The 140,144-nt window shown below is 33.6% G+C and overlaps 12 protein-coding genes and 6 long non-coding RNA genes across 56 annotated transcripts; 6 read left to right on the plus strand and 12 right to left on the minus strand.

The window, feature by feature from the left end:
• Positions 1-810: 810 nt before the first annotated feature.
• Positions 811-1,900, plus strand: LOC105159250 (DNA polymerase epsilon catalytic subunit A). The gene is made up of 4 exons (XM_011076252.3): positions 811-989; positions 1,096-1,217; positions 1,324-1,472; positions 1,601-1,900. Exons 1-4 carry the CDS (start codon positions 938-940, stop codon positions 1,731-1,733), a joined length of 456 nt encoding a protein of 151 aa, XP_011074554.1. The 5' UTR covers positions 811-937; the 3' UTR covers positions 1,734-1,900.
• Positions 1,901-2,785: 885 nt separating this feature from the next.
• LOC105159251 (gamma carbonic anhydrase 1, mitochondrial) lies at positions 2,786-6,189 on the plus strand. 4 transcript variants are annotated; one of them, XR_002286840.2, is made up of 7 exons: positions 2,786-3,156; positions 3,679-3,822; positions 4,062-4,121; positions 4,317-4,442; positions 4,563-4,714; positions 5,130-5,497; positions 5,714-6,189. XR_002286840.2 is itself a non-coding variant. In XM_020692929.2 (6 exons), exons 1-6 carry the CDS (start codon positions 3,042-3,044, stop codon positions 5,409-5,411), a joined length of 879 nt encoding a protein of 292 aa, XP_020548588.1. In that variant the 5' UTR covers positions 2,786-3,041; the 3' UTR covers positions 5,412-5,654. The 4 variants fall into 4 exon arrangements, 2 of the variants coding, with proteins under 2 accessions (XP_020548588.1, XP_011074556.1); XR_002286842.2 differs by having other exon boundaries at positions 5,130-5,481; XM_020692929.2 differs by lacking the exon at positions 5,714-6,189 and having other exon boundaries at positions 5,130-5,654.
• A 333-nt stretch (positions 6,190-6,522) lies between these two features.
• Positions 6,523-9,608, plus strand: LOC105159290 (uncharacterized). Its single transcript, XM_088878300.1, has 8 exons — positions 6,523-6,834; positions 7,419-7,682; positions 7,781-7,852; positions 7,958-7,996; positions 8,273-8,380; positions 8,532-8,629; positions 8,725-8,836; positions 9,103-9,608. The coding sequence occupies exons 1-8, from the start codon at positions 6,658-6,660 to the stop codon at positions 9,379-9,381; spliced, it is 1,149 nt and encodes a 382-aa protein (XP_088734426.1). The 5' UTR covers positions 6,523-6,657; the 3' UTR covers positions 9,382-9,608.
• A 380-nt stretch (positions 9,609-9,988) lies between these two features.
• Positions 9,989-12,395, minus strand: LOC105159252 (proteasome subunit alpha type-1-B). Its single transcript, XM_011076255.3, has 2 exons — positions 11,900-12,395; positions 9,989-10,718 (listed from the first exon to the last, which is right to left on the minus strand). The coding sequence occupies exons 1-2, from the start codon at positions 12,248-12,250 to the stop codon at positions 10,242-10,244; spliced, it is 828 nt and encodes a 275-aa protein (XP_011074557.1). The 5' UTR covers positions 12,251-12,395; the 3' UTR covers positions 9,989-10,241.
• Positions 12,396-19,160: 6,765 nt separating this feature from the next.
• LOC105159254 (uncharacterized) lies at positions 19,161-27,088 on the plus strand. 2 transcript variants are annotated; one of them, XM_011076258.3, is made up of 8 exons: positions 19,161-19,681; positions 21,334-24,742; positions 24,826-24,915; positions 25,006-25,071; positions 25,156-25,245; positions 25,638-25,814; positions 26,319-26,350; positions 26,950-27,088. In XM_011076258.3, exons 1-8 carry the CDS (start codon positions 19,341-19,343, stop codon positions 26,951-26,953), a joined length of 4,209 nt encoding a protein of 1,402 aa, XP_011074560.1. In that variant the 5' UTR covers positions 19,161-19,340; the 3' UTR covers positions 26,954-27,088. The 2 variants fall into 2 exon arrangements, with proteins under 2 accessions (XP_011074560.1, XP_020548097.1); XM_020692438.2 differs by lacking the exon at positions 26,950-27,088 and having other exon boundaries at positions 26,319-26,591.
• Positions 26,777-30,591, minus strand: LOC105159253 (glucose-1-phosphate adenylyltransferase large subunit 2, chloroplastic/amyloplastic). Of its 2 annotated transcripts, none has more exons than XM_011076257.3 (15): positions 30,149-30,591; positions 29,732-29,976; positions 29,506-29,634; positions 29,181-29,354; positions 28,967-29,059; positions 28,804-28,887; positions 28,658-28,713; positions 28,416-28,509; positions 28,099-28,284; positions 27,933-28,013; positions 27,763-27,849; positions 27,585-27,689; positions 27,379-27,485; positions 27,225-27,285; positions 26,777-27,101 (listed from the first exon to the last, which is right to left on the minus strand). In XM_011076257.3, exons 2-15 carry the CDS (start codon positions 29,960-29,962, stop codon positions 27,000-27,002), a joined length of 1,590 nt encoding a protein of 529 aa, XP_011074559.1. In that variant the 5' UTR covers positions 29,963-29,976; positions 30,149-30,591; the 3' UTR covers positions 26,777-26,999. The 2 variants fall into 2 exon arrangements, with proteins under 2 accessions (XP_011074559.1, XP_011074558.1); XM_011076256.3 differs by having other exon boundaries at positions 29,732-30,010.
• A 3,443-nt stretch (positions 30,592-34,034) lies between these two features.
• LOC105159255 (uncharacterized) lies at positions 34,035-35,262 on the plus strand. The gene has a single exon (XM_011076259.3). The coding sequence runs from the start codon at positions 34,346-34,348 to the stop codon at positions 35,105-35,107; it is 762 nt and encodes a 253-aa protein (XP_011074561.1). The 5' UTR covers positions 34,035-34,345; the 3' UTR covers positions 35,108-35,262.
• A 3,126-nt stretch (positions 35,263-38,388) lies between these two features.
• On the minus strand, positions 38,389-43,825 carry LOC105159256 (putative bifunctional dihydrofolate reductase-thymidylate synthase). 6 transcript variants are annotated; one of them, XM_088879164.1, is made up of 13 exons: positions 43,542-43,825; positions 43,068-43,138; positions 42,572-42,722; positions 41,796-42,340; positions 41,289-41,691; positions 41,143-41,187; positions 40,878-40,943; positions 40,133-40,194; positions 39,970-40,044; positions 39,721-39,886; positions 39,353-39,476; positions 38,860-38,966; positions 38,389-38,691 (listed from the first exon to the last, which is right to left on the minus strand). In XM_088879164.1, the coding sequence occupies exons 4-13, from the start codon at positions 42,221-42,223 to the stop codon at positions 38,581-38,583; spliced, it is 1,587 nt and encodes a 528-aa protein (XP_088735290.1). In that variant the 5' UTR covers positions 42,224-42,340; positions 42,572-42,722; positions 43,068-43,138; positions 43,542-43,825; the 3' UTR covers positions 38,389-38,580. The 6 variants fall into 6 exon arrangements, with proteins under 6 accessions (XP_088735290.1, XP_020548652.1, XP_020548653.1 ...); XM_020692993.2 differs by having other exon boundaries at positions 43,538-43,825; XM_020692994.2 differs by lacking the exon at positions 42,572-42,722.
• Positions 43,826-45,079: 1,254 nt separating this feature from the next.
• Positions 45,080-49,042, minus strand: LOC105159258 (bifunctional nuclease 2). Of its 2 annotated transcripts, XM_011076266.3 has the most exons (10): positions 48,753-49,036; positions 47,775-48,071; positions 47,251-47,421; positions 47,106-47,155; positions 46,967-47,023; positions 46,827-46,892; positions 46,614-46,688; positions 46,075-46,193; positions 45,780-45,871; positions 45,080-45,407 (listed from the first exon to the last, which is right to left on the minus strand). In XM_011076266.3, exons 2-10 carry the CDS (start codon positions 48,061-48,063, stop codon positions 45,355-45,357), a joined length of 972 nt encoding a protein of 323 aa, XP_011074568.1. In that variant the 5' UTR covers positions 48,064-48,071; positions 48,753-49,036; the 3' UTR covers positions 45,080-45,354. The 2 variants fall into 2 exon arrangements, with proteins under 2 accessions (XP_011074568.1, XP_020548443.1); XM_020692784.2 differs by lacking the exon at positions 47,251-47,421 and having other exon boundaries at positions 48,753-49,042.
• A 2,739-nt stretch (positions 49,043-51,781) lies between these two features.
• On the minus strand, positions 51,782-57,583 carry LOC105159259 (polygalacturonate 4-alpha-galacturonosyltransferase). Of its 2 annotated transcripts, none has more exons than XM_088878764.1 (10): positions 57,465-57,583; positions 56,568-56,732; positions 55,329-55,363; positions 54,970-55,104; positions 54,799-54,862; positions 54,662-54,708; positions 54,179-54,513; positions 53,731-54,088; positions 52,792-53,361; positions 51,782-52,481 (listed from the first exon to the last, which is right to left on the minus strand). In XM_088878764.1, exons 2-10 carry the CDS (start codon positions 56,716-56,718, stop codon positions 52,206-52,208), a joined length of 1,971 nt encoding a protein of 656 aa, XP_088734890.1. In that variant the 5' UTR covers positions 56,719-56,732; positions 57,465-57,583; the 3' UTR covers positions 51,782-52,205. The 2 variants fall into 2 exon arrangements, with proteins under 2 accessions (XP_088734890.1, XP_011074569.1); XM_011076267.3 differs by lacking the exon at positions 57,465-57,583 and adding an exon at positions 56,828-57,113.
• Positions 57,255-63,138, minus strand: LOC105159260 (transcription factor bHLH110). 4 transcript variants are annotated; one of them, XM_011076272.3, is made up of 7 exons: positions 62,392-63,138; positions 61,068-61,689; positions 60,435-60,560; positions 59,770-59,835; positions 58,405-58,470; positions 57,917-57,982; positions 57,255-57,583 (listed from the first exon to the last, which is right to left on the minus strand). In XM_011076272.3, the coding sequence occupies exons 2-7, from the start codon at positions 61,581-61,583 to the stop codon at positions 57,464-57,466; spliced, it is 960 nt and encodes a 319-aa protein (XP_011074574.1). In that variant the 5' UTR covers positions 61,584-61,689; positions 62,392-63,138; the 3' UTR covers positions 57,255-57,463. The 4 variants fall into 4 exon arrangements, with proteins under 4 accessions (XP_011074574.1, XP_088734891.1, XP_011074572.1 ...); XM_088878765.1 differs by having other exon boundaries at positions 57,255-57,586; positions 61,068-61,736; positions 62,392-63,137; XM_011076270.3 differs by having other exon boundaries at positions 57,255-57,586; positions 62,392-63,136.
• Positions 63,139-68,210: 5,072 nt separating this feature from the next.
• LOC105159261 (mitogen-activated protein kinase homolog NTF3) lies at positions 68,211-72,164 on the plus strand. Its single transcript, XM_011076273.3, has 3 exons — positions 68,211-68,589; positions 69,700-70,123; positions 71,128-72,164. Exons 2-3 carry the CDS (start codon positions 69,701-69,703, stop codon positions 71,821-71,823), a joined length of 1,119 nt encoding a protein of 372 aa, XP_011074575.1. The 5' UTR covers positions 68,211-68,589; position 69,700; the 3' UTR covers positions 71,824-72,164.
• Positions 72,165-79,734: 7,570 nt separating this feature from the next.
• Positions 79,735-85,266, minus strand: LOC148788870 (uncharacterized). 8 transcript variants are annotated; one of them, XR_016064373.1, is made up of 6 exons: positions 85,205-85,259; positions 84,852-84,972; positions 84,677-84,747; positions 83,854-84,599; positions 83,069-83,280; positions 79,735-82,772 (listed from the first exon to the last, which is right to left on the minus strand). It is a non-coding gene; the product is annotated as an uncharacterized LOC148788870 (long non-coding RNA). The 8 variants fall into 8 exon arrangements; XR_016064379.1 differs by having other exon boundaries at positions 83,854-83,985; positions 84,505-84,599; positions 84,677-84,972; XR_016064376.1 differs by having other exon boundaries at positions 79,735-79,972; positions 82,646-82,753; positions 84,677-84,972.
• Positions 85,267-89,038: 3,772 nt separating this feature from the next.
• Positions 89,039-94,573, minus strand: LOC148788871 (uncharacterized). 3 transcript variants are annotated; one of them, XR_016064449.1, is made up of 8 exons: positions 94,477-94,573; positions 94,122-94,242; positions 93,947-94,017; positions 93,775-93,869; positions 93,153-93,284; positions 92,372-92,527; positions 91,947-92,054; positions 89,039-89,272 (listed from the first exon to the last, which is right to left on the minus strand). It is a non-coding gene; the product is annotated as an uncharacterized LOC148788871 (long non-coding RNA). The 3 variants fall into 3 exon arrangements; XR_016064451.1 differs by lacking the exon at positions 89,039-89,272 and having other exon boundaries at positions 89,279-92,054; positions 93,947-94,013; XR_016064450.1 differs by lacking the exon at positions 89,039-89,272 and having other exon boundaries at positions 89,279-92,054; positions 94,464-94,552.
• Positions 94,574-102,962: 8,389 nt separating this feature from the next.
• Positions 102,963-108,556, minus strand: LOC148788872 (uncharacterized). Of its 5 annotated transcripts, XR_016064419.1 has the most exons (9): positions 108,407-108,556; positions 108,052-108,172; positions 107,877-107,947; positions 107,705-107,799; positions 107,083-107,214; positions 106,882-106,991; positions 106,301-106,456; positions 105,879-105,986; positions 102,963-103,200 (listed from the first exon to the last, which is right to left on the minus strand). It is a non-coding gene; the product is annotated as an uncharacterized LOC148788872 (long non-coding RNA). The 5 variants fall into 5 exon arrangements; XR_016064416.1 differs by lacking the exon at positions 106,882-106,991 and having other exon boundaries at positions 108,394-108,543; XR_016064417.1 differs by lacking the exon at positions 106,882-106,991 and having other exon boundaries at positions 107,877-107,943; positions 108,407-108,542.
• Positions 108,557-111,584: 3,028 nt separating this feature from the next.
• LOC148788873 (uncharacterized) lies at positions 111,585-117,125 on the minus strand. Of its 4 annotated transcripts, none has more exons than XR_016064409.1 (8): positions 117,030-117,125; positions 116,676-116,796; positions 116,501-116,567; positions 116,329-116,423; positions 115,707-115,838; positions 114,925-115,080; positions 114,502-114,609; positions 111,585-111,822 (listed from the first exon to the last, which is right to left on the minus strand). It is a non-coding gene; the product is annotated as an uncharacterized LOC148788873 (long non-coding RNA). The 4 variants fall into 4 exon arrangements; XR_016064410.1 differs by having other exon boundaries at positions 111,585-111,806; positions 116,501-116,571; XR_016064407.1 differs by having other exon boundaries at positions 116,501-116,571.
• Positions 117,126-120,241: 3,116 nt separating this feature from the next.
• LOC148788874 (uncharacterized) lies at positions 120,242-125,775 on the minus strand. 4 transcript variants are annotated; one of them, XR_016064406.1, is made up of 8 exons: positions 125,679-125,775; positions 125,324-125,444; positions 125,149-125,219; positions 124,977-125,071; positions 124,355-124,486; positions 123,573-123,728; positions 123,151-123,258; positions 120,242-120,455 (listed from the first exon to the last, which is right to left on the minus strand). It is a non-coding gene; the product is annotated as an uncharacterized LOC148788874 (long non-coding RNA). The 4 variants fall into 4 exon arrangements; XR_016064404.1 differs by having other exon boundaries at positions 120,242-120,471; positions 125,666-125,756; XR_016064405.1 differs by having other exon boundaries at positions 120,243-120,471; positions 125,149-125,215.
• A 3,100-nt stretch (positions 125,776-128,875) lies between these two features.
• LOC148788875 (uncharacterized) lies at positions 128,876-134,333 on the minus strand. Of its 5 annotated transcripts, none has more exons than XR_016064433.1 (8): positions 134,238-134,333; positions 133,883-134,003; positions 133,708-133,774; positions 133,536-133,630; positions 132,914-133,045; positions 132,132-132,287; positions 131,709-131,816; positions 128,876-129,113 (listed from the first exon to the last, which is right to left on the minus strand). It is a non-coding gene; the product is annotated as an uncharacterized LOC148788875 (long non-coding RNA). The 5 variants fall into 5 exon arrangements; XR_016064434.1 differs by having other exon boundaries at positions 128,876-129,097; positions 133,708-133,778; XR_016064431.1 differs by having other exon boundaries at positions 133,708-133,778.
• Between the last annotated feature and the right edge of the window lie 5,811 nt (positions 134,334-140,144).

The raw sequence follows: 140,144 nt of genomic DNA on the forward strand, positions 1-140,144 counted from the left end.
GCTCTCATATGTTCAGCCCATGTTTCAAATAATAATCCATATTTATTGGACCCGTGTAGTTTGCACGTATCGATCAATATTTATTTTCATCTAACAAATAAATTATTTATTATAAATAAATTTAATTATATTCTTAAAAGAACCATATATCAATTATACATTAATGTACACTAGAATATAATAGAAGTTTCTGGTTTTAAAATCAAAGATGTTAATATTAGTAGGTATTTACCAATTCTGGAAAAACTGAATCAGGTCAATTATCATTTGTATTTGTATGCTAGCTAGTAATGTGACTCGCCTCAGTCCTCACTCACGCCTATTACTTCCAGATAATACATGAGTATAGAAAGCAAACAAAAATTCATTGACGAGGTTGTCCTAAAACTTGTAGACCTAACGAATCAAATCATGTTAGACAGCAAGCTGCATAGATCATCATAAATGTCATCCTTATCACGGACAATAAAAACAAAAAGTTTGAGATTATGATCAAATGATGCTGACGTCTAATAGTTCTACTGATGTGTATATATATGTGTTATTACAGATTAATATATGTGAATTATATATATATGTATATATATTAAAATAACTTACCCTAAATCTATGGGCTGCTAGAGAAGTCTTTCAGTCCCAATATCCCATGTCCGGATCCTGACTAGCATCCAAAGTCCATGGTTTATCTAATTTTAGTACTAAAATATTTAGTAGTTGTCCAGTTGAAGATAAGATCAAGACGGAAAATGATGTGATGGCACCACACCCCCACCAACCACTAACCTTTTAACTCTATCTCTAAAAATCATCTGTTTCATGTCTATAAGAAGAACACATTGCATTGCAACCACTTGGATGAAATTAAGTTGTGAAACAAAGCTGTTTTGGTTGTTTGTCTGTACATTGAGAGAGAGTGTGTATTAATTAGGAGCAGGCGATGGGTTCTCTTATGGCAGGTTGGGACTCTCCTGTCCCACACCCTAATCTTGGTTAGTATTTCTTTGTCTTAATTTTATTCATTCATCTAATTATTTGAATATATATATTATAAATATATGGGAGGTTTTAATTAACATTTGGTGGGTTTTAATTCAGAAAAATATAGAAGGACTAAATCATTGACAAAGGAAGAAATTGAAGCGTTTTGGAAGTCCAAGAAGCTGAAAGAGGAGGAGCACTTGAGGGATATTTCTCTTCTCTCCCCTCGCACCCCCCAGGTTTCCTTTTTTTTCTCCAAAAAACAAAAAGAAAAAATAATATAATATATGTAATAATATTATTTTGAAAATTAAAATATTAAACTAAAATTTGTTTGTTGTACAGAAAAGTGTATTTGAGGAAGGTGGTACAAAAATTAGAAGAAAGGAGGAGGGAGCTACTACTGCTGACCCACTACTGTCCACAACAGAGACGGATCTCTTAGAGACGGAACCTGATAAAAATCTTGAAAAACTAATACAAAAGAATGGCTGGTACGGGTTGATACGTTCACCGTATATATACACTCACCCTAGATACCTACTTTCATTTTCAAATTATACACATAATTTTATTTTTCTTTTTTATCTATTTTATGATTATTTGTGGTGTTTGGATGCAGGTGGATCAGTAGTAACTGGGCGTTTCTGAACGAACCTCCGGTGATTGCAACGGAAGGGACCCGGCAGAAGTACGCTTCCCAGTTTCACGTCGGGAATATGGCCGGTTCAGGCCGGACCGGAATCAACGCTTGAGTCTACTTTTGAGTTTATATATGACTTGATAATGTATGTAAATATGGTTTGTGTTTTGGTCTTTTCGGACATTTCCTTCCCACTCTTTTTCTGGTGTGCTGGCTTGTCTGTACATAGCCTGTAATATTCATTTAAGCAACAATGTCATTGCGGAGTTACCAAATTAATTCTTTGTTTCTTTAAGAAAATTATTACTTACGTTTTCATTTAAATTATATTAAGGTTTTTTTACACAAAAATTAACACCCTATACGACTTATTGTTAGCATCAATGTCTGATTCTTTTTTTTAACAGAAAATTACATATGTCAACCAAATAGTAAAAATTGTTATAAATAATGTTCAGGAGGTATATATGTAAGTTTTAAAAAATATAAATGATTTTTATAATTATGTTAATATTTTTTTAATACATGTATATTTACTTTTCTTAAAAGTTAAAATAATTTATATGAATATACTGTAAATTATGGAGCGTCGCATGTCCCATAAAATCAGACATTCTTGTACAAATGTAATCTTATGTCGGTGGCCAAAAAGATTTAATAAAGTTTTAGGCATAAGTTATGAATAACTACACGCACAAGATTTTTTTATATTGTTGATTGTCGATGAATGTATTAAATGATTTCTACATTTTAAAAAATTATAGGTGCGTAATTATTATTTTTTAATTTAATAATTTTCAAAATTTCATTATGTAATTTAATTTGAATTTACCACTTTTATAGTGTTCGTAAGAATCTATATTCTTTATCCATGCTTAAAAAGAGAATAGACAGGTGATTAAGACGTAAAAGTTGAATATTTCAAAGTAATAGTTATAAGTAGAAATATTGATATAATAAAAAAGTTGGTGTATTAATAGTTTACATGTGAAATTATCTAATTATCTTCATAGGTGGGTGAATTTTGCCGTTAGGGATTGGGTATTTTTTTAAATATGCAAAAAGTAATTAAAATAAAAATTAAACTTATTTACCAAAAAAAAGACTCTGATTTAACTTATTTTAAAGTAAAAAATAAATAACCCTAATTTCATCAAGCAAGAACACTGAACAGAAAATGTATTCTTAAAAGACTGGAGTTGTCTGTAAATTATAGTAACTTTGTGATCCGAACTGAAGGCAGACAGAAAGAGATCGAAAATTCACAAATTTGCCCCTCCAAGTCCAGAGCCGCCCCCCGCCCTAGTCACTGTGAACTCCATTCCATCACTCCACAAACGCAGCTGAAAAACCCATCAAGCCTCTTTGGATATCGGAGATCCTTCCCACAAGAACAAATCAAGATTGAAATTTGAGTTGAATGGGGAGCTTAGGGAGAGCAGTGTACACGTTAGGACTTTGGGTTCGGGAAACGGGTCAGGCCATGGATCGCCTCGGGTGCCGCCTCCAAGGAAATTATTATTTTCAAGAACAACGTGAGTCCTTCTTGATTTAATTCTCTTTTATTATTCAACTCTCAACCCACATTTGTTCTCTTCTTTTTAGTCTCTTATCTGTTTGCCAATTTTCCACTGTTTTAAGGATTTGTTGGTTTTGAGATGCAGAGATTGTTTGCCATAGTTTTAGTTCTTCTAGAATTTGGAGAAACTGGGTTTGATAATTCTTATCTTTTTTTGAGGGAGGGGGTGATATGGGGAGTGCATATGCAGGGAAAGGAAACATTTTTCGGTGACGAAGGAGAAATGTTGTAGACTAGAAGGGGGAATTGTGGAGATAGGTTTCGGAGCTCTTGAAATTACTGACTCATCTCATCCATGAATTCGTTCTGTCTGTGTTTTTGACAAACTAGTAAAAGTTGTATGATTGTTTGAGCGTATTTAAGTATGAAAACTGCTTTAACACAGTTGATAAAGATTCATATCTGTTATAGACCTACGGTACTTTCTCTCAAGAACCCCCATTCTTCTTGCATTTATCTTTATTCCATTCCATTTCAGTGTCTAGGCATCGAACGCTGATGAACCTCTTCGATAAATCACCGGTTGTCGATAGGGATGCTTTTGTTGCCCCAAGCGCCTCTCTCATTGGGGATGTTCAGGTGGGACAAGGATCATCCATATGGTATGGGTGCGTCCTCCGAGGTAGGTGCTTAATTCACAAGTATGTATTATTTTAGTCTAGTTGAATCTTTCTTCCCAAATTGATCTTGGAAATGTTTTGCAAATGGACTTTTTCTAATCTGAAGTTGGACATTTTGTAATTTTTGTCGCATGTTATGTAAATCATGGAGTGTTTGGCCCCTGTACACCCAGCATCCTATTCTCATTATTTATGAAATTAGTACATCGAGATTGATTGAAGCAGTAACCTTTTTCTGCAGCCTTCACTACTTATCTTGTCAATTCAGCCTTTTATCCTTCCTTTGCCAATAAAACTTCGGGTAATCTAACTACACTCTGAAAATTTTAGGAAATTAGTAGACTTGCCAAGATATTTAACAACTGACTGTAACCACAGTCCAGATGTTCAGACCAAAAATGTTACAGGTCAAAAAATTAGTTAGACAACCAAAGAAGAACTAATTTGTTGTCTTTCGCATTGTAATTTGTTTAATGTACCTCTTTTGTGGACACAGGTGATGTGAATAGTATCAGTGTTGGGTCTGGAACTAATATACAAGACAACTCCCTTGTGCATGTAGCAAAATCTAATCTAAGCGGGAAGGTGCTACCAACTATTATTGGAGATAATGTCACTATTGGTTAGTGATCTTTATAGCTCTTCATTTCGTATGTCTTATATGTTTCCATATAAGACAGTGATAGCTCCATATTTTACTCTTTTAGATTTCAACCTATACTAACCGAAATTGAAAATGCAGGACATAGTGCAGTTATACATGGCTGCACAATTGAGGATGAGGCTTTTGTTGGTATGGGAGCCACCCTACTTGATGGTGTAGTTGTGGAGAGGAATGCCATGGTTGCTGCAGGAGCCCTGGTGAGACAGAATACTAGAATCCCTTTTGGGGAGGTATGCTTTCATTGCCTTTCCCAAACATGGAAACGCCTCCAAGATTGAAACAAATTTAAATTGTAGTATTTGTTTCGCGAGCAAAGATTTTCTTTATTACTCTTGGAAATGGGTCCGATAGATTTTCTTTCTTTCAAGTCTTTCTCTCTTTCCATACACATAAAATATAACTAAAAACATGTGCTTGTGCATAGTAGATCCCTCTTCTATGTTTTCCTTCTTATTTTCTCCTTTTATCTTCTATTGGTAAAACAGCACTATATACAAAATATGATACTGCAGTAAGAGTTGACTAGCCACAATTCTTCGTTAATCAATTATATCGACTAGATTTTAATTCTTGAGTGCAATTTCGTCCATTTTAATTCTCAAGGTACTATTAGGTGTGACCAAAATCTATATCATTGTGTCTCAGGTGTGGGCAGGTAACCCTGCCAAGTTCCTCAGAAAGCTTACTGATGAAGAAATTGCCTTCATCTCCCAATCTGCGACCAATTATATTAACCTTGCAAAGGTCCACGCTGCTGAAAATGCCAAATCTTTTGACGAAATCGAATTTGAAAAGGTGCTGCGCAAGAAATTTGCCCGCCGTGATGAGGAGTACGATTCAATGCTGGGTGTACATCGTGAAACTCCACCAGAACTGGTTCTTCCAGATAACATCTTACCAAATAAAGCCCAGAAGGCTGTTCAATAAGAGCTTCAACTTGCAGTCCATTTGCCTTCAGTTTTTCCTCTCTTGAAATCTCACACCAAGAGGAATAGATGTGCGTGGTTTTTATAGTAAGCACTTCATTGCCTAAAAATAAAACTGCAAGTTTTGTTTGGGTGCATTAACTCAATCAGGGTACTTACATTCAAAGAATATGCAATGAAAATGTATTCCTTTCCTTGTATTTGAGATCCCTGTTTGCAATGCAATGAATTTCTTTGATCATAATTTACCATGATAATCGGTGACATTCCATTGAATTGATCTTTCTTCTTATCTTTTCCAAGGTCTTCTTCCTCACTTTGATGCAAATCTCAGCAGCAACTGCCAATACTCTATTGTAAAATCAGTGGAACTGTTGAGCTTCATCTGACTAAGCTCAGATCAATTGAATAGCACTATTTAGCTTTCCTGGATACAAAAATGTAAAAGTTTCGGTTCCACCAAATCAACTTAACTCTTCAAGTAGAGAATTATTATTTGTAAGTCATTCTTCTTGCATTATTGTTGGTGGGAATCTCTAAAAGCAACGTATGATTAGCTGGTCGGACATTGAAAAGGCAAAGATCTACAGGATGAGCCAATCCCGTGAATTCAGCTGAGATGATTATAAAGAAGACGGAAACAGCGTCCCTCACTCATCTTCATGCCAATTTCTGTCGAATGATTGGGGTCTCTTTATCTGTTTGTTTTTGTTGGATTCTTGTCCATTCTTTGTATTCTCGGATCTTTTTATGTGGAATATGCAAGAAAGTTAGCATTATCTTGTTGCTGCATCATTGCCCACTTGCAAACCTAATTCAAACATGTAAACAGTTAAAAAAGTTCAAACAAATTTATTATCTGATTTTCATGAAGATTATATAACAAAGTTGCATACTAATTCTGGTTACCTGTCTCTTTTTAAACGGTTTCTTGGAAGATTATGAAACTCTTTCTACATGTTTTGAAAGCAAAATTAGATTAACAAAATATTGACTAGATTTATATATTCCTCTAATTTAAAAGAATATATGATATTTTAGAGCAGAATCTAAAATTTGTGGGCCAAAAACTTATAGAACCCTATAACAAAATAGAAATATTTGTGTATCAGATATTCAGATGTTGAGGAGTGTCTGTCTATAAATACAAAGATAAAACAGAGCATGGAAGGGGAGGAGTGGAAAGTGGCGGCACTGCATTAGAGCGGGCAATCCTCTTTCAAGAACTCAAGAATCCCACAACACAAATGGGTATTGAAATTCAGCCCAAAATCAACAATAGAGAAAATGATTCAACTGCTGTTGTTGCTGCTGCTGCACCTGTGATACTTGGCCTACAGCCCTCTGCCCTGGTGGACCACGCGGCTAGAGTCGATCGGTCCCTCCTCTCCCGAATCCCTGGCGAGCCCGGCGGCTCTTTCCCTGTATGAGTCCTCATATTCTGTATTTTGTTTGAGTTCTGTCAGTGTTTTGATGAATTTTGTGGGTTTCTGACGGAGATTATGGGTGCCCATTTGGATTTTGGATGCAAATGTTGGCATGGCTTTTGCTTTCGGTTTCCTGTGTGTTCCTTGAGCTTCAGTTCAGATTATGATGAAGTTGGAATCTTTTTGGTGAAATTGTTATGGATGTGAACGCAATTCTTATATGCTACGTTTGATGTTTATACAATTCAGTGAAAAGGATAAATTTTTATTCTCAAGAGCGTTTGTAATCCAGTAGTTTATTCATGTAATCACTTGGATTCTGGTTATGTCATAGAATATTCATTTTTTCTTAATGTCTATGGTGAATAAATTTGTGCATTTGGCGGATAAAATATTGTCATATATGTCATTTCTTGTCTGATATTATGTATGTTAGATGCCTCTCATCAGTTGCATGATCATATTGAGGGGAATACTTCTTGGTTTGCTGATTGCTGTAAGGACTGCACTCTTTTAGGTTGTTTCTCGATGTTCAATAATAATTGTTGAAATCTATTGATTTATGCTTTTGGCTGTGCTAGGTTGATGTTGAAGAGCTGAATCTAATCTTGAATGAGGTTAATACCCATGTTATTGCTTCTCCGGAGACTACATCTTCATTGAAAACCAATGCAGGGGGAAGTGTTGCTAATACTATTAGAGGCCTCGCTGCCGGCTTTGGGGTTACTTGTGGTATAATTGGGGCATGTGGGGATGATGATCAAGGATGCTTGTTCGTAGACAATATGAGTTCTTACAAAGTTAACCTCTCAAGATTGAGGTTGAAAAGTGGGCCCACCGCACAGGTGATTCTGCCTCTACAAATGCAATTCCCTTGTACAATGAAATTTGTAGGTTAATGATAATATGTATTAGGACATGATTTCTGAAATATGCAATGCAGTGTGTTTGCTTAGTTGATGAATTGGGGAATCGTACAATGCGACCATGTCTCTCTGGTGCTGTAAAAGTTCAGGTATATTTGCCTTGATCTAGTCTGCTAGTGTTGAAGCACTAAGAGAAATTCTTGACATGTTGGTTAAGACAAGCAAATGTATTCTCAAGATGTTATCCTTTACAGGCAGATGAATTGACTACAGCAGATTTGCAAGGTTCCAAGGTGAGACATCTCTGACAGTTCTTGTTCTTTTTCGGTTATGCTGTTCGTTTCTCCCAATTTGGAAAGAGAAAAACCGAAAGGAAGGTTGGATTGTCCCTGCAGCTACAGATATTCAATTCTTGAATCTGAATTGTGATGTAATTAATGCTGCCTGACTCTTGGATATTTTGTAAATGAAATCGCAAAATGTGTTTTTGGATGTTAGGTTTCATCAAGCTACTAGCTTCTTTTTGATACACTCTGTACATGTAAGTTAATCCATTTGTAATTGTACAGTGGTTAGTGCTGAGATACGCAATATTCAATATAGAAATCATTCAGGCAGCCATTACACTTGCCAAGCAAGAGGGAGTTTCTGTTTCGCTTGATCTGGCCAGTTTTGAGGTAATACCTGGGCAACCTTGAAATTTTTGAACTTTTTACTTAAAAGAGAGAAGTTGGGATTGAGTTTCTCTAAGATGTGAGTAATTGGTAACAAGAATTGGAGCTGCTCCCTGAGCATACTTGGAATTTTTTATGTAATATTCTTTGGCAGATGGTAAGGGAGTTTAGGTTCCCACTTCTACAGTTACTGGAGTCCGGGTGTGTAGACCTTTGCTTTGCCAATGAGGATGAAGCGGCAGAACTTCTGGGGTAATAATCCAGATGAGAATCTTCGGCTACATTCTTCTGAGGTTGGATTGCGAAATTTAGGCAATTCCTTATTAGCTGTTGCTAATTAATTTCAGGGGTGAAGACAAAGCAGATTCGGAGTCAGCTCTTGAATTTCTGGCCAACCACTGCCAGTGGGCTGTGGTGACATTAGGCTCAAAGGGCTGCATCGCGAAACACGGAAAGGAGGTATGTTCTATGTGCTGTATCTTCCATTTGGCGTTTTAGTTCCATTATTAACCACCAAAGAGAAAAGAAGAAGCATCAAAAGAACATTAATACACAAGGACAATGAATAATGTCAGCAAAACCTAAATCGTCAAGCGAAATCTCTGCCAATGTATATATACAAAGTACAAACTCATTATCATGACAATTATGCAATCAACTTCCATGATCAAGAAATATTTGATAAATTTGACTTAACAATGAGACGTTATGAATTGTATTTCTAGGTTGTCCGTGTCCCTGCAATTGGGGAGGCAGTAGCCCTTGATGCCACTGGTGCTGGGGATCTCTTTGCTAGTGGGTTTTTGTATGGACTCGTGAATGGACTGTCACTGGAGGACTGCTGCAGGATCGGCTCTTGCAGTGGTGGGTCTGTCATCCGTTCTCTTGGTGGCGAGGTGACTCCAGAGAATTGGCAGTGGATGTACAAACAAATGCAGATAAAGGGACTTGAAATTCCTGAACCCCAATATGGTGATAGAGATTACAGGTCATCGTGGCGTTAATAGAGCCATGGAGGTTATTATGACCAAGTTTATGCGAGAAGGCTATTTGGAGTTCCATTCTGGGGCAGATTCTATTACAACTGCCGTCTTCAACCTTGGCAAACAATCTACGAAGCTGAGAATTCAATAATTAGACTTACAATTTTGAATGTCTTGTGATTCTCTAACTTACCATATCTTTTCATCAGCAATTACCAGTTTATGGGCCCCAAGGGCATTTTGGATCACAGATCGACGCAATTCATTTTTTCTTTAAGTTGAAAATGTGGATCCACCAGAGTTATCACTTCGTCTTCATATTACATCCATCGATTGCCAGGAAAACTGGCAACCCCACCTCCTCCCTAGAATAAATGACGTTCAAGGAAACGAAATGCAGAAACAAAGCATTACAGAGTTGCAAGCTAAACTATAATCATCTGCTAATAATATATATATATATATATATATATTTCTCATACTGTTTCTAATGGACGAAGTAAGATGCTTAAAAGGGGCAAACAATCCAACAGAAATACTCTAAAGCCCATGATGCTTGTTCAACTCTATAGAAGATACGCATTATACCTTACTGCAATTTTTGCAAGAGATCCACCAGGCTATAACATACAGAAAGAGGCACAGATATCACTATTACGACCTCAGTATGGAGATTCATCACTTCGTCACAGTACAAATATGAAGCAAGGTACAAGAGGATTAACTCAAATAGTTGCATTGCGCTTCTGTTAATGTCTATCCTGCAGAGGTACACAACAACATGAAAGCATCAAGTTCGACAAGCACTTCTTTCTTGGGGGAGGGAGTTTTACCAACATGACACTTTCACCAAGAAAAGCAACCACACAAGGTAACTTTCATCAGATATCCATTGGAGTAGCACCTTGATCAGAAGGGGTTCCCTGATCGGCTGGACCTGGTTCAGCATCACTGCTTTGATCTGGAGTAGCAGCCTCATCAGCAGGTGGCTCTTCACCTACTATCTCAAACTCATCGATCAGAGCCTGCACAGTTTCTTGATCCAGTATATGGAATGCCTCCCCAACTCCCACTATGGCAATTGTGCATATTGAACTCGTCAGTTTTTCTCCCTGTAAGGTTTCCCGCAGTGCAAAAAGGGCGTCCTTGATCAAATCTTCCCTTGCGTCCATGAAACCTTCAAACTTCCGTTCTAAATATGTCTTTGCAGCCTGTGATCGGGATCCAATTGCAAATGCTTGATATTCAAAGTAATTACCGCTAGGACAGTTGTAATAAAGGTGAGCTCCAGATTCATCTAGGCCACCAACAAGCAGGCCAACGCCATAAGGTCGTTTCCAGGAGCGTTGTGTGCAGACCTACATGAGAATAATGAAAAAGGATGATAGTGATTAACAAATTTTAGGTTGGAAAAGAAAGGGGTTTTGCAATTAATACACTGAAGAAGGCAAATACCAGAGCCAAATATGATATTTCAGTGGATATTGGCTTCTCAATTACATGTTTTTCTGATATATTCAAAAGAAACAAGAACTCCTGGTCGGTTCAGACTCCAATCACAATCATAGCAGATCTAAAGCAGAATAACTCGTAGTGGACATTAATACAGAGACAACACCTACTAATACATTCCGCAACAAGTTCCAAGAAATGGAGACAAAACTTGATGGATTTATATATTCATTTTCCCATAATGAAAACATGTTTGATTAGAGATATTATCAGGAAATCTTCTCGGAAAATGTTTTCGAAAAGCAACCCTATTTTTCATGCCCTGCACCCAAGTGCTCAAGGCTTCAAGCCTATGCTCAAAGCCTACATTCAATGTATCAAAATCCTACCACTCATATTTAGAAAATAATCTTTATTTTACATTTGAAAATTCAAATATGTTTTAGTATGAAATGGAAAATTAATCTATCAGACTCAAGAGAATAAACTTTGCAACTAATTCATCCATATACATTTTCATTTCCACAAACTGACCGAGAGAATCTTCTCAAACATTTCAAAAGATATTTCTTAAAATGTAAATGGAAACAAATCCAGACGAAGTGCTTTTCGTTTGTCTTTCCACTTTCTCCTCACACATAGCCTCGTCGGTTAACAAAGAGCTAACAAAATTTCTTTCAATTTCTCAGTTAGTTTACAAACAAGCTCTAAATTCCTGCCAAAAATCCTAAAAGAGGAGGATAAATCTAAATTTTGCACTGACATCCTCACACTAGGCACTCCAACTCTATGACAATATCCCTCAATTCCCACATATGTTAACTTCCTCACTGGACATATATATTGTAGAAACGAAATGTCAGTCTCTATATTGAACTTTGCACAAACAAGAACTTCATTATGGTACCAACAAAAGTTGATCAAATTTCTGAATTCAGGTCCATAGCGAAATTCTCATGCCACTAATTCTCAATTTTAAACCCGAGTTCCTAGTTACACATTTCTCCCAAACCTTCACACGAAAATTCACCAACAAGCATGAGAAATAAAAATGAAAATCAATTGAAGGACCACATAAATACTAAACCTGAGCCTTGTCAGCCAGCTGAACAACAAGCCGGCCGACGGGGAGCGATGACTCATATGTATACGAATAATTAATGCACTCGTTGCGCAGATATCGGGAGAGGACGCGGCCGTCGGCAGTCAGTCCGGCAATGGCGACTCCGATGTGGTCGTCGACCTTGAAGATCTTCTTCTGGTGCGAGGAAAGCTCTGAACTCGCCTTGTTCACACACGCCAACACCACGTGGGTCTTCGATCTCAGGCCTATCGCTGCAGACCCCTGCTTCACCGCCTCCATCGCATACTCCACTTGGAATAGCCGCCCAGCCGGAGACCATGTTGTCACGTCCGTGTCGTATTGGTTTCTGAACATTGCAATATGCCACCGTTTGACTCTCTCTCTCTCTCTCTCGCTCTGTTTCAGTAGCAGAGGGGTTGGGTTTGGATTTGGTTTTCTTTTTCTTCAAGCCAACACTGAAGAAGGCACACCAAATTTCACCCTTGGGGTTGGGGTTGGGGTTTTGGGTCACTTTGCTTTTAAACTCCTTTCTTTTTTTTTTTTTTTTTTTCATAGGTTAATAACTCTTTTCGGATAATTACATTACCCTCTCTAACATTTAATACAATTACACATAAAATTTTTACAATTTAAAAAATTATATATAATGCTCTTGATATCTATTTTCATCTAATAAATAAATTTATTTATTAACCAAAATATATAAATTTGCTAATATAAACAAAAACGAAATGCATAACAATTCATATTTAGTTTTATTTGACTTTGTTACTAACTTATTACAATTTAAAAACTATTTTCTAACCAAATTATCTCGTATACATCTTCATCATTAATGCATATAAGAAGTACAATTTCATTTCTTATAAGGGTAGTTTGATAAAAATATATATATATATAATGGTGAATTTTTTTAATAAATAAATTTATTTATTAGATAGAAAAAAATACCAAAAGTATAAAAATCTACTTATGATTCCATCAAATTTTACAAAAGAATGACATAATTATTTTTTTTTTAAAAAAAAAAAAGGGATGTAGGTTTAAAACTCTTCTGATCTTATTTACACATACCAAAAATAAGATTTTTAATTTTAAATTTGGATCCAGATTAACTTTAATGGGTCATGGGCCGGAGAAGTATAGTATTGAATTCCAAGTTTGTCTTGGGTTTTGAATGGGCTGTGCCTTAAGAACTCATATTACAAATTCGTCTATTTTTTTATCCCTCTTAGTCAAAATAAATTAATAAAGTTTATAATACAAAAAATTAGAGAGTTAAAAGATGTATTTTTCAAGCGATGCACATCACATTTCAGCATGGGGTGTGCCGAGAATAGTATCGAACAAATAAACCTAAAAAAAAAAACTCGTATTCTTTACCAAAAAAAAAAATTGAATTATACATCGATTCAACTAATATATCAATATAACTAAAATTAGTAAGTAAATTATATCAATTTAACAAATAAATTATAATACGATAACTCACATAGATGCGACAAATATCCAAACATTTAATGAGATTCGAACTCATGATTTCAAATTTGTTCACTAAGAATAGAATAAAAAAATAGAGTAAATGATTAGGATAATTACTACAGTTGGGGAGTCAATCATGATTAATTAAATTGGGTGGGTAGAGCTTTTACTCTCCAGGAGTTTGTATTAATCTTTTGCTTGTAATCATTTCATCATCATACGTACGACGTGTCCTGTAAATTGTATTGATGTGGATAGCAATTGATTAGGTTGAGGAGGGATTCATGTGTGAAATTGGTGGTGGGTGGGGGATTGGGAGAGCAAATCGTTACCCCTTTTGCTCCCATTTTGTTATTCATTTTGACTTCACCTCAATTTTTATACAACAGATGAAAAATTAAACATATTGTACCAAAATTGTCAGTTAGTCGTTCACAAATAGCTAATTGAACAATGATTAGACGTGTTTTGAAACAATTCTTGCATTTAATGAATAATGACCCTACATGGTGGGTGGGGAGCTCTCTTCAACCCTAACTAAACAGATTTTTTTTTATTATTATTATTTAGGGATGACAATCAGATCGATTGAATAGAATTTCGGTATTTCAAATTCAATTTGGACAGGGTCGATTTGGGTTTGAAAATAAATTTTTATTTTGTGAATTTGGTAGGGTATGGTAACGACTTGGTGTCATTATTGCTACTTACGACATGCCAATTTTTTTTAAAAAAATTAATTTTAAAACTAACGACTTCCATCAAATTTGAAATTCTACCGCTTTTGCAATAGATTTGTAATTTTTTTTATAATATTTAATTAAATAACTCAATCTTAGATCCAACAAATTCGACTTTATATCATAAATAACATAATACAGTGCATAATATCACTTAAAAAACTACCTATCTCAAGTGCCACCAAAAACTTTTACAAAATGAGTTTGATATTCAAGATCAACAATAACCACAAATACCTTCAAAAAATTGGGATAAAACAACGGACTCTTCTTAAAATTTGTTATAATTAAATACCATTTTGTTGTTTGAAAAATTATAAATACCCCCTGTGACAGCTCATTACAGGAGGATATTTTATGATATTAATAATTTTTCAAACAATGAGGGGATATTTATAATTATGATAAATTTAAAAAAAAAAACCTTATGGTAATTTACCCAAAACAAAAGACAATCACCTAACATTCATGAGTTGTGAATGTTTCTTGAACTTCTTGTCCAAACTCTAATGAATTACCAACACATTAAAAAATAACCTAAATGTGAATAAAGTGTCCAAATAAACTCATGCCCACCATTGAGGTAAAAGATATTATCCAAACAAGTAAAGTTTGATAGTGATGACTATATATCTAGCTACTTTAATGCTTTACTCTTTAGATCTCCTTAATTCTTACAAGTCATCATTGTTTCTTCTTTAGATTCTCCAAAAGCTACATGCTTTAATCATACTTGTTATCAAACTTTTCTCGGATAGTCTGTCCTGTCTCAACCTCCATCTATTAGGAGCTGATTCAACCTCAAATTATAAGTTATTCCATTATTATCACACCAATCAATCAATCCAAAGCCTAGTCTTAGATTCCAACAATCGATTTGAAATATAAACCACAACTATAATTTAATTTGATACTTTCACGCAATAGAAACATTTAGAATTATATAAAACATATAATTACAATTGATTGTCTCTCTTCTAAACAAAATAAATTGGGGCTATTATGCTATAATAATTAATGAATTTTTAAATCAGTCGTGAAAGTGAGAGTATATTTGTTGATATCTATACGAAAATACACTAAATTAATAAAAGAATCGAAATATCCCAGAAAAATGATAAATATCTAAACATTTCATAGATCTGCATATTTTGATCAGGTGACCCGGCCCGCCTGTCCCCATGACTCGCTGGAGATCATTGATTTGGCACTCATCTGACGGTTGTTCTATTAACACGTGGTCTATATGGAGTCTGAGACATAAAGAATTATTAATACTTGGAGGGCCTATTTGACAAGTATGTATTTATTATGAGATCTCACTGTCTCCAACGAGATCGCATTGTAAGATTCTTACAACTTTGAACCCTAGACTTAAACTTTGTTGCGGTGGTCACATCAACTAGCCCAGCAATGTGTGCATAGGCCAATAATCATTGGTCTAACTCGAGATACACATCACATCTATGTGTTGCCAGATCACCATCCAGATTAGCTCTGGGTCACGGAGGACCTCACCCGAATCACTTTCATTATCATCTCAATCATTACTCTTTTACATATTTATACATATAATGCTTTTTAAATCAAATAAAAAATATTATCATCATTTTCATCGAATAAAAGAAAATACGTTGATTTGACACTACTAACAACACAAAACACAATCTCATCAACTAATTCAAACATACTCATTTTTATATAAAAATCTATACAAAATTAAAAATACATCTCGCCACTAATTTATTTATTTTTTTCAAAAAAAAAAGAGGGGGCCTTGGACCGTGGTAGCCACTTCTTTATTTGCTTTTTTTTGTCTGATTCATGCAGCATTGTACTAAAGCTTTATATTGTTTAACCTGGGCCTTTCTTAAAAAGTAAAAATTTAAAAAAAAAAATGTAATAACCAATGCCACAAAAAAGGAGATACTTCCATGCATGTGGGGTCCGACTCCTATTTAGAGTTGATGTCCAAAATCTTGCACTATTTTTTTAATGATAACCATATCATTACATCCACTAATTAATTATTTATTACATATATTTTACGTATTATTTAAAAAAAATAGAAGACAATAAAATAATAATTTCGTGCAGGAAGAATAAAAATAATAAACGGGTTTCTAAATTTTAATCATTCAGGTCAAACATCATCTCTTATTTTGATTTGATTGAAATAGTAATTATTTCAAATTATAATTAGGTAATTGTACAAAACAAACGAAATGATAAGACAATTACGTTCAAACAAAGTAATAATAACAAAACTGAGGCCAGGGATTTTGTACGCATCACTAATTGCTGGAGGAGAAATCATTTCGTGAGATGAGTTTCCGACATTACACAACTATGATTCTTCATCGTTCAATCATTATTATCATTAATTTAATCATTTATACCTTTATTAGAAAAGTTAGGAAAATATTTTTTTTTTGAAATAATAACGGTGAATTATTATTAATTAAAATAAATCGATTAAAATCATTCTTATCGGATATACTATTCAATACAAATAACACACTTACTATTCAGTAAATACAACACCCGATGCATAATCTTTTTCTTTTATTCTTTATAGATACATTATTGCCTTGCTTTGTTTTATTTTAGTTTTTAAAACAACAGTGAATGAAAATATGTTTGTTTATATATATTTTCATTGAAAATGTTTTACTATCACATTTCAATTATTACTTTTTATATACTGAGATTTTGAAATTATTTTAAAATTAATTTTTCTTTTTATCTTCCATCCATCTTTCTTTCTTTTTTGCTTTCAGTTGTCTTTTTTATAATCATTAAAAGTAAGTTTTTATTTTATTTTTTTAATGAGTAAGATTATTTTAAATTTATTAATATAGTCTTTAATAGAAGATGAATTATATAATGATTTAACATGACATTCTCGACAATTCTATATCAATAAAAAGTATAACAATAAATTTCATTTAAAAAAATGCATTTAATTTGACATCACTGACAATAAAAAATAAAACTATCATTTTCATCAAATAAAAACATACATATATACATATATATATATATTAATTCGACACAACGGAAACATACTTTTATTTTTAAAAAAAATGTATATATAATTAAAAGTGCACACTCTCCACTGAAAATTGTAAATAAAAACAAAATCAAAAGATTTTACTTCCGAAATTATACATATTGAGGTAATTTAATGTGCAACTTGTCAAAGATTCTTTACAGGTTCTTTGAAATCGCACTAGATTGCACATATCTACTGCTAAATTTGCTTCAAAGATTAAATTGCTATAATCTGCAATAAGTTCACTTTTAGAGTGTATTTGGTTGGGGTAGAAAATGGACGAGCAAAAGAAATGATGTACAAGAGATAATTTTGTGTTTGGTTAGGAGGAAGAGATGAAGGTGAAGTAAAAATCGATGTATATGAAACTCCTCCGTAATGTGAGATGAGAATATATTTTATTAATAAATAAAATCATATTTTATATTATAATATAAAAGTATTTTGCGATGACAGAGTAATATATTTTTATTATAAATACACATAAATAAATGTATTTTTATCCTGATAATTACTTCAAAGTTTGAAAACAAAACACCGACCTAAACATTTCATGTGAAACAAATTTGCATGTCAATTTGTCAGAATCTGTAAATTTGGACCCACAAAATTGATAACTATTACACCATTGTTTTTTAGCATATTCCTTAATAAAAGTTTGAACTGCGGTGGTCCGGTCTGGACGACGGGCCATCCAGCCCCAGCTACAGCTTGTTGATAATTTTTTTGGAAATTCCAGCTCTGCCCCCAATCAATTATTGTTTTCCATTTGTGTCCCCTGCTCTCAAGACAAATAAAAAACGATAAATTGAAAGTAAAATTATATATATTATTAAAATAAAAATATTATATACATTAATAATGTTCAAATTCATCATTTTAAAGTTATATATCTCAATTTCGTCAATTGAATTATGAAACACAGAAAAGTAAGATTTTATTTATTAAATCAATAATGGCCGCGTCATTGTATCGTACAGAACAACACAAGTATCATAGCATTTTGTGGCAGAATTTCCCCCTGCATCCGGTCTTCATGAACCAACTCGATATAACTGTAATTTCTGCCACTTACATTTTCTTTTATTTTTTTATTAACAATAACAAATAAATTATAATAATGAACATATTAAACAACATCTTAATTAATTATAGTCAATATAACAAATAATAATAAATAAGTTACAATAACTTACATACCTTACTTTCGATGAGATTCGAATTCACGATATTGAACTTGTTTATTATTAATAATAATAATTATAATAACAATAAAAATAACACTATGCACTTATAAAATCAAATATTTAACACACAATATAGTATATATTTCATTGTTTACATGTTTTTTTAGCTATTATGATTTGGATTTAAATTACTTTATATAAATTTGTTTGCATTTCAATTGTTAATAATTCGGGTTGGGATATATATATATATATATATGTTTCCAAGTATTAAAAACATCATAATTTTGTTTAACATTCTATTGATACGAAAATGTCAGTATGTACTCGCGCGTAAATTTGATAAAAATGAATTTAAAAATATTTGAATTTATAGAATCTAGTCGTTTGGAATGAAATTTAAACAAGTACGATTTAATTACAATAGATATTTGTATTAGAACACGCGTTCGTTAATTAAAATTATAACGGGAGATATAATTATGATAATTATATATCATTCATGAGAAGAGAAAGGCAATTAAAATTTTATGTTATAAGTAGGATGAGTTAATTCCTTATACATAACTTTATTGTACAGCATCAGAACTAATAAAGCAATAAAAAGTTTGAATGTAATTTCAAAATAAAAACTCAAATGAACAAGGAAAAAGAAAAAAAAAGGTATAGGCAACAAACGTGGCGCGATTGCAATGGTCCGGTTTTCCTAGACCTGGTGTAGCAAATAACCAACAGGTGGCCCCACACTTGTTTTTTCACATATAATATAATAGTTTTAGTTTCTCTCTCATCACTCATTTGTTCTCTCTCTCTCTCTCTCTCTCTTTCTTCTTCGTGTTGTCTGACTCTGCAGAAAATTTTCTCTGCAGACTGAAAACCTCACCGAAGAAGAACAAGAAAAACCAAACAAAACTCCGATAAATTAGACAAAAAACCCTAGTCACAGACAGCACAGAGCCTCTCTCTGTTGTTTGGTTTCCATGGAGTCGGTGTCTCGGCCCCCGCACAGAAGAAAGCACTCCACCGCAAATGCCTTCTCGTCCTCGTCCTCCTCTTTCTCTTTCAAGAACCCTTACGACGACGTCGTGTTGTCTAAAGGCGGCAAGGTGAAGTTCGGTGCTCATGAGTACGCGGAGATGTTCTCCGGGTCTTCGTCCATTCCGGTGCTCGATCTTTCGGGTCTGGATGAACCGGTGGAGTCTGCCGATTACCGGAGCTCCAAGCTCGACTATACTAGCATTTTTGGTGGATTCAGGGACGATGACGTTGCCGTGCCTTATGACGAGTTGGTTAATGCTGCTGCGAAGAAAGCTAAAACTCGGTGAGGTTTTGTTTTTCATTTATTGAGAAATTTACCCTTTTTTTTTGGGCTATTTTATGAATTTAAATGGAAAAATAAATGACTTGCGTTTGCTGTTGTTTAAAAGAAGTGGTTGAACGTTTGCTCTTCTCGCTGAGTGAACGTTGTCTGACTGTTTTTGAATTTATTGTTCTTAATTTATGTGGTTTGGATTTTTGTTCATTCGTTTATTTTTCATTAAAGTCTTTATTTTACCCTATACGTTTTAGAGAAAATAATTTTGTGTTGTTTCTTACATTTGCCTTGGGCACCAAAAATCATAGTTCTGAATATTTTCGAAGTTATCTTTTCGGCTGAAATCGCTTTTGTTCGGTTGAATTGCATCTTCATCTATGGGGAATAAAAATTAATACTGCTTTTAAATCCATGTTTTTGGGGCTTTTAAGATTGAATTTCTTTGCAAGCAATTTTGAATGTTTGTCAAAGTTTTCTTTTTTGCCTTTTTTCCAACACTGTGATTGATTTGTTTATGGCTTTTCAGATTGGAAAGCTAGATTTTTGCTTCTGATTGTGCTTGTCTAATCATAGTTGAGCTGTGCTAATTGCTAAATAGTAAGTTGAAAAATTCCACTTGGTGCGCAGTGGCATATTTAGATCTATCTGAGATATATTGTATTGGCTAAGTGATGTTCTGTGATGATATGGTCTTTCCATTCAACTGCTAAAATTATTTATTTCGATTCAACTTTCACTGTTATTTCTTTAGACAGTGGTAAAGTCGATAGCAACATTCAACTGTGTCTTTGCTGTAACACAGAGGACTATCTGGCATGATTTTGTCTTTGAGTACGTGTAGTTTGAGGCATACGACCTAGAAGAGAAAAATGTTTTGGTTGGGAGTTGTCTCTTGGGGAAATGTAACAGTATTTACTTGGTGCATTTTTTATTTTGCAGCTGGGACACGCTTAATTTCTTATAATTGCTTTTCCGGCATATCTTGTTTGGTAAAGGATATTCTGTTTTTTTCTTCTTAAGAAAAGGAAATCCTTTTATGATTGCAAGAATGATAATCATGCTGATCCCCTGGATTCTTACATATAGCTGATAGTGTGGAACTTTTTTTAACTTTCTTTTGGATTTCCTACGGTAACTATAAATACGATTGTTAGAGTTTATAAAAGTGAGAAAGGGAGCTGAGTTGCCGGACTTGAATCTAGTAAGAATCTGTTTGAATATTCACTTATTACATTACAAATTCTTAATTGCACATGCTATAACCTCGTCGAATAGTAATTTAAGATCTGGAGTTCATAAATACAATGGGATAGTTCTATATGTTTTTCTTGCTCGTATTCCTATTATCCTGTGTTTTTCATGTGCATCTTGCATTTATGTTAAATACGATTCCCGTGCCATTTTCTGTTTCTTTCCTTTTCCCTTTCTTCTTTTGTTTATTCTCTCTTCCCTCTCTTCTCTCTCTTTACAATCATAGGTTTTCAGAATGTGAACTCTTCTTTAGATTCTTGTAATCTTTTGTCTCTGAAGCATACGCATGTATCTCCCTTCATGAACAAACACATTCAAGTTATATATATATTTCTTGCTTTTCGTATGTTGGATGAGAAGAGCTGTTTGGTATCCTATTCATAAATCCTTTATTACAACTGCTACAGGAGTCTGGCCGATGCGCACTCACGTTCTCAAGAATCATTTTCGCTACATTCTCCGGGAAAGGCCAAAAAGTTCCCCCATGGGGCATCTGACCAATCTAACGAAGGAACTAAGCAGCATTTTAACCTGTCTTTCAATAAGACTGGTGAAAGAAATGCTGATGTATCAAATGGGAAGACACATGTAGCACAACTCAATGCTGTTCCTGGATTTACTTACTTTGTTGATGGAACTCCTCAGTTGCAGAAGACAGAAGGTGACAGGTCTGTACCTTCATTGAAACGTGAAGTTAGTCGCACCTGGAGCTTCAGTGCTGGCGTTGAAGCAGTTGCGGTTAAAGGTGGAGTAAGTTGGGAAAAGGCTTATATACCTGAAAAGTCATGCAATGTGAATGACATTAACACCAGGGCAAACATCTCGAAAGTTCCACCAACTTCAAGTCGTCCATCTAATCCAAACGTTAACAAGGACGCCAGGCGCTCCAGGTTACCGAGTTTTGCTTCTAAGGATGCTTCTGGAGAGGCTGCTGGTGAATGTTCTCCACCTTTATTTGAAGAGGAATTAGATGAAAATTCAGTTGCTGCTGTATCTGCCGCTGCCTTGAAAAAAGCCATAGAGCAGGCTCAGGAAAGTATAAGAATTGCAAAAATGATAATGGAAAGAAAAAAGGAAGGTCTTCAAGATGGTTCTGAACCTAGGTCTAAGGGTCGCTTGAAAGTTAAGTATAATAAGGAAACTAGGCTTGACCATGAGGCCAATGGGTCCGCAGAAAGAAATGCAAGGGGGACATGTGAAAGATTAGATCCTGCATTCCCTATATTCACTGAGTTGGAATTTGCTCCTTCAGTCAGTCATAGTGAGAAACTTCTTAATGCTGGAAAGGCTGAGGAGGGTAGGGTAAGGGACAATGATCGAGCTGCCAAAGAACATGGAGATGCATTCAATGGGGAAGGTGAGAGATCTGCTCCATCTTGCAGTCAGAGAGAGACAGTTAATATTACTGGAAAAGACGACTTGAAAAATATCGGGCAAAATTTTGAAGCAGCTGAAGCATGTGGAGAGGGAACAAAATTTAGTGGATTAGCAGCTAATGCAGAATGTACAACTGCAACTCCAAAATCTGACAATGGTAACTTAGTATGCTCCACAAATAAACTCGGATCTCACCTCGTGGAGATGGAAACTAGCAAGGAAATCTTCGAACAGAGAGAGTTATACTGTCATCAACCAGAAGGGCCTGAAGTCGTTGCTGAAAGGGCTCCAAATACTTCCCAAAGGGCAGGGGAGGTGGAGAAAAGTGTGGATGAAGGCCTGGTTCAGGCAACTACTCATCATATACAAGAACCGGAAAATATTGCTGAGCTGTTGGAAGGAGTTCATAATTTTTCTCAAAGCACGCAAGAGCAGGAGAAGATTGTGCATGAAGCAGGTGAAAATTTGAGGATCGAGCAGGAGGTTGAAGTAACTGAGGAGAGAGATATTGTTGATGATGATAAGGAAAAGTGCGAGAAGAAAAATGAGGAAATGGTTCATGGGGAACACTTCACTGTGCTCAGCTCGGAGTTCAATAATTTGCTGAATGAATTGCAGGATCTGTCCGAGAAAGACATGTTGGAGCACAAAGACAGAGAAGCGAAATCGGAAAATGGTCTACATGGAAGAAGTAGTGATGGAGCAGAAGATCGGGTGAGTCAGAAAGAGGCACATACATTATTTGAAAGTGAGCAGCAGCTGAAGGAGTCCCTGATGAAAGAAATAAGTGAGGGGAAACCTGAAACCTTTCCAGAAGTAGCAGTTGGAGAAAAGGTAAATGTAGTTCATGAGTCAGAAATTGATGACAGGAAACTGAATCATGGACAAAAATTACCTGGAGAGGATGAGCAGAATGAAATTGCAGACAATATGGAAACTTCTGAATTTGAAGTAGCTGAGAACATACAGATGGAAGTAAATGGTTGTGATGAAGTTCAGAATAGTGACGTTCCTTGGGATTCTGGAGAAACAAATGACATTCATAGAGGATGGACAAGTGAAGAAAATCACGATAAATTTGGGTATCAGGAGGTTGCTGATGAATCTGTTGATGCCCATAGTGATGATTCCGGTACCATCTTTGGTGGTACTCATAATGATACTAGCACCATCTTCGGTGAAAGTCAAGAACCTTCTGATGTTCACTTAAACAACAAAGCAGAAGAATATAAAGCAGCAGCTAGAAGCTACAAAAAGAATGATAACTTGCCTGGAGTAACTGAGACATTTTCGACAATTGAGAATAAGGAGGCAGGAAGACAATTCCACCTGGAGGTTGGTGAAATGCCTGGAACAGATAGCTTGCGCAGATGTGCATCTGAAGAGAACTTTATCGGAAGCAAACTGAATAATACTGTTGAAGGTCTTTCTTCTGATAGCAAGACTGAAACTGACAGTTCCATGAATGCATCTAATGAAGATACACTGCCAGAAGATGAGGACACATGCAAACCAGCTAGCGAGATTCATAATGCTCCTCAAGAGTCTGCTCCTAAAATCAATATGCAAAATTTACCTGAGGTCCATCCTTCTGATAATAAAGCAGCTGAGTTTGATCAGATAAATGTGAGACCGGTGTTGGAACCAACTTCAGAGAGCGAAGAAGAGTCAGAATCGACCTCCATTCCTGAAAATATAGATGGAGTGTCAGCTCACGAGTTGAAGGAGAGTACCTCAAACAAGGAAGCAGTGAGAGATGACCTTGATATGATTTCTGATGAAAGAGAAAATGTTGAGGACCAGAGCAGAGGGGTGTATCCGGAGGACCAAAGTGAAGAGATGCACTGTCAATCAAATAATGAGCCCAAAGAAATGGACAAGTCCATGGAAACTGAAACAGAGGTAGAAACAGGTCAAAAAATGGGAAATAATGATGAGAATCTCAGAGGAAAATCCACCATGGAACAGAAAGACGCCAAAGGAAATGAGCAAAAATCTGAGATGGATGATCACCGGCAAAGAATTGAAGCCATCAAGAGGGGAAGAGAGCGGGAAAAAGATCGAATAGCTGTAGAAAGAGCAATTCGAGAAGCTCGCGAGAGGGCATTTGCTGAAGCTCGAGAAAGGGCAGAAAGAGCTGCTGTGGAGAGGGCAGCAGCTGAGGCTCGACAAAGGGTTATGGCAGAGGCAAGGGAGAAGCTTGAGAAGGCCTCCGTAGAGACTAAACAGTCGGCTGATAAGGCATCCACTGAAGCCAAGCTTAGAGCAGAACGTGCTGCAGTAGAAAGAGCCACTGCAGAGGCCCGTGAACGTGCTCTAGAGAAAGCAATGTCTCAGAAAACTTCCTTTGAGCCAAGAACACAGGCTGAGAGAAACCCTGCAGAAAGGTTTTCTACTTCCTCCAGAAATAATGGACTGAAGCACAGTTTTTCATCCTCGGTGAGTATGAGTTTTGTCTGCTGTTCTAGTGATGGACAATGTTCATTGTAACCAGAAAAATGATGGAGGAATTTTTCCTGTAGGATCTGGAGAAAATTGATGGAACTGCTAGTGAATCAGCCCAAAGGCGCAAAGCAAGGCTAGAGAGGCATCAAAGGATAATGGAACGGGCGGTAATCATGAATTCGTTCTATGTGGAAACTAATAACTTGAACTTGCACTAGGTTATAATTTTGTTTTTCCCATTTACTTTGTCTTTTCAGGCAAAGGCCCTTGCAGAGAAGAATATGCGTGATCTTCTTGCCCAGAAAGAGCAGGCGGAGAGAAATGTATAGTTCCAATTATTTGAAATTACATATTTGTCTTGTTGCAAATCAATTTTTCTTATGACAAACTTCTTTGTCTAATTGCAGAGACTGGCTGAGTCTCTTGATGCTGATATTAAGAGATGGGCAACAGGAAAGGAGGGGAACTTGCGTGCACTACTCTCAACTCTGCAATATGTATGTGCCCCTGTACACAGCAATGAGTCACCATGACATTAACTTCAGTCTTTCAGTTTAAATAATTGCATATGAACTTCCAAATCAAACTGGGGTTGCCTAGTGGGCATCATGCATAAATTGATCAAGTAAATACACAACAGAATGCAGTTTACTGTTTAAGTGTTCTGACTAGTGTTTTAGTTGTAGAAGTAACTGAGACTGAGAACCTCATATTTGAATTACTTCACTGCAACATTCCACAACAAAGATCTGCTGCTTCGTGCTTCTTTACATTAGGTTTCTCTCTCTTTGGTATTTTGGGTAAAAATAAAGAGATCAATTATGGAATGCAACAGTTAAGTCCAATCAGTTAGCGAACCATATTGGATTTGACTCATTTTAATCTGCAGATCCTTGGGCCTGAGAGTGGCTGGCAACCAATCTCCCTGACAGAGATCATAACAACTGCTGCTGTAAAGAAAGCTTACAGGAAGGCAACTCTTTGTGTACATCCTGACAAATTGCAGCAAAGAGGAGCCAGCATTCAGCAAAAATACATATGTGAAAAGGTTTTTGATCTTCTCAAGGTATGTTGATTGTTGCCATTGGAAAGTGAACATATTAGTTGCTGTATAGGGTTCTAAAGGCATTAATGCATAACATAAGATCCTTGCTAGCATGATAAGAACACCATCTGCTCTGAAAATGCAATTCAAAATTGACAAGTGCACATTAGGCTGTCGAGTGGGACTTGATCGCATTGAGGAATGCCTGAACTTAGTATGAAGTAAAAGAAATTCTGCTATAGTTTCGATTTCCAATAAATTTCTTCTGAATAAAAATTCTGCCTGGAAGAGTCCTGGTGTTTATAATTAATTTACCTGATGAAGACTAGGGTGAATCACATAACTATAGGAAGTTGGTGACAATGGCTAAAACTGCAGGATTAGTCCACATATCACATAGTAAACTAAGTGATGGCCTCTCTCTAGGATGAATCAGTCCCTTCTTTTTCGTTATTTTTAGATGAATGTCTTGCATTTCTTGTTTGGCAATACATCTTACTTGTGCTCTTGCTTCATTACCTACAGGCCGCATGGAACAGGTTCAACTCAGAAGAAAGGTGAATAGCAGAGTAGTCACAATTGTTACAGTGATGCATCTTTGTATTTAATTTATTTAATTTATTTTTTCATATGAGAGTTTAGGGCTATTTCCCGTAGATTTCACCAAATAGATACAGTGCAGAAAGTGAAAAGATGGTGGCAAGAAATTACTTCATTTGCTGATAGCTAGATGTAACTCAATGAACTTGGATCTTTGATATGCATATATTTAGGTATATTTTCATCTGTTTCAAATAAGTTCGCTTACTATGGAAGAGTAGTTATTCAATTGATCGGCAGTCTCAGTACATACGGTGTTGAGCGCTTGGGGTAGACTGATATTTGTACAGGAAACAGAAAATCCTTCCAAAACCAGTGTTATTGTAGAACAATCACGAAAGCTTACCAAGATATGGAATGCAAGTCTTGAGAAAGTTGGAAAGTTGAAGAAAGCACAGACCCTTGTATAGTGGGATGACGTAGAAACTCAGAATTGTGCTGTAGTTTTGACATAGGATTTTGACTAGGAAAAGCAGGATGATCCCAAACTAGTTATTCTTAGGTTTATACATACAAAGGAGGAACTAATGATATACAACTATTTCTATTGAAGCAGATAACAGTTCCAGCTTGCCGTCCTGGATCCACCTGCATGTCACTATGGTTTTATATGACAGTTCCATCCTTAATCGTGGTGTTCTTCAGTAGGACTACTATCCCAGATCTGATGTAAAATCCTTCATCTGCCCTCTCAGCCTCTTCAACACCCTGGGACGTCCAACAAGTTCAAGTGTTTTATATGAGTACCAGGTTCTCAAACTTGCAGTAGAATACCTACATCAGCTTGGATAACGACAAACAGTAAAAGATGCAAGTGACAAAGAAACCTACATCTTTATTTGCAATGACGACGTCCTTTCCGATCTTTGCATTCTTGTCGATTATACAATTACTTGGAGGAAAGGCCAAATAACAGGGAGTCAGGATTAGTCTTGAGCATGTTATAATCGGATGCAAAGACAAACTAGTTCAGTTCCAATCGTACCTTATTTTCGTATTACGTCCAACGCCAATGGGAACCTTACCCTCAGCCAGAAGAGATGCAATTTCGGACTCTGTCTGATAGTAGTCTGCACCCATCATCATTGTATCCTGAGAAAACAAACCTTTGTCCTGTTATAATCATTTTTGTACATTAACTAAGTGCAAAATCTTCTTGTCTCTAATTTGCAGCTAAAGATGTGGATATACCTTCAGCTCAACACCGTAGTCTAGGCGTGACCTCACACCTACTATTGAGTGTTGGACGCTACACTCCCGCAAGAAGCAACCATGTGAAATTATTGCATCAACTATCTGAAAAAAACGGCGTTCATGAGATACATCATTACAATGAGCTCAACGGCTGCTATGTAGCTTACCAGCATACCCTGCATTTTTCGACTTTAGTAGGTGGTAAGAATCTTGGGGATGTGTAGAAAGGGGTCTTTGGGTCGTTAAGATCAAACTTCAGATGCTGCAAAATGAACTTCACCATTGAGACCCAGAACAAACCTGGTAAGGCAACTGCTCAATCCAGGAAGTGATAGCCGTACTGACCTGTTCTGTGAGTGCCAAGTTGGCATCAAAGAAAGACTTTATGGTTCCAATGTCCTCCCAGTAGTCATTAAATAGATATGCCTGATCGAAGAGAAATCCAAGAAAACAAATGAGATTGAGAGAGAAAATTGTGATTCAAGTTTAAATAGGGCTGTCCAAGGCTTACCTGAACATTGTGATCCTTCACCGCTGAAGGAATGATCTCGGAGCCGAAGTCATTGCAAGAAGGATACTTTGATTTCAGGAGGTCCAGTAAGACATCGGTTCTGAACACGTAAACACCCATTGATGCAATGTAAGGAAATTTCGTAGCCTCGTGATGAGGAAGTCCCAGAAGAGAGGTGTCAACTTGCTGCAAGACAGCATCAGGTAGAGCAATGAAAGTAAATACAAATGTAGAAAGCTAGCTCACAACTTTTCAAAAATCAAAACTCGGTTCAAGAATGTTGTGCGTAAGTTCAGTTAACAGGAAAATAGATTTACCATCGCTTTCAGAGCAGAGCCCTTTGGTTTCTCAGCAAACTGAATGATCTGCCCTGTTTCATCAATTTTCATCAGCCCATAGTCTGAGGCTCGGCTGCGTTGCATGAAAAAGAATTGAACTTAATAACAAATATTTAATCGATGTATGGGATACAAACATAACATGGTGATTTCTCTTTTAGCATGATTATTTCTTTGCCTTGAAGTGAATCAAAGTTGAAAAGATTGGATTAAACACATACCTATCATCCATAGGCACACAAGAAACTGTAATGTCAGCATTTGTATCTATATGTTTCTGCAAGAAAATTGTCCAGCAACATCTAAGTTTTAATAACATAATACAGCTTTCAGAATGAAACATATGTTCAGTAAGTTGACAAAGTACCTGAACAAAGTCCATGTAGTCCATCCGGTAAAGGTGGTCGCCAGACAAAATTACTATGTGCTCAACATTTTTGTGCTTGGCATCCTAAGCATATGTTAAGATTTACCACATCAATCATACTCTGAACAGGTTCCTGAAACAGTGTCTGATTTCAAACACTCACCTCAAAAACCCATATGAACTGTCGGACAGCATCTGCAGTTCCTTGAAACCACCTCTTCCCTGTGTCCCCTGGTGTCTGAGTGGCAGCCAGAACCTGTTTCCAAGGTATATATATATATGAATGAAAGCCCCAAAGAAATTCACAAATATAAAAATACAAACCACCTACAGACTAAAGCTAATTAACGGGCTATTATTGGAACCATACATCTTACCTCCACAAAACCATCCCCGAAATTCATACCATTCCCAAAGTTATACGTCCGAGCAAGATGTCGATTGAGGGAGAAGGAATTGTACTGAGTTAAAATGAAAATGTTACGAATCCCACTGTTGATGCAGTTACTCATAGGCACATCAATCAGCCGATAACAACCCCCAATAGGAACCTACAGATAAGACCATACCATTAGGCCATGACAACATTAATTTGCTCCAACCATTACCAAATCATTATTCAATATAATACAATGAAGTCATTTGCTTAATATCTTGTGCACCAACATATCAGCAGTTTATATAGTAGAAATCTGTTCTTACAGCTGGTTTTGCTCTTCTGCTGGTAAGAGGATAGAGGCGAGTCCCTGCACCTCCTCCAAGAATTATGGAGGCCACAGTCTTGGGATCTGCCTTTGGATTCTCTTCCAAAAATAATGATGATTCCAATGCCTGAAATCAGCATCCAAAAGCATACTTCACATGAACAGTACCAGCAAGAACATTCCACAAATATAAAAACTGAACCTTGTTCAAGATTACAACTTACTGCCAATTCTTTGTTGATATCACGTGTGAGAACAGAGAATGCCACTCCAGGCTTAAATTTTCTGACCCTTTTTTCACTAAGGGACTTCTTCCAGATCTGAGCCCCCAAAAGATTGTTTTTTGATCTCCTTTTGACACTATCTCCCCAAAATCCATTATCTCTTTCGCTTAAACCGCCATTGCTTTGTATGGATAGAACCTTAGGTTTCATGGTAGGGGAACAGGCTTCCATTTCTATGTAAAATCCTAGAAAAGTTCACCAAATGATCGTCAAATTTACCTGAAAAGGAGTTTGAGGAACTTTTACTACATGGACCAGAAGTTAAAAAGCAGAACCAAGAAAAGCTCGAATTTTGAAGATGAACACGGAACACTCAAAGCAATAAAACAACCAGAACCCAGATCAAGAAACACTTACTATAATCAGAATGAACAACGAATGCAGACTTGAAGAAGTTATCACAAAGAACTCACTTGATACAAATGTTGAAAATCTGTCATAGAGTATTAGTGCATGTGAAGAAGATGAAGAAAGAGAGGAAAAAAGGGCGTGAGAAGCGTGATGATTATAGTGAAATAAAGACTGGGTTAGTTGAGTTCAGTCCTGGTGTCTCGTGAATCCAACGGGATTACGAGAATCCCCCGAAAATGGAGTGTTTTCTATTGCACAAATTACAGAAAGTATTATTATTCCCAAAATAGTATGTAAGATCTTTTTCTTTCCCCCTCAAAAAAGGAAAAACCAATTTCATGCATCCAAAGAATTAAGGCTGAAGTTGTCTTTCTGAGTCTGAGCTGTGATGAGAGAATGAGAACCACATGTCATTTGAAGAGTTGGGTTCAGACTACCATGTTTGCTTGGAAAGTACAATCCCTCAAGATCCACCACCTTTCTTATTATTTTATTACTAATTACCGAGTATCAGATCTTTTGTCCTAGTGCAAATATTTGGAATAAAGCTAGCAAAGAATATATTTTTTTCCGGGTATAAAACATGAATCGAGTTTATTAATACAGATTCGGATCAACGAAATGAAAAATTTTCTTAAATCGTACACCAATCACACATATATTGCACTTTCCTTGATGTAATTGATTTACATCAAGCCAAAATCGATGTGAATTAAAAAAATTTCCTTGGACAGAAATACGAGCTAAAATGCGCATCCATAAACTTTGTCCACTGCAGAGTAGTGCTGCTGTATCCCATTTTGTCAACGCTCCTCCAAGACACATGATGAAATGGGGGCGCTGATCGGTCTATTCAACCCATATATTCCTCCACAAGAACGTTAGCAAATAAAAAAGAAAACTCATCTTGCTTACATCCTCCTGCACAATTTCTTTCTTTTTGTTTTAGAACTTAGAGCTGGTTATGTGTGGTCCGGCAGTTCGCTGGAGATAGATGCCGCCGTTGGCATGCAAAGCTGGAGTCTGTCATCACCCTTTCTACAGTCGAACGTAAATTTCACTCGTTTACAGTAAATTCAAGAACCCAACTGTTGAAACAGTAAAAATCTCGATGATGTCTGGACTTGTCGTAAGCCCAAGTTTGGCTGGGTCCAACAAGTCTAGTAGGCCCAACAAGTATTTGAATTTCATGAGGTATAAGGTATTCTTAAAAAGTTGATGGACAATTCTGAGTGGGGAAGGAATGAATAGGCAGGCGAGTTATGACACATGTGTGATAGTTGAGATGGATTGATGGAGAGATGGAGGGGGAGTTGTAAGAAAAATGGGCATAGTGATAGTGGCAGTTCCACCAGAAAGCATAATTTTTTGAGCAGCTGGAATATTAGGAAATAAAAGCTTTCTTTCTATTCACTATCTACAAACAGAATATTATTGTTCTTGCATCTCAAAAGTAGTACCCCACCATCCAAACTCAACTCTGCCACGATTCTTCAGTTTCTTAGCAGCAAAGGATTCACAAAAAATCTTATCAACTTAACATGAATGTATATTAATTAATAGTGTGATATTTTTGGTGCAATGCATGTAAAAGATATGTCCCTTTGAGCAGTAGTTTTATGTTATTTACAAATTTGAAATTTGATGGATGTGTTTGTTTTTGGGTAAGCATGTATGTTGAGGTGTCCAAGAAGTCGTGTTTTTTTTGGATTGGATACTTCAAGAATTTCTTCATATGGTTTCCATATATAGGGGAATGATCCATGTCTTATCACTTGTTGCTTCCAAATTGCGGTGGAACATATGGACCATCTCATTAACTCCCAACTATTTTAATAAAATTAAAAATTAGCTATTTACCTAATTTCTTTATAAAAATAATAAATTAGATCAGCACATTCAAAGATTTTATTTTTTTAAAAAAAATATATATTTATTGAACGAATAAAAAATTAAAAGAAATCATTGCAACAATAGTGAGAAATGGAAATTGAGGATAAAAAATAATAAAATGAAAGACCAAAAATGAATAATAACTAATGATTGAAATGCTACCTCAAATTAATGTACTTTGCTGTACACACCCAAAAAAAGAAAAAAGAAAAATTGGTATATCTCTCCCTGAAAAGCAAACAGCAATTGTGATTCCAATTGACGGCCAAACACAAAACGCGTGTCCAAATCTTTTTTTCTCTAAAATCTCATTAGTGGATAAGTTCAACAAAAATAGCAAAAAATAAATTAAGGGGGAAATTAGGGTTCTATGTATTTGAAATATTCAACTATGTATTGTGCCATGTCCCTTCTGTCACAGTAGGTAGGAAAGAACACCAACAACATACCCTCCCTTTGACAGAATATTAAAAAAAAAATAGTTGCACGTGATTTGATGGTGTTCATGCGAAATTGGGTCAGCCACACGGACTTCACCATCTACCCAATACTTTATTTTCCCCCTTTTTCTTATATGCAAATAATAATATATTCCTTTTTAATTAAATGAATTATGTTAATAAAAAGAGGGACACCAACAATTTATTCTTAGATTCCATTTCTCATTTCTTGCTACCCATTCCATTTCTTTTTCTTTTTCTTTTCCTTTTAATTTTTAAATGTCTAAATCATAATTATATCAACATTATATATATATATATATAATAATGTGTGTGTGTGTGGATAAGTCTTTTTTTAAAGTAATTTTTGGCATCAAAGGATGCATGGCTTTGGAATATTAGGTGGCCGAAATACTTTTTTTTTTTTTTTTTATAAAGACAACATTGTAATGTTTTATTAATTATTGATGCTTTTAAAAATTGTGAGATAAAGTTGGTACGTGCATAGTTTTTATATTCCATCCGTTATATTTAACTTTGAGCGATCTTGTCATGAATACTAGAAAAAAAAAATATTATATTCGTGAACTGAAATAATAAAATACCCATATAATTGAGGGTCGAAAAATATTATTTTTATATATGCATAGAGGAGGATATCAAGTAATAAATGTTCATATTTTGGTCCATATTATTAAGGAACAAACACAATAAAACATGGAATGGGATACAATTGAGAACCCATTTTTGTTGTCGAGGTGAACAAAAATGTCAAATCACCTAACTAATTCTATTTCTTGTCACTCCTTTCCTTAGCATTGTCTTTTATGAGTGTCAAGCTTCATGTCCTAATACTTCCTCATCATAGTTATTGGGAAAGGTTAAGAAATTACAAAAAAAAAAGGGGGGGTTGAAATAAAAAGGCTAACAGGAAAGGCAAAATGTCGAAATTGCCATAAAGTAAAAACAAAGGTAGCAGGGAGTAACAACACTATGGTGGTGTCCTGTGAGGCGGAGGGAGGAGCAGGCGTAACCGTCACTGTAGTTGGCAGGCACCACCACTACCTCTATCACTATGTCTCTTCCTCTTCTTGTTACTTACACCTATTTCGCTTTCATTTTCTTTCCTCATAAATACTATATCTATATCCAAAACTATATCACTTGATATTTAAATCATGATATCAACTTTTTGATTTTGTAAAACTCAACAATTCAGAAATGATTATATTTCCAAGATTAGAATGAATTAACAGTTATTTGAAAGTTTGAAGCGTTAGGCGGAAGTGGCAGTATTTATTTGATGACAGTATTTAAATGAATTCAACCAAATAAATCAGTAAGTTGGAACTAAAAAGATGACACTATTTATTTGATTTAATACATACAGTTGTTGAGAAAAGAAACAAAAATACTACTTCTACTTATATATATATATATATATATATATATATATACCAGACAAATTTATTATTTTCTTTATTGTAGTAATAGAAAAGGCACCCCTACCCCTACCCCTACCCCTACCCCTGCCATCTATATATATATATATAAAACGGTACACAATGGTACGCACACACTCTCCTCCATTAGAAGACCCAAACTCCGACCAACACACACCATTACCAACAAAGTGTTAAAATAACAAAACCGCCAAGTAATTACGCCTCTTCCTCCGCCTCCATATATCCTCCATCCTTGATTCTTTCTTCTATGTACATGCTCTTACTGTTTTCCAAATTCACATGCCTTTCCATTTTCCCTTCTCATTTTCCTTTCCATTCCTTCGCCCTCTTACGCTCTGTTTCCTTTCTTGCAACCCCCTCCTCCTTCTGACCCTAACCACTGATTGTCTGCTTCGACTGTGAATATGGAACCGCGTGTGTTTGATAATATCAAGTTTGAGAAGGAAAAGGCGGTTGCCAGGTTCAATCGCTTTCGCAGATTACTGAAGCTATGGCAACTTCTCGAGGTTTTTGTGGTGTTTGGGTTGATTTCGTGGTCCTCCGCACGTCTTCCTGCGGTTTTGAGAATAACCGGCGGGTATTTTGTTGAGGTTTCTACTTACCTGTTCAACCACCACGTCGTGTTCCTCATCGGAAACGCCATCATCGTCTTGTTGTTCATGCTTTGCCGCCAAAACGACGACGTCAGTCTCTCCGGCGGCGGTGATTTTTACGATGATTACGTGAAGTACAGCGAGGCCGCTCATCGACGCGAGACTGCTACTCTGCAGGATGACATGCCGGCTGAGGAATCCGGCAGCGTCTCTAAGGAGAAGCAGATTGTTCTGCGCACGGAAGAGAGGAAGGGAATTCCGCAATGCGATGACGTGGCGGCGGCCATAGAGAAGGCGACGAGGCAAATAAATAGGTTTCAGAGGACACAATCGGAGAAACTGAAGCAAGAGATCGCGGTGAGGCCTCGGCGGGAGCTTCGAAGATCGGAGACGGAGAACAACCGAGAAACAGTGAGTTCCAGTCCGTCAGACGCGTCGGAGATCGAGACTCTGAGCAACGAAGAGTTCCGACGAAGAGTGGATGCCTTCATTGATAAACACTGGATCAAAGACAAAACGAGACGAAATCAGTTAAAAGAACACGAGAATTACCAGTTACTGAAAATTGCGTAATTCTAGCAAGAAAATGTGAAATCCAGTGTTAAATTTCTGTTCAAACGTTCAGTTGCCACGGATTATTGTTACGGTACAGGGCTGGAACTGTCTCTAATTCTCCATTTCTCCTGAATTAGAAGGCCAAATCAATATTCTCTATTTTTACACTTGTTTATCTTTATGTTAGATAATTTCTTCTTTCATATGACAGTGTTTGGAATTCAAGACATAAACTAAAACTACGAGGAATTTACTTTGGTAGAAGTTCTGATAAATCAAATAGTTACCCTTTGTGGATTTGAAAAATTTATGTCTTACAATCTATGAATGATCAGTAGTGATGATTGAATGCATTATACTGTATATACTATAATGATGAAATTATCAGCATCACTATAATGTTCTTTTTTTCTTGGAAAAAATCAATTCTTCTCGGAGAAAGAGATTAATATCACTCACAACAACAATGAAATGATTAATGATTACTTAAATCGCCATTCTCCATAACGAACAATCATTAATCAACCATCCAGTTTTCCTACCATTTCCTGAAAAAGGACCGGTCCGCACTATTATTGTTTTGATTGCATATTATATATCTTTGTCCTAACTCTTGAGTTTGGTATGATCAGCAACTTCGTTAATGATTATTAAGTTGTTTAGGTCGTGCCTAATAAATGTACTGTTCTTGTTCTTCCCATCCAAATTATAGGCTATTTATTTTAAATTGAAGGTATTAGGCAATGGTGTTCATGACCATTATGTAATCCTCCCATCATTAATTAATCAATAATTATTATTAGAATAGCTGAGAAAGAGTATAAGATCAAGGGGCATACCGGAGATGATAAATACCCCATCGTATGTGGAGATCTATAAGAAGGTGGTTGAAGATCCATTGATGCACCAAAAAGGATATGGAGACGATCATAATTAACAAATATTATTAAAATAGACAATAACATCATTGTCATTGAACTTCAGCTAATTCATACACCTTATAAGATGTTGAAAAGTGTTGGTTAAAAGTTATCGGAGGATGAGTTTATAAAGTCTAAAAGTAAGATGTTAGAAAACTTATAAACTCTTTCTGGAAAATGTAAGCATGGCCTCTTAATTTATTTTTAAAATTTTAACAAACTCCTTCAATGTTGATCATATTAGTTATGAAGGATCTCAAAAAAAAAATAGGAATTTATAAGATGTCTACAAAAATTTAGCCAAACCCAGTCTAAATGAAGCCGCATTTAGAAATCGGACTTGTATTTTTCGTTCCTCATTATTCAGATTAATGGAAAAAAATGAAAAGAAATTTAAAAAAAAAAAACATTATTAAGTACAATAAATGACCCTATACCAACATTTGTCTTATAAAAATGAATCACCATACGAAAATAGAGAAAAGAAAATATTGGAATGGATGAAGCCAACAACTTAATGGAAGGTTCCGACACTAAACAAAATTAAAATGAAATCTAACACACACTGTTGCAAATAAATCATATGGATAAAAGATGTTGTCCAGTTTTGCAGCAAAAAGTGGTTGTACTTAAATATTTTTAAGGGTTATAATGAATAGTAGGTATGAGTGAGGGCTGCAAATCCAAAGCACAAAAGCTACAAACTAAGAAATATAAACTAATGAAAATAGCACTGGAGGTGGCATTAAACTATAAGACCTTTACTGCTTTTGTATCAAAATTTCCACTCAATTGGATAAGTGGAAGTGGACAGATTGTTGTTAGGCACTACTACCTGTCATAATTTGTTCATTATGAAATGCTAAAAAGTCAGAAATATACAAGAGAGAGCTGTACTTAGTAGGATATGTCTGTTTTGCTAAGACCAGTTAAATGATTTTATTTTGTTGCTTGGACAAAAGATAGAGTGATTTAAGCAATAATGAAAATTGGGAGTGTTTTTAAATAAAAGTCGAAGTTTGATGACTGTTGTTTAGGAGGACGGTTTAATATTTACAAGATACAAAAATTGTTAGGAAATTGCTTATAATTTTTGGTTTAAATCAACTTATTTTAATCAGTTTAAAATCAGAAACATTATTTTAATTTATTTACAATAATAAGATGATAAATACTTCCACATGCCTTTAATTGACACATATTAAAAAAAGGGCAACAAAATTATGAGGCAATGATGTTAGATGTACAACCATAAAATATGTAGGTAGCATAAACAAATAAAGAAAATTAATTGTTGGGATATAAAAATAAAGGAGCATTGCTGTATCTTCAAGGCGTAGCTCTCATAATAATAATAATAATACAAGTCAACATCAGAGTGGGGGAATTAAAGAATTGCTCACTGCCACCTAAAATGCAACAATTCCTACTTACGAAATACAATTACTTAATCATTTTCGTCCCCACTCTTTTTTGTTTTTCTCAACTTTGCTAACCACCCACTCTTCTTCATGTCCAAACACCACCAACGACCATTTCTCAAGTTCCATGTTTGAGTGGATCTATAAATTTTTTCAAATATTAAAAAGTATTTGGTTAAATTTTTAGAGAATGGAATTATAAACCATTTTGAAACAAAAGGTTTTCAACTTAATTTTACCATTTTAACAGATTTCTTCAATTTTAAACATATTAATTACATAATTGCCATTCAATTATTAATATTTTATAAATTTTATACTGAACTCACATAATGTGAGATAAACACTCATACTTAATTCGAATTCATAACCTCAAATTTATTTGTAGGACCTTAGCCTTAATTACTAGGCTGTGTATATCACGATCACATTCATGGTCTTTAGTCTTTACTACACCGCCATGCAAAATAATTAAAAAAAAAATAGAAGTAGAACCAAGTGATTTGAGGAGAGGGAGGTGAAATTTTAATGAGAAGGCACTTCAAAAATTAATGAAAATTCAATTGAGACGCAGAAATTCATTTAATTGACTGCCAAATAGCAATGGTTCAAGTTCAACAAGTTCCAAAAAATTTTGAAAAACATAGTTGGAAGTTGTAAAACTTACTCGGCATTCATTCCAATTGGGGGCATTTATTTACTTTCTTTTCAATAATTTTTATTGATTTATTGCGGAAAATAATCTGATATGTGTGGCAGATAACTTGAATTTATAAAAGAAGAATAACTTGTGACCACAGCAAATAAATATTAGTAATAATGTTCACATTTTCAAAATCAAAATTCAAAGAATTGCAACAACTAAAACGTGTCTTTATGTTTGGTTATCTTGAATTTTAGTAGAGGAAAAGGATAAAAGCACAGTGTGGGTATTTATTATCTTTCAGACAAAGCAATCTATTTTTTGCAGATAATTTTCTTTACTAAAATCCATGAACCAGAAACAATAGTAAGTCTTGTATATACCTATACGTTGAATCCATCCAGAACTGGGGATCCCTCCTTCACTACTACAATGAGGGAAGAAGAGGTGCAAACTGTAGTTCACTAGAGTCAATCTTGAAAATAGAAGGGGGACCTAACTAATGCTTCACACTGCCATTTTCATTTCTAGTTTCTGGTGAGGTTCATAATTTCTCAGTTCAAAATCAGCAGCCACAAATGAATCGATGTCCTTTTTCTCTGGGTTGATTTTCAATATCTGTTTGACAATGGAAAAGAGAAAACCAAATTAGCGAAAGCCAACCATCATCTATGGGATGAAGATCTCTGAACTGGTAAGTGCCACAACACAGCATGATCTAGGATCTTCAGGGTATTTATCACATAACAATGTTAACAGTTAAACTAAATATATTTTGTTACTCACTGGGAAGGGTCTCGGGAGCTTTTTAAGTTGCTCCTGCAGAGGACTGATGTGAGTTTTATAAACATGAGCATCCCCAATTACGTGCACAAACTCGCCGGGAATAAGACCTGAGGGTAGAATGCACATTGTAGCAATGGTTGGTCAGTGATAGATAAATAATAGGGTAAACTACATTGATATCCATGAGGTTAGGCCAAATTATACAAGCACCCCCCCCCCCCTTGTGTTGTACAAATTACAGCTACACCCCTTAGTATAATATTTTTCAGGGAAGTTTTGCATTTGAATAGGGGGTGCATTTATAATTACAATTATAACCTCAGGAGGTGTAGCTGTAGTTTTTGCAAATGGGCAGCTTGTGTATTTTGGCCTAATGTTTTTCAGATGTCGATGTAATTTACCCTAAATAATATGTTAATGTATGCGGCTAGTCGGAGAATCAAACATAAATACTTCTTAAGATGTGAATGTCATTTGTTAAATAAATGCATACCACAAACATGAGCAATCATGCATGTCAATAGAGCATATGATGCAATGTTAAACGGCACCCCAAGGCCCATATCTGCAGATCGTTGGTACATCTGGCAAGATAGCTCTCCATTGGCTACATAAAACTGCAATATATCGAATATGTTAGGAAATCAACAGGAAGAGAAGCACAATCAGAAGTCACCAAAGGGCCGACTAGATGCAACTAACTCCATCTTTCTTTTCTTCTATCGTTCTTTTCTTCACCCTTTTACTCTTCTATTGTTAATTCGCTAACTTAGAAATTTCTTGAACTTTCCTTAGTAAAACCTTTTGGTATGGGAGGGAAGGGAAAGAGATGAATGGAGATGATAGGAATGTCTTGCCAACCTGGGCAAACATGTGGCAAGGGGGTAAAGCCATCAACTTGAGATCAGAAGGATTCCAAGCAGAAAGGATAATCCGCCTGTCATCAGGTTTATTCTTTATTTTGTCAATAACATCCAGCAACTGATCAAACCCTTGCCCAGTATAGTCAGCATGCATATTGGTGTATCTGTGGAAGACAAATGGCCAAGATAACTTTTGAGAATGCAAGACGTGAAATTCATTCAATTAAGTTCCTGCACAATTTCTAACCTGGCACCAAAGTGTCTCCACTGAAACCCATATATTGGCCCCAAATCACCCTCTTCCCTGTCTGTTAATCCAATACTGAAAAAATGAAGACAAACAAAAAGAAAATATTTCTTCAGATTCAGCAAATAAAAAAAGAAAAATAAACTTTGAAGTTTGTAACTACCTGTCAAGGAATTCTCTGGATGCATTGCCGTCCCATATATGGATTCCTTTTTCTTGTAAAATCTGCATCAAATGGTAGTCTATATTATAAACACTTCTTTCACTTTGAGAACTATATAAGAAAAGCACATAAATACGCAGAAAATAATGTTATATAAATGGGAATTCCCATGATAATATTTCCATAAGTGAGAGGAGTTGTAATTGCTAATGGACATCTTTAATTATTTGATTTACATGGAGATATCACAACTTAAAAAGCGACATGACGATTTGGACAATTTCATGCCTGGAAAATAGAAAGACAACAAGTACTCTTCGTAGAAACTTCAATAATTAAATTTGTAGTTATGCCACCCCAAAATTTTCTTACAAAATATACCATAACAAATTCCCTTACTTCTTCAATCTTAGGACTTGAAACATATATCTCAGCTAACAAGATTCAAAGATTAGTGGTGGTTATTGGACTTGCGATGGTCTGTAAATAAAACAAGAAAACCTGTAAACATTGTCTTAACATTCTATTTGCTATAATATGTGGGAGCTTGATTTTAAACTCACATAGATGGATAAAGAAGATATTGCATTATTTTCTAAATCTTTAATATTGAGACAACAGGTATTTTACAAGTGGGGTTCCACTAAACACTTATGTATATGTGGGTTTGTCTATGTAGAAAGAGAGATGTACGTCGTAGTGTATGATTGCAATTGAGCCAGAAACATAAATGGTTGAAGATTACCTTAGCATTTGTGGAGCCACTGATGAACCACAAAAGCTCCTCAACAACTCCTCGCCAGAAAACCCTCTTTATATGACAAGCAGTCAGTTGGGCCACAGGAATCAATGGGAAAACTTGTTAATTGGCAATAAATGTATACATCGCTAGAATACAAGTGAGGTAGGAGGCAATGGTTGAATTCACAGCACATGTTGAAGAAGCTTCTAATAGTAACAGCATTGCATAATATTTACTTAAATGCAAAACTCCTAACAAGAATCAATACCTTAGTAGTAAGAAGCGGGAAAGATTTACGAAGGTTAAAGTGCATCTGGAAATGTATAGTACAAGTATCAGAGGGGCAACAGGAAAGCACAAATAGCATAAGAGTATTGAAGCTCAAAATATAATGCCTTTCGAGTTTCTTAATACCTGGCAACCAAAATTTGAAAGAGTGCCAGTCCCTGTTCGGTCGTCTTTGCTGTTCCCATTTGAAATAATATCTTGAACCAGTCTCAAGTACTGAAACTCTTCATGCTTCTCAAAAATAAATTTTGGCAGGTAAGTGAAATCAGAGAGTTTGGGCCTTTTGGAACGTGAAGTGCTACCATTGCAGCTCAACTCATGGCCAGAATTTACAGGTCCACTAGTGGACGTCCTCAACCGCACATATGTTGCAAAACAATACTGTATGCCATTCTCCTCAACAGGGGTCGATGAGTACCATGGTTGATAAATTGACATATCAATAGGAGGAATGAAGGTGTCGCATTCAACAGAAGTCTTAATTTCAGTTATGTGGATGGCATCACATTCCGCAGCATTAAGTGCTTCCCTGCACTCATATTCATCTTATCATTTCCCTTTCGACTCCATGTAACAATAGACCAAACAAAAAGCATCTGAAAGGAATTGGTAATGGCAAAGTAAGATGCTTACCTCAAAATCTGTCCACCTCCTATCAGAAAAACCTTCTCTACAGAAAGGCTATACGGGGGTTCTGCTAATAATTTTAGAGCTGATGACATGCTGCGACATGAAATAACATTCTCAGCAGCAGCAACATCAGAACTTGCAGAACGAGTCAGCACAACATTGAGGCGACCCGGCAAAGGTCGAAACTGAGGGGGAATGCTTTCCCAAGTTCTCCTCCCCATCATCACAGCATTCTTCTTATTGGGATCCGATGTAGTTGCAGTGATCTCTTTGAAAAACTTAAGGTCACCAGGCAATCTCCATGGCAACTTACCATCTTTCCCAATGCCCATATCTGGAGTTGCAGCCACCACAACTTGGTAAGTTCTCTGGGATATTGGTTCAGTAGTTGTGTTGCCATTAGAAAAGCATTCAATTGCATCACCACCCATCACTAAATATCTTCTACAGAATCTTTGTGTATTAAAGGCCTTCAAAGTTTCAGGGGCCTGTGGAAGTGATGATCCCCAAGCTGAGAGTATATTACTCCCAAAAGAACCTAAAGTAACCTGAAAATTAGAAGATATAACAAATTATCTCCCCAAACAACCACCAAGGAATTGACACAATAGAAAACTGACTAGCAATTAGCTATATTCAAGAATGTACAACTTCGGGGCGCAACTATTGCTTTAAAAATCAACTGCAGAAAGGTGGTCCACTGTAAACTTCTAAACAAAGAACGAAGTGTATATGAAGTAAAAACGTCACAAATACAAGGAAAATCGAACAGAGGAGACCTTTCCTTTCTGTTGGACATGGCAATCAGAATTTGGGTGGGCCGAAAGGTAGCCATCCTAGAATTTACAGAATATTGCCAAACTATATTCTCTTAACAACAATGTTACATTTATCATCTAATACTGCCGAGAAATAACGAGGATATCATCCCTGTGTCACAAGAATAGGAGAGGATTTCAGATACCATCTTCAAAATGCAACATAGAGTGAGTAAAAATTGGTAATTTGAGAAAAGAAACAAAAAAGGGAAATCTCCCTAAAACAAGACCAAACGTTCCCAACTTATTACCCAAAATATTTTGAAAACCCATCAGAGCCAATTTTGGTAAAAGGAATAAATACCATCTTACGGAATAAATCAAGAAAATTAAAAAATAGAAATGGGCTTTAGCATTTCACTTCATTTCCCCCCTTTGCACTTGCGAAGCAAACCCGGAAGAGCAACGCGAATTATCACTCAGAACCTTAAACTAATTATGCAGAAGAATAGCTTACCTTTCCCGGTGCAAGGAGAGAACCGAGGTTCGGGTTTAGCCGCAGTTTTGATGAACTTCAAACGAGTACAACTGCTCAAGAGACAAAGTTGCAAAGTGACGATTCCCGAATCAGATTTGTTTAAATTAAAAGCCAAAAGAGTAGCCCATTTGCTGTGCTATGCTAAGGCGCGAACCAATTTCAAGAATTTTGCCGCCTCCAGAAAAAGAAAAAGGCGGCTTGAGTTAAGGGGAGTTGGTTGCAGTTGCACAGTTGCTCGGGTCGGGGCACTTGGTTCTGGATCATGAACTCTCGGGTACTGACCACATTTTGCTACCCAAACCGACCCAATATAATTGGGTAGAGGGCAGCACGGTACCCCTGCTATCGGGTTCGGGTTTCTAGTTTCTAGCCCTAACCCTCAACCAAACAGGGCAGTTGGGTAGGAAGAAAAATATCGAGAAAATTGTGACGCGAAGGAAAGGGCTTACCTACACTGATACGCCGGGATCGCCAGTGCCGCGCCGTCTCCGGGAAGCCGGTGCTTTGAAGCAACTGCTTGACTGCAGGATGTATAAGCAAAAGCAGTAACCGGTAATCCACTTGTGTTTTATTTCAAGAATTCGGGAATCCGACCACCCAGACCCAAATTACAGAACCTCAGAATCTGGGTTAAAATTACCCGAATTCTCAGTCAAATCTATCCCGGAGCACCCAACCCGAAAGTCGCCCATTGAAACGAGTAATAAGAGCATATTTGCATAAATTCTTTTGATTTTGAGCAGAATCACTTTTATATTTAAAGAAAAAATGTCTCTATTTCTCTACTTTTTTTAAATGTTTGAAAATAAATTAGTGGGCAGTTATTTAAGATTGATGGGTTTGATTTTAAATGTTATAAGAAGATGGATTTCTCTCTTCTTTGAGGATCTAAATAATGTATTTCAAGGTGTAATATTAGATAATCCAAAAGTATGTGTATAGATAGACAAATATAATTTTAAACGTCACATCCTATTTTTGAAAATAAATTTAATATTATTTCTTGGGTAGGCATAAACCTAAAATTAACCACTATGTTTGGTTTCATTTTTAATTTGTTTTGGTGTGTTTTGTGAAGATAGAGAGAGAAAAATAAATATAAATAAGTATATGTTAGAGATAGTGTGTATGTTTGGATTTGTTTTTAGAGATAATATAAAATAAGTATGGTATGTTTGATGTTGTTTAGTGGAAGACAAAAACTACTGTTCATTGTCAAATCGTGTCTTTTTTATATATATTTATATATATGTATAAGTATGTATATAATTTTTTTAGTTGTAGGGCCTATAATTAGTGTAAACTTATTTTGACAAAAAATAAATGAGGCACTGTTTCAAAACACCACCAAAACTTCCAAAACAAATTAAGGCAAACATTGTCCATATTTTGGTCCATCTAAAAAATGGACCAAAATTGAAACCAAACACTGTGAACACTTCTAAGATCGAATTTTTATGTAATTAAATATAATATTAGAAGATAACAATGTACTTTACCATATTATAAATCTCGAATCATATTTTAATAGAAAAACTTTCATATAATGTTAGGTATATAAACAACTTAGGATGGTTTAATAAGATACATTTCACCCAAATTTACGACATATTTTAAGATAAATTACAATAAACTCTTTTAAAATTTATTATAACTACAAATACTTTTCAAACACATCAGTCCAACAAATACCCACTACGATAAACTGTCATGAGAAGTATTTGTTGGACGATCAAAAGTATTTATAATTTTCCAAATAACAAATGATTATTTGTAATTATAAATAACCTCAAAAAACCTGTTGTAAATACACCTATATTTTATGGAGGGGGCCTGAGCTGATCCTTAATCAGCCAAACCAGCACCATATTTTAAAACCATTCCTCAAGAAACGGTTCAAAAATGATTTGAAAGAGAGAGCCCCTCTCTCTCATCTTGTGAGGGCCTTGAGCAGAACAAAAATTGAAGCACAATAGTACCGAAACAGAGAGTTGATGGAAACAAGGGCTCTTTCCAGGTTCCAACGATCAGAGTAAATTCAAAAGTTGCGACGTATAATTCAGCATTACATTCTATAGTTTTATCCCTATACACATATGCACAAGCTTTTATCATAACGGGTGGGGAGAAGTAGAAACTAATTACTAAAAATGCCCCACCAACGACCCTATGTACACAAGTCATTCCTCTATACCACCTGGAACCCCACGCAGAGAGGGCAATCTTACGGTTCCACCAGAATGAGAGAATGTCACTTCAAACAGTGTTATGTCCAGTTCTTCTTGGACCGGAGTTGAGTGAGCTTGTCCCTCCACAACGCTGCACCAAACAACAACGGTCAACATTGTTGGTAGACCGTAGAGCTACTGATGAAAATGTTCAAACACAAATATGCGGCAAAGACATCAATTCAATGATAAATACAAGGATAACTAAGCTGATATCCCATTTGGATGTATGAATTGGCCACTGGAAATAGGATGGCAGTGGCGGAATCCATAGCGTACAAAACGACTGCAGGAGAAGCCGGTGTAATTCTCCAAAACTTAGGGCTGTTCTTTGTAATATACCTATCTTAAGGTTGTCTATGTTGATAATGACTAAGTTCAAACACGGCCATGGCATGTGTAATAATTTAGATTTCTGAAAAATCAATCATAATGCCTCTGTCTGCTTATTGACAACAAATACCTGCATCCCTGTAACGTTCCTCAACAGCAGCAATTAGCATGTTGCGTAATAAATTGAACTCCTTTGTCTCAATGCATGGATGGCCAGTAGGTCTGCATCAACAACATATATTAGAATCATTAAGATTGTCAAGACATTGTTGATCTAAGCTAAATCAAGCTTCCCTCTGCAGTTCACAGGTCTTACTAATGTTTGTTAGCCTGAAAAACTCAGGACAAAGTATTTTATTCACAGACAAGACACTAACAAAAATAGTTAGTCAGAAGCATCTAACTACTTGGAACATCAATTTTACCTATCGAGTTCGGTGAACAATATGCCATCCAAAGAGGAACTCTGGACCGACGCCTTAGCGGACTCGACAACCCTCATGCCGTCACTATATGCCAAGAACTTGTTGACTTGTATTGGCACCTGTAGACCATATGAATCTTGATTTACGAGACAGTTCGCTTTGTATACACAAATTAGAGGGTATCTATTACAGTCATAGTTAAATAACTGAACACTAACCAAAAGAAAGCAACCATTTCTTGATGCACTTACCATGCTTCCATGTAAAATACTGATATGTCTAAAAGTGTAAACCATTTGTGTTGATGTGTAATTGTATAACTAAGGATTATGCTATGAGACACAAGCATGGAAGAAGGTACAAATTTACGCATCTTTGTCAAGACAAAACAGAGAAGTTATCCTCTAACAAATTCATGGAACTGTCTAAACCACAACATCATAAAACAATGTTAAAGAAATATTCTCTCTAAGCAGAAAAATGGGTGATATACATGAAAGGAATTGAGAGAGCCGGAACTTTAAGTAGTGGATAATTACCTTACATCTCACTGCAATGTTAATGGCATCCGAGGGTCGCAGATCAAAGCTGATGCATTCTGCTTCATTACCCAACTTCAGTTGGCACAAAGAATTTTTTAGTAAAGAAATCATTGAATATGGTGAGGATACTTGTATCCATATACTTTATTCAACAAAAACATAAAGGGTTTCTACATTTTAGTCCAATCTTCAATAACAATTCCGGCCTACCTTGGCAAGGTGTAACTCAGCAAAGTATGCCTCGTGTACCCTCTTAGTGACACGTACGAGTTTCACCTGCAAAAAAGGAATGTAAGCTGAAATAAACTAAAACTGTTAAAAAAAGAACTTAGTGCATATCAGAAACTCACTGTATAGCCCATCTTCTCAATCATGTCCTTCACCACTTGATACATGGTAGGCCTCGCCTGAAAAGTAATCAACCAATTAGCTTTTGTGAGTAATCGTTTTGATAGCTTAAATTAGAACAAGCGAGTAAGGGCAGCGTACAATTTGGACATTGCGTACAGCTGCCATGAGCAGCACACTCGGCATCTCCACTGTAAAAAAAAAACCAATAACAAGAGTAAAGAGATAATAAAAGACGAGCCAATTTTGTGATTGTTAAAAGATAATTATAGTATTTCGCACATACAAACAATTATAGGGAGAAGCAGCCCAGTCCCATCTTCCATCTTCAATACAATTGCATGATGCGGGGAATAATCCGGGAGATGACCTCCTTGAGGGCTATTATGGACACATCTCAAATGCCGACCGTCTCTCATCTTGATCATGAAACCATCTGGGCTACTTCTTACCTCAACTGCTTGGGAAAGTTAGATATACATGCAATAAGTTTGAATTTTTTCATATGTATAATGCCTTCTAACAGCTGCCTTACGATCAAGAATGCCCATACAAGTTCACATGAAAAGAATGATACTCTCATTTAAATTTGACAACGAACAAGCATAAAGAAGTTTCAAATCCTTCACTATTTATTTAAAAACCAATGATGTTTCACTAATACTGAAATGCTCGGTTTTCTTATCCCCAGCACATGTTCACGAACGACATACACGCAACAGCAATAATAATTTTCTAATTTTCAAGAACATTGAACTGTCAATCATGTGCAAAGCAAATCCAAAAACCACTTATGAAAACTCAACATACCAGCTTCAACCACACTTGAATTCACATAATCAGCATCATTCTCATTGGAGTTCTCGGCCGTGCTACCATTACCATTTGATGACGAACTAAAGCTACACCGAGTCGTGTTCCGTTTCTTCAAATGTCGTCCTTGGCCCACATAAGCCCTGCCGCAGCTGAGCCCTTTTAGCCCCAAGAATCCACTTCTAAATAATTTAGCTTTCAGTAATGGTGAATTAATAGGCACACCCAATCCAGATTGTTTTGCACGAACTACAGGACAAACAACAGGGCCTTGCAAAGAAGCCATCTTAATTCCTTCACGAAGAATCAAAAAGTTAAACAATAAAAACCATGACCCTACTGTGGCATACACCAATGATATTAAGTACCAAGAAGTAATATATGAATAAACAAGTTTGTCATCTTACTTCAGAAACTACAATAATTGATCGAAACAGCACTCTTCATTACAAAAACCTAGTTCATCAAAACCCAGGAAAAAACGAGTCTACTGTGACCAAATATGCGGAGAACCAAGTTCAAATGTATGACTTATAAAGGTCATGTCGTCCCTAACATGGGCACGAACTATTAAGTATAGTACAAAAATTCAGTACTGTATAATCCTAACACATACTTCAGTAGAGCAATTATCACTCCTAGATAATACACAACAGCAAGTGATCTATAAACTCATCAAAACATCCAAACTCTGAAGTCAACAAGTCAAACACACATAACTAAAAAGAGTTGAACTCAATTTTAGAGAGACATCTCATCTTCAAAACAAAAGTTCTCCCAAAAATAAATCTCTTACCCTTTTTTTTTTTTTTGTGCCTGGTTCAAACCCGGGTGTCCTTTTTACTTTTGGCTTATATTATTGCCCAAAGAAGAACCATTCAAAATTTTAAGACACACTTTTTTATGCACACAAAGATCAGACGTGAAGAAAACCCCTGATCCTAAAAGGGTTCGAGGATCAAGAGTAGAACTCACCAAACTCGCAGAAAAGGAAGAATCAAGAATTCTCCACGCCCAGAAATTCTGAAAATCTTATGGGATCAGAATCAATCAAGAAAATACTGATCTTGATCTTACAAAATAGAGAAAGAAGAGAGAGAGTGATGGATGGTTAACGGCCGACAATAGAAGACTGGATAAAGGAAAGATGAAATGGTGTGAGAGAGAGAAGAAGAAGATAAGAGATTCTTCCTTCCAGAGAGAGAGAGAGAGAGTAGTGTTAAATTATTAGCGTGAGTGTGTAAGACATTACGCAAATGAGTAAAGTTTGTTGGGACAGAAAGATCAGATTATGACATTCTGACTTCTGCGCATTCAAAAATTCATGATCAAATAAACTTTGATCTAATTGAATTAATTATAAAATAAATATAAATATTATTTAATTAATCATTTTTAAAATTATACATCAATAATATAATAAATATATTATATTTATTAAATAATTAATTTAAATTTGATTGAATAAAATTAATTTTTTTCTTATGCATATGCTTCTTGTGTTATATGATTTTTCTTTCTTTTTATTATATATACTAATATAAAATAGAAAGGCATTTCATACTCATAAGTCACGGTTCATGACGCGCACTGTATCAATTTTTTGTGAAATCAAAAATACTATTCAATTGATATGATACCTAACTTATTCAACTATTCAAATTTTTCATTAACTGATAAATGAGTTTTTTCTCTTTCTTTCTTTTTGTTTTTTTTTTTTTAATGTAATGTCTTGTTAATATATTTTATTTTTATTTATAAAATATTATTTATTATATACACGCTGGAATAACCTTGTTAAAAAAAATATACTATTTCTAATTTTTTTTTTAATTTTTCAATATTACAAAAATTATTTTTGATAGTTAAAATTTATAATAATTTGTGTAATAATATTGATGTTTTTTAAGGATGTATCTAAAATTTTAACTGATAAAAAAAATAGTCTTATTGGTGTGTGATTTAAATTTGGTGAATTTGTTATTTATAGGAGAGCTACAAAAATTTATAACCCATTCCAAATTAACACTTTACCATCTCATGAATTAATGATAAGATAAATTGAGTAATTATCCATTCATATCGACTAATGATAAGATAAAGTCCACCAAAATGGGTATTACTTATACATATGAATGTTTCAACAGTCAACATTTAGTTAAACAATTGAATCATCCAATACAATATTATTTGTCAATCTTTAATAATAACCAACCGTAAATGAGTATTAAAGGACAGGGGAAGCCTCCATTTTCCACACCCAAACCCTTCATTCTCCTATTTCTCTTTCTTTAATATATATATATATATATATATACAAGTGAGACGAAGAAATGACAGACAGACGGACAAAGAGCGAGGGAGGGAGGGGTACCCGGCACAAACAATATTGCCGGCGTTGGGTGCCTAGATGAGTGACACGCGTCTTGGTTTTACCAAGATAAGGAGTCATTATTACAAGGTAAATGAAGGAAAGTTGAGGTCCTCTTGTGCAAAATTCCATGGTCCCCTTCCAAGATGCTACAATCTCCATCTTAAGCAGTCGCTTTTGCTATACCATATCAAGTTATATGTATTCTTCACAAACACCAATCAAAATATCATAAAACTGCACTCAATTTGCATTTGTGGTTTTACATATTTTACATGGATAATATGTGTGTATATATATATATATATATATATATATATATGGAAAAATGCAAACAACTTCTTATGATATTGTAAATGAGCATTTACTCTTTTATGAAAAAACAAATAGCAATTTACCCCCCTATGATTTTTATAAGGAGGTAAATTGTTATAATTTTTTTATAGGGAGTAATGTGCTCATTTTTAATATCACAGGGGAATAAATTATTATTCACCCTATATATATATATTTGATTATTTGCATTTTTATTGTATAGTTCATTGTGTTTTTTAAATTAATTCAATATTAAAATTATAATTTAGATTTTAATATGTTGTTAAGAATTAATTGAATATAATTAATTTATAAAAATAAAAATTAAACAAAAAACAAAAAAAAAAAAAACTTATTTTCATGTCCCGCGTCTAATCCACGACATGAGCAATTTTTTTTTTAAAAAAAATTCTTTTTAAGTCATCGACATATTTTTATTATAGAATTTATATAAATTATATTTATATAATAATTTTTAAATAATTAACCCGGAAAGTAGGAAGGAAGAGAGCAATAAAGAGTCATAAATAGCGTTAGGTAGAAGAAATTAAGTAATGAGCTACCCATACCAAATGCTACTTTTGAATATAACCATACACACGCTATATCTAAAACCAAAATAAGAAGCAAGAAAAAAGGAGCATATATGTTCACTTCTAAACACCATTAATGTAAAATATTGGACCCAATTAATATTTATTGTTAATTAATAAATTCGTCACTGTGCTTTGGGTTCGTCTCATTTATTTTTCAGTCATGAGGATAATCTAAATAAATCAAAGGCAAGTATCAATATTCTATCACCATTAGGAGGTTTTTAATTCAACTGGTGTATTTATATATTTGATTATTTTCTTGTATCATTGAATTTTGTTTTTCATTGTTGTAATAGAAAATCAGACAAGGACGTGGGACGATGCAGTAAACAACGTATTGGCTATTGGGGCGCACACGGTTTTCCGTGTTTTTCTTCTAGAACCTGCTGACATTCTATCTGCGAATTGGAGATCTTATAGCTGGCAAGTGGCAATAAATAAAACATTTATGCTGTTTATTATTATATTCATAGACTTTATTATATAATCACTAAATCAACTTAGCGTACAAGGAATGGAGATAATAATACAATACGAAATCATCTTTTTATTGTAATTTGTACAATGCGGTCTTAGTTTGTACTTTTCTACTATACACATTAAAAATAATTGTCCAAGGACTCAAAGATTAGCCAGCTAGCATGCATGCAGTTTTATCTTGTTTTCAAAATAGTATTAGAATAGTTTTCATTTCTTTCATCAAACCATAACTGCGATACGTATCTGAACAAACAACCATAATATTTTCTTTTTAATGATTTTCATCATATTAGAATTGGGAACATATACATCTGGCTAAAAATGGAAATCTTAAATGATTTAAATCTGAAAATTTTGACTAGGCTGTTGTTCAATGAGTGCATGGTGAACTACATAATCTTCTATAACCAATGAAGAGATCTATCTCCATGATCAGTACAAAGGAGTTATTGCAGGTGAAGCAGGCATCGGTTTCACCAAGTCCCTTAAGGGAATGCCAAAATTAATTAAGTTGAATCAAAAAGAAGAACGGATGGTGCAGGAAAGGGCAAAGATTTCACCTTGACCAGTCAATCAGCCCGTCAAATAATGTAACCAGTTTTGCCGTTCTTTGCCCAGGGAAGACTGAAAAATAGGATGGTTGTCCCTCGATTTTCAGCATTCTGATCATTCACTTAGCTTGCAGTTGCGTATGTATGGATGACCATAATTTATATACTTGGTCCAATATGCCCTGTACGTTGTCATTGCCAACTCTAACCAGGGCTTCATGTTCCCATTGTAATGTATAACAGCTGCACTCTGAATCTCTGATTGATTCACGCTTGGATTGTAACCCAATCCAAGAACGTGCCATGACTTTTGAAGTGGATGTGTAAGCCCATAAAAGGTCATAAGACCTGGAGGTAGCGTCCCCAGCTTCCACAGCACACGATCTTCATTCTAATATCATAATAGAGGTGTAAGTAAGGACAGGAACAAAGAACTCAAAATATTTGATACTCATGGTTCAAGTTCTACACCAGCAAGTTATTTTCAGAAAGCAGGAAGGAAAATTATATGCAGAACTAGCTTCAATGTTTGTGGTATTAAGTAGGCAAACCGCCTCCCCTCAGAGAAACTTCAGTATACAACTTACTCTTTTCCTGCGTATGGTTGCGTACAAGGTGCAGTAGAAATAAAAAGCAAAAGTAGAACAAGAAAAAGGAAGCAAATAATATATATAATAAGAGAAGCAAAAAGAAAGACTCACCATATTTTGCCATTTGTGGTATATGCCAGTTATATCCTTTTTCTTCCACACCTTGAGATCGAAAATGTTCATTCCATACGCCCACCCACAAGCATTTGGGTCGAAGTTTTTAGCAATATGCGGATTTGAAAAATTTAGGTATTTATCAAACCGATGAAAGCTCTCACCACAGGTTTCAACTGCTCCATTTACGTTTCCATTGAGATTTACTGCCCACAATCCAGTCAAGTCCTTCTGAACAACAATATCATCATCAAGGAAGAGAATTTTGTCCAACTTTGGATAAACCTGAGGGAGATAAAACCTTAGGTGATTAAGCATTGAAAGATACTTTGGGTTCCGATACTTCAGGTTAGAAGAACCTTCTGCCGCCTTGAAATAGTATTCTTTCATGGCTGCAGACTCCAACTGACGCAGCACAGGACAATAGGATGAGTTAAGCCACTTGAATTCATCGACATTCTCAACATGAATAGTTGCTTTACCAGGAGGGTTCAATAGAAACCACATATTCATTGCTCCAAAGTTCAACTTATCAGTAACAAGATGGAAAACATGTTTCTCAGGGTCCTGCACGTCATGCAAAGCACCGAATTCAGCACTAAAAGCGTCTCACAAAAGACCAATTAACACTGCATTGTGGCTCAGCCTCATATAGCATGTCCGTTGTCATGGTGAATTTACAGAATGAGAAGAGCTTGCATATATACATAGAACTATATATTTACGTATATGTCATTTATGGCATTAGGAGTTCTGTGTGCATGTAAAAGGTAGTGCGAGCATGCATTTGTGATATACATCCATCATAAATACATGTGTCTGCATATCTCTCCAAGGACCAAGCTTCTGGATAAAGCCGTGCATGTGTGCGAGTCTCTGTGGAATACATATAAGCCATAGTCGTACCAAAAGAAAAAGAAGAAAACCAACCCACACCTTGGCATTCATAATGGTTGAGTTGACAACTACTGAAGCAGCAAGAACATTATCGGAAAACAGGGCATAATGGTAAAGATTTGGATTTTCCAGATTCTCACTTCGAGGGAACTTCCTACTCTTCGGTGGAAGAAGGTAGTAGTCTATTGTTAAGCGCATGGATAAACAGTGAAGTCCATTTGGAATTGTCTTTGCAGCTAGTTGACTAAGGAATGTACTCTGCTTTTTCAGAGTACGGACCTGCTCATCTGCAGATTGCAGCATGGCTCTTAGCTTCTCAGTAACTAGCTTGCAGCTATATAGTCGCTCCCTAGCTTTAGACAACACTAGGTCCATTGCTTTCATCATTTCTGGTGCACTGTCATACATACATCCACGTACAAACGTCAATTTACCAATCAAGCTGGAATTCAGGTAGTTAAAGATGGATTATACCAGACTCAATTACCTGCGATGCAGATGAGAGTCAGTAGTTCCCTCTCCTAAAGAACGTTGACTATCTCTCAGTCGGTTCTGTAACTCATGGGCCAAGTCAAGTTTGTTTTTGGTTATTGCAAGACTTATATAGACCCTTGCCATTATCATTTGATCTTGGATGGTTCGTACATTTGAATCAGAATTTTCATTCTCATTTTGTTTCCTCCATAAACTGTACTTCCCCAAAACTGCAGAGTCAACTGATTTAGAACGTTGAATGGGCTCATTTTCGAGCTTTACAGTCACTTCATAGTCTTGTTTTACCAAATCGACAGTTTGATTTTCACGTCTTTTTCCTCTCAATTGCTGCAAAATGATTAGATGAACAATGCAATAGATCAATAGATCCAAGCAGAGCCCCAGTAGGATCAAGAGGAAAATTCTGCAAAAATAATTCATTTGCACAAACATCAAGCATTAGTGAGATTATATTGAGATGAATGCTGGGCCTTACCCTTCTGGCTAGTTTAGAAGGTTTCCCGAGAAAACTAGAATGATCCTCTGCAAAAGACAAATTGCTATTCAATAATTTCATATTGAAATGTAATGGAAAGAAATACTATATCAACAGAATCTCACGAAAGATAGTACCGTTATACTCATCTTGTTTGGCTTTAGACGTTTCTTGTTTAGCATATGAAGCTACTCCAGTGGACTTAAGATCACCAAAAAAGAGAAAAAATGACTCAGCATCTTTCAAATGATGATACATTTCCCCACCAACAAAAGTACCAGTAGCTACAGTCGCATAATCATTCTGACCTCAGAAGAATTGGCATTGTCTGCGATAGTTTCTTGCCCAATAAATTTCCATGATGCAGACAAATTATTCTTTTTGAAAAATTTGACACTCAGAGGCCCAAAATCTTCTGTCCTGACCTTGATGACATCAGTTACCTAAAATGAAGCTGAAATTAGTAAAAACAACAATATAAAAGCAGGTTTCTGAAAGCATGCTGCCACTGAATAAAAATTTGCTGCTTTAGTAAAATGAAGATTTAAGGTGTTGCTACGCAAGCCTCCTCCGTTTTAGATTCTATTTTTACAAGTAATTTCTTATATATGCCAGAACATGTAACCAAAACTAGAATCCAAATGAAGGATGTGCAGAAGAAGCGTACCTTTCCACTAGAATCAGTTGAAGATTCATCATTATCTGCCAAAAAACTATACAAATTAGTTTCTGCTTATATTAAAAATAGGAGTGTTAACTAACAGCCAGATGACAAGTGACCCAAAACCTCCTGAAATGTAAGCAATCAACCCAAATAGTATGGTTATTTTCCAACTAATTTTCCCTGGTCCCCGTGCAAGCAAAAAGTAGATGGAGAGATATAGACTAATATATTGGAAAAGGTTACAATGATGAGAAAAATAAAAACCACAGAGAGGAGAGACAGACAGACAGACATAGAACAACTCCTGACTCCCCAGCCTAGCTCCACCACTCAACCCTTCTTCAGAGGCCAGGTACTCGTGCATCCCCTTGTGGATGACACCAAGCAGATCATTTCCATTGCAACATCTCACGTACATTCACTTAAGGACACCTTGTCTTCTCATTAAATTTTCTCCAGTTTGCCCAATCCTACACCTCTGTTCATGACTATTGCCTCGTCTCCGCAATTGCAGGAAGCATTGTAAATTGTCTAACCTAACTCATCAATCTTTCAACATCCACAATTCTCCTTTACCTAAATAAATTGTCCAGAAAGAGATAACTGGCGTTTGTAGTTAGCACAATTGAAGGGAATCTACCACTCACCTCTTCAACTTGATCCAAAATTCATGGCATCAAATTATCAGATCAACAAGTTGCAACCTTTCCAACTAATTTCACTGATACGGTTCCTATCCTAATACTAAGCTCCAAAAAATGATTTTTCAACCTCCAATAAGGATACGTATATCTTGCCACCAATTCAAGTTGCCTTCATATAAAGCGGCACGTGAGCAGTGAACATTGCAATCCACGACGGACAATTTATCAAAACCAACTTACATCAACTATTCATGAAATAGAGACAGAACAATTCACACACCTTATCCAGGTATACACATTTCCCAGATCGCATCACCCAAATCAACTCAATTTCATAAATCGTAAGATCTTCACTACATGCGCCAAAAATCTCTCACCTGAGTTACAACCAATGCAACCTGTGTACCGAATAGCATGATCTCTTCATAATTAATCTACAACTACATCACTTGCATCAGGTCACAACACTCAACGCTAACGCCTTTGGTGCTCCCAACCCAAACTAAAAAAAGCATCAAGGCTCCAATTTCCATACACACCGAAGCATCAACAAAAGACCAGCATAAAATTATAAAAAACAATTTGCACGCAAACTGACCAGTGGAAGAGGCCGTCAAGAGGCCGCGGCCGATGAACAAAAAGGAGAAAGCAAGGAATGAGGAGAAGAAGATGAGGAAAGCAATTGTGAAGAGAGATCCGATGGCCTTATTCCTTGGGACACGGGAAAATAATCCCCTCTCACTCGCCATTTCCTATCATAGACCTTCAAAGATTGTTTACGGTGTCAGAGAAAAGTGGAAACTGCGTAATTGTACATTGATACATATAATCAGATAGATATAGAGAGAGAGAGATTACGGAGAGCGTTTTTGAATAGAGATCCGGGAGATCGATGAGCGAGTTGAATGAAGTTCGAAATTCAGTTGGAATCTATAAATGTGATTACATATATATACACACACCAGCCTGTTTCTCTGTGGATTTAATACACGTGCGCGCGCGGGAGAGAGAGAGAGAATCCGGGTTCGGGTTTTGCTATACAAAACTGATTTGATGATTACTTTGTATTAAACTTATTATTTGAATTATATGCCCGCAAAAAAATATTAACTGATGCTCTAATATTAGGGATAAACACTAGTGGTGGCATCTTCACTTTGTGATATGCCCCCTTTTTCTCTCTAAATTTATAAGCTTTTCTTTTTTAATATCATTTTCCTATATTCTCAAAATAACTACACATTCTTATAGTATCATAAGTCGTATTTCAAGCAAGAACTAAGCATTAGTGATGCAACAGAAAATTAATTGATAAAAAATAAACAACAGAAACATCGATACATACATAATTAATTACTAGGAAAAATGATAGCTGATTAGCTACTTAATTAGTAATGGATCAAACTTGGTCCATTCATTTAATTTTGTTTTCTTTTTCTGGTTGATGACCAAGTTAAACTAATTAAGCTTAAAAGCGTTGGAATAATTAATGTACTAATTAGGTGGCCAGATGACTGCGCCGCCGCCGTCAGTTATGCATGACAACGGGACCAAACACAGCCCTCCGCTTCTCAGCTCCCGCTTTGCCTCCTCGCTTTCCTTCCCATCGCCGCCCTGCTGTTACATCATCATATCATTTCTCATTAATTAATTTCATCCATTCATTTTTATTTTAAACTACCCAACTCAATATATACACATATATAGTAATTCTCAATTTTCATTTTTTTCAGACTATTATCTGATTATCAAAATTAATGTAATGTTAGAAAATATTTTTAAAAAAATTCCAGTTAAAAAAAAAATGTCTGTATTTTTACTCTCCAACACTAATATTATTTTTAGAATTAAATACAATTTACCTCTTATATTAACGAAAAAGTGCAAAACCCATTAATTCTACAAAACCAAATTCAGGGGAAATTAGACAAGAAATGAATTTCTTACCGCTTTAATTATTGTAGTGGTGTGAGTACCGGTTGATGTGTTCTTCAAGTAAGGAAGGCTCAGCGTCTGCGATATACCAACTCTAATAATTAATCACTATCTAGAATACATCGATCGTTCATATGAATTAATAATGGCAGACATATGGGGAGAAGAAAAATAAAAAATAACAGGTAACCATATATTTTTTAATATGTAATATAAAAACATGCTTTAATAAATTATATTTAATATGTATATATGAATTTTTCACTTTATGATATTTTTGTCCGTTACAATTATTAGAGTTTATGAATAATCATAAATCAATACTATCTAACATAATTAAACGAATTATAAACAAGCATGGGTAATAGTTACACAATTGTAATTGATTATTATTAATTCTTCGTTTTTTTTTTAATTTTTTCTATAGTAACTAATGGTGATAAAAAGTAATATTTGGTCTGGTACTAAGAACAATGGACCTGTGAGGTGCAGGTAGGTACCTGGACCTGGGTGTGAAGGAATTTGATGTATCCAATGGCCTCCATTAGTACGGATGCTGTGTCTGTCTGCAATTAATGTTCCCAATATTTGACACATCAATTAGTTATTATTATTCTTTCCACCCAAAAGGAAATGTATAAATATTATTAAGTGTATTCAGAATAATATAGAAACTAATGCCAGCAACCATATTATATTAAAAATGAATAAATTATTTATTAAAATAATAATAATATATATTTTTTAAAATAAAATAATAAATTACTTTATTATAAAAAATACAAAAAAATAAATTAGAATTTGTTTTCATAACGAAATAATCTCCTCATTTCAGAAATAAATTGAATTAAACCCAAATAATATATATACATGTGCCATGTTTTCTTGAAATCCTAAAATAAAGCGTGCAAATTTTTACTACTACTCCTTAATTTCTTCAAAATCGTGCCTGTCTTGTCTGCCACCTTCATGTCTGTTAGACAACCCCATCTATATATACATGTAATCCCAAATTTTTAAATGTACAGCTAAAATTCCAGATTAATTTGGGGAACGTGAAGCTCAATTTAAATTTTTTATCGTAAGATGATGTTAATAACGGTATTTTATTTAATATATAATCATTGTTATTTATGTATTTAAAAAAAATATTATGTAATATAATTGTGTGATGTATACATAGATATGATGAAATATTACAAAGTGTTTGGGTATTTAAAAAAGTGAGCTTATAATATCAGAAAATAAGAACGAGTTTATTAGAGTAAAATATTTTTTTAGTCCCATAAAATAAAGACAAAATTTATTTTGGTACCACAACTATGACAAGTGTTGCTTTTAGTCCCATAAAACTCATAATTAATAACGTATTTTCAGTCCAAAAAAATCATGTACGTTGTGGTTTTGAGACTAAAAAGGTGTTGTGATTTTTGGACTAAAAAGTCCGAAACTCACATTTTCTGAAACTAAAAAAACGTGATTTTGAGTTTTATGGGACTAAAAGTGACATATACCATAGCTGTGGTATCAAAAAAAAAATTTCCCTTATTTTATAGACAAAAAAAAAAAAAATTGCTCAGCTTCAAAGCTCAATTTCAAAAGAAAAAAAGAAGAGATTTCCAATTTATTTTCAAAATAATCTTACAAGTCAGTCCGATTTTTTATAATTAATTACAGTTTTCCATTATAAATATTTTGTAATCTCCACAATTTTTATTTTATTAATATACTTGAGTAATTTTCTTTTAAAATAAAATTTAACATTTTATAAGGTAATAAAAACGAATTAAACTTATATTATGGACCCAAGAACTGTAATTTACTGCATGATTATGAATAGGTGGTATTGTAGAATAACAGTGTACCTTGCCAAAAGGTGCTACTAACTGTTGAAGGGCTGCAATTCTATCTCCCAGTTTCTCTTTTCTCACCTGCTTAGTTCAGCTTACAATTAGCAAACTTAATTAATCATCATAAGTTTACGATATTAATTACCATCAGAGCTAACACGAACCAGAAGAAATATAATTTTTCATTACGATAAAATTGTAAATTTTTGCATAAGTTTAATTTGTTTGATCATAATAGATAATTTTGATATTTTTTATAACGCAGGCATCAAACTTCATCTTTTTATGCACTAAAAAAAAATACGGATGGCTACAACGTTATTGATTAATGACTATGTCTAAAATCCATGATAAATAAAAATTATTAACTATGGTAAAATAAAATCGATGCAAAAATACTAGTTTTTCCACTGTGAAAAAATTATTTGGCGTAGTTAAAAGCTATGGTAAAAACATTTGACATGACAAATATTTTAGCGACTCTCACAAAAACTACAGCCGATGATCGATATATGGACGTGATTAATAACTATTTATTATAATTATATATTAATAATCATGGCAGTTAACAATGATAAAGTGTTATATTTGTTGTAGTGATAGTGTGAGTTTACTGGAAAAAATTTAACCTAGTTCTATCATGATGACTAAATTCTGCAGTATATATCGCGTTTACGTACCTTAAAGGGTGGGCAAGAAGCGCGTGCTTCTACCCGCGATTTCTTTGGTGCAGTTTGAAGTGTCTTTGCCTCCATTAATTTACTGCAGCTGCTTCGTTTTGCTTCTGCTGCTCCATCACTTGACATCTTTAAATTAAATTTTTAAAAGAGTAAAGTTCAAAAAATTAATTATTATGGATGGTCCCCTTATCAAAATATTCATTAATAAAAAGACTTAATTTCGAAAAAAAAAATATCATAAAGGTGAACATATAATGCATAAAGCTGAATTTGCCTTTGATTGGAAAAGAAAAAGAGTTGTAGCTTTTCCCTGTTTTCTCGATTAAACAAGAATTGTTTTGGGTTAGTTGTGCTTTAAATTCCATCAACTATTTGAGTATATATCTCAGACATGATTTTATATATCCATAAGTTTGAAAAAAAAAAAAAAGAAAAGAAAAAGAATTTAGGGTATGTATCTATACTCTATAAGAAAAATACTTGTTAGTAAATTGGCAATGAATTGTTTAAAATATACATCAGATAATGTAGATTAGAAACATGAACCTCACTTGTTAATTAACTTGATAATGATTTTAACATGATTCTTTTTAGTGGCAATCGAGGCATTTTCTTGTAGAGATATGTACTTACCTTGTTAGAGCTTTGCAATGGAATTTGATATGGTTGGTGCATGTCATGATCAAGGCCATAAGAAGCTGGGGTGAAATTCCCACTGAATCTTGAAGACGAGCGGAGATGATCTACTGCCTGTAAGTTCAATATGTCCAGGGAACCTGGAATTGTTTCTTGATTGAAATCTGACAGGTTTGCGCCTGGAAAAATCTGGCTGAATCCTGTTGGACTACTGAAAGGTAAATCTCCTGGAGAAAGCTGAGCAGAAGAGAAGGGTTTAAGCAAGAATTTGGTTCGGATGTCGTCGGATTGCAAATTTGTTAGCTGGTTTGTCATCAGGCTGAATTGATGATGAGTTATTGATGATGGGTTGAGGCTGCTGCCTAATAGTTGAGTGTAGTTGAGGTGATGATAGTGGTCGGAGAAGACTTGCTTAATCCTTGAGAGTTGTAAATCTTGTTGTGGAGAGGAGTGACAGGTAGTGGTTAAACTGAGGCCAGCAGTGTTAGGCGCCCCCCAATGGTTGGGAGCCATGTAGAGTGAAGTGAGTTGAATGTTGTGTTGCGGGGTTTCTTCTCCGGGCCTCAAATGGGATTCGGGATTAATAGGGTATGAAATATTGTAGGCATTTGTGTTCCTCCTGTAAGATGAGGGGAAATTAAAAGGAAATATCCACGAACCCTAGTTCTGGAGCAAAGAAATTAGTTATATAAGCACAGAAAAGACTTGTCAGATTTTCAGTTCTTCAACCATGATGATTACCTTCTTCAGTATAAAAACATTGGAAAACATGGGAAATACTGTATTTGACAAGAAAAGAAGCCAGAATATAAGGCAACAACGAGTTGATGATGGTGGTGGTGGTGAATGTTTGCAGACTCCATATAATAATAATAATAATAATAATAATAATTATTGCAACACATGAAAATCCCAAGATTAATAATATTTAAATGAAGCTCCATAACAAGGAATCTGGTGTCTCTCCTGAAAGGTGGTGGTCAGGTGACACCCACACCATATATATATATACAGTAGTCTTCTTTTGCTTTTAGCAGCTTTTCATATATAGTCCCATCTTTACTCTTTGAATGTCGACTTAGATCATCATGATAAAGCAGCTACCTATATATCTATCCTTGTAAACAAAGCAAACAAAATACCAATATTATCATTGAATTGAAAAACTCTTGTAACCAGCCCCTCCTCTCTTTTCAAATTCCTCTTCATCACTCAAAACACTTTCTGCAACCTTTACACATCTTTCTCTCTATGTGTGCTTCAAAATTCAGGAACATGAGATGATATTCATAATATTAAATGGTGTATTTAGAATCCCTACCTTCAATCCCAAGGCTTTCAACACAAGAACTCATGCACCCACTCTCTCTCTCTCTCTCTCTCTCTCTCTCTCTGTGGGTGTGGGTGTGGGTGGGGGGTGTACCCACATTTTGGCTATATATATATATATATATATATATTGGACTGTAATATCAAATGGTGATTTTGAAGAGAGGAGGGACTAGCTAGCGTAATGGGTGGTCTGCTGCTAGTGCTAGCTATTCTGGCTGGGGTTTACTCACTTTGTGGTCCATTTCTCGGATTAACGTTTTTATATATAAATATACATAGGCTAATTAATGTATAAAATTTATAATCATTTCAAGGTGTCTGGAATTAATAAAGGATATTCGTGAGATTCTTACAAAATCATTGTGGTGCGATTTAATTCAGACATCATATGTTTAGGGTTAGAAGACAGCACAAAGTACTTAAAACAGTACTGGTTTGTAGATATGCAAGTAGCAAAATAAATGATCAATGCAACTTAATTAAAAATCTTTCTCCCTTTTCAAAGAGTATAGAAATATTCAAAAAAACAACAAACAAGAAAACAAAAAAGAAGATACAAAATCACGAATCAGGGAATATTCAAAAAGAAGGTTGAACGATCAGATCATGATTCATTAACAGAGTAGATATTGAATGGTGCAAACTCAAAGCTGAGGCTATGGATATGTGAGAAACGACAGATCGCACGAATGTGGATGCAAACTGAAAGCAAAGGCCATGAGTCGTTGGTAATTAAAAAGTTATGAGTTCAAATTTGTTCTCATGATGGAGAGGGTGGTAGCTGCAGCTAGCCATCAAAGTTAAAGCCTGCAAAACATATACATGCATTATTCATACACATCATCATCAACATCAACATGTTTGTTTGATAGGAATTTAGGGTAAGGACAAGCGTGGCAGCCCACGCCATACCAAGACAACCATTACATGGGATGATTATAATGATGTCAAATTGACCTTTCCATGACATCATTCATCATCATCTCCATCATATCTGCATATATTTTTTGGCTTCTTTCCTTTTCTCACCCTTCTGTTATTCTGCCTCCATCATACATCTATCTACCCTTCGCCACCTATTTACTTTAAATGAATGATAAAAAAAAGTAGTATATTAAGATATGATAAATTCTATCAAGTGTTAATTTTGATATGTTTATATACTTTTGATAGAAAAATTACTTCTGAGCCCTTATTTTTAAAATTTAATAGATAATAAAATAATAATAATAATAATAGTAATGATTACTATTTCTATTATTATTTGTTATTATCATTATTATTTTTATTTTTATTGAAATTATTTATTATTAAGGGGGAGTTGAACACCCCACTAAGAGAAATGAAGAGTTGGGTATTGCTTTTGGGCTACTCATCAACCAATATTGTATTAATGGGATGGTTTTTATAATTATAACCACAATAGCACAACATACTTGCACATATCTGACCATCATACAGATACAGTATACTGATTTTAAAAATAAAAATTAATATATGATTAAAAGATATTGACGGTTAAAATATAATATTAAAATAAATAATTATATTTATATAAATATTTAAAAGTATAATTTATATTTTAAAATTTAATGATGAAGTGTCACAAATTGTGAATCATGAGTGAGAAGTGTTTTTTTTTTATTTAAAATTAATAATATTAATATAGATGTGAAGGTGAAAAGTTGCATGGATTTGGCATAACCTGTAAAAGGGGGTCTAAAGTTTGCAGGAAAAGGAGAAAGGTGTTGGAGAAGAAGACAAGGGAAGGCATTGGAATTGGAGGAATATATGCTTTCTCATTTTGTATAGGCTTCCCATCTATCACTTTGCTTTCCAAATATTGCATTAAGCCCCCATTAATATACGATATTTACAATTTGAACTGGTGGTCTTCAGTTGAAGTCCAAAAGTATTACCATGGGAATGGGATTACTATAAGGTACAAATTGATTGTTATTACAGAAGCTTGCTAGATCAATATATTTTCAGATGTGAGGATTTTTTTTAGATGAAAAATTGGAAATTATGGCAGAATTTTCATAAAAATAAATAGATTTTCACATTTTTATATTTAATAGAATAAAATGGAAGCAATAGGGTTTTATAAAATTATGCCCAATTATTGTATGAAATTTTCTGCATGGGGGGTGGAAAAGTGATTCTTTTATAAAAGGGAAGATAAGCTATTTGTGCTCTAAATATTGGACATCATCCACCTTTTCAACATTATATGTATGTTCCAAATGATGTCTTAATCTAATGATTAAGGTTGAAATCTTATAAATAATTAGTTTCAAATCATGGTTCGAAATTTATCTCACTTGATATGAATTTATTGTAATGAAATTTTATCTTATGGGTATTTAATTTGAATAACATTATGACATAGTTGTCTTGAGTTGTATCAAAACAAAGTACAATGTTCTTGATCTGATAACTGTTTAATACAGAGAATTAAACATCGATTTAAATTTGTTTCCAAATTGATGTTATTAATTGCGTCCGCTAACTAAACGCAACTTCTTGAATGTATGATGGTAAAAGAAATAGAAAAGGAAATGTAAGTTTTGCGTTTAATAGAAAAGTACCCATTTTTTCATTTCCATAAAAGCTAGATATTTGTCACGCTTGTTGGCAATTGTTAAGAGCGACTTTTGTTTGTCAAGAAAAGTTAAGATAGCGACTCTAGCCTAGAGTTTATAATGACCTTCGAATTGGGCTTGCCTGTAATTTTCATGGGCTTTATCCGTCTTAGCCCAACAGACTTACCATTCGTCGGTCTGGTATATTAGGTGTTATATGGACACACTCAAATGGGTGTGTGGCAATTAAATAAAAAATGGTTCTGGGTGGAGCAATTTTTTAAGCTAGTTTCTGTCGATTTTGGATCAATCCGACCTATTGTGCATCTTAATTGTGACAACTTATATATAACTTTTATATTATTAATTATCAATGATGACGATTTAAATATATGTATATATAGTTCTTACAGCAGAATTTTATAAGTAGTGTTACTCCTTTACATACTTCTTTCAAACTCGTTTGATTCTTTGCTTTGTCCGCAAATGAATTGGTACGTGGGGAAGGACATATTGAGACTAACATCACAAAGACAAAATGAAAAGAGTAAAAAGGTGAAATAGCTTTGCTTGTTTCTTACACATAACTGCAGGCTAGTGGTTATGTCCAATTCATAATTTCCATCCAAACACACGTAATAAATTAACGTTAAATGTTAATTTAAGAAGCTTCAAACCTAAGAATTCCATCTTTAACAAAATGTAATTAGCATTCTGGTAGTCAGACATAGCTGCCCTGAAAATACATTCTTTACATTAACTGTCATCAAAGACCTGGTTTCAAGTGCTATGCATGCTTATTTGCCCAATACGGAAAAGGAAAACAAATGTAATTTCACTTCTAATTTGGATCATTGTTGCAAATTATTTCATATTTGAATTACGGAAGAAAAAAATAACTTTCTATTAAAACCGTCGCTATTGAGTATATTATCCTATTAAAGTCCATATTCAAAGCTCAAAAGAGGCTCGACTCCACAAAATTTGATGTTAATGAGACCCTACTCGATTCGTAAGGTTGAGGTCTCAAATTAAATTATAAAAAAAAATTATGAGTTCGAGTTCGATGAATATAGATGTATGTCTACTTTTATATACTTTGTTGTTTCTTGAATTTGTCCTATTTGAACGTATTTGTTGATTTGAATTATTTATATGTTGAATCATTTTTTAATTTGAATATATATTGAATGACGTAATGAATCACATACTATATATATATATATATATATATATATAAATCGAGAGAACTTTTAGTATTTCGATGGTAAAATTATCTTGAATTTTTTATTATAACATATTGTTTTTTTTTTAAGAAAAAGTGCGGAAGCTGCAATGTAAAGGAAAGCAAAGAGTCCAAACGTAAAGTTGTAAACAATGTTGAAATACAAGTCAAATTGTATCATTACTTTTGAGAAGCTTAATTTTCTTTTAGATTTTTATCAACTCACTGCATAAATTACAATATTTAATCGTGACTAATTGTCATGATTAATAATAAATAGTCGTAGCAAATGGTTATTTATCATGACCATGCAACAGTTGTTGGACGTGGTATTTGTATAATTTTTTTTTGAAAAAAATCTATATTTTTACATCAATTTTATTTACTCAGAATTAATAAAAAAATATTTAACATGATTTTCAATTTATAACTATTAACATTAGAGCCAATAATCATTTTTCCTTTCACTCAGTGCTTGCCTTTGAACTTAATTGTTTCCCACTTAAGTATGTGGAGTGCCATAATTAGGAGGAGAACCTTTCGCGGACAAGTTTCCACAGCAGCATAGTTGTATCAGCAGTTTAACAGTTCCAATTATTGTTAAAACATTGTAGAAATAATCAGAATCAACTGTGTAATGATATATATATTAGATTATCTATGTCCCGTTATTTTATATTTCAAATTATAAATTATTCCTAATCAAATTTATTTATTTTATTAAAAATATAATTCTCCTGTACCTTAACACATGGTAATAACTAGTATATATATATATATATTTATTTAAAAAGTTACTAGACAATTTTTGTACGAGAAATTATAAGATAATATGAAATTTTAATATAAAAAAATTATAATTTTTAATAAAATAAAAATATTACTAAAAATTAAACGTAGAAACTGGGTGACACCATATGTAGTATTCAGTAAAGAAAACCAAGTCAACAACGTGAAAAATGAAAAAAATTGAGGGCAAATGCAAATATGGGGAATTGAGTTTGAATTATTAGGTGAAATGAAAAAGTTGTCGCAATTTGGCTAAAATATTTTCAACGTGGCTAAATATAATTAGTTGGGATCACATTTTCCCGTGTTCCACTCAATAATGGGCCGGCCCTTCAAGAATATGCCTAACAACGATGCCCATTCCTCATACGTCGCCGTTTCCTTGGTTGCCTCCTCCCTCCGCAACGCCGTCGTAGGGGTTCCCCTCCCAAAAGAACTACTTTCTGGCCAGAAAAGAGGTAGGCCCAGATTTCATTAAGACACACCCGCTGCCGTCCAAGGGCATCCTCACCCTACTTCCCGCGTACCTACGCCAACCAATCAGCAACTCCCACATAATTATTGAGAGGTTTTCATTGTTCAACTACTACTAGCCCTTTCACCACAATATAGCTAAAATAATACTTATATTAAAATATAATTAAAAAACTTTGGAATTTTTTTTATATATTCATACATTTTTTATAAATGCTTTCAAGATTATGCATGTATTCTCTATACCATAACAAAATTTTATATCAAAATAATTTAGTTGAAATTCATCGCTACAATTAAATTATGAGAATTATCATATTATTCTAAAGGAAAATAATTCGATTTATTAATACACAAAATAATTTTCTTGGGTAATTCATCATACTCTTATATAAACATTTATATAATTTTTTGTTATGTGTTCACACATTTAATGTACTAGCAATCAACAATTCTAATAATTTTCTAAGAAATTTATAAAAAATAACTAAAATATTTTGAATTAGACAGTCAAATCAAGGAATGATTAATGAATCATCATATAGTGTAGGGCCCCACAGTGGAACTTGGCCTTGGTAGACCAGGAGTAGCTGAATGATAGAAGGCTGGCCCACGTAATAAAAACAAAATTGAGATTAAAAAAAAGAAAAAGAAAATTGAAAAAATGGGGAGTGTGTGTGTGTTTACTTCATTACTGATCCATACATACATATATATATACATACACAGATAGATACATACATGCTCCCCTCGCTTTTGATTGCGACCGCATAACGAATCATAACATTTACTCTCAAATATCTTTCTCTTGAAAAAGAAAGAAAAAATACAAATATCAATATTATCCGTAATTTATTGATTGCAGTGAAAATTAATCGACCCAAATGCGATGTAATTTATTGCCGTAGATCCTGCTGATCCGATTCAGTGAAATTCAAGCAACTTCAGGTGAATTTACCCTCTCGACTGACTGAAATTAGGTGGAGAATCGGAAGTTAAGATGGGGATTTAGGTGTGATTTTCACAAGCAAGTGGAAATTCGATGGAAGCATGAAGGATTTTGAGCTCCGTGGCGGGATTTGAAGATATTGCGCCAAAATTTCTGTGCAAAAAGGTACGTGCTTTTTCAATTTAATTTTCGTTTTGTTGTTTTGGGGAATTTTTCAAGTTATGTTTACTTTGTTTCCTTTCTTTCTGTAAAATTCCGTACTTTGTGTATAATTTCACTTGATTGTTTCCTTATCTTTTTCTTTATTCAATCTGTTTTTGGGTTTATAGTGGGAATATTGTACGGTTTTAAATTTTCCGGAAATGGAGTAAATAGGGAAATTCCAAGAATTTTCTTTTCCTTTTTCTTGGCTACATATTTCACCTCTTGTTATATTTGTGTTTAATGCTTAGCTCTGAATTATGAGTAAATAGCACATAGTTGAATGTGAAGTGTTTTCAGTTTTGGCTTGGAGTAAATATGCAAATAAGTTGGAAAGTTCTTCTCTTACCTTTTTTTTATATGGTAATAGTGGAAGCTTACAATATGTATCTTGATGTTATCTTATGAGGTAACCTGGGAATTTTCCCTATTCAGCATTACATTGAAGAGATCTATTAATACTTCTTTTCTACATGGAAGGCTTTTCGGGAAAATTTTGTAGCTGATCTTTTTCCTTTTCTTTCTTAATCTATTTTCCGTGGTCTCTTGCATGGTACAGCCGCCAGAGTATATTTTCCATCATAATGTCTGAAGGCAAGATGGTCGATGTTCTCTTGATCTGCTGTTTCCAAGAATATCTCTTGTCTGTATCAAACTGTTTTGACATTGTTGCAACATAAACTTGGTGATGATTGGTTGATATTATTATCTAAATGAAGTACAGAGTCGTTTTTCTGCTGAAAGGTGGAGAAGGTTGTAATGTCTGAGCAGGTTTTGGTGTTCGTGATAATAAAAATGTTTCCTTTCTTCCTTCCAAGTTGTTTATAGCTGCATCCTTGGGTTTTAACAGATGTCAAGTGAATAGGGATATTCTTTTTAGTTCTCAGTCAAATTCTGCATAATTATGGAATCACATGATGGGCACAAGTTGGTATGAGTAATTAGGTTGTTAGATAACTTGTTACGGCTACAGGTTGTTTGTGATATTTTTTGGGGAATTGCTCTGTGCATAGTTGGCAAAATGTATGGACGGGTCACTTTGTCAAATTCTAATTTTTGATATTGGTTTAATAGGATGGCAACTCCAGTGGAACCTCCAAATGGGGTTAGATCTCGAGGAAAGCATTATTTCTCCATGTGGCAAACACTTTTTGAGATAGATACAAAATATGTGCCAATCAAGCCTATTGGTCGAGGGGCCTATGGCATAGTGTGCTCTTCGATCAACAGAGAAACCAATGAAAAGGTTGCAATCAAGAAGATACATAATGCCTTTGAAAATCGTGTTGATGCATTGAGAACCTTGCGTGAACTGAAGCTTCTCCGGCATCTTAGACATGAAAATGTGATAGCTCTCAAAGATGTAATGCTTCCTATACAGAAGGGAAGTTTCAAGGACGTGTACTTGGTTTATGAGCTTATGGATACTGACTTGCATCAGATCATTAAGTCCTCTCAGACACTTACAAATGACCATTGCCAGTATTTCCTTTTCCAGGTATAAACAGCAGTCTAAGAGTTGTGTATGGATTATTTTTCAGTTTTGCTTTATGGATTATTTTTGTTCCTGTTCTTTATCTTCAGACCACCGAGGGGTCTATTGTTTCTTCTGAGTGAGCAGGCTAGACCTGTTCAGTACAAGTAAATATTCCTTTCAGTGCGAGGAGGGTTGTCATGCCTTAATGTATAATTTCTAGGGAAGATTGTACTAAGATTATTACTGGTGACAGAGTTATTACTTCCCACCTCCTATCTATGAGTGGGAACCACCAAGAGTGGTATTGGAAAACCCAATACAAATAGATGATGCAGTACCACAGTACTAGACTTTGCACATGGATGATATATGATGATGAATTAGGTCATTTATCTCTTAGTTTGTTCTTATTTATTTAGTTTATTTGGATGAATCTTTGGCAAAAGGGAAAAATTAAGAGAACTATACCTTTTTAGACCTAGAACTTTGAATAAGAGCAGGCTTCAAGTCGACTTGGGAAGCTAAATTCTGATGCCGTTTCTTATTTGCTAGTGATGTATGTGCTTGGAACTGTTTTTCCGAAACTTTACTATGATTGTCACGAAGCTTCTTATAATGACTTATGAAGATCCCTTAGCTTCCTTGGACTCTACTCTAGATGTTAAACTTAGGGACTGAATCATGTCTATTCTAGTCATTTTAGCTTATAGATGAGCTGATGAATCTTCTTTTGCTTGTGTCCCAAGATATCATGCTGATATCATTTCTTCCAGGAAGCTAAGAATCAGGGAAGAACTCACCACTTTCTTTTAAACAAATATTATTCAGCTGTTCATGCACAAGCAGCAGAACTCGATACAAACATGTGATGTGATTTCTTTTTGATTTTGTGGTACTCGTAATCCTGATCAACATACCTGCTCGCGTTGCGCTGCAGTATTTTAATGAAAACTGAAGAGTGCCTTACTACATCATTAGTTGTTGTCTCACCGTTTTGTGTTACTGTTCTGAATGTCTAATTGCAGTTACTAAGAGGTTTGAAGTATCTACATTCAGCAAACATTCTTCATCGTGATCTGAAGCCTGGTAACCTACTCATCAACGCAAACTGTGATCTCAAAATATGCGATTTTGGGCTTGCACGCACGAACAGCAGTAAAGGTCAATTCATGACTGAATACGTCGTCACACGCTGGTATCGGGCTCCAGAACTCCTCCTTTGTTGTGACAACTATGGAACCTCCATCGACGTGTGGTCTGTTGGTTGCATCTTTGCTGAACTTCTGGGTAGGAAGCCCATCTTTCCGGGTACGGAGTGTCTTAACCAGCTTAAGTTAATTATCAACATCCTTGGTAGCCAAAATGAAGCTGATCTTGAATTTATCGATAACCCCAAGGCAAGGAAATACATTAAATCCCTCCCTTACTCTCTTGGAACCCCTTTTGCCCGCCTTTACCCCCATGCCCATCCTCTGGCAATTGATCTGTTACAGAAGATGCTCGTCTTTGATCCTTCAAAGAGGATCAGTGTAACTGAAGCACTTCAACACCCTTACATGTCTCCTCTGTATGATCCAAGATGTGATCCTCCGGCCCAGGTGCCAATCAACCTAGACATAGACGAGGATTTAGGTGAAGAGATGATTAGAGAAATGATGTGGACGGAAATACTGCATTACCATCCAGAAGCTGCCACAACAAATCTGGAGTTTAGCATGTAAGCTTATGTTTTCTCCACAAGGTTGAAGACCTGGAGTTTCGGTCAAAGCCTAGTATTTTGTTTTCTAAACGTCGTCGGAACATTTGTATTAGCCTTTTATGCACTTCTTTTTGTCTTTTTATGTTTTACATCTCTCTATTTCAATAATCATGAGGAGCAATGCATTAACAGTTTGGGCTGCTAATGTGCTACTATTATCTGATTTGGGATGCGGTTCATGGGCTTGAGCTTTTTATGACAAGTGCCTTCTAATTTGTACATAGGTGTGTTGTTGTATGCCATGAACATTCTCTGTACATTAGTTATTATTACTATATGAAAAATCTGTCGTGATGTAATGTACCTGATTTTCAGAATTGATGAAGAATGCTGCAAATGCTATTGTTGCTCGAAACATCACAAGTACTATCTAATGTAGATCAATATCAATTCAAGGTTTTTGATGCTATGAGAATAAAATGGAGTGAATAGAAAGAGAAATTGTGGGTTAAATCATACAAACAAGTTTTTGGAACTTAGGAAAAAGTTGAAAACATTATTGACCCTCTCTCAGATGGTTGGAGCCTTTTCCTAGTATCTCACATGTTTTAACTGTTCATTTGAATTTTGGTAAAAAGTTGGCTTCTGGTAGTCTATTATTGACTGTTTGCTTTTTCTTTCTCGATGACATACACGAAATTTTAGTTCGGATTATGTGTCTAGATCTTGACTAATTACATAACAAGGTATTTATTATATTTAGAAAGTAATTAATCACACTATCATCATTCAAATTTGACACAAATGACAAACTCATGAATCGCCAACATAACCAGAATTGAAGAACTCCACACTACCAAACAATTTTATTACCTTATTTTCAGCTAAAAGGTTAATCCTTATCTTTCTCGTTGCTTTAGTTAGTTTTTTTAAGGCACTTTGGTGGAAGCTACTAGATTATACTGATAACCAGAACATGACTAGCATTATTATTATTATTACTATTATTATTATTATTATTATTATTATTATTATTATTATTTCTAATTTAGTTGAATTTTAAAAATTTGGAGCCATTGGGAACCTGATAATGTAATGCTTTACTACTGTCAAGCTGTCACCTACGATCTTTCCATTATCTATATCTATATCTATATTATATATAAAAATATGAATTTCTCATATATTTGTTTTCGTTGTGAAAAGATGTTTATATTTTTATTTAAATAATTTTTTATTATTAAATAAAAAATAGTTTTAAAAGATAAAATTCGATCAAAGTAAGACTATTTAAGAGTCTAATTCCTCTAAACTACTTGGACATTAATAATAAATTTATCCAACTAAAAATAAATAAATAAACAAATACTATTTCAACATGATTAATTTTTAGAAGTTATTTTTAAATATTAAAAATAGTAATTTAGGCACAGTAAAATTCAACATGAGTAGCAGATGAATAATATATAAAATACTAATATAAGCTTTGAAAATTAAATGTATATATATGAAAGAATAAATATCACAAAATTTTAAATAAAAATTATCAATCTTATTAAATTAGAAATGCTTTTGAAAAACTTAACATGGGTGACTTCTAGCTAATTAATTTAAAAAAAATATATATTTTTGGTTCCATATGTTAGGATCTTTTTTATTTAGTCTTATTTGTTATGATTTTCTCATATTGTATTTTATAAGTTAAAAGTTTCTCAATTTAGTTCTCACATGTATTTTTCAACCAATTATTAAAGGAGTCATTACCATTTTCAGTAACTTTTTTTTCGTTAATTATTGGGGCATTTTCAATTTAGTTCCAGTTATACAATTTCCCACATTGCATAAGTTATTAACTATCTCAATGTTATTATTGGGTGCACTATGCATGTAAAAATTAATATTGAGAAAATTTTCAATTTATGAGATACAATTTTTTCGAAAAATTGAACAAATGGGATTAAATCTAAAAAATCTCTAATATATGGGACCAAAAATAAATTTTTTTATTGATTTTATTTTAATATGACTAGTAAATTTATTTTGAGTTGTACTTTAATTTACGTACTTTTGATTTGTAAAATAATACTAATAAATATAACATATCATTAAATATATAATAGTGAGAAAACATCGTACCATTGATGGGGTATTCTTTTGGCTATTGATACTTCCATAATATATATATATATATATATATACACATATATATATATTAATGATCACAAAACTACATTAATATTGTGTGATAATAATGTATCACATAATATTTGTTTACAATCATTATAAAATTTCACTTATTATTAAAATATATTAGTTTTGAACTTTTCATTAAGAAAATAAATAACCCAAAATTAAAAATATAATAAAAAATCAGTCAATAAAAAAAAGAGCATAATATGAAATGACTATTTTTTCCTTGGAAGATACATTACAAGAAATTATCTCCATCATAATGTATCTATCACGAGGAGTGTTGTGCATAAATTTTTTTAAATTTAAATTGAATTTAATCAAACATCAAACAATTACACAAAAAATATAATATATTTGTCATGTAATTGATGTACAATTTAAAAAAGTAATCTATTACATGTAAAATATAGCATATTTATTGTATGAACTGTTGTATTTTGACCGAACATGATTTAAATAAAACTTTTTATATTGTAGATATATACAAATTTGAGCTCTTAAATATGAACAAATCTTCACTCTATGTATCTGATTTCCTATGTCTGTAGTGACACTAACTCCAAGTTGACAACTTACAAATTTAGGGACTAAAGTGAGAAAAAAAAAATCTAAACTTATAATTTTATCCCCAATTATAATATGGTCAGAATGACAGCCGAATCGAAGCCCAACCCTACAATCTCTTATCCATAATTTAATAAATGGAACTTCTTATTAAAACAATATACAATAAGGAGTTTTGACTAATTATTTTTATATTACTATTGAGTTTTTGAATATTATTATTTATATTTTCATATTAATTGACTTGAATAAAAAATAGTAAAATATAATCATTCATGAATACGAAGTACAATTTTAATTTTGAAAAATATTTTTTATTTGATAGTACCAATTAATTTAGAAAGTGAATTACAAATAATAGAAGTAAATAGTTTCCTTATAAATAAAGCAATTATTATCAATTTGTTTTGAAAATATAATTGTATAATATAAATATTTCAATGACAGAAACATAAATAATATCATGAACTTAATATATTTTATGACTAACTATAATAATATATTTACTTGTAAAAATGTATTTGTACAGTCTCCATAAAAGAATAAATCTTCTTACGCATATATCACGTCGGTAAGTCCCCACAAGATCATTGATATCCGATTTCAATAATTCTTAACTTTGAACATTTTAAACCAAGGTCTAGACATATATTTTACAATCACCATCATAGGCATAATCGTGAGCTATAGTTATGCATAGCCTAGAGACTTTATCATATTCCAAAGTTGCTAATAGAATGCCGAATTTATTGATGTGTACAAACACATACAAGCTAGCTTTGCTGATGGACTCTACCTTAAAAGTTTTCTTGATATACCTCTTTGGATGATAGTTTGTTTTTAGTTTGTTGATGATGATTGTATACCATAAACGATTTCTCTCTCTCTCTCTCTCTCTTTTTTTTTTCTTTATTTGCTATTGGTTGGCAGTGTTTCTTTCGTATGGTGAAGAGTTCAAAGATGTTCCAATTGTAAGCAGAGTAGTGGTAGAAGTACAGAACACAAATATTTTTTTAAAACAGTGAATTTGAGTTTCAGTGATGTACCAATTGCGTATATTGTTGAGTTGAGCTGATTTTGATGTACTTTGGGAGCTAATCAAGTAATAATTATACAACTAGAAATTGGTTTTGAATCAAAACTTTTATTTCTCTGGCTAAGAATAAGCCGGACCTTGTTGGGCAGAGCAACAAATTTCCACATACTACAAAGAAGGGAAAAGTACTACCGAACACACTTAATTCTTATTTACAATAGACTTTTTACATAGATGGTTGCTCGTGCAAGAGGGCTCCTACTCCGAGGTACTTGAACCCGAGCTGACATGAAAGCTGGTGCAAGATCATCTTCACCAACATTAAGCTGTTAGAATGAAAAAAAAAAACAAACAAGAAAACGTATACAGAATTAACAATTAAAGTGAAAAACACGCAACATAATGACATGCAATAACAACTTACATCTTCTTTATCAACTTTTCCCATATTTAGGAATCAAGTAAAGTTGAAACCATTGCAATTTCCTTTGTATAATTCAAACCCAAAAGTGTCTGATTTCTATGAAACCCTCACGTTCTCAACATTCTAAGTTGGAAGCAATAGAATTACGAATTTTAAGGCCGCTTTAAATATGACGGGCGCAAGACAGTTTGGAGTTGAGGCCTTAATGAGAAGTAACCCTCCACCGTTTATTTTTGGTTTATTCTCGATTTCTTCATTATGTTAGGTTTTGTTTCCATGTCGCTTTATTAAAACTTTTTATTTATGATACATTTAAAACTCTTGTATAAATTTTACAGAAACACCGTATTTGTTCATATCCTCATCATCTTAACTTTGGAGGTGTATCTAAGCATGGTTGGAAATTCCATAGCACACAATCACAAATTAGTTGATTTGTGAACTTCAAAAATAAAATGTTATATACTAAATTGCGTTACAGTTCTAGATGCCAATCTCATTATTCGTTTTTAAATTACTGGTAAAAATATCTTAAAAGAATTTTCAACACATTTTGTCAAGTTTCAGCACAATAATCATTTATCAAAAGAAAAGTTAATAATGTAGTTTTTTGAAAATATGAATAAATATGGCGTTGAATGCAATTTGACTAGAAATAGTAAACTGAATGCTTCTTAAAAATGTTCCAAAAAACTTCAAAAACAGTTTCAATCACTTTTATGAAAATAAAATTCAATAACAAATTTCACAAAGTCCAAAACATATGACTTTTCGTGCATTCATTCAAAAACAATTAAATGAATTCATCTATTGCTAATCAAAATATTTTGTTAATTTGTCTTCAATATTTGGAAGTGTACTTCAAGCTAATCGCGAAAACATGAGTTTATTACAAAACACTTGACAAGAAAAACAAATATTTGAGTAAAAGATAAAATTTAAATTGAATTTAATCAAACATCAAACAATATCTAACTAAATAGGCAAATAATATTTTGACATGCTTAATTTGATTGGAAAGATCTTATATATTTATAACAAAAAAATGAATTACTAGAGGGCACGTTAAAATTTAAAATGAATAGCATATGAATAACATATAAATACTAACCCAAACTTCAAAAAATAAAAATATAATATGGAATAAATATCCTCAATTTTATTAAATTAAAAGTATCGTTGAAAATTTTAAAATTAATATTAGATAATTATTTTTTATTATAATTTTTTTTATAATATAATGGACGTATCATTTTTAGAATTCTAATAAGTGTAACTTGTGATTAAATATAAAATTGTGAGAACCTCTTGAGTGTTTATTCCTATAATAAAAAAACATCCACACCCTTATTGGGGTACATTTTCATAATGTGCTCTTATTGAATTATATCGTTTTTCGGTAAAGGTAAATTGCATTAAAAAAATTATAATGTACAGTCGTATGACTGATGTTGTGTGCCATGGAATTTGCCATAATCTACACAAGGCTACGGTACTAATTTTATTCGACAATTCTGCACTAAGTATACGTAATCTAATTTTGTCTAAAATAATGATAGCCAATGCCGACGGATCTCGATCCAATTGCTGAAATTACCTCCTATTGCTCTCCTGCCAAATGGGATATACTAGAGATGCTAAAAGGTTGCGATAGGCGGTGTTAACTACATGCTTTCCTCGCCACTTTCGCGCAGCAATCATCACATCAATCATCCATCCTCTGTTTGTCCATGCAAATCGAACCTTCCTGCGTAAGATTGGAACACACTGCTTTGAATAAGGGCAAGAAAATAGCAAGTATTAGTGAGTCTCCAGCGTATCCAACGAGCAAAGAACACAATTTCTATTAAAATGTTGTAACCACGGACGATCCATGGTCGAGAGTCGTTCATGTAGAGCTAGCCATAAGATAAACGAATTCCGAGGGATTTTGAATGGGCCAATAAGGAGTGAATACCAACCTAACTTTGGGCCTGAAGAGCGAAAAATGTCATACACCCTCCTGTTGGTGTAGGGGCCTCCCCTCAGAGTGATCGAGTCGTGTGTGCCACGTAGTGGAGGCAAACTTTGAATGATGTCCAACATAATAATGTCCGCCTGTGTGGGTTTAGGTGTGAGCAGCAATGGCCAATGCCATACTCCATTGTGAATAACCTCTCTAAGGAGCATATCCGCCCGTGTGTGGGTGTGATAGGGGTCGTGTGGAAATATAGTCATTAAAATCCCCATAAGATGTCAAGGATCCTGACATATATATATATATATATTAATTCTCCATTACCGATCTTATAATGGATATGACGTTGTAGTATATGTCAAAGTCTAGGCAATTTGCGCCAACCCCATGCCCCGGAATTGGCCTCAACTGTGCATATAGATTTGCCTTGAAGTCTCATGATGTAAATCCATGTTACACATATAGAACCGCGAAATCTACTTACTATTCTCCAGATATGTCTACTCATAAGCGTCCGATTGAGGGCTGCTACATTCATGATTTCCTGTCCTCCTTCTTCCACCAGATGACACACTTGATTCCAGAAAACCTTCGGATATCCAAAGGTTGATGCACCATTCCACAGGAACTGGCTGAACCGTTTCTCTATTTCCTTATTAACTCCTTTTGGTAAAATAAATGTCATAGCACAATAAATTATAGTGACATGAATACTGATTTAATGAGTTGAATTCTAGCTGCAAATGACAGCTGAATCGAAGCCCAACCCTGCAATCTCTTATCAATAATTTACTAAATGGAATTTCTTATTAAAACAATATACAATAAGGAGTTTTGACTAATTAGTTTTATATTACTATTGCGTTTTTTAATATTGTTATTTATATTTTCATATTAATTGACTTGAATACAAAATAGTAAAATATAATAATTCATGAATACGAAGTACAATTTTAATTTTGAAAAATATTTTTTATTTGGCAGTACCAATTAAATTTAGAAAGTGAATTACAAATAATAGAAGTAAGTAGTTTCCTTATCAATAAAGCAATTATTATCAATTTGTTTTGAAAATATAAATGTATAATATAAATGTTTCAATAACAGAAACATAAATAATATCATGAGCTTAATATATTTTATGACTAACTATAATAATATATTTACTTGTAAAAATGTATTTGTATAGTATCCATAAAAGAATAAATTCCCTTACTCATATATCACGTCGTTAAGTCCCCACAAGATCATTGATATCCGATTTCAATAATTCTTAACTTTGAACATTTAAAATCAAGGTCTTAGACATATATTTTACAATCACCATCATAGGCATAATCGTGAGCTATAGTTATGTATAGCCTAGAGACTTCATCCTATTCCAAAGTTGCTAATAAAATGCCTAATTTATTGATGTGTACGAACACATTAAAGCTAGCTTTGCTGATTGACTCTACCTTAAAAGTTTTCTTGATATACCTCTTTGGATGATAGTTTGTTGATGATGATTGTATACTATAAACAATTTCTCTCTTTCTTTTTTTTTTATTTGCTATTGGTTGGCAGTGTTTCTTTCGTATGGTGAAGAGTTCAAAGATATTGCAATTGTAAGCAGAGTAGTGGTAGAAGTACAGAACAAAAATATTTTCGAAAACAATGAATTTGAGTTTCATTGATGTACCAATTTGCTATATTGTTGTGTTGAGCTGATTTTGATGTGCTTTGGGAGCTAATCAAGTAATAATTATACAACTAGAAATTGGTTTTGAATCAAAACTTTTATTTCTCTGGCTAAGAATAAGCCGGACCTTGTTGGGCAGAGCAACTATTTTCCATATACTACAAAGAAGGCAAAAGTACTACCGAACACACTTAATTCTTATTTACAATAGACTTTTTACATAGATGGTTGCTGGTGCAAGAGGGCTCCTACTCCGAGGTACTTGAACCCGAGCTGACATGAAAGCTGGTGCAAGATCATCTTCACCAACATTAAGCTGTTAGAATGAAAAAAAAAAAAAACAACAAACAAGAAACGTGTACAGAATTAACAATTAAAGTGAAAAACACGCAACATAATGACATGCAATAACAACTTACATCTTCTTTATCAACTTTTCCCATATTTAGGAATCAAGTAAAGTTGAAACCATTGCAATTTCCTTTGTATAATACAAACCCAAAAGTGTTTGATTTCTATAAAACTCTCACGTTCTCAACATTCTAAGTTGGAAGCAATAGAATTACGAATTTTAAGGCCGCTTTAAATATGACGGGCGCAAGACAGTTTGGAGTTGAGGCCTTAATGAGGAGTAACCCTCCACCGTTTTTTTTTGGTTTATTCTCGATTTCTTCATTATGTTAGGTTTTGTTCCCATGTCGCTTTATTAAAAGTTTTTGTTTATGATACATTTAAAACTCTTGTATAAATTTTACAGAAACACCATATTTGTTCATATCCTCATCGTCTTAACTTTGGAGGTGTATCTAAGCATGGTTGGAAATTCCATAGCACACAATCACAAATTAGTTGATTTGTGAACTTCAAAAATAAAATGTCGTATACTAAATTGCGTTACAGTTCTAGATGCCAATCTCATTATTCGTTTTTAAATTACTGGTAAAAGTATCTTAAAAGAATTTTCAACACATTTTGTCAAGTTTCAGCACAATAATCATTTATCAAAAGAAAAGTTAAAAATGTAGTTTTATGAAAATATGAATAAATATGGCGTTGAATGCAATTTGACTAGAAATAGTAAACTGAATGCTTCTTAAAAATGTTCCAAAAAACTTCAAAAACAGTTTCAATCACTTTTATGAAAATAAAATTCAATAACAAATTTCACAAAGTCCAAAACATATGACTTTTCGTGCATTCATTCAAAAACAATTAAATGAATTCATCTATTGCTAATCAAAATATTTTGTTAATTTGTCTTCAATATTTGCAAGTGTACTTCAAGCTAATCGCGAAAACATGAGTTTATTACAAAACACTTGACAAGAAAAACAAATATTTGAGTAAAAGATAAAAATTGATTTTTAGAACATGAATTTGACAAGGAAAACAAATCTTTAAGTGAAAGAGGAAAACTAATTTCCAGTATTATTATTTAGAAATAAGAATTAAAAAGTTCTTCAAACACTGTATATGTTACCAAAGCTCTTTGTTCCTCAAAAACTATTTATCAACTCATGAAATTATATAATACTCAGAAAAGATTTACCAAGTCCTTTTGAAGAACAAATTTTAAATTGGCATCTAGACAACCGTTTCGCATTTTAGCATAGCATTTAATTTTTAAAGTTCACAAATAAAATAATTCAAGATTGTATGAAATAGATTTTTCAACACATGTTTCTATGATACACCTGCAAAAATAAGAGGATAATAACATGAACCAACATGGAGTTTGTAAATCAATACAAGAATGCCAAATGTATCAAAAACAAAAAATTTTAAGGCAAGCGCATGAAGAGAAAACCCAACACAACAAACGAACCAAGAACAAATTTACAAAAACAGAGGAGGGTTTATTCTCCAATTTAGGTCTCAACTCTACCCTTGCATCCTTCACATTTTGAGCAGCCCCAAAACCCACAATTCTTTTCTTTCCAAACCAGAATGGTGATTACGCGGCTTTTCAAAGAAATCGGAGCAGTAAAATTGGGTTTGAATTATACAAAGTGTAAAACTCAATGGTTCAACCTTCTTGATTTCAAAATATGGAAGAAAAATTGACAACGAAGAATTAATAGGGGCATTGGTTGCTTTTTCGTTAGAAACTAGAAGAGACGAATATGAAGATAGGTAGGCTACCATTAGGTTCTAAAATATCATCAAAAAACACACATTAGCAGCCAACATATGTTTTAATTGAGCATTTAAATCCTACTTAAACTTTTGATTCCCACACAATCCTTATCGATATGAGGTTATCTACTTTGCACAAAATTAGCAAACCAAATTCAAACTCTAGCCCTCGCTCTTGTAAAGGACAAGTATGAATCACATATACCAAGTGACATGCTTCACTTGTAGAATCAAATAAACGCATGTTACAAGTATTACTGAAAAATGATATATCAACAACAAAACTTGCAAATAAAAGAATTCCTCCTAAATTACCAGTAACAACACTTCTATAAGAGACTATAAATCGTATGACATCTATCCTTTGCATTAATACATAATAATGAAGTAAGGCACAAAAGAAAACAACACAAATGTCATTGCGGCATGCTCTAATTTGAAGCATAAAAACAGATACTGCATGCAAGAAGATACCTTTCTAGATGGCACTTGAGAGAAAATATTCTACTGGTCCATTAATTGGTTTAGGAAGTTTCAACAGTCCCAAGAGAATATTAAGATACTAAAAGTCGAGTTAAATTAAGAGTAAGAGATGGATGGTGGCACTGAGCTTTCAGCGGATCACATATAAAGAAGTTCCATCACAGTCCCAAGAGAATATTAAGATACTTAAACTCAAGTTCAAATAAGAGTAAGAGAGAGTGGAAGGATGGCGGTCAGCTAGCAGTGGATCACATATATGCATTAAGAGATGAAGTAGGCAAATTAATCAGCAAACATAATGTTACTTTCTGCTCCTCAAGTAGACGAAGAGTCACTAATCAAAATGAAGATATACATGGTTTTCCATTACCTTCAAGCAGTAGTTTTACTCTGGATTGTGTAATTGACAACATCAGCATCTTGCTCATATAGCTCCATATGTTAACAAGTGGAGCCAAAAAGTTTCGGCACCAAAGTCCTACGAGAACAGAGGATCACTGACAGAATTTTCAGAAAACTTCAAAAGATATCACTAGACAAACCTCTCACATAGATACAAAATCATTTCTAAAGAAAACTTTTGTGGAAAGCTTGTAAGTGTACATATAATCATTTTACATCAATGAAAATAATCTTTTCCGAAAAGAAAAAAAAAAAGAAAATCATTTCCGTTGCATTTTTGCCTGCGTTTAGATTATATAACTTCCAGCAAAGAACTTTCTAAAACAGAAAATGCATACATTCATATTATTGCTACAGTCACATTCATATTAAAAGAACAGAAAATGCATACATTCATGGCCACTTGTCTCTGTAGCTGTAAGCATCAATCACAGCAAGGCCAGCAAAAATCGTGCCTTCTTCAAAAGCTCAAGCCTTTTTGAACAACTTGGAAGAAGCCCTGAAAACAGCTATGACACTCAAGTTTGTCTCATTGGAGTGAGAAGCCTTGCAAAGCGGAGTGGAACATGAGCTCTAACCAAAGCTCCATCCTTTGATGTATTCCTATCGAATGATTGTCAAACATTGAAGTTTCTGACATTATATTTTGTTTAACAACAGAAAAAATTGGATATTGAGTCAAACACGGACATAATAAGTACACCTCAGAATGCTACAACCTTTATCATCGCATTGTCAAAATTATGGTGAATTTGACACTGACTCAAGCATGGGCAGAAGACAACCTACGACCGCTATACCCTTTATATCGCATTATTACAATTGCACAAAATCGGACCAACATATGATGCGAAATTCTAGGTTCTTTTTCTCTTTCTTCAACCCGAATTCACAATTTTCTAAAGCAAAAAGTTGCTTCCTTATTATGAATCAGTCTAGCATATCCTTGTTCCTATTACCTCCGAGAGAAAATACCAGATAAATTTGCATAGGAGTTCCCCTTTATCAAAGGGAATCAGAGCTTCCACCCACACCATCATATCCCGTTGAAGGAAAAAGTCAAGGACCACATAAGAACATTCAATCTACTGGTAGACATGTCCCATATAAAAGAGGACGGAGAAAAGAAGATCAGAAACCAATTTGTAATTATGCAAGATAGCCATGGAGAAGTACCTTTAGTTCTTCCTGAACTGCATTACAGAGAAATCATCTAACCCTTCACCAGTTAAATCAGAGATGCATATGGCATCCACTTTTTTTCTTAGCTTCAGACTTGATCTTTTCCGGATCCTTTGAATTAGCGACCTGTAGAGATATGCATTAACCAGTCAGGAAGTGATGCTCTTACACTCCATTGCAACCAGTCAAACCTCTCGTATTTTGAATCGAAGTTTGTTATAAATCTAAACCATCAATAAGTTGAGAATTAAGAACAAAACCAAGCATATTCAGTCAGTGACAACCACACTAGGTTAGCACACTGTGTTAATGTCAGTCTAATGTCGTGTAAGAAATCAATTACTACCAAGGGTATGTATCAATAAGTCACGTTCATATATTAGAGAGAAACATATATAAGGCAACCCACACTCAATAAAGTGGATGGAGTTAATCTGAATGCCTTATCCTCAACCACGGTGGTATCATTGTGTAGTGCAATCTTGAGTTTTCGCACTATCTTATTGGGTCGGGGATATTGTTGACGAGTTATCAGATAGGAAAACCAAAAACTATAAATAGAACATAAGAATGATTGAGCTAACCTCAACGTCGCTCCTCAAAATTGTGCATATTTAAGAAAAAATGACAAATAAATCCCACTACCTTGTTCCACATAATTAATTTAGGGGATTGATGATGTATCAAGTTCTGGAAGAACTTTTTCCACAGCGTCAATCTGTTGCTCTGCCACTGGATGGCTGATCCAAATTGAACAATGTAATTAGGAGCTGTATAGTTGAGATTTGCAGTCTACTCTTCAAATGGTCAATCATACCTAATATCCACCACATGTACTAGAAGTGATGAGTCATATGTCTCTTGCAGAGTTGCCCTACAAGCAGCTACCTAGAAGAAAAATGATTGGTTGAAAGAAACATCAATTAAATAAAACAGCCAAGATTTAATTCACTGAACATAACAAAACACAATCAGAAATAACGGGGAATGACCATGACATAGGAGAAATGTTCATATGAGTCTTGTTGGTAACTTCTGGATGAAGCCAACAGTGTCAGTTAAAAGAAACTCCTTCCCATTCTTCATCCAAACAAAAGAGAGTACAAGAATTCCCTACATTTAGGGCACGCAAGGAAGATATATAGTCAAAAAAAGTACAGGGAAAAAAAAAAAAAGAGTAAAACAGTGTAATTCAAGAATTCGGTGATCTTCAAGAAAGTTTTCCGTCGGGCAGACAAATTTATTGAACCAAGATACATTTAATTTCACAATGCAAGAACCCTAAATCAAGAAACTTAAATAAAACTCACTTGTTTTGAGTTGATGACTTACAAGAAGTACCTACCTGAAGAAGAAGAAAACCGAGGCTGGGGGCTGGAGGAGGATGAAGGGTGTGTTGTGAGTTTCATAACGGTATAACAAAATTTGCCCGTTAAATATCTAAATACACCCTATTGTACTTTCTTGGGCCGGGCCGGGTCACTCTCCATTAAACTAGGGTCCAATAACAACAATTATTGGGGCTTAGTAATAAAATGTGTTTGACATAACTTGGGCCTCCGATTATATACATATATATATAATAATCACAAAACTACATTACTATTGTGTGATAATAATGTATCACATAATATTTGTTTACAATCATTATAAAATTTCACTCATTATTGTAATATATTAGTTTTGAACTTCTCATTAAGAAAATAAATAACCCAAAATTAAAAATATAATAAAAAATCAATAAAAAAAAAAGAGCATAATATGAAGTGACTATTTTTCCCTTGGAAGATACATTACAAGAAATTAGCTCCATCATAATGTATCACGAGGAGTGTTCTGCGTACATTTTTTTTAATTTAAATTGAATTTAATCAAACATCAAACAATTACACAAAAAATATAATATATTTGTCAGGTAATTGATGTACAATTTAAGAAAAGTGATCTATTACATGTAAAATATAGCATATTTATCGTATCAACTGTGTATTTTGAACGAACCTGATTTAAATAAAACTTTTTATATTGTAGATATATACCAATTTTAGTTCTTAAATAGGAACAAATCTTCACTCTATGTATCTGATTTTCCATGTCTGTAGTGACACTAACTCCACGTTGACAACTTACAAATTTAGGGACTAAAGTGAGAAAAAAAAAATCTAAACTGATCATTTTATCCCCAATTATAATTTGGTCAGAATGATCAATTTGAGACAAAATTAAAGTTTAGAGATGTTAACGTCAAGAAATGAACTTGATAAAACTAAAATGATTCTAAATGAAATAAAAGTAATTAACTATAATATTTAACTCTAACAATATATATATATATATATATATAATACTTATAATTCCGCTAAACTACTTAGAAGATGAATGATGTATCTAACTGAATAGGCAAATAATATTTTGACACGCTTAATTTGATTGGAAAGATCTTATATATTTATAACAAAAAAATGAATTACTAGCGGGCACGTTAAAATTTAAAATGAATGGCATATGAATAACATATAAATACTAACCCAAACTTCAAAAAATAAAAATATAATATGGAACAAATATCCTCAATTTTATTAACTTAAAAGTATTGTTGAAAATTTTAAATTAAGTGGCTTCCAACTAATTAATTTTATTTTAAAATTAATATTAGATAAATTTTTTTTATTATAATTTTTTTTATAATATAATGGACGTATCATTTTTAGAATTCTAATAAGTGTAACTTGTGATTAAATATAAAATAGTGAGAATCTCTTGAGTGTTTATTCCTATAATAAAAAAACATCCACACCCTTATTGGGGTACATTTTCATAATGTGCTCTTATTGAATTATATCGTTTTTCGTTAAAGGTAAATTGCATTAAAAAAATTATAATGTACAGTCGTATGGCTGATGTTGTGTGCCATGGAATTTGCTATAATCTACACAAGGCTAACGTACTAATTTTATTCGGCAATTCTGCACTAAGTATACGTAATCTATTTTTGTCTAAAATAATGTTAGCCAATGCCGACGGGTCTCGATCCAATTGCTGAAATTTCCTCCTATTGCTCTCCTGCCAAATGGGATATACTAGAGATGCTAAAAGGTTGCGATAGGCGGTGTTAACTACATGCTTTCCTCTCCACTTTCGCGCAGCAATCATCACATCAATCATCCATCCTCTATTTGTCCATGCAAATCGAACCTTCCTGCGTAAGATTCGAACACACTGCTTTGAATAAGGGCAAGAAAATAGCAAGTATTAATGAGTCTCCAGCGTATCCAACGAGCAAAGAACACAATTTCTATTAAAATATTGTAACCACGGACGATTCATGGTCGAGAATCGTTCACGTAGAGCTAGCCATAAGACAAACAAATTCCGGGGGATTTTGAATGGGCCCATAAGGAGTGAATACCAACCTACCTTTGGGCCTGAAGAACGAAAAATGTCATACACCCTCCTGTTGGTGTAGGGGCCTCCCCTCAGAGTGATCGAGTCGTGTGTGCCACGTAGTGGAGGCAAACTTTGAATGATGTCCAACATAATAATGTCCGCCTGTGTGTGTTTGGGTGTGAGCAGCAATGGCCAATGCCATACTGCATTGTGAATAACCTCTCTAAGGAGCATATCCGCCCGTGTGTGGGTGTGATATGGGTTGTGTGGAAATATAGTCATTAAAATCCCATAAGATGCCAAGGATCCTGACATATATATATATATATATATATATATTAATTCTCCATTACCGATCTTATAATGGATATGAGGTTGTAGTATATGTAAAAGTCTAGGCAATTTGCGCCAACCCCATGCCCCGGAATTGACCTCAACTGTGCATATAGATTTGCCTTGAAGTCTCATGGTGTAAATCCATGTTACCCATATAGAACCGCGGAATCTACTTACTATTCTACAGATATGTCTGCTCATAAGAGTCCGATTGAGGGCTGCTACATTCATGATTCCCTGTCCTCCTTCTTCCACCGGATGACACATTTGATTCTAGAAAACCTTCGGATATCCAAAGGTTGATGCACCATTCCAGAGGAACTGGCTGAACCATTTCTCTATTTCATTATTAACTCTTTTTGGCAAAATAAATGTCATAGCACAATAAATTATAGTGACATGAATACTGATTTAATGAGTTGAATTCTAACTGCAAATGACAGCCGAATCGAAGCCCAACCCTGCAATCTCTTATCAATAATTTACTAAATAGAATTTCTTATTAAAACAATATACAATAAGGAGTTTTGACTAATTAGTTTTATATTACTATTGCGTTTTTTAATATTGTTATTTATATTTTCATATTAATTGACTTGAATACAAAATAGTAAAATATAATAATTCATGAATACGAAGTACAATTTTAATTTTGAAAAATATTTTTTATTTGGTAGTACCAATTAAATTTAGAAAGTGAATTACAAATAATAGAAGTAAATAGTTTCCTTATCAATAAAGCAATTATTATCAATTTGTTTTGAAAATATAATTGTATAATATAAATGTTTCAATAACAGAAACATAAATAATATCATGAACTTAATATATTTTATGACTAACTATAATAATATATTTACTTGTAAAAATGTATTTGTACAGTATCCATAAAAGAATAAATTTCCTTACTCATATATCACGTCGTTAAGTCCCCACAAGATCATTGATATCCGATTTCAATAATTTTTAACTTTGAACATTTAAAACCAAAGTCTTAAGCATATATTTTACAATCACCATCATAGGCATAATCGTGAGCTATAGTTATGTATAGCCTAGAGACTTCATCCTATTCCAAAGTTGCTAATAAAATGCCTAATTTATTGATGTGTACGAACACATAAAAGCTAGCTTTGCTGATTGACTTTACCTTAAAAGTGTTCTTGATATACCTCTTTGGATGATAGTTTGTTGATGATGATTGTATACTATAAACGATTTCTCTCTTTCTTTTTCTTTTATTTGCTATTGGTTGGCAGTGTTTCTTTCGTATGGTGAAGAGTTCAAAGATATTCCAATTGTAAGCAGAGTAGTGGTAGAAGTACAGAACAAAAATATTTTCGAAAACAATGAATTTGAGTTTCAGTGATGTACCAATTTGCTATATTGTTGAGTTGAGCTGATTTTGATGTGCTTTGGGAGCTAATCAAGTAATAATTATACAACTAGAAATTGATTTTGAATCAAAACTTTTATTTCTCTGGCTAAGAATAAGCCGGACCTTGTTGGGCAGAGCAACAATTTTCCATATACTACAAAGAAGGCAAAAGTACTACCGAACACACTTAATTCTTATTTACAATAGAATATTTACATAGATGGTTGCTGGTGCAAGAGGGCTCCTACTCCGAGGTACTTGAACCCGAGTTGACAAGAAAGCTGGTGCAAGATCATCTTCACCAACATTAAGCTGTTAGAATGAAAAAAAAAAAAAAAAACAAGAAAACATGTACAGAATTAACAATTAAAGTGAAAAACACGCAACATAATGACATGCAATAACAACTTACATCTTCTTTATCAACTTTTCCCATATTTAGGAATCAAGTAAAGTTGAAACCATTGCAATTTTCTTTGTATAATTCAAACCCAAAAGTGTCTGATTTCTATGAAACTCTCACGTTCTCAACATTCTAAGTTGGAAGCAATAGAATTACGAATTTTAAGGCCGCTTTAAATATGACGGGCGCAAGACAGTTTGGAGTTGAGGCCTTAATGAGAAGTAACCCTCCACCGTTTTTTTTTGGTTTATTCTCGATTTCTTCATTATGTTAGGTTTTGTTCCCATGTCGCTTTATTAAAAGTTTTTGTTTATGATACATTTAAAACTCTTGTATAAATTTTACAGAAACACCATATTTGTTCATATCCTCATCGTCTTAACTTTGGAGGTGTATCTAAGCATGGTTGGAAATTCCATAGCACACAATCACAAATTAGTTGATTTGTGAACTTCAAAAATAAAATGTCGTATACTAAATTGCGTTACAGTTCTAGATGCCAATCTCATTATTCGTTTTTAAATTACTGGTAAAAATATCTTAAAAGAATTTTCAACACATTTTGTCAAGTTTCAGCACAATAATCATTTATCAAAAGAAAAGTTAATGATGTAGTTTTCTGAAAATATGAATAAATATGGCGTTGAATGCAATTTGACTAGAAATAGTAAACTGAATGCTTCTTAAAAATGTTCCAAAAAACTTCAAAAACAGTTTCAATCACTTTTATGAAAATAAAATTCAATAACAAATTTCACAAAGTCCAAAACATATGACTTTTCGTGCATTCATTCAAAAACAATTAAATGAATTCATCTATTGCTAATCAAAATATTTTGTTAATTTGTCTTCAATATTTGGAAGTGTACTTCAAGCTAATCGCGAAAACATGAGTTTATTACAAAACACTTGACAAGAAAAACAAATATTTGAGTAAAAGATAAAAGTTGATTTTTAGAACATGAATTTGACAAGGAAAACAAATCTTTAACTGAAAGAGGAAAACTAATTTCCAGTATTATTATTTAGAAATAAGAATTAAAAAGTTCTTCAAACACTGTATATGTTACCAAAACTCTTTGTTCCTCAAAAACTATTTATCAACTCATGAAATTATATAATACTCAGAAAAGATTTACCAAGTCCTTTTGAATAGCAAATTTTAAATTGGCATCTAGACAACCGTTTCGCATTTTAGCATAGCATTTAATTTTCAAAGTTCACAAATAAAATAATTCAAAATTGTATGAAATAGATTTTTCAACACATGTTTCTATGATACACCTGCAAAAATAAGAGGATAATAACATGAACCAACATGGAGTTTGTAAATCCATACAAGAATGCCAAATGTATCAAAAACAAAAAATTTTAAGGCAAGCGCATGAAGAGAAAACCCAACACAACAAACGAACCAAGAACAAATTTACAAAAACAGAGGAGGGTTTATTCTCCAATTTAGGTCTCAACTCTACCCTTGCATCCTTCACATTTTGAGCAGCCCCAAAACCCACAATTCTTTTCTTTCCAAACCAGAATGGTGATTACGCGGCTTTTCAAAGAAATCGGAGCAGTAAAATTGGGTTTGAATTATACAAAGTGTAAAACTCAATGGTTCAACCTTCTTGATTTCAAAATATGGAAGAAAAATTGACAACGAAGAATTAATAGGGGCATTGGTTACTTTTGCGTTAGAAACTAGAAGAGAGGAATATGAAGATAGGTAGGCTACCATTAGGTTCTAAAATATCATCAAAAAACACACATTAGCAGCCAACATATGTTTTAATTGAGCATTTAAATCCTACTTAAACTTTTGATTCCCACACAATCCTTATCGATATGAGGTTATCTACTTTGCACGAAATTAGCAAACCAAATTCAAACTCTAGCCCTCGCTCTTGTAAAGGACAAGTATGAATCACATATACCAAGTGACATGCTTCACTTGTAGAATCAAATAAACGCATGTTACAAGTATTACTGAAAAATGATATATCAACAACAAAACTTGCAAATGAAAGAATTCCTCCTAAATTACCAGTAACAACACTTCTATAAGAGACTATAAATCGTATGACATCTATCCTTTGCATTAATACATAATAATGAAGTAAGGCACAAAAGAAAACAACACAAATGTCACTGCGGCATGCTCTAATTTGAAGCATAAAAACAGATACTGCATAACCAAGAATATACCTTTCTAGATGGCACTTGAGAGAAAATATTCTGCTGGTCCATTAATTGGTTTAGGAAGTTTCATCACAGTCCCAAGAGAATATTAAGATACTAAAAGTCGAGTTAAATTAAGAGTAAGAGATGGATGGTGGCACTGAGCTTTCAGCGGATCACATATAAAGAAGTTCCATCACAGTCCCAAGAGAATATTAAGATACTTAAACTCAAGTTCAAATAAGAGTAAGAGAGAGTGGAAGGATGGCGGTCAGCTAGCAGTGGATCACATATATGCATTAAGAGATGAAGTGGGCAAATTGATCAGCAAACATAATGTTACTTTCTGCTCCTCAAGTAGACGAAGAGTCACTAATCAAAATGAAGATATACATGGTTTTCCATTACCTTCAAGCAGTAGTTTTACTCTGGATTGTGTAATTGAGAACATCAGCATCTTGCTCATATAGCTCCATATGTTAACAAGTGGAGCCAAAAAGTTTCGGCACCAAAGTCCTACGAGAACCAAGAATCATTGACAGAATTTTCAGAAAACTTCAAAAGATATCACTAGACAAACCTCTCACGTAGATACAAAATCTTTTCTAAAGAAAACTTTTGTGAAAAGCTTGTAAGTGTACATATAATCCTTTTACATCAATGAAAATAATCTTTTCCGAAAAGAAAAAAAAAAAAGAAAATCATTTCCGTTGCATTTTTGCATGCGGTTTAGATTATATAACTTCCAGCAAAGAACTTTCTAAAACAGAAAATGCATACATTCATATTATTGCTACAGTCACATTCATATTAAAAGAACAGAAAATGCATACATTCATGGCCACTTGTCTCTGTAGCTGTAAGCATCAATCACAGCAAGGCCAGCAAAAATCGTGCCTTCTTCAAACGCTCAAACCTTTTTGAACAACTTGGAAGAAGCCCTGAAAACAGCTATGACACTCAAGTTTGTCTCATTGGAGTGAGAAGCCCTGCAAAGCGGAGTGGAACATGAGCTCTAACCAAAGCTCCATCCTTTGATGTATTCCTATCGAATGATTGTCAAACATTGAAGTTTCTGGGATTATATTTTGTTTAACAATAGAAAAAATTGGATATTGAGTCAAACACGGACATAAGTACACCTCAGAATGCTACAACCTTTATCATCGCATTGTCAAAATTATGGTGAAGTTGACACTGACTCAAGCATGGGCAGAAGACAACCTACGACCGCTATACCCTTTATATTGCATTATTACAATTGCACAAATTCGGACCAACATATGATGCGAAATTCTAGGTTCTTTTCTCTTTCTTCAACCCAAATTCACAATTTTCTAAAGCAAAAAGTTGCTTCCTTATTATGAATCAGTCTAGCATGTCCTTGTTCCTATTACCTCCGAGAGAAAATACCTGATAAATTTGCATAGGAGTTCCCCTTTATCAAAGGGAATCAGAGCTTCCACCCACACCATCATATCCCGTTGAAGGAAAAAGTCAAGGATCACATAAGAACATTCAATCTACTGGTAGATATGTCCCATATAAAAGAGGACGGAGAAAAGAAGATCAGAAACCAATTTGTAATTATGCAAGATAGCCATGGAGAAGTACCTTTAGTTCTTCCTGGACTGCATTACAGAGAAATCATCTAACCCTTCACCAGTTAAAGCTGAGATGCATATGGCATCCACTTTTTTTCTTAGCTTCAGACTTGATCTTTTCCGGATCCTTTGCATTAGCGACCTGTAGAGATATGCATTAACCAGTCAAGAAGTGATGCTCTTACACTCCATTGCAACCAGTCAAACCTCTCGTATTTTGAAGGGAAGTTTGTTATAAATCTAAACCATCAATAAGTTGAGAATTAAGAACAAAACCAAGCATATTCAGTCAGTGACAACCGCACTAGGTTAGCACACTGTGTTAATGTCAGTCTAATGTCGTGTAAGAAATCAATTACTACCAAGGGTATGTATCAATAAGTCACGTTCATATATTAGAGAGAAACATATATAAGGCAACCCACACTCAATAAAGTGGATGAGAGTTAATCTGAATGCCTTATCCTCAACCACGGTGGTATCATTGTGTAGTGCAATCTTGAGTTTTCACACTATCTTATTGGGTCGGCGATATTGTTGACGAGTTATCAGATAGGAAAATCAGAAACTATAAACAGAACATAAGAATGATTGTGCATATTTAAGAACAAATGACAAATAAATCCTACTACCTTGTTCCACATAATTAATTTAGGGGATTGATGATGTATCAAGTTCTGCAAGAACTTTTTCCACAGCGTAAATCTGTTGCTCTGCCAGTGGATGGCTGATCCAAATTGAACAATGTAATTAGGAGCTGTATAGTTGAGATTTGCAGTCTACTCTTCAAAGGGTCAATCATACCTAATATCCACCACATGTACTAGAAGTGATGACTCATATATCTCTTGCAGAGTTGCCCTACAAGCAGCTACCTAGAAGAAAAATGATTGGTTGAAAGAAACATCAATTAAATAAAACAGCCAAGATTTAATTCACTGAACATAACAAAACACAATCAGAAATAACGGGGAATGACCATGACATAGGAGAAATGTTCATATGAGTCTTGTTGGTAACTTCTGGATGAAGCCAACAGTGTCAGTTAAAAGAAACTCCTTCCCATTCTTCATCCAAACAAAAGAGAGTACAAGAATTCCCTACATTTAGGGCACGCAAGGAAGATATATAGTCAAAAAAAGTACAGGGAAAAAAAAAAAAAAAGAGTAAAACAGTGTAATTCAAGAATTCGGTGATCTTCAAGAAAGTTTTCCGTCGGGCAGACAAATTTATTGAACCAAGATACATTTAATTTCACAATGCAAGAACCCTAAATCAAGAAACTTAAATAAAACTCACTTGTTTTGAGTTGATGACTTACAAGAAGTACCTACCTGAAGAAGAAGAAAACCGAGGCTGGGGGCTGGAGGAGGATGAAGGGTGTGTTGTGAGTTTCAAAACGGTAACAAAATTTGCCCGTTAAATATCTAAATACACCCTATTGTACTTTCACGGGCCGGGCCGAGAAACTCTCCATTAAACTCCACGTTGACAACTTACAAATTTAGGGACTAATGTGAGAAAAAAAAATTTAAACTCATCATTTTATCCCAAATTATAATTTGATCAGAATGATCAATTTGAGACAAAGTTAAAGTTTAGAGATGCTAACGTCAAGAAATGAACTTGAAAAACTAAAATGATTCTAAATGAAACATAAGGAATTAACTATAATATTTAACTCTAACAATATATATATATATATAGTACTTCTAATTCCTCTAAACTACTTAGAAGATGAATGATGTATCTAACTAAATAGGCAAATAATATTTTGACACGCTTAATTTGATTGGAAAGATCTTATATATTTATAACAAAAAAATGAATTACTAGAGGGCACGTTAAAATTTAAAATGAATAGCATATGAATAACATATAAATACTAACCCAAATTTCAAAAAATAAAAATATAATATAGAATAAATATCCTCAATTTTATTAAATTAAAAGTATTGTTGAAAATTTTAAATTAAGTGGCTTCCAACTAATTAATTTTATTTTAAAATTAATAGTAGATAATTATTTTTTTATTATAATTTTTTTTTATAATATAATGGACGTATCATTTTTAGAATTTTAATAAGTGTAACTTGTGATTAAATATAAAATAGTGAGAATCTCTTGAGTGTTTATTCCTATAATAAAAAAACATCCACACCCTTATTGGGGTACATTTTCATAATGTGCTCTTATTGAATTATATCGTTTTTCGGTAAAGGTAAATTGCATTAAAAAATTATAATGTACAGTCGTATGGCTGATGTTGTGTGCCATGGAATTTGCCATAATCTACACAAGGCTACCGTACTAATTTTATTCGGCAATTTTGCACTAAGTATACGTAATCTATTTTTGTCTAAAATAATGTTAGCCAATGCCGACGGGTCTCGATTCAATTGCTGAAATTTCCTCCTATTGCTCTCCTGCCAAATAGGATATACTAGAGATGCTAAAAGGTTGCGATAGGCGGTGTTAACTACATGCTTTCCTCGCCACTTTCGCGCAGCAATCATCACATCAATCATCCATCCTCTGTTTGACCATGCAAATCGAACCTTCCTGCGTAAGATTCGAACACACTGCTTTGAATAAGGGCAAGAAAATAGCAAGTATTAGTGAGTCTCCAGCGTATCCAACGAGCAAAGAACACAATTTCTATTAAAATGTTGTAACCACGGACGATCCATGGTCGAGAGTCGTTCATGTAGAGCTAGCCATAAGATAAACGAATTCCGGGGGATTTTGAATGGGCCCATAAGGAGCGAATACCAACCTACCTTTGGACCTGAAGAACGAAAAATGTCATACACCCTCCTGTTGGTGTAGGGGCCTCCCCTCAAAGTATTCGAGTCGTGTGTGCCACGTAGCGGAGGCAAACTTTGAATGATGTTCAACATAATAATGTCTGCCTGTGTGTGTTTGGGTGTGAGCAGCAATGGCTAATGCCATACTCCATTGTGAATAACCTCTCTAAGGAGCATATTCGCCTGTGTGTGGGTGTGATAGGGGTCGTGTGGAAATATAGTCATTAAAATCCCATAAGATGCCAATGATCCTGCCATATATATATATATATATATATATTAATTCTCAATTACCGATCTTATAATGGATATGAGGTTGTAGTATATGTCGAAGTCTAAGCAATTTGCGCCAACTCCATGCCCCGAAATTGGCTTCAACTGTGCATATAGATTTGCCTTGAAGTCTCATGGTGTAAATCCATGTTACCCATATAGAACCGCGGTATCTACTTACTATTTTCCAGATATGTCTACTCATAAGAGTCCGATTGAGGGCTGCTACATTCATGATTCCCTGTCCTCCTTCTTCCACCGGACGACACACTTGATTCCAGGAAACTTTCGGATATCCAAAGGTTGATGCACCTTTCCACAGGAACTGGCTGAACCGTTTCTCTATTTCCTTATTAAATCCTTTTGGCAAAACAAATGTCATAGCACAATAAATTATAGTGACATGAATACTGATTTAATGAGTTGAATTCTAGCTGCAAATGACAGCCGAATCGAAGCCCAACCCTGCAATCTCTTATCGATAATTTACTAAATGGAATTTCTTATTAAAACAATATACAATAAGGAGTTTTGACTAATTATTTTTATATTACTATTGAGTTTTTGAATATTTTTATTTATATTTTCATATTAATTGACTTGAATATAAAATAGTAAAATATAATCATTCATGAATACGAAGTACAATTTTAATTTTGAAAAATATTTTTTATTTGATAGTACCAATTAATTTAGAAAGTGAATTACAAATAATAGAAGTAAATAGTTTCCTGATAAATAAAGCAATTATATCAATTTGTTTTGAAAATATAATTGTATAATATAAATGTTTCAATGACAGAAACATAAATAATATCATGAACTTAATATATTTTATGACTAACTATAATAATATATTTACTTGTAAAAATGTATTTGTACAGTCTCCATAAAAGATAAATTTTCTTACGCATATATCACGTCGGTAAGTCCCCACAAGATCATTGATATCCGATTTCAATAATTCTTAACTTTGAACATTTAAAATCGAGGTCTAGACATATATTTTACAATCACCATCATAGGCATAATTGTGAGCTATAGTTATGTATAGCCTAGAGACTTCATCATATTCCAAAGTTGCTAATAGAATGCGGAATTTATTGATGTACATACAAGCTAGCTTTGCTGATGGACTCTACCTTAAAAGTTTTCTTGATATACCTCTTTGGATGATAGTTTGTTTTTAGTTTGTTGATGATGATTGTATACCAACAATTTCTCTCTTTTTTTTTTTTTTTTTTATTTGCTATTGGTTGGCAGTGTTTCTTTCGCATGGTGAAGAGTTCAAAGATGTTCCAATTGTAAGCAGAGTAGTGGTAGAAGTACAGAACAAAAATATTTTCGAAAACAATGAATTTGAGTTTCAGTGATGTACCAATTTGCTATATTGTTGAGTTGAGCTGATTTTGATGTACTTTGGGAGCTAATCAAGTAATAATTATACAACTAGAAATTGGTTTTGAATCAAAACTTTTATTTCTCTGGCTAAGAATAAGCCGGACCTTGTTGGGCAAAGCAACAATTTTCCACATACTACAAAGAAGGCAAAAGTACTACCGAACACACTTAATTCTTATTTACAATAGACTTTTTACATAGATGGTTGCTGGTGCAAGAGGGCTCCTACTCCGAGGTACTTGAACCCGAGTTGACATGAGAGCTGGTGCAAGATCATCTTCACCAACATTAAGCTGTTAGAATGAAAAAAAAAACTAACAAGAAAACGTATACAGAATTAACAATTAAAGTGAAAAACACGCAATATAATGACATCCTATAACAACTTACATCTTCTTTATCAACTTTTTCCATATTTAGAAATCAAGTAAAGTTGAAACCATTGCAATTTCCTTTGTATAATTCAAACCCAAAAGTGTCTGATTTCTGTTAAACCCTCACGTTCTCAACATTCTAAGTTGGAAGCAATAGAATTACGAATTTTAAGGCTGCTTTAAATATGACGGGCGCAAGACAGTTTGGAGTTGAGGCCTTAATGAGAAGTAACCCTCCACCGTTTTTTTTTGGTTTATTCTCAATTTCTTCATTATGTTAGGTTTTGTTCCCATGTCGCTTTATTAAAACTTTTTATTTATGATACATTTAAAACTCTTGTATAAATTTTACAGAAACACCGTATTTGTTCATATTCTCATCATCTTAACTTTGGAGGTGTATCTAAGCATGGTTGGAAATTCCATAGCACACAATCACAAATTAGTTGATTTGTGAACTTCAAAAATAAAATGTCATATACTAAATTGCGTTACAGTTCTAGATGCCAATCTCATTATTCGTTTTTAAATTACTGGTAAAAATATCTTAAAAGAATTTTCAACACATTTTGTCAAGTTTCAGCACAATAATCATTTATCAAAAGAAAAGTTAATAATGTAGTTTTTTGAAAATATGAATAAATATGGCGTTGAATGCAATTTGACTAGAAATAGTAAACTGAATGCTTCTTAAAAATGTTCCAAAAAACTTCAAAAATAGTTTCAATCACTTTTATGAAAATAAAATTCAATAACAAATTTCACAAAGTCCAAAACATATGACTTTTCGTGCATTCATTCAAAAACAATTAAATGAATTCATCTACTGCTAATCAAAATATTTTGTTAATTTGTCTTCAATATTTGCAAGTTTACTTCAAGCTAATCGCGAAAACATGAGTTTATTACAAAACACTTGACAAGAAAAACAAATATTTGAGTAAAAGATAAAATTTAAATTGAATTTAATCAAACATCAAACAATATCTAACTAAATAGGCAAATAATATTTTGACACGCTTAATTTGATTGGAAAGATCTTATATATTTATAACAAAAAAATGAATTACTAGAGGGCACGTTAAAATTTAAAATGAATAGCATATGAATAACATATAAATACTAACCCAAACTTCAAAAAATAAAAATATAATATGGAATAAATATCCTCAATTTTATTAAATTAAAAGTATTGTTGAAAATTTTAAAATTAATATTTGATAATTATTTTTTATTATAATTTTTTTTATAATATAATGGACGTATCATTTTTAGAATTCTAATAAGTGTAACTTGTGATTAAATATAAAATTGTGAGAACCTCTTGAGTGTTTATTCCTATAATAAAAAAACATCCACACCCTTATTGGGGTACATTTTCATAATGTGCTCTTATTGAATTATATCGTTTTTCGGTAAAGGTAAATTGCATTTAAAAAATTATAATGTACAGTCGTATGACTGATGTTCTGTGCCATGGAATTTGCCATAATCTACACAAGGCTACGGTACTAATTTTATTCGGCAATTCTGCACTAAGTATACGTAATCTAATTTTGTCTAAAATAATGATAGCCAATGCCGACGGATCTCGATCCAATTGCTGAAATTTCCTTCTATTGCTCTCCTGCCAAATGGGATATACTAGAGATGCTAAAAGGTTGCGATAGGCGGTGTTAACTACATGCTTTCCTCGCCACTTTCGCGCAGCAATCATCACATCAATCATCCATCCTCTGTTTGTCCATGCAAATCGAACCTTCCTGCGTAAGATTGGAACACACTGCTTTGAATAAGCGCAAGAAAATAGCAAGTATTAGTGAGTCTCCAGCGTATCCAACGAGCAAAGAACACAATTTCTATTAAAATGTTGTAACCACAGATAAGATAAATAACCCAAAATTAAAAATATAATAAAAAATCAATAAAAAAAAGAGCATAATATGAAGTGACTATTTTTCCCTTGGAAGATACATTACAAGAAATTAGCTCCATCATAATGTATCACGAGGAGTGTTCTGCGTACATTTTTTTTAATTTAAATTGAATTTAATCAAACATCAAACAATTACACAAAAAATATAATATATTTGTCAGGTAATTGATGTACAATTTAAGAAAAGTGATCTATTACATGTAAAATATAGCATATTTATCGTATCAACTGTGTATTTTGAACGAACCTGATTTAAATAAAACTTTTTATATTGTGGATATATACCAATTTTAGTTCTTAAATAGGAACAAATCTTCACTCTATGTATCTGATTTTCCATGTCTGTAGTGACACTAACTCCACGTTGACAACTTACAAATTTAGGGACTAAAGTGAGAAAAAAAAAATCTAAACTGAGCATTTTATCCCCAATTATAATTTGGTCAGAATGATCAATTTGAGACAAAATTAAAGTTTAGAGATGTTAACGTCAAGAAATGAACTTGATAAAACTAAAATGATTCTAAATGAAATAAAAGTAATTAACTATAATATTTAACTCTAACAATATATATATATATATAGTACTTATAATTCCGCTAAACTACTTAGAAGATGAATGATGTATCTAACTGAATAGGCAAATAATATTTTGACACGCTTAATTTGATTGGAAAGATCTTATATATTTATAACAAAAAAATGAATTACTAGCGGGCACGTTAAAATTTAAAATGAATGGCATATGAATAACATATAAATACTAACCCAAACTTCAAAAAATAAAAATATAATATGGAATAAATATCCTCAATTTTATTAACTTAAAAGTATTGTTGAAAATTTTAAATTAAGTGGCTTCCAACTAATTAATTTTATTTTAAAATTAATATTAGATAAATTTTTTTTATTATAATTTTTTTTATAATATAATGGACGTATCATTTTTAGAATTCTAATAAGTGTAACTTGTGATTAAATATAAAATAGTGAGAATCTCTTGAGTGTTTATTCCTATAATAAAAAAACATCCACACCCTTATTGGGGTACATTTTCATAATGTGCTCTTATTGAATTATATCGTTTTTCGTTAAAGGTAAATTGCATTAAAAAAATTATAATGTACAGTCGTATGGCTGATGTTGTGTGCCATGGAATTTGCTATAATCTACACAAGGCTAACGTACTAATTTTATTCGGCAATTCTGCACTAAGTATACGTAATCTATTTTTGTCTAAAATAATGTTAGCCAATGCCGACGGGTCTCGATCCAATTGCTGAAATTTCCTCCTATTGCTCTCCTGCCAAATGGGATATACTAGAGATGCTAAAAGGTTGCGATAGGCGGTGTTAACTACATGCTTTCCTCGCCACTTTCGCGCAGCAATCATCACATCAATCATCCATCCTCTATTTGTCCATGCAAATCGAACCTTCCTGCGTAAGATTCGAACACACTGCTTTGAATAAGGGCAAGAAAATAGCAAGTATTAATGAGTCTCCAGCGTATCCAACGAGCAAAGAACACAATTTCTATTAAAATATTGTAACCACGGACGATTCATGGTCGAGAATCGTTCACGTAGAGCTAGCCATAAGACAAACAAATTCCGGGGGATTTTGAATGGGCCCATAAGGAGTGAATACCAACCTACCTTTGGGCCTGAAGAACGAAAAATGTCATACACCCTCCTGTTGGTGTAGGGGCCTCCCCTCAGAGTGATCGAGTCGTGTGTGCCACGTAGCGGAGGCAAACTTTGAATGATGTCCAACATAATAATATCCGCCTGTGTGTGTTTGGGTGTGAGCAGCAATGGCCAATGCCATACTCCATTGTGAATAACCTCTCTAAGGAGCATATCCGCCCGTGTGTGGGTGTGATATGGGTCGTGTGGAAATATAGTCATTAAAATCCCCATAAGATGTCAAGGATCCTGACATATATATATATATATATATATATTAATTCTCCATTACCGATTTTATAATGGATATGAGGTTGTAGTATATGTCAAAGTCTAGGCAATTTGCGCAAACCCCATGCCCCGGAATTGGCCTCAACTGTGCATATAGATTTGCCTTGAAGTCTCATGATGTAAATCCATGTTACCCATATAGAACCGCGGAATCTACTTACTATTCTCCAGATATGTCTACTCATAAGAGTCCGATTGAGGGCTGCTACATTCATGATTCCCTGTCCTCCTTCTTCCACCGGATGACACACTTGATTCCAGAAAACCTTCGGATATCCAAAGGTTGATGCACCATTCCACAGGAACTGGCTGAACCGTTTCTCTATTTCCTTATTAACTCCTTTTGGCAAAATAAATGTCATAGCACAATAAATTATAGTGACATGAATACTGATTTAATGAGTTGAATTCTAGCTGCAAATGACAGCCGAATCGAAGCCCAACCCTGCAATCTCTTATCAATAATTTACTAAATGGAATTTCTTATTAAAACAATATACAATAAGGAGTTTTGACTAATTAGTTTTATATTACTATTGCGTTTTTTAATATTGTTATTTATATTTTCATATTAATTGACTTGAATACAAAATAGTAAAATATAATAATTCATGAATACGAAGTACAATTTTAATTTTGAAAAATATTTTTTATTTGGTAGTACCAATTAAATTTAGAAAGTGAATTACAAATAATAGAAGTAAATAGTTTCTTGATAAATAAAGCAATTATATCAATTTGTTTTGAAAATATAATTGTATAATATAAATGTTTCAATGACAGAAACATAAATAATATCATGAACTTAATATATTTCTCTCTTTTTTTTTTTTTTTTTTATTTGCTATTGGTTGGCAGTGTTTCTTTCGTATGGTGAAGAGTTCAAAGATGTTCCAATTGTAAGCAGAGTAGTGGTAGAAGTACAGAACAAAAATATTTTCGAAAACAATGAATTTGAGTTTCAGTGATGTACCAATTTGCTATATTGTTGAGTTGAGCTGATTTTGATGTGCTTTGGGAGCTAATCAAGTAATAATTATACAACTAGAAATTGGTTTTGAATAAAAACTTTTATTTCTCTGGCTAAGAATAAGCCGGACCTTGTTGGGCAAAGCAACAATTTTCCACATACTACAAAGAAGGCAAAAGTACTACCGAACACACTTAATTCTTATTTACAATAGACTTTTTACATAGATGGTTGCTGGTGCAAGAGGGCTCCTACTCCGAGGTACTTGAACCCGAGTTGACATGAGAGCTGGTGCAAGATCATCTTCACCAACATTAAGCTGTTAGAATGAAAAAAAAAAAAAAACACAAACAAGAAAACATGTACAGAATTAACAATTAAAGTGAAAAACACGCAACATAATGACATGCAATAACAACTTACATCTTCTTTATCAACTTTTCCCATATTTAGGAATCAAGTAAAGTTGAAACCATTGCAATTTCCTTTGTATAATTCAAACCCAAAAGTGTCTGATTTCTATGAAACCCTCACGTTCTCAACATTCTAAGTTGGAAGCAATAGAATTACGAATTTTAAGGCCGCTTTAAATATGACGGGCGCAAGACAGTTTGGAGTTGAGGCCTTAATGAGAAGTAACCCTCCACCGTTTATTTTTGGTTTATTCTCGATTTCTTCATTATGTTAGGTTTTGTTCCCATGTCGCTTTATTAAAACTTTTTGTTTATGATACATTTAAAACTCTTGTATAAATTTTACAGAAACACCATATTCGTTCATATCCTCATCGTCTTAACTTTGGAGGTGTATCTAAGCATGGTTGGAAATTCCATAGCACACAATCACAAATTAGTTGATTTGTGAACTTCAAAAATAAAATGTCGTATACTAAATTGCGTTACAGTTCTAGATGCCAATCTCATTATTCGTTTTTAAATTATTGGTAAAAATATCTTAAAAGGATTTTCAACACATTTTGTCAAGTTTCAGCACAATAATCATTTATCAAAAGAAAAGTTAATGATGTAGTTTTTTGAAAATATGAATAAATATGGCGTTGAATGCAATTTGACTAGAAATAGTAAACTGAATGCTTCTTAAAAATGTTCCAAAAAACTTCAAAAACAGTTTCAATCACTTTTATGAAAATAAAATTCAATAACAAATTCCACAAAGTCCAAAACATATGACTTTTCGTGCATTCATTCAAAAACAATTAAATGAATTCATCTATTGCTAATCAAAATATTTTGTTAATTTGTCTTCAATATTTGCAAGTGTACTTCAAGCTAATCGCGAAAACATGAGTTTATTACAAAACACTTGACAAGAAAAACAAATATTTGAGTAAAAGATAAAAATTGATTTTTAGAACATGAATTTGACAAGGAAAACAAATCTTTAAGTGAAAGAGGAAAACTAATTTCGAGTATTATTATTTAGAAATAAGAATTAAAAAGTTCTTCAAACACTGTATATGTTACCAAAACTCTTTGTTCCTCAAAAATTATTTATCAACTCATGAAATTATATAATACTCAGAAAAGATTTACCAAGTCCTTTTGAAGAGCAAATTTTAAATTGGCATCTAGACAACCGTTTCGCATTTTAGCATAGCATTTAATTTTCAAAGTTCACAAATAAAATAATTCAAGATTGTATGAAATAGATTTTTCAACACATGTTTCTATGATACACCTGCAAAAATAAGAGGATAATAACATGAACCAACATGGAGTTTGTAAATCCATACAAGAATGCCAAATGTATCAAAAACAAAAAATTTTAAGGCAAGCGCATGAAGAGAAAACCCAACACAACAAACGAACCAAGAACAAATTTACAAAAACAGAGGAGGGTTTATTCTCCAATTTAGGTCTCAACTCTACCCTTGCATCCTTCACATTTTGAGCAGCCCCAAAACCCACAATTCTTTTCTTTCCAAACCAGAATGGTGATTACGCGGCTTTTCAAAGAAATCGGAGCAGTAAAATTGGGTTTGAATTATACAAAGTGTAAAACTCAATGGTTCAACCTTCTTGATTTCAAAATATGGAAGAAAAATTGACAACGAAGAATTAATAGGGGCATTGGTTACTTTTGCGTTAGAAACTAGAAGAGACGAATATGAAGATAGGTAGGCTACCATTAGGTTCTAAAATATCATCAAAAAACACACATTAGCAGCCAACATATGTTTTAATTGAGCATTTAAATCCTACTTAAACTTTTGATTCCCACACAATCCTTATCGATATGAGGTTATCTACTTTGCACGAAATTAGCAAACCAAATTCAAACTCTAGCCCTCGCTCTTGTAAAGGACAAGTATGAATCACATATACCAAGTGACATGCTTCACTTGTAGAATCAAATAAACGCATGTTACAAGTATTACTGAAAAATGATATATCAACAACAAAACTTGCAAATGAAAGAATTCCTCCTAAATTACCAGTAACAACACTTCTATAAGAGACTATAAATCGTATGACATCTATCCTTTGCATTAATACATAATAATGAAGTAAGGCACAAAAGAAAACAACACAAATGTCACTGCGGCATGCTCTAATTTGAAGCATAAAAACAGATACTGCATAACCAAGAATATACCTTTCTAGATGGCACTTGAGAGAAAATATTCTGCTGGTCCATTAATTGGTTTAGGAAGTTTCATCACAGTCCCAAGAGAATATTAAGATACTAAAAGTCGAGTTAAATTAAGAGTAAGAGATGGATGGTGGCACTGAGCTTTCAGCGGATCACATATAAAGAAGTTCCATCACAGTCCCAAGAGAATATTAAGATACTTAAACTCAAGTTCAAATAAGAGTAAGAGAGAGTGGAAGGATGGCGGTCAGCTAGCAGTCGATCACATATATGCATTAAGAGATGAAGTGGGCAAATTGATCAGCAAACATAATGTTACTTTCTGCTCCTCAAGTAGACGAAGAGTCACTAATCAAAATGAAGATATACATGGTTTTCCATTACCTTCAAGCAGTAGTTTTACTCTGGATTGTGTAATTGAGAACATCAGCATCTTGCTCATATAGCTCCATATGTTAACAAGTGGAGCCAAAAAGTTTCGGCACCAAAGTCCTACGAGAACCAAGAATCATTGACAGAATTTTCAGAAAACTTCAAAAGATATCACTAGACAAACCTCTCACGTAGATACAAAATCATTTCTAAAGAAAACTTTTGTGAAAAGCTTGTAAGTGTACATATAATCCTTTTACATCAATGAAAATAATCTTTTCCGAAAAGAAAAAAAAAAGAAAATCATTTCCGTTGCATTTTTGCATGCGTTTAGATTATATAACTTCCAGCAAAGAACTTTCTAAAACAGAAAATGCATACATTCATATTATTGCTACAGTCACATTCATATTAAAAGAACAGAAAATGCATACATTCATGGCCACTTGTCTCTGTAGCTGTAAGCATCAATCACAGCAAGGCCAGCAAAAATCGTGCCTTCTTCAAACGCTCAAACCTTTTTGAACAACTTGGAAGAAGCCCTGAAAACAGCTATGACACTCAAGTTTGTCTCATTGGAGTGAGAAGCCCTGCAAAGCGGAGTGGAACATGAGCTCTAACCAAAGCTCCATCCTTTGATGTATTCCTATCGAATGATTGTCAAACATTGAAGTTTCTGAGATTATATTTTGTTTAACAACAGAAAAAATTGGATATTGAGTCAAACACGGACATAAGTACACCTCAGAATGCTACAACCTTTATCATCGCATTGTCAAAATTATGGTGAATTTGACACTGACTCAAGCATGGGCAGAAGACAACCTACGACCGCTATAACCTTTATATTGCATTATTACAATTGCACAAAATCGGACCAACATATGATGCGAAATTCTAGGTTCTTTTTCTCTTTCTTCAACCCAAATTCACAATTTTCTAAAGCAAAAAGTTGCTTCCTTATTATGAATCAGTCTAGCATGTCCTTGTTCCTATTACCTCCGAGAGAAAATACCTGATAAATTTGCATAGGAGTTCCCCTTTATCAAAGGGAATCAGAGCTTCCACCCACACCATCATATCCCGTTGAAGGAAAAAGTCAAGGATCACATAAGAACATTCAATCTACTGGTAGATATGTCCCATATAAAAGAGGACGGAGAAAAGAAGATCAGAAACCAATTTGTAATTATGCAAGATAGCCATGGAGAAGTACCTTTAGTTCTTCCTGGACTGCATTACAGAGAAATCATCTAACCCTTCACCAGTTAAAGCTGAGATGCATATGGCATCCACTTTTTTTCTTAGCTTCAGACTTGATCTTTTCCAGATCCTTTGCATTAGCGACCTGTAGAGATATGCATTAACCAGTCAAGAAGTGATGCTCTTACACTCCATTGCAACCTGTCAAACCTCTCGTATTTTGAAGGGAAGTTTGTTATAAATCTAAACCATCAATAAGTTGAGAATTAAGAACAAAACCAAGCATATTCAGTCAGTGACAACCGCACTAGATTAGCACACTGTGTTAATGTCAGTCTAATGTCGTGTAAGAAATCAATTACTACCAAGGGTATGTATCAATAAGTCACGTTCATATATTAGAGAGAAACATATATAAGGCAACCTACACTCAATAAAGTGGATGAGAGTTAATCTGAATGCCTTATCCTCAACCACGGTGGTATCATTGTGTAGTGCAATCTTGAGTTTTCACACTATCTTATTGGGTCGGCGATATTGTTGACGAGTTATCAGATAGGAAAATCAGAAACTATAAACAGAACATAAGAATGATTGTGCATATTTAAGAACAAATGACAAATAAATCCTACTACCTTGTTCCACATAATTAATTTAGGGGATTGATGATGTATCAAGTTCTGCAAGAACTTTTTCCACAGCGTAAATCTGTTGCTCTGCCAGTGGATGGCTGATCCAAATTGAACAATGTAATTAGGAGCTGTATAGTTGAGATTTGCAGTCTACTCTTCAAATGGTCAATCATACCTAATATCCACCACATGTACTAGAAGTGATGACTCATATATCTCTTGCAGAGTTGCCCTACAAGCAGCTACCTAGAAGAAAAATGATTGGTTGAAAGAAACATCAATTAAATAAAACAGCCAAGATTTAATTCACTGAACATAACAAAACACAATCAGAAATAACGGGGAATGACCATGACATAGGAGAAATGTTCATATGAGTCTTGTTGGTAACTTCTGGATGAAGCCAACAGTGTCAGTTAAAAGAAACTCCTTCCCATTCTTCATCCAAACAAAAGAGAGTACAAGAATTCCCTACATTTAGGGCACGCAAGGAAGATATATAGTCAAAAAAAGTACAGGGAAAAAAAAAAAAAAAGAGTAAAACAGTGTAATTCAAGAATTCGGTGATCTTCAAGAAAGTTTTCCGTCGGGCAGACAAATTTATTGAACCAAGATACATTTAATTTCACAATGCAAGAACCCTAAATCAAGAAACTTAAATAAAACTCACTTGTTTTGAGTTGATGACTTACAAGAAGTACCTACCTGAAGAAGAAGAAAACCGAGGCTGGGGGCTGGAGGAGGATGAAGGGTGTGTTGTGAGTTTCAAAACGGTAACAAAATTTGCCCGTTAAATATCTAAATACACCCTATTGTACTTTCACGGGCCGGGCCGAGAAACTCTCCATTAAACTCCACGTTGACAACTTACAAATTTAGGGACTAATGTGAGAAAAAAAAATTTAAACTCATCATTTTATCCCAAATTATAATTTGATCAGAATGATCAATTTGAGACAAATAAGAAATGAACTTGACAAACTAAAATGATTCTAAATGAAACATAAGGAATTAACTATAATATTTAACTCTAACAATATATATATATATATATAGTACTTCTAATTCCTCTAAACTACTTAGAAGATGAATGATGTATCTAACTAAATAGGCAAATAATATTTTGACACGCTTAATTTGATTGGAAAGATCTTATATATTTATAACAAAAAAATGAATTAGTAGAGGGCACGTTAAAATTTAAAATGAATAGCATATGAATAACATATAAATACTAACCCAAATTTCAAAAAATAAAAATATAATATAGAATAAATATCCTCAATTTTATTAAATTAAAAGTATTGTTGAAAATTTTAAATTAAGTGGCTTCCAACTAATTAATTTTATTTTAAAATTAATAGTAGATAATTATTTTTTTATTATAATTTTTTTTATAATATAATGGACGTATCATTTTTAGAATTCTAATAAGTGTAACTTGTGATTAAATATAAAATAGTGAGAATCTCTTGAGTGTTTATTCCTATAATAAAAAAACATCCACACCCTTATTGGGGTACATTTTCATAATGTGCTCTTATTGAATTATATCATTTTTCGGTAAAGGTAAATTGCATTAAAAAAATTATAATGTACAGTCGTATGGCTGATGTTGTGTGCCATGGAGTTTGCCATAATCTACACAAGGCTACCGTACTAATTTTATTCGGCAATTTTGCACTAAGTATACGTAATCTATTTTTGTCTAAAATAATGTTAGCCAATGCCGACGGGTCTCGATTCAATTGCTGAAATTTCCTCCTATTGCTCTCCTGCCAAATAGGATATACTAGAGATGCTAAAAGGTTGCGATAGGCGGTGTTAACTACATGCTTTCCTCGCCACTTTCGCGCAGCAATCATCACATCAATCATCCATCCTCTGTTTGACCATGCAAATCGAACCTTCCTGCGTAAGATTCGAACACACTGCTTTGAATAAGGGCAAGAAAATAGCAAGTATTAGTGAGTCTCCAGCGTATCCAACGAGCAAAGAACACAATTTCTATTAAAATGTTGTAACCACGGACGATCCATGGTCGAGAGTCGTTCATGTAGAGCTAGCCATAAGATAAACGAATTCCGGGGGATTTTGAATGGGCCCATAAGGAGTGAATACCAACCTACCTTTGGGCCTGAAGAACGAAAAATGTCATACACCCTCCTGTTGGTGTAGGGGCCTCCCCTCAAAGTGATCGAGTCGTGTGTGCCACGTAGCGGAGGCAAACTTTGAATGATGTTCAACATAATAATGTCCGCCTGTGTGTGTTTGGGTGTGAGCAGCAATGGCTAATGCCATACTCCATTGTGAATAACCTCTCTAAGGAGCATATTCGCCTGTGTGTGGGTGTGATAGGGGTCGTGTGGAAATATAGTCATTAAAATCCCATAAGATGCCAATGATCCTGCCATATATATATATATATATATATTAATTCTCCATTACCGATCTTATAATGGATATGAGGTTGTAGTATATGTCGAAGTCTAAGCAATTTGCGCCAACTCCATGCCCCGAAATTGGCCTCAACTGTGCATATAGATTTGCCTTGAAGTCTCATGGTGTAAATCCATGTTACCCATATAGAACCGCGGTATCTACTTACTATTTTCCAGATATATCTACTCATAAGAGTCCGATTGAGGGCTGCTACATTCATGATTCCCTGTCCTCCTTCTTCCACCGGACGACACACTTGATTCCAGGAAACCTTCGGATATCCAAAGGTTGATGCACCTTTCCACAGGAACTGGCTGAACCGTTTCTCTATTTCCTTATTAACTCCTTTTGGCAAAACAAATGTCATAGCACAATAAATTATAGTGACATGAATACTGATTTAATGAGTTGAATTCTAGCTGCAAATGACAGCCGAATCGAAGCCCAACCCTGCAATCTCTTATCGATAATTTACTAAATGGAATTTCTTATTAAAACAATATACAATAAGGAGTTTTGACTAATTATTTTTATATTACTATTGAGTTTTTGAATATTTTTATTTATATTTTCATATTAATTGACTTGAATATAAAATAGTAAAATATAATCATTCATGAATACGAAGTACAATTTTAATTTTGAAAAATAGTTTTTATTTGATAGTACCAATTAATTTAGAAAGTGAATTACAAATAATAGAAGTAAATAGTTTCCTGATAAATAAAGCAATTATATCAATTTGTTTTGAAAATATAATTGTATAATATAAATGTTTCAATGACAGAAACATAAATAATATCATGAACTTAATATATTTTATGACTAACTATAATAATATATTTACTTGTAAAAATGTATTTGTACAGTCTCCATAAAAGATAAATTTTCTTACGTATATATCACGTCGGTAAGTCCCCACAAGATCATTGATATCCGATTTCAATAATTCTTAACTTTGAACATTTAAAACCAAGGTCTAGACATATATTTTACAATCACCATCATAGGCATAATCGTGAGCTATAGTTATGTATAGCCTAGAGACTTCATCATATTCCAAAGTTGCTAATAGAATGCGGAATTTATTGATGTACATACAAGCTAGCTTTGCTGATGGACTCTACCTTAAAAGTTTTCTTGATATACCTCTTTGGATGATAGTTTGTTTTTAGTTTGTTGATGATGATTGTATACCAACGATTTCTCTCTTTTTTTTTTTTTTTTTTATTTGCTATTGGTTGGCAGTGTTTCTTTCGTATGGTGAAGAGTTCAAAGATGTTCCAATTGTAAGCAGAGTAGTGGTAGAAGTACAGAACAAAAATATTTTCGAAAACAATGAATTTGAGTTTCAGTGATGTACCAATTTGCTATATTGTTGAGTTGAGCTGATTTTGATGTGCTTTGGGAGCTAATCAAGTAATAATTATACAACTAGAAATTGGTTTTGAATAAAAACTTTTATTTCTCTGGCTAAGAATAAGCCGGACCTTGTTGGGCAAAGCAACAATTTTCCACATACTACAAAGAAGGCAAAAGTACTACCGAACACACTTAATTCTTATTTACAATAGACTTTTTACATAGATGGTTGCTGGTGCAAGAGGGCTCCTACTCCGAGGTACTTGAACCCGAGTTGACATGAGAGCTGGTGCAAGATCATCTTCACCAACATTAAGCTGTTAGAATGAAAAAAAAAAAAAAACACAAACAAGAAAACATGTACAGAATTAACAATTAAAGTGAAAAACACGCAACATAATGACATGCAATAACAACTTACATCTTCTTTATCAACTTTTCCCATATTTAGGAATCAAGTAAAGTTGAAACCATTGCAATTTCCTTTGTATAATTCAAACCCAAAAGTGTCTGATTTCTATGAAACCCTCACGTTCTCAACATTCTAAGTTGGAAGCAATAGAATTACGAATTTTAAGGCCGCTTTAAATATGACGGGCGCAAGACAGTTTGGAGTTGAGGCCTTAATGAGAAGTAACCCTCCACCGTTTATTTTTGGTTTATTCTCGATTTCTTCATTATGTTAGGTTTTGTTCCCATGTCGCTTTATTAAAACTTTTTGTTTATGATACATTTAAAACTCTTGTATAAATTTTACAGAAACACCATATTCGTTCATATCCTCATCGTCTTAACTTTGGAGGTGTATCTAAGCATGGTTGGAAATTCCATAGCACACAATCACAAATTAGTTGATTTGTGAACTTCAAAAATAAAATGTCGTATACTAAATTGCGTTACAGTTCTAGATGCCAATCTCATTATTCGTTTTTAAATTATTGGTAAAAATATCTTAAAAGGATTTTCAACACATTTTGTCAAGTTTCAGCACAATAATCATTTATCAAAAGAAAAGTTAATGATGTAGTTTTTTGAAAATATGAATAAATATGGCGTTGAATGCAATTTGACTAGAAATAGTAAACTGAATGCTTCTTAAAAATGTTCCAAAAAACTTCAAAAACAGTTTCAATCACTTTTATGAAAATAAAATTCAATAACAAATTCCACAAAGTCCAAAACATATGACTTTTCGTGCATTCATTCAAAAACAATTAAATGAATTCATCTATTGCTAATCAAAATATTTTGTTAATTTGTCTTCAATATTTGCAAGTGTACTTCAAGCTAATCGCGAAAACATGAGTTTATTACAAAACACTTGACAAGAAAAACAAATATTTGAGTAAAAGATAAAAATTGATTTTTAGAACATGAATTTGACAAGGAAAACAAATCTTTAAGTGAAAGAGGAAAACTAATTTCCAGTATTATTGTTTAGAAATAAAAATTAAAAAAGTTCTTCAAACACTGTATATGTTACCAAAACTCTTTGTTCCTCAAAAATTATTTATCAACTCATGAAATTATATAATACTCAGAAAAGATTTACCAAGTCCTTTTGAAAAGCAAATTTTAAATTGGCATCTAGACAACCGTTTCGCATTTTAGCATAGCATTTAATTTTCAAAGTTCACAAATAAAATAATTCAAGATTGTATGAAATAGATTTTTCAACACATGTTTCTATGATACACCTGCAAAACTAAGAGGATAATAACATGAACCAACATGGAGTTTGTAAATCCATACAAGAATGCCAAATGTATCAAAAACAAAAAATTTTAAGGCAAGCGCATGAAGAGAAAACCCAACACAACAAACGAACCAAGAACAAATTTACAAAAACAGAGGAGGGTTTATTCTCCAATTTAGGTCTCAACTCTACCCTTGCATCCTTCACATTTTGAGCAGCCCCAAAACCCACAATTCTTTTCTTTCCAAACCAGAATGGTGATTACGCGGCTTTTCAAAGAAATCGGAGCAGTAAAATTGGGTTTGAATTATACAAAGTGTAAAACTCAATGGTTCAACCTTCTTGATTTCAAAATATGGAAGAAAAATTGACAACGAAGAATTAATAGGGGCATTGGTTACTTTTGCGTTAGAAACTAGAAGAGACGAATATGAAGATAGGTAGGCTACCATTAGGTTCTAAAATATCATCAAAAAACACACATTAGCAGCCAACATATGTTTTAATTGAGCATTTAAATCCTACTTAAACTTTTGATTCCCACACAATCCTTATCGATATGAGGTTATCTACTTTGCACGAAATTAGCAAACCAAATTCAAACTCTAGCCCTCGCTCTTGTAAAGGACAAGTATGAATCACATATACCAAGTGACATGCTTCACTTGTAGAATCAAATAAACGCATGTTACAAGTATTACTGAAAAATTATATATCAACAACAAAACTTGCAAATGAAAGAATTCCTCCTAAATTACCAGTAACAACACTTCTATAAGAGACTATAAATCGTATGACATCTATCCTTTGCATTAATACATAATAATGAAGTAAGGCACAAAAGAAAACAACACAAATGTCACTGCGGCATGCTCTAATTTGAAGCATAAAAACAGATACTGCATAACCAAGAATATACCTTTCTAGATGGCACTTGAGAGAAAATATTCTGCTGGTCCATTAATTGGTTTAGGAAGTTTCATCACAGTCCCAAGAGAATATTAAGATACTAAAAGTCGAGTTAAATTAAGAGTAAGAGATGGATGGTGGCACTGAGCTTTCAGCGGATCACATATAAAGAAGTTCCATCACAGTCCCAAGAGAATATTAAGATACTTAAACTCAAGTTCAAATAAGAGTAAGAGAGAGTGGAAGGATGGCGGTCAGCTAGCAGTGGATCACATATATGCATTAAGAGATGAAGTGGGCAAATTGATCAGCAAACATAATGTTACTTTCTGCTCCTCAAGTAGACGAAGAGTCACTAATCAAAATGAAGATATACATGGTTTTCCATTACCTTCAAGCAGTAGTTTTACTCTGGATTGTGTAATTGAGAACATCAGCATCTTGCTCATATAGCTCCATATGTTAACAAGTGGAGCCAAAAAGTTTCGGCACCAAAGTCCTACGAGAACCAAGAATCATTGACAGAATTTTCAGAAAACTTCAAAAGATATCACTAGACAAACCTCTCACGTAGATACAAAATCATTTCTAAAGAAAACTTTTGTGAAAAGCTTGTAAGTGTACATATAATCCTTTTACATCAATGAAAATAATCTTTTCCGAAAAGAAAAAAAAAAAGAAAATCATTTCCGTTGCATTTTTGCATGCGTTTAGATTATATAACTTCCAGCAAAGAACTTTCTAAAACAGAAAATGCATACATTCATATTATTGCTACAGTCACATTCATATTAAAAGAACAGAAAATGCATACATTCATGGCCACTTGTCTCTGTAGCTGTAAGCATCAATCACAGCAAGGCCAGCAAAAATCGTGCCTTCTTCAAACGCTCAAACCTTTTTGAACAACTTGGAAGAAGCCCTGAAAACAGCTATGACACTCAAGTTTGTCTCATTGGAGTGAGAAGCCCTGCAAAGCGGAGTGGAACATGAGCTCTAACCAAAGCTCCATCCTTTGATGTATTCCTATCGAATGATTGTCAAACATTGAAGTTTCTGAGATTATATTTTGTTTAACAACAGAAAAAATTGGATATTGAGTCAAACACGGACATAAGTACACCTCAGAATGCTACAACCTTTATCATCGCATTGTCAAAATTATGGTGAATTTGACACTGACTCAAGCATGGGCAGAAGACAACCTACGACCGCTATACCCTTTATATTGCATTATTACAATTGCACAAAATCGGACCAACATATGATGCGAAATTCTAGGTTCTTTTTCTCTTTCTTCAACCCAAATTCACAATTTTCTAAAGCAAAAACTTGCTTCCTTATTATGAATCAGTCTAGCATGTCCTTGTTCCTATTACCTCCGAGAGAAAATACCTGATAAATTTGCATAGGAGTTCCCCTTTATCAAAGGGAATCAGAGCTTCCACCCACACCATCATATCCCGTTGAAGGAAAAAGTCAAGGATCACATAAGAACATTCAATCTACTGGTAGATATGTCCCATATAAAAGAGGACGGAGAAAAGAAGATCAGAAACCAATTTGTAATTATGCAAGATAGCCATGGAGAAGTACCTTTAGTTCTTCCTGGACTGCATTACAGAGAAATCATCTAACCCTTCACCAGTTAAAGCTGAGATGCATATGGCATCCACTTTTTTTCTTAGCTTCAGACTTGATCTTTTCCGGATCCTTTGCATTAGCGACCTGTAGAGATATGCATTAACCAGTCAAGAAGTGATGCTCTTACACTCCATTGCAACCAGTCAAACCTCTCGTATTTTGAAGGGAAGTTTGTTATAAATCTAAACCATCAATAAGTTGAGAATTAAGAACAAAACCAAGCATATTCAGTCAGTGACAACCGCACTAGGTTAGCACACTGTGTTAATGTCAGTCTAATGTCGTGTAAGAAATCAATTACTACCAAGGGTATGTATCAATAAGTCACGTTCATATATTAGAGAGAAACATATATAAGGCAACCCACACTCAATAAAGTGGATGAGAGTTAATCTGAATGCCTTATCCTCAACCACGGTGGTATCATTGTGTAGTGCAATCTTGAGTTTTCACACTATCTTATTGGGTCGGCGATATTGTTGACGAGTTATCAGATAGGAAAATCAGAAACTATAAACAGAACATAAGAATGATTGTGCATATTTAAGAACAAATGACAAATAAATCCTACTACCTTGTTCCACATAATTAATTTAGGGGATTGATGATGTATCAAGTTCTGCAAGAACTTTTTCCACAGCGTAAATCTGTTGCTCTGCCAGTGGATGGCTGATCCAAATTGAACAATGTAATTAGGAGCTGTATAGTTGAGATTTGCAGTCTACTCTTCAAAGGGTCAATCATACCTAATATCCACCACATGTACTAGAAGTGATGACTCATATATCTCTTGCAGAGTTGCCCTACAAGCAGCTACCTAGAAGAAAAATGATTGGTTGAAAGAAACATCAATTAAATAAAACAGCCAAGATTTAATTCACTGAACATAACAAAACACAATCAGAAATAACGGGGAATGACCATGACATAGGAGAAATGTTCATATGAGTCTTGTTGGTAACTTCTGGATGAAGCCAACAGTGTCAGTTAAAAGAAACTCCTTCCCATTCTTCATCCAAACAAAAGAGAGTACAAGAATTCCCTACATTTAGGGCACGCAAGGAAGATATATAGTCAAAAAAAGTACAGGGAAAAAAAAAAAAAAGAGTAAAACAGTGTAATTCAAGAATTCGGTGATCTTCAAGAAAGTTTTCCGTCGGGCAGACAAATTTATTGAACCAAGATACATTTAATTTCACAATGCAAGAACCCTAAATCAAGAAACTTAAATAAAACTCACTTGTTTTGAGTTGATGACTTACAAGAAGTACCTACCTGAAGAAGAAGAAAACCGAGGCTGGGGGCTGGAGGAGGATGAAGGGTGTGTTGTGAGTTTCAAAACGGTAACAAAATTTGCCCGTTAAATATCTAAATACACCCTATTGTACTTTCACGGGCCGGGCCGAGAAACTCTCCATTAAACTCCACATTGACAACTTACAAATTTAGGGACTAATGTGAGAAAAAAAAATTTAAACTCATCATTTTATCCCAAATTATAATTTGATCAGAATGATCAATTTGAGACAAAGTTAAAGTTTAGAGATGCTAACGTCAAGAAATGAACTTGAAAAACTAAAATGATTCTAAATGAAACATAAGGAATTAACTATAATATTTAACTCTAACAATATATATATATATATATATAGTACTTCTAATTCCTCTAAACTACTTAGAAGATGAATGATGTATCTAACTAAATAGGCAAATAATATTTTGACACGCTTAATTTGATTGGAAAGATCTTATATATTTATAACAAAAAAATGAATTACTAGAGGGCACGTTAAAATTTAAAATGAATAGCATATGAATAACATATAAATACTAACCCAAATTTCAAAAAATAAAAATATAATATAGAATAAATATCCTCAATTTTATTAAATTAAATGTATTGTTGAAAATTTTAAATTAAGTGGCTTCCAACTAATTAATTTTATTTTAAAATTAATAGTAGATAATTATTTTTTTATTATATTTTTTTTTATAATATAATGGACGTATCATTTTTAGAATTTTAATAAGTGTAACTTGTGATTAAATATAAAATAGTGAGAATCTCTTGAGTGTTTATTCCTATAATAAAAAAACATCCACACCCTTATTGGGGTACATTTTCATAATGTGCTCTTATTGAATTATATCGTTTTTCGGTAAAGGTAACTTGCATTAAAAAAATTATAATGTACAGTCGTATGGCTGATGTTGTGTGCCATGGAGTTTGCCATAATCTACACAAGGCTACCGTACTAATTTTATTCGGCAATTTTGCACTAAGTATACGTAATCTATTTTTGTCTAAAATAATGTTAGCCAATGCCGACGGGTCTCGATTCAATTGCTGAAATTTCCTCCTATTGCTCTCCTGCCAAATAGGATATACTAGAGATGCTAAAAGGTTGCGATAGGCGGTGTTAACTACATGCTTTCCTCGCCACTTTCGCGCAGCAATCATCACATCAATCATCCATCCTCTGTTTGACCATGCAAATCGAACCTTCCTGCGTAAGATTCGAACACACTGCTTTGAATAAGGGCAAGAAAATAGCAAGTATTAGTGAGTCTCCAGCGTATCCAACGAGCAAAGAACACAATTTCTATTAAAATGTTGTAACCACGGACGATCCATGGTCGAGAGTCGTTCATGTAGAGCTAGCCATAAGATAAACGAATTCCGGGGGATTTTGAATGGGCCCATAAGGAGTGAATACCAACCTACCTTTGGGCCTGAAGAACGAAAAATGTCATACACCCTCCTGTTGGTGTAGGGGCCTCCCCTCAAAGTGATCGAGTCGTGTGTGCCACGTAGCGGAGGCAAACTTTGAATGATGTTCAACATAATAATGTCCGCCTGTGTGTGTTTGGGTGTGAGCAGCAATGGCTAATGCCATACTCCATTGTGAATAACCTCTCTAAGGAGCATATTCGCCTGTGTGTGGGTGTGATAGGGGTCGTGTGGAAATATAGTCATTAAAATCCCATAAGATGCCAATGATCCTGCCATATATATATATATATATATATTAATTCTCCATTACCGATCTTATAATGGATATGAGGTTGTAGTATATGTCGAAGTCTAAGCAATTTGCGCCAACTCCATGCCCCGAAATTGGCCTCAACTGTGCATATAGATTTGCCTTGAAGTCTCATGGTGTAAATCCATGTTACCCATATAGAACCGCGGTATCTACTTACTATTTTCCAGATATATCTACTCATAAGAGTCCGATTGAGGGCTGCTACATTCATGATTCCCTGTCCTCCTTCTTCCACCGGACGACACACTTGATTCCAGGAAACCTTCGGATATCCAAAGGTTGATGCACCTTTCCACAGGAACTGGCTGAACCGTTTCTCTATTTCCTTATTAACTCCTTTTGGCAAAACAAATGTCATAGCACAATAAATTATAGTGACATGAATACTGATTTAATGAGTTGAATTCTAGCTGCAAATGACAGCCGAATCGAAGCCCAACCCTGCAATCTCTTATCGATAATTTACTAAATGGAATTTCTTATTAAAACAATATACAATAAGGAGTTTTGACTAATTATTTTTATATTACTATTGAGTTTTTGAATATTTTTATTTATATTTTCATATTAATTGACTTGAATATAAAATAGTAAAATATAATCATTCATGAATACGAAGTACAATTTTAATTTTGAAAAATAGTTTTTATTTGATAGTACCAATTAATTTAGAAAGTGAATTACAAATAATAGAAGTAAATAGTTTCCTGATAAATAAAGCAATTATATCAATTTGTTTTGAAAATATAATTGTATAATATAAATGTTTCAATGACAGAAACATAAATAATATCATGAACTTAATATATTTTATGACTAACTATAATAATATATTTACTTGTAAAAATGTATTTGTACAGTCTCCATAAAAGATAAATTTTCTTACGTATATATCACGTCGGTAAGTCCCCACAAGATCATTGATATCCGATTTCAATAATTCTTAACTTTGAACATTTAAAACCAAGGTCTAGACATATATTTTACAATCACCATCATAGGCATAATCGTGAGCTATAGTTATGTATAGCCTAGAGACTTCATCATATTCCAAAGTTGCTAATAGAATGCGGAATTTATTGATGTACATACAAGCTAGCTTTGCTGATGGACTCTACCTTAAAAGTTTTCTTAATATACCTCTTTGGATGATAGTTTGTTTTTAGTTTGTTGATGATGATTGTATACCAACGATTTCTCTCTTTTTTTTTTTTTTTTTTATTTGCTATTGGTTGGCAGTGTTTCTTTCGTATGGTGAAGAGTTCAAAGATGTTCCAATTGTAAGCAGAGTAGTGGTAGAAGTACAGAACAAAAATATTTTCGAAAACAATGAATTTGAGTTTCAGTGATGTACCAATTTGCTATATTGTTGAGTTGAGCTGATTTTGATGTGCTTTGGGAGCTAATCAAGTAATAATTATACAACTAGAAATTGGTTTTGAATCAAAACTTTTATTTCTCTAGCTAAGAATAAGCCGGACCTTGTTGGGCAAAGCAACAATTTTCCACATACTACAAAGAAGGCAAAAGTACTACCGAACACACTTAATTCTTATTTACAATAGACTTTTTACATAGATGGTTGCTGGTGCAAGAGGGCTCCTACTCCGAGGTACTTGAACCCGAGTTGACATGAGAGCTGGTGCAAGATCATCTTCACCAACATTAAGCTGTTAGAATGAAAAAAAAAAAAAAACACAAACAAGAAAACATGTACAGAATTAACAATTAAAGTGAAAAACACGCAACATAATGACATGCAATAACAACTTACATCTTCTTTATCAACTTTTCCCATATTTAGGAATCAAGTAAAGTTGAAACCATTGCAATTTCCTTTGTATAATTCAAACCCAAAAGTGTCTGATTTCTATGAAACCCTCACGTTCTCAACATTCTAAGTTGGAAGCAATAGAATTACGAATTTTAAGGCCGCTTTAAATATGACGGGCGCAAGACAGTTTGGAGTTGAGGCCTTAATGAGAAGTAACCCTCCACCGTTTATTTTTGGTTTATTCTCGATTTCTTCATTATGTTAGGTTTTGTTCCCATGTCGCTTTATTAAAACTTTTTGTTTATGATACATTTAAAACTCTTGTATAAATTTTACAGAAACACCATATTCGTTCATATCCTCATCGTCTTAACTTTGGAGGTGTATCTAAGCATGGTTGGAAATTCCATAGCACACAATCACAAATTAGTTGATTTGTGAACTTCAAAAATAAAATGTCGTATACTAAATTGCGTTACAGTTCTAGATGCCAATCTCATTATTCGTTTTTAAATTATTGGTAAAAATATCTTAAAAGGATTTTCAACACATTTTGTCAAGTTTCAGCACAATAATCATTTATCAAAAGAAAAGTTAATGATGTAGTTTTTTGAAAATATGAATAAATATGGCGTTGAATGCAATTTGACTAGAAATAGTAAACTGAATGCTTCTTAAAAATGTTCCAAAAAACTTCAAAAACAGTTTCAATCACTTTTATGAAAATAAAATTCAATAACAAATTCCACAAAGTCCAAAACATATGACTTTTCGTGCATTCATTCAAAAACAATTAAATGAATTCATCTATTGCTAATCAAAATATTTTGTTAATTTGTCTTCAATATTTGCAAGTGTACTTCAAGCTAATCGCGAAAACATGAGTTTATTACAAAACACTTGACAAGAAAAACAAATATTTGAGTAAAAGATAAAAATTGATTTTTAGAACATGAATTTGACAAGGAAAACAAATCTTTAAGTGAAAGAGGAAAACTAATTTCCAGTATTATTATTTAGAAATAAAAATTAAAAAAGTTCTTCAAACACTGTATATGTTACCAAAACTCTTTGTTCCTCAAAAATTATTTATCAACTCATGAAATTATATAATACTCAGAAAAGATTTACCAAGTCCTTTTGAAAAGCAAATTTTAAATTGGCATCTAGACAACCGTTTCGCATTTTAGCATAGCATTTAATTTTCAAAGTTCACAAATAAAATAATTCAAGATTGTATGAAATAGATTTTTCAACACATGTTTCTATGATACACCTGCAAAACTAAGAGGATAATAACATGAACCAACATGGAGTTTGTAAATCCATACAAGAATGCCAAATGTATCAAAAACAAAAAATTTTAAGGCAAGCGCATGAAGAGAAAACCCAACACAACAAACGAACCAAGAACAAATTTACAAAAACAGAGGAGGGTTTATTCTCCAATTTAGGTCTCAACTCTACCCTTGCATCCTTCACATTTTGAGCAGCCCCAAAACCCACAATTCTTTTCTTTCCAAACCAGAATGGTGATTACGCGGCTTTTCAAAGAAATCGGAGCAGTAAAATTGTATTTGAATTATACAAAGTGTAAAACTCAATGGTTCAACCTTCTTGATTTCAAAATATGGAAAAAAAATTGACAACGAAGAATTAATAGGGGCATTGGTTACTTTTGCGTTAGAAACTAGAAGAGACGAATATGAAGATAGGTAGGCTACCATTAGGTTCTAAAATATCATCAAAAAACACACATTAGCAGCCAACATATGTTTTAATTGAGCATTTAAATCCTACTTAAACTTTTGATTCCCACACAATCCTTATCGATATGAGGTTATCTACTTTGCACGAAATTAGCAAACCAAATTCAAACTCTAGCCCTCGCTCTTGTAAAGGACAAGTATGAATCACATATACCAAGTGACATGCTTCACTTGTAGAATCAAATAAACGCATGTTACAAGTATTACTGAAAAATGATATATCAACAACAAAACTTGCAAATGAAAGAATTCCTCCTAAATTACCAGTAACAACACTTCTATAAGAGACTATAAATCGTATGACATCTATCCTTTGCATTAATACATAATAATGAAGTAAGGCACAAAAGAAAACAACACAAATGTCACTGCGGCATGCTCTAATTTGAAGCATAAAAACAGATACTGCATAACCAAGAATATACCTTTCTAGATGGCACTTGAGAGAAAATATTCTGCTGGTCCATTAATTGGTTTAGGAAGTTTCATCACAGTCCCAAGAGAATATTAAGATACTAAAAGTCGAGTTAAATTAAGAGTAAGAGATGGATGGTGGCACTGAGCTTTCAGCGGATCACATATAAAGAAGTTCCATCACAGTCCCAAGAGAATATTAAGATACTTAAACTCAAGTTCAAATAAGAGTAAGAGAGAGTGGAAGGATGGCGGTCAGCTAGCAGTGGATCACATATATGCATTAAGAGATGAAGTGGGCAAATTGATCAGCAAACATAATGTTACTTTCTGCTCCTCAAGTAGACGAAGAGTCACTAATCAAAATGAAGATATACATGGTTTTCCATTACCTTCAAGCAGTAGTTTTACTCTGGATTGTGTAATTGAGAACATCAGCATCTTGCTCATATAGCTCCATATGTTAACAAGTGGAGCCAAAAAGTTTCGGCACCAAAGTCCTACGAGAACCAAGAATCATTGACAGAATTTTCAGAAAACTTCAAAAGATATCACTAGACAAACCTCTCACGTAGATACAAAATCATTTCTAAAGAAAACTTTTGTGAAAAGCTTGTAAGTGTACATATAATCCTTTTACATCAATGAAAATAATCTTTTCCGAAAAGAAAAAAAAAAGAAAATCATTTCCGTTGCATTTTTGCATGCGTTTAGATTATATAACTTCCAGCAAAGAACTTTCTAAAACAGAAAATGCATACATTCATATTATTGCTACAGTCACATTCATATTAAAAGAACAGAAAATGCATACATTCATGGCCACTTGTCTCTGTAGCTGTAAGCATCAATCACAGCAAGGCCAGCAAAAATCGTGCCTTCTTCAAACGCTCAAACCTTTTTGAACAACTTGGAAGAAGCCCTGAAAACAGCTATGACACTCAAGTTTGTCTCATTGGAGTGAGAAGCCCTGCAAAGCGGAGTGGAACATGAGCTCTAACCAAAGCTCCATCCTTTGATGTATTCCTATCGAATGATTGTCAAACATTGAAGTTTCTGAGATTATATTTTGTTTAACAACAGAAAAAATTGGATATTGAGTCAAACACGGACATAAGTACACCTCAGAATGCTACAACCTTTATCATCGCATTGTCAAAATTATGGTGAATTTGACACTGACTCAAGCATGGGCAGAAGACAACCTACGACCGCTATACCCTTTATATTGCATTATTACAATTGCACAAAATCGGACCAACATATGATGCGAAATTCTAGGTTCTTTTTCTCTTTCTTCAACCCAAATTCACAATTTTCTAAAGCAAAAACTTGCTTCCTTATTATGAATCAGTCTAGCATGTCCTTGTTCCTATTACCTCCGAGAGAAAATACCTGATAAATTTGCATAGGAGTTCCCCTTTATCAAAGGGAATCAGAGCTTCCACCCACACCATCATATCCCGTTGAAGGAAAAAGTCAAGGATCACATAAGAACATTCAATCTACTGGTAGATATGTCCCATATAAAAGAGGACGGAGAAAAGAAGATCAGAAACCAATTTGTAATTATGCAAGATAGCCATGGAGAAGTACCTTTAGTTCTTCCTGGACTGCATTACAGAGAAATCATCTAACCCTTCACCAGTTAAAGCTGAGATGCATATGGCATCCACTTTTTTTCTTAGCTTCAGACTTGATCTTTTCCGGATCCTTTGCATTAGCGACCTGTAGAGATATGCATTAACCAGTCAAGAAGTGATGCTCTTACACTCCATTGCAACCAGTCAAACCTCTCGTATTTTGAAGGGAAGTTTGTTATAAATCTAAACCATCAATAAGTTGAGAATTAAGAACAAAACCAAGCATATTCAGTCAGTGACAACCGCACTAGGTTAGCACACTGTGTTAATGTCAGTCTAATGTCGTGTAAGAAATCAATTACTACCAAGGGTATGTATCAATAAGTCACGTTCATATATTAGAGAGAAACATATATAAGGCAACCCACACTCAATAAAGTGGATGAGAGTTAATCTGAATGCCTTATCCTCAACCACGGTGGTATCATTGTGTAGTGCAATCTTGAGTTTTCACACTATCTTATTGGGTCGGCGATATTGTTGACGAGTTATCAGATAGGAAAATCAGAAACTATAAACAGAACATAAGAATGATTGTGCATATTTAAGAACAAATGACAAATAAATCCTACTACCTTGTTCCACATAATTAATTTAGGGGATTGATGATGTATCAAGTTCTGCAAGAACTTTTTCCACAGCGTAAATCTGTTGCTCTGCCAGTGGATGGCTGATCCAAATTGAACAATGTAATTAGGAGCTGTATAGTTGAGATTTGCAGTCTACTCTTCAAAGGGTCAATCATACCTAATATCCACCACATGTACTAGAAGTGATGACTCATATATCTCTTGCAGAGTTGCCCTACAAGCAGCTACCTAGAAGAAAAATGATTGGTTGAAAGAAACATCAATTAAATAAAACAGCCAAGATTTAATTCACTGAACATAACAAAACACAATCAGAAATAACGGGGAATGACCATGACATAGGAGAAATGTTCATATGAGTCTTGTTGGTAACTTCTGGATGAAGCCAACAGTGTCAGTTAAAAGAAACTCCTTCCCATTCTTCATCCAAACAAAAGAGAGTACAAGAATTCCCTACATTTAGGGCACGCAAGGAAGATATATAGTCAAAAAAAGTACAGGGAAAAAAAAAAAAAAAGAGTAAAACAGTGTAATTCAAGAATTCGGTGATCTTCAAGAAAGTTTTCCGTCGGGCAGACAAATTTATTGAACCAAGATACATTTAATTTCACAATGCAAGAACCCTAAATCAAGAAACTTAAATAAAACTCACTTGTTTTGAGTTGATGACTTACAAGAAGTACCTACCTGAAGAAGAAGAAAACCGAGGCTGGGGGCTGGAGGAGGATGAAGGGTGTGTTGTGAGTTTCAAAACGGTAACAAAATTTGCCCGTTAAATATCTAAATACACCCTATTGTACTTTCACGGGCCGGGCCGAGAAACTCTCCATTAAACTCCACGTTGACAACTTACAAATTTAGGGACTAATGTGAGAAAAAAAAATTTAAACTCATCATTTTATCCCAAATTATAATTTGATCAGAATGATCAATTTGAGACAAAGTTAAAGTTTAGAGATGCTAACGTCAAGAAATGAACTTGAAAAACTAAAATGATTCTAAATGAAACATAAGGAATTAACTATAATATTTAACTCTAACAATATATATATATATATAGTACTTCTAATTCCTCTAAACTACTTAGAAGATGAATGATGTATCTAACTAAATAGGCAAATAATATTTTGACACGCTTAATTTGATTGGAAAGATCTTATATATTTATAACAAAAAAATGAATTACTAGAGGGCACGTTAAAATTTAAAATGAATAGCATATGAATAACATATAAATACTAACCCAAATTTCAAAAAATAAAAATATAATATAGAATAAATATCCTCAATTTTATTAAATTAAAAGTATTGTTGAAAATTTTAAATTAAGTGGCTTCCAACTAATTAATTTTATTTTAAAATTAATAGTAGATAATTATTTTTTTATTATAATTTTTTTTATAATATAATGGACGTATCATTTTTAGAATTTTAATAAGTGTAACTTGTGATTAAATATAAAATAGTGAGAATCTCTTGAGTGTTTATTCCTATAATAAAAAAACATCCACACCCTTATTGGGGTACATTTTCATAATGTGCTCTTATTGAATTATATCGTTTTTCGGTAAAGGTAATTGCATTAAAAAAATTATAATGTACAGTCGTATGGCTGATGTTGTGTGCCATGGAATTTGCCATAATCTACACAAGGCTACCGTACTAATTTTATTCGGCAATTTTGCACTAAGTATACGTAATCTATTTTTGTCTAAAATAATGTTAGCCAATGCCGACGGGTCTCGATTCAATTGCTGAAATTTCCTCCTATTGCTCTCCTGCCAAATAGGATATACTAGAGATGCTAAAAGGTTGCGATAGGCGGTGTTAACTACATGCTTTCCTCGCCACTTTCGCGCATCAATCATCACATCAATCATCCATCCTCTGTTTGACCATGCAAATCGAACCTTCCTGCGTAAGATTCGAACACACTGCTTTGAATAAGGGCAAGAAAATAGCAAGTATTAGTGAGTCTCCAGCGTATCCAACGAGCAAAGAACACAATTTCTATTAAAATGTTGTAACCACGGACGATCCATGGTCGAGAGTCGTTCATGTAGAGCTAGCCATAAGATAAACGAATTCCGGGGGATTTTGAATGGGCCCATAAGGAGCGAATACCAACCTACCTTTGGACCTGAAGAATGAAAAATGTCATACACCCTCCTGTTGGTGTAGGGGCCTCCCCTCAAAGTGATCGAGTCGTGTGTGCCACGTAGCGGAGGCAAACTTTGAATGATGTTCAACATAATAATGTCCGCCTGTGTGTGTTTGGGTGTGAGCAGCAATGGCTAATGCCATACTCCATTGTGAATAACCTCTCTAAGGAGCATATTCGCCTGTGTGTGGGTGTGATAGGGGTCGTGTGGAAATATAGTCATTAAAATCCCATAAGATGCCAATGATCCTGCCATATATATATATATATATATATATATATTAATTCTCCATTACCGATCTTATAATGGATATGAGGTTGTAGTATATGTCGAAGTCTAAGCAATTTGCGCCAACTCCATGCCCCGAAATTGGCCTCAACTGTGCATATAGATTTGCCTTACAGTCTCATGGTGTAAATCCATGTTACTCATATAGAACCGCGGTATTTACTTACTATTTTCCAGATATGTCTAATCATAAGAGTCCGATTGAGGGCTGCTACATTCATGATTCCCTGTCCTCCTTCTTCCACCGGACGACACACTTGATTCCAGGAAACCTTCGGATATCCAAAGGTTGATGCACCTTTCCACAGGAACTGGCTGAACCGTTTCTCTATTTCCTTATTAACTCCTTTTGGCAAAACAAATGTCATAGCACAATAAATTATAGTGACATGAATACTGATTTAATGAGTTGAATTCTAGCTGCAAATGACAGCCGAATCGAAGCCAACCCTGCAATCTCTTATCGATAATTTACTAAATGGAATTTCTTATTAAAACAATATACAATAAGGAGTTTTGACTAATTATTTTTATATTACTATTGAGTTTTTGAATATTTTTATTTATATTTTCATATTAATTGACTTGAATATAAAATAGTAAAATATAATCATTCATGAATACGAAGTACAATTTTAATTTTGAAAAATATTTTTTATTTGATAGTACCAATTAATTTAGAAAGTGAATTACAAATAATAGAAGTAAATAGTTTCCTGATAAATAAAGCAATTATATCAATTTGTTTTGAAAATATAATTGTATAATATAAATGTTTCAATGACAGAAACATAAATAATATCATGAACTTAATATATTTTATGACTAACTATAATAATATATTTACTTGTAAAAATGTATTTGTACAATCTCCATAAAAGATAAATTTTCTTACGCATATATCACGTCGGTAAGTCCCCACAAGATCATTGATATCCGATTTCAATAATTCTTAACTTTGAACATTTAAAACCAAGGTCTAGACATATATTTTACAATCACCATCATAGGCATAATCGTGAGCTATAGTTATGTATAGCCTAGAGACTTCATCATATTCCAAAGTTGCTAATAGAATGCGGAATTTATTGATGTACATACAAGCTAGCTTTGCTGATGGACTCTACCTTAAAAGTTTTCTTGATATACCTCTTTGGATGATAGTTTGTTTTTAGTTTGTTGATGATGATTGTATACCAACGATTTCTCTCTTTTTTTTTTTATTTGCTATTGGTTGGCAGTGTTTCTTTCGTATGGTGAAGAGTTCAAAGATGTTCCAATTGTAAGCAGAGTAGTGGTAGAAGTACAGAACAAAAATATTTTCGAAAACAATGAATTTGAGTTTCAGTGATGTACCAATTTGCTATATTGTTGAGTTGAGCTGATTTTGATGTGCTTTGGGAGCTAATCAAGTAATAATTATACAACTAGAAATTGGTTTTGAATCAAAACTTTTATTTCTCTGGCTAAGAATAAGCCGGACCTTGTTGGGCAAAGCAACAATTTTCCACATACTACAAAGAAGGCAAAAGTACTACCGAACACACTTAATTCTTATTTACAATAGACTTTTTACATAGATGGTTGCTGGTGCAAGAGGGCTCCTACTCCGAGGTACTTGAACCCGAGTTGACATGAGAGCTGGTGCAAGATCATCTTCACCAACATTAAGCTGTTAGAATGAAAAAAAAAAAAAAACACAAACAAGAAAACATGTACAGAATTAACAATTAAAGTGAAAAACACGCAACATAATGACATGCAATAACAACTTACATCTTCTTTATCAACTTTTCCCATATTTAGGAATCAAGTAAAGTTGAAACCATTGCAATTTCCTTTGTATAATTCAAACCCAAAAGTGTCTGATTTCTATGAAACCCTCACGTTCTCAACATTCTAAGTTGGAAGCAATAGAATTACGAATTTTAAGGCCGCTTTAAATATGACGGGCGCAAGACAGTTTGGAGTTGAGGCCTTAATGAGAAGTAACCCTCCACCGTTTATTTTTGGTTTATTCTCGATTTCTTCATTATGTTAGGTTTTGTTCCCATGTCGCTTTATTAAAACTTTTTGTTTATGTTACATTTAAAACTCTTGTATAAATTTTACAGAAACACCATATTCGTTCATATCCTCATCATCTTAACTTTGGAGGTGTATCTAAGCATGGTTGGAAATTCCATAGCACACAATCACAAATTAGTTGATTTGTGAACTTCAAAAATAAAATGTCATATACTAAATTGCGTTACAGTTCTAGATGCCAATCTCATTATTCGTTTTTAAATTATTGGTAAAAATATCTTAAAAGAATTTTCAACACATTTTGTCAAGTTTCAGCACAATAATCATTTATCAAAAGAAAAGTTAATGATGTAGTTTTTTGAAAATATGAATAAATATGGCGTTGAATGCAATTTGACTAGAAATAGTAAACTGAATGCTTCTTAAAAATGTTCCAAAAAACTTCAAAAACAGTTTCAATCACTTTTATGAAAATAAAATTCAATAACAAATTCCACAAAGTCCAAAACATATGACTTTTCGTGCATTCATTCAAAAACAATTAAATGAATTCATCTATTGCTAATCAAAATATTTTGTTAATTTGTATTCAATATTTGCAAGTGTACTTCAAGCTAATCGCGAAAACATGAGTTTATTACAAAACACTTGACAAGAAAAACAAATATTTGAGTAAAAGATAAAAATTGATTTTTAGAACATGAATTTGACAAGGAAAACAAATCTTTAAGTGAAAGAGGAAAACTAATTTCCAGTATTATTATTTAGAAATAAAAATTAAAAAAGTTCTTCAAACACTGTATATGTTACCAAAACTCTTTGTTCCTCAAAAATTATTTATCAACTCATGAAATTATATAATACTCAGAAAAGATTTACCAAGTCCTTTTGAAAAGCAAATTTTAAATTGGCATCTAGACAACCGTTTCGCATTTTAGCATAGCATTTAATTTTCAAAGTTCACAAATAAAATAATTCAAGATTGTATGAAATAGATTCTTCAACACATGTTTCTATGATACACCTGCAAAAATAAGAGGATAATAACATGAACCAACATGGAGTTTGTAAATCCATACAAGAATGCCAAATGTATCAAAAACAAAAAATTTTAAGGCAAGCGCATGAAGAGAAAACCCAACACAACAAACGAACCAAGAACAAATTTACAAAAACAGAGGAGGGTTTATTCTCCAATTTAGATCTCAACTCTACCCTTGCATCCTTCACATTTTGAGCAGCCCCAAAACCCACAATTCTTTTCTTTCCAAACCAGAATGGTGATTACGCGGCTTTTCAAAGAAATCGGAGCAGTAAAATTGGGTTTGAATTATACAAAGTGTAAAACTCAATGGTTCAACCTTCTTGATTTCAAAATATGGAAGAAAAATTGACAACGAAGAATTAATAGGGGCATTGGTTACTTTTGCGTTAGAAACTAGAAGAGACGAATATGAAGATAGGTAGGCTACCATTAGGTTCTAAAATATCATCACAAAACACACATTAGCAGCCAACATATGTTTTAATTGAGCATTTAAATCCTACTTAAACTTTTGATTCCCACACAATCCTTATCGATATGAGGTTATCTACTTTGCACGAAATTAGCAAACCAAATTCAAACTCTAGCCCTCGCTCTTGTAAAGGACAAGTATGAATCACATATACCAAGTGACATGCTTCACTTGTAGAATCAAATAAACGCATGTTACAAGTATTACTGAAAAATGATATATCAACAACAAAACTTGCAAATAAAAGAATTCCTCCTAAATTACCAGTAACAACACAAATGTCACTGCGGCATGCTCTAATTTGAAGCATAAAAACAGATACTGCATAACCAAGAATATACCTTTCTAGATGGCACTTGAGAGAAAATATTCTGCTGGTCCATTAATTGGTTTAGGAAGTTTCATCACAGTCCCAAGAGAATATTAAGATACTAAAAGTCGAGTTAAATTAAGAGTAAGAGATGGATGGTGGCACTGAGCTTTCAGCGGATCACATATAAAGAAGTTCCATCACAGTCCCAAGAGAATATTAAGATACTTAAACTCAAGTTCAAATAAGAGTAAGAGAGAGTGGAAGGATGGCGGTCAGCTAGCAGTGGATCACATATATGCATTAAGAGATGAAGTGGGCAAATTGATCAGCAAACATAATGTTACTTTCTGCTCCTCAAGTAGACGAAGAGTCACTAATCAAAATGAAGATATACATGGTTTTCCATTACCTTCAAGCAGTAGTTTTACTCTGGATTGTGTAATTGAGAACATCAGCATCTTGCTCATATAGCTCCATATGTTAACAAGTGGAGCCAAAAAGTTTCGGCACCAAAGTCCTACGAGAACCAAGAATCATTGACAGAATTTTCAGAAAACTTCAAAAGATATCACTAGACAAACCTCTCACGTAGATACAAAATCATTTCTAAAGAAAACTTTTGTGAAAAGCTTGTAAGTGTACATATAATCCTTTTACATCAATGAAAATAATCTTTTCCGAAAAGAAAAAAAAAAAGAAAATCATTTCCGTTGCATTTTTGCATGCGTTTAGATTATATAACTTCCAGCAAAGAACTTTCTAAAACAGAAAATGCATACATTCATATTATTGCTACAGTCACATTCATATTAAAAGAACAGAAAATGCATACATTCATGGCCACTTGTCTCTGTAGCTGTAAGCATCAATCACAGCAAGGCCAGCAAAAATCGTGCCTTCTTCAAACGCTCAAACCTTTTTGAACAACTTGGAAGAAGCCCTGAAAACAGCTATGACACTCAAGTTTGTCTCATTGGAGTGAGAAGCCCTGCAAAGCGGAGTGGAACATGAGCTCTAACCAAAGCTCCATCCTTTGATGTATTCCTATCGAATGATTGTCAAACATTGAAGTTTCTGAGATTATATTTTGTTTAACAACAGAAAAAATTGGATATTGAGTCAAACACGGACATAAGTACACCTCAGAATGCTACAACCTTTATCATCGCATTGTCAAAATTATGGTGAATTTGACACTGACTCAAGCATGGGCAGAAGACAACCTACGACCGCTATACCCTTTATATTGCATTATTACAATTGCACAAAATCGGACCAACATATGATGCGAAATTCTAGGTTCTTTTTCTCTTTCTTCAACCCAAATTCACAATTTTCTAAAGCAAAAACTTGCTTCCTTATTATGAATCAGTCTAGCATGTCCTTGTTCCTATTACCTCCGAGAGAAAATACCTGATAAATTTGCATAGGAGTTCCCCTTTATCAAAGGGAATCAGAGCTTCCACCCACACCATCATATCCCGTTGAAGGAAAAAGTCAAGGATCACATAAGAACATTCAATCTACTGGTAGATATGTCCCATATAAAAGAGGACGGAGAAAAGAAGATCAGAAACCAATTTGTAATTATGCAAGATAGCCATGGAGAAGTACCTTTAGTTCTTCCTGGACTGCATTACAGAGAAATCATCTAACCCTTCACCAGTTAAAGCTGAGATGCATATGGCATCCACTTTTTTTCTTAGCTTCAGACTTGATCTTTTCCGGATCCTTTGCATTAGCGACCTGTAGAGATATGCATTAACCAGTCAAGAAGTGATGCTCTTACACTCCATTGCAACCAGTCAAACCTCTCGTATTTTGAAGGGAAGTTTGTTATAAATCTAAACCATCAATAAGTTGAGAATTAAGAACAAAACCAAGCATATTCAGTCAGTGACAACCGCACTAGGTTAGCACACTGTGTTAATGTCAGTCTAATGTCGTGTAAGAAATCAATTACTACCAAGGGTATGTATCAATAAGTCACGTTCATATATTAGAGAGAAACATATATAAGGCAACCCACACTCAATAAAGTGGATGAGAGTTAATCTGAATGCCTTATCCTCAACCACGGTGGTATCATTGTGTAGTGCAATCTTGAGTTTTCACACTATCTTATTGGGTCGGCGATATTGTTGACGAGTTATCAGATAGGAAAATCAGAAACTATAAACAGAACATAAGAATGATTGTGCATATTTAAGAACAAATGACAAATAAATCCTACTACCTTGTTCCACATAATTAATTTAGGGGATTGATGATGTATCAAGTTCTGCAAGAACTTTTTCCACAGCGTAAATCTGTTGCTCTGCCAGTGGATGGCTGATCCAAATTGAACAATGTAATTAGGAGCTGTATAGTTGAGATTTGCAGTCTACTCTTCAAATGGTCAATCATACCTAATATCCACCACATGTACTAGAAGTGATGACTCATATATCTCTTGCAGAGTTGCCCTACAAGCAGCTACCTAGAAGAAAAATGATTGGTTGAAAGAAACATCAATTAAATAAAACAGCCAAGATTTAATTCACTGAACATAACAAAACACAATCAGAAATAACGGGGAATGACCATGACATAGGAGAAATGTTCATATGAGTCTTGTTGGTAACTTCTGGATGAAGCCAACAGTGTCAGTTAAAAGAAACTCCTTCCCATTCTTCATCCAAACAAAAGAGAGTACAAGAATTCCCTACATTTAGGGCACGCAAGGAAGATATATAGTCAAAAAAAGTACAGGGAAAAAAAAAAAAAAAGAGTAAAACAGTGTAATTCAAGAATTCGGTGATCTTCAAGAAAGTTTTCCGTCGGGCAGACAAATTTATTGAACCAAGATACATTTAATTTCACAATGCAAGAACCCTAAATCAAGAAACTTAAATAAAACTCACTTGTTTTGAGTTGATGACTTACAAGAAGTACCTACCTGAAGAAGAAGAAAACCGAGGCTGGGGGCTGGAGGAGGATGAAGGGTGTGTTGTGAGTTTCAAAACGGTAACAAAATTTGCCCGTTAAATATCTAAATACACCCTATTGTACTTTCACGGGCCGGGCCGAGAAACTCTCCATTAAACTCCAAGTTGACAACTTACAAATTTAGGGACTAATGTGAGAAAAAAAAATTTAAACTCATCATTTTATCCCAAATTATAATTTGATTAGAATGATCAATTTGAGACAAAGTTAAAGTTTAGAGATGCTAACGTCAAGAAATGAACTTGAAAAACTAAAATGATTCTAAATGAAACATAAGGAATTAACTATAATATTTAACTCTAACAATATATATATATATATATATATATATAGTACTTCTAATTCCTCTAAACTACTTAGAAGATGAATGATGTATCTAACTAAATAGGCAAATAATATTTTGACACGCTTAATTTGATTGGAAAGATCTTATATATTTATAACAAAAAAATGAATTACTAGAGGGCACGTTAAAATTTAAAATGAATAGCATATGAATAACATATAAATACTAACCCAAATTTCAAAAAATAAAAATATAATATAGAATAAATATCCTCAACTTTATTAAATTAAAAGTATTGTTGAAAATTTTAAATTAAGTGGCTTCCAACTAATTAATTTTATTTTAAAATTAATAGTAGATAATTATTTTTTTATTATAATTTTTTTTATAATATAATGGACGTATCATTTTTAGAATTCTAATAAGTGTAACTTGTGATTAAATATAAAATAGTGAGAATCTCTTGAGTGTTTATTCCTATAATAAAAAAACATCCACACCCTTATTGGGGTACATTTTCATAATGTGCTCTTATTGAATTATATCGTTTTTCGGTAAAGGTAAATTGCATTAAAAAAATTATAATGTACAGTCGTATGGCTGATGTTGTGTGCCATGGAATTTGCCATAATCTACACAAGGCTACCGTACTAATTTTATTCGGCAATTTTGCACTAAGTATACGTAATCTATTTTTGTCTAAAATAATGTTAGCCAATGCCGACGGGTCTCGATTCAATTGCTGAAATTTCCTCCTATTGTTCTCCTGCCATATAGGATATACTAGAGATGCTAAAAGGTTGCGATAAGCGGTGTTAACTACATGCTTTCCTCGCCACTTTCGCGCAGCAATCATCACATCAATCATCCATCCTCTGTTTGACCATGCAAATCGAACCTTCCTGCGTAAGTTTCGAACACACTGCTTTGAATAAGGGCAAGAAAGTAGCAAGTATTAGTGAGTCTCCAGCGTATCCAACGAGCAAAGAACACAATTTCTATTAAAATGTTGTAACCACGGACGATCCATGGTCGAGAGTCGTTCATGTAGAGCTAGCCATAAGATAAACGAATTCTGGGGGATTTTGAATGGGCCATAAGGAGTGAATACCAACCTACCTTTGGGCCTGAAGAACAAAAAATGTCATACACCCTCCTGTTGGTGTAGGGGCCTCCCCTCAAAGTGATCGAGTCGTGTGTGCCACGTAGTGGAGGCAAACTTTGAATGATGTTCAACATAATAATGTCCGCCTGTGTGTGTTTGGGTGTGAGCAGCAATGGCTAATGCCATACTCCATTGTGAATAACCTCTCTAAGGAGCATATCCGCCCGTGTGTGGATGTGATAGGGGTCGGTGGAAATATAGTCATTAAAATCCCATAAGATGCCAATGATCCTGTATATATATATTAATTCTCCATTACCGATCTTATAATGGATATGAGGTTGTAGTATATGTCGAAGTCGAAGCAATTTGCGCCAACCCCATGCCCCGGAATTGGCCTCAACTGTGCATATAGATTTGCCTTGAAGTCTCATGGTGTAAATCCATGTTACCCATATGAATGGAAGTTTGTTATAAATCTAAACCATCAATAAGTTGAGAATTAAGAACAAAACCAAGCATATGCAGTCAGTGACAACCACACTAGGTTAGCACACTGTGTTAATGTCAGTCTAATGTCGTGTAAGAAATCAATTACTACCAAGGGTATGTATCAATAAGCCACGTTCATACATTAGAGAGAAACATATATAAGGCAACCCACACTCAATAAAGTGGATGGAGTTAATCTGAATGCCTTATCCTCAACCACGGTGGTATCATTGTGTAGTGCAATCTTGAGTTTTCGCACTCTCTTGTGTATAGCATATTTATTGTATGAACTGTTGTATTTTGAACGAACCTGATTTAAATAAAACTTTTTATATTGTAGATATATACCAATTTTAGTTCTTAAATATGAACAAATCTTCACTCTATGTATTTGATTTTCCATGTCTGTAGTGACACTAACTCCACGTTGACAACTTACAAATTTAGGGACTAAAGAGAGAAAAAAAAATCTAAACTGATTATTTTATCCCCAATTATAATTTGGTCAGAATGATCAATTTGAGACAAAATTAAAGTTTAGAGATGTTAACGTCAAGAAATGAACTTGAGAAACTAAAATGATTCTAAATGAAATATAAGGAATTAATTATAATATTTAACTCTAACAATATATATATATATATATATAGTACTTCTAATTCCTCTAAACTACTTAGAAGATGAATGATGTATCTAACTAAATAAGCAAATAATATTTTGACACGCTTAATTTGATTGGAACGATCTTATATATTTATAACAAGAAAATGAATTACTAGAGGGCACGTTAAAATTTAAAATGAATGGCATATGAATAACATATAAATACTAACCCAAACTTCAAAAAATAAAAATATAGTATGGAATAAATATCCTCAATTTTATTAACTTAAAAGTATTGTTGAAAATTTTAAATTAAGTGGTTTCCAACTAATTAATTTTATTTTAAAATTAATATTAGATAAATTTTTTTATAATATAATGGACGTATCATTTTTAGAATTCTAATAAGTGTAACTTGTGATTAAATATAAAATAGTGAGAATCTCTTGAGTGTTTATTCCTATCATAAAGAAACATCCACACCCTTATTGGGGTACATTTTCATAATGTGCTCTTATTGAATTATATCGTTTTTCGTTATAGGTAAATTGCATTAAAAAAATTATAATGTACAGTCGTATGGCTGATGTTGTGTGCCATGGAATTTTCCATAATCTACACAAGGCTAACGTACTAATTTTATTCGGCAATTCTGCACTAAGTATACGTAATCTATTTTTGTCTAAAATAATGTTAGCGATTGCCGACGGGTCTCGATCCAATTGCTGAAATTTCCTCCTATTGCTCTCCTGCCAAATGGGATATACTAGAGATGCTAAAAGGTTGCGATAGGCGGTGTTAACTACATGCTTTTCTCGCCACTTTCGCGCAGCAATCATCACATCAATCTTCCATCCTCTGTTTGTCCATGCAAATCAAACCTTCCTGCGTAAGATTTGAACACACTGCTTTGAATAAGGGCAAGAAAATAGCAAGTATTAGTGAGTCTCCAGCGTATCCAGCGAGCAAAGAACACAGTTTCTATTAAAATGTTGTCACCACGGACGATCCATGGTCGAGAGTAGGGGTGGCAGGTGAGTCGAGTCGGCTCGCGAGCTCAGCGAGCCGGCTCGACTTTGAGCTCGAGTCGAGCCAGCTCGAGCTCGAGCTCGAGGTTGGTTTTTGTTGTTCACCAGCTCGCGAGCTGGTGAATATATATATATATATATATATTTTATATTTTTATTTTTAAATTTTTTATATATTTAATATTTGATCAATTTTATAATTTAAATTGACCATATATTATAATTATTAATTAATATCATACATTTTATTTTGAATAATAATAAACTATGGTACTTATATTTATACATTTAATCTTTATATAAAAATAAATTTAATCAACAACTTAGTAAATTATAATTTTTTTTATAATTAAAATTATTATAATATCTTTATGTTATATTTTAATATATATTTGTATTATGTTATACATTTTTTAAATTGACAAGTAATTCACTTATGATTTTTTATTATTTATAAATTTATGTCAAAATTTAGTAATTCCTATGAATTAAGCTAAAAATTATAATAATAATAATAATAATAATATCAACAACAATATTAATAATAATGATGATGATGATGATGGTTGAACTTCTAATTATTATTTTATTATATATATAATGAGATTAAAAAATTTAATCAATAATTACGATATTTTAAAATTCGGACTCCTGATTCATACGAAATTTAAATATATACAAGACTGTGTCCATTACATCATATCAGACGGTATGATTTAAAATCACATGGCCTGATTCAACTATAGAGCGTCTTGAATGATTACTCTTATGTTTCGAGTATGATATCTCGACATCCGTATATCCAATAAGTTTAAAACTTTACGAAATGTATTTTTTTGTAAGTTTTATAATATCTAACGGTCAGATCTAAATTTTGATGGCCCGATTAACCCATGTTGTTCAACAATGTAAGATGATAGTTAAATCAATGTTATACTAACATTTATAAATATATACATTTTGCAAATTGTGAACATATATTAATTTCAATTATATCTATCTAAAAATTTTATGATTTGATCTCATGATTTAAAATAATAATAATAATAATAGTTGTAGTAATAATAATAATAATAATAATAATAATAGTTGTACTAATAATAATAATAATAATAATAATAGTTGTAGTAGTAATAATAATAATAGTTGTAATAATAATAATAATAATAATAATAATAATAATAGTAATACAAAAAGTCAAAATCAAAACCCATCACTTTCTCTCTCTTGTTCTCGTTTCTTCTTCCTCTTTTCTTTCTCTCTTTCTGCTTCTTCCCTATTATCTCCTCTCAAATTCTCAATTCTTCCCCAAACCCATCTCTTAGAACCCTAGTCCCAAACTCACGGCAACAAGGACGGTAAGTCGGCAACGAGGACGGCGACGAGTACAGCTTTAAGGTAATCCTTCTCTGTTGCATTTTGCTCGTTCTTCTTTTTCTTGGGTTTGGGTGTCTTTTTAGCATCTTCTTTAATTTTTTTTCTTGGGTTTGGTTGTGTTTTTAGGGGATTTGTTTAATTCTTGTTTTTCTTGGGTTTTTAGGGGATTTTTTTTTCTTGGATTTGGGTGTGTTTTTAGCATCTTCTTTAATTTTTTTTCTTGGGTTAGGTTGTGTTTTTAGGGGATTTGTTTAATTCTTGTTGTTAGATTCCTTTCCAGCCTTAGTTCCTTACACTTTTGTTTGCTTTGAGAGTTATTTGTAAAAGAGTTGTAATGTTGTAAAAAAGACCATTATCAATTAGTAACATTTCTGAATTCCCTATCGTCTCTTTCTTCTCTCCTTCCCACCTCCATTCTGCTGCAATGTTAAATTTTTCTGCTACAATTTTCTGGAACAAGTGCTCGAGCTCGAGCTGGAACTCGAGCTCGACAGCTCAAGCTCGAGCTCGACAAATCGAGCTCGAGCTCAAATATACTGCATCGAGCTCGAGCTCGAGCTCTACCTGGGCGAGCTCGTCGAGCTCGAGCTCAAATATACTGCATCGAGCTCGAGCTCGAGCTCTACCTGGGCGAGCTCGAGCTCGAGCTCTAAATCACAGAGTCGAGCTCGAGCTCGAGCTCGACAAAAATGGTCGAGCTCGACTCGAGCTCGACTCGTTGACAGCCCTAGTCGAGAGTCGTTCATGTAGAGCTAGCCATAAGATAAACGAATTCCAGGGGATTTTGAATGGGCCAATAAGGAGTGAATACCAACCTACCTTTGGGCCTGAAGAGCGAAAAATGTCATACACCCTCCTGTTGGTGTAGGGGCCTCCCCTCAGAGTGATCGAGTCGTGTGTGCCACGTAGTGGAGGCAAACTTTGAATGATGTCCAACATAATAATGTCCGCCTGTGTGTGTTTGGG

Source organism: Sesamum indicum, linkage group LG3, assembly GCF_026168435.1.
Source record: "Sesamum indicum cultivar Baizhima isolate 11 linkage group LG3, ASM2616843v1, whole genome shotgun sequence".
In the NCBI taxonomy this organism is placed as follows: Eukaryota; Viridiplantae; Streptophyta; class Magnoliopsida; order Lamiales; family Pedaliaceae; genus Sesamum; species Sesamum indicum.

What these genes read in the sequence shown, in the direction of transcription:
- LOC105159250 (XM_011076252.3), top strand. Translation starts at nt 938, where the DNA reads ATGGGTTCTCTTATGGCAGGTTGGGACTCTCCTGTCCCACACCCTAAT. An exon ending in TGTCCCACACCCTAATCTTG is followed by an intron (nt 990 to 1,095) that starts GTTAGTATTTCT and finishes GTTTTAATTCAG; the next exon opens with AAAAATATAGAAGGACTAAA. An exon ending in TCTCCCCTCGCACCCCCCAG is followed by an intron (nt 1,218 to 1,323) that starts GTTTCCTTTTTT and finishes TTTGTTGTACAG; the next exon opens with AAAAGTGTATTTGAGGAAGG.
- LOC105159251 (XM_020692929.2), top strand. Translation starts at nt 3,042, where the DNA reads ATGGGGAGCTTAGGGAGAGCAGTGTACACGTTAGGACTTTGGGTTCGG. An exon ending in TTATTATTTTCAAGAACAAC is followed by an intron (nt 3,157 to 3,678) that starts GTGAGTCCTTCT and finishes ATTCCATTTCAG; the next exon opens with TGTCTAGGCATCGAACGCTG. An exon ending in TGGAGATAATGTCACTATTG is followed by an intron (nt 4,443 to 4,562) that starts GTTAGTGATCTT and finishes TTGAAAATGCAG; the next exon opens with GACATAGTGCAGTTATACAT.
- LOC105159290 (XM_088878300.1), top strand. Translation starts at nt 6,658, where the DNA reads ATGGGTATTGAAATTCAGCCCAAAATCAACAATAGAGAAAATGATTCA. An exon ending in CAGATTTGCAAGGTTCCAAG is followed by an intron (nt 7,997 to 8,272) that starts GTGAGACATCTC and finishes GTAATTGTACAG; the next exon opens with TGGTTAGTGCTGAGATACGC. An exon ending in TCGCGAAACACGGAAAGGAG is followed by an intron (nt 8,837 to 9,102) that starts GTATGTTCTATG and finishes TTGTATTTCTAG; the next exon opens with GTTGTCCGTGTCCCTGCAAT.
- LOC105159252 (XM_011076255.3), bottom strand. Translation starts at nt 12,250, where the DNA reads ATGTTCAGAAACCAATACGACACGGACGTGACAACATGGTCTCCGGCT. An exon ending in AGCTGGCTGACAAGGCTCAG is followed by an intron (nt 10,719 to 11,899) that starts GTTTAGTATTTA and finishes ATTCTCATGTAG; the next exon opens with GTCTGCACACAACGCTCCTG.
- LOC105159254 (XM_011076258.3), top strand. Translation starts at nt 19,341, where the DNA reads ATGGAGTCGGTGTCTCGGCCCCCGCACAGAAGAAAGCACTCCACCGCA. An exon ending in AGCACAGTTTTTCATCCTCG is followed by an intron (nt 24,743 to 24,825) that starts GTGAGTATGAGT and finishes TTTTTCCTGTAG; the next exon opens with GATCTGGAGAAAATTGATGG. An exon ending in AAAGGATAATGGAACGGGCG is followed by an intron (nt 24,916 to 25,005) that starts GTAATCATGAAT and finishes TTGTCTTTTCAG; the next exon opens with GCAAAGGCCCTTGCAGAGAA.
- LOC105159253 (XM_011076257.3), bottom strand. Translation starts at nt 29,962, where the DNA reads ATGGAAGCCTGTTCCCCTACCATGAAACCTAAGGTTCTATCCATACAA. An exon ending in ACTACATGGACTTTGTTCAG is followed by an intron (nt 28,714 to 28,803) that starts GTACTTTGTCAA and finishes ATTTTCTTGCAG; the next exon opens with AAACATATAGATACAAATGC. An exon ending in CTAAAGTCGAAAAATGCAGG is followed by an intron (nt 27,690 to 27,762) that starts GTATGCTGGTAA and finishes CGTTTTTTTCAG; the next exon opens with ATAGTTGATGCAATAATTTC.
- LOC105159255 (XM_011076259.3), top strand. Translation starts at nt 34,346, where the DNA reads ATGGAACCGCGTGTGTTTGATAATATCAAGTTTGAGAAGGAAAAGGCG.
- LOC105159256 (XM_020692994.2), bottom strand. Translation starts at nt 42,223, where the DNA reads ATGGGTGGTGATGCAATTGAATGCTTTTCTAATGGCAACACAACTACT. An exon ending in TCCAGAGAATTCCTTGACAG is followed by an intron (nt 40,045 to 40,132) that starts GTAGTTACAAAC and finishes TCATTTTTTCAG; the next exon opens with TATTGGATTAACAGACAGGG. An exon ending in CTTGCCACATGTTTGCCCAG is followed by an intron (nt 39,477 to 39,720) that starts GTTGGCAAGACA and finishes GATATATTGCAG; the next exon opens with TTTTATGTAGCCAATGGAGA.
- LOC105159258 (XM_011076266.3), bottom strand. Translation starts at nt 48,063, where the DNA reads ATGGCTTCTTTGCAAGGCCCTGTTGTTTGTCCTGTAGTTCGTGCAAAA. An exon ending in TTGAGAAGATGGGCTATACA is followed by an intron (nt 46,893 to 46,966) that starts GTGAGTTTCTGA and finishes CCTTTTTTGCAG; the next exon opens with GTGAAACTCGTACGTGTCAC. An exon ending in TTGTTCACCGAACTCGATAG is followed by an intron (nt 45,872 to 46,074) that starts GTAAAATTGATG and finishes TTGTTGATGCAG; the next exon opens with ACCTACTGGCCATCCATGCA.
- LOC105159259 (XM_088878764.1), bottom strand. Translation starts at nt 56,718, where the DNA reads ATGGCGAGTGAGAGGGGATTATTTTCCCGTGTCCCAAGGAATAAGGCC. An exon ending in CAAACAAGATGAGTATAACG is followed by an intron (nt 54,709 to 54,798) that starts GTACTATCTTTC and finishes TGTCTTTTGCAG; the next exon opens with AGGATCATTCTAGTTTTCTC. An exon ending in CAACCATTATGAATGCCAAG is followed by an intron (nt 53,362 to 53,730) that starts GTGTGGGTTGGT and finishes CATGACGTGCAG; the next exon opens with GACCCTGAGAAACATGTTTT.
- LOC105159260 (XM_088878765.1), bottom strand. Translation starts at nt 61,583, where the DNA reads ATGGCTCCCAACCATTGGGGGGCGCCTAACACTGCTGGCCTCAGTTTA. An exon ending in CTTCTTGCCCACCCTTTAAG is followed by an intron (nt 59,836 to 60,434) that starts GTACGTAAACGC and finishes TGAACTAAGCAG; the next exon opens with GTGAGAAAAGAGAAACTGGG. An exon ending in TAGTAGCACCTTTTGGCAAG is followed by an intron (nt 58,471 to 59,769) that starts GTACACTGTTAT and finishes CATTAATTGCAG; the next exon opens with ACAGACACAGCATCCGTACT.
- LOC105159261 (XM_011076273.3), top strand. Translation starts at nt 69,701, where the DNA reads ATGGCAACTCCAGTGGAACCTCCAAATGGGGTTAGATCTCGAGGAAAG. An exon ending in GCCAGTATTTCCTTTTCCAG is followed by an intron (nt 70,124 to 71,127) that starts GTATAAACAGCA and finishes GTCTAATTGCAG; the next exon opens with TTACTAAGAGGTTTGAAGTA.